Here is a 144,179-nt window from a genome sequence, read left to right on the forward strand (position 1 = left end):
GCTCTATTAAGCCCTCATGAAAGTGAATTTCCATGACACCAGGACTTCAATTATACTTTGACACTTTTAGAAACTCCCTAACTTTAATGAAAAGAGGATGTATCTGGTATCCATTCCACAGGATTCCAGCTTAAAGGGAGGATAAAAACAGATCTCAATCCTTCTGGAAAAAACACCAAATGGGCAAACATGTTTTGGAAGAATCCTGTTCTACCTGCAGTAGAGTCCCTTAACATGTCGTAGGTTACACATTACACCAGTGCTGGCCAATCTACACTGGCTACCCTCTGAATGGCAGCACCTTATATTTCAGAATTATTGTGTCCCCTGACCTTGGTGAGATCTCTGAGGTTTCCTGATCGAGGTCTTCTGGGTTAGGGTTAACCCACAATTCTGAAACCTGAAATTTAGGCTTAAAACCAAAGGTGACTGAGCCATTGCAGTTGTGGCTCCCACCTTCTGGAACCACCTCCCCAATTATAAAAAAAAAAACAGTCAGTTGATAGCTTTAAGGTGCTGCTAAAAGCTCACCTGTTTTGTTTTGTTATTGTACTGTTTGCCTCGTAGTGCTGTACAATTACAACTCTGGTTTTAAAAGGCGCTTTATAAATAAAGTGTACTTACTTTCTTACTTAACTAGAGAATCTATGACAAATAGCACTGAAGCTGTTGGAGGCTCGTGATGGAACAACTCCTGCCTGCAGAGAGATACCAAACATTCATAGCAGGATTTTTCCCATCTCTTCCCATTCCCAGGTTCAACCAGGAAATCAGCAGAACAGATATTATCTCAACATGCATGTTTCTGCAAATTGCACCTTGTAATGTGCAGCCCCCTACTTGTGTTCTATTGTATTTCTATTATACCCTCACAAGTGGGGCACTGACTGACCCTCACAGGGGTGGCATGAAGTATGTGTTTCAAAAATTCACTCTAGCTTTAAAACTGAGCCCACTACAGCCTCTGAAAGAGTGCAGAATGAGTATTTCACCAACTCCTGCATAGGGTTGGCAATCAAGAACCGGTTCCAGTTGAGAACCAGTTAGAAATTGTCTGATCCATCAGAATTGTATGTGTCAACGCCAGCATGTTTTTTGGACAGTGTTTTTGCAGTATTGCAAAACAATGACGTCAAACTTGTGTCTATACTGCTCGCAACAAGAATAGGTCATGGTGAAGAGACAGAAACAGTCCAAAACCCTGCCTTCCCAACATGCTAGCACAGCATTGACGATATCTTCACTCTAGCTTTAAAACGGAGGCTGCTACAACCTGTGAAAGACAGTGTGGAGTGGAAGAGGTAAGGATAATGGGGAGGTACAATGAGGTGGCCAGTGCCACCCCAAGAACCCCCCTCTGGAAAAGCAAGTGACCCCCTTTTATCGCTCTCCTCGACCCCTTATCACCCCTCTATACATGACCCTCATCTTATCCTACCAGAATCCTAGCCCCGATGTGAATAAACTCTGTTTTATGCCACACAAATGGTCACATGGTCTTTGTTGGTGAATGTGTCACAGAGGTGGACACACAGGCAGAGACAGAGCAGTTGAAAGCAATAAAACATTGAGTTGGTAGCAGAGCTCAGCAACAGGTAACAGTCAGCAAGGGAGGTTAATGTGCCAGAAGAGGAGTCTCATCACAGTTATAGACTGCCCCCTGGTGGTGAATGATCATCAGTCACCAAACAAACATTCACCACTGTCTGATGGATCAATAAGTGATTATAAGAAACTTCTTGACCTCTGATTAGGGTCATATTCAGAGCATATGTCCTCCAAGACTTGTTTAACTGACAGAGCAATGACACAGCAGTTTTTCAATGGAGACATTTAAATTATTAGTGTGAATTACAATCCAATCAAAGTCTTGTGCAAAATAGAGGTCAGCAACGAGTCAGTGAGGCAGGTTATTTATATATTATCCTGACAACAATAGTGTCTATATATTTGTGAAATATGACATTTAAAAATAGAAGCAGCTACTTCCCCCTGCATTTGCCCTTCTCCACACCCTTCCACTCATCTATAAGACACCTGGTGTACAGAATTATATGTGTGTCTCAATTCTGGGTGTGCAGGGTGAGCTATTTCTATAAGGTTCTATAAATCTGAGTTAACAAAATATGATTTTGTGCTGAATCCATGTAGGTGTGTTTTATTTAAGCACACAAGCTCTCTCACTCAGTTTGCTTCCCCTCATTTGCCCTCTCTAATGTGTGCTCTGTGTGCTCTCAAAGCCTTATTTTTTATCTCTTTACGAATTAAGTGGTAACAAAATGTACCACTTTTAAACGTAAAACAGAATATAAAATGTATGTTTTCATTCGATATGAGGGGGTTCCATAGATTTCCTGGCTGTAATTAATTTCAAACATTGTTGATGGTCTTTGTTTTTTCTAACACTATCTGGGCAATGTATCTTCTGGGACACAGACATTTACAAGTAATTCAGAATTTTCTGAACCACATAACTTCTTACTCTAAAACAGCAATATTATCAAAACTATAATATCTTCAAATCATTATAAATCTGTAAAACCTGTAGTAGTGACAGTTCAAACCATACAGTTGATCCCTGAGTGTGGGAAGCAAGTCACACAGCTACAGTACTACAGCCAATCCCCCCTGTAGAGGTCTGTATCTGATATAAAAACGTATAAAACAACAAAAAAAAAAACCCCACTATAAAGCCATGCTAAGTTCTTTCTTAAACTTGTAAAACAATATTGCCACAATTTACACATCCAGCAGACACAGAGAGACATTATCACTCATTTGCAGTTGTGTTTGTGTTCACCTGATGAATACGTCTAAGATTCTCTCTCTTTTCGCTCTGTTTTTGGTCTCCACCAACTCCTAAGGGAAATATCTGCCTCTTTAGCTGCTAAATGCTCCCCTATGTTCAGCAGCTAGTCTCTAACTGTGTCTATCTGCTGTTTGCTTCTGAGCAGGTTGTGTACAGTGGGTTTTTTAGAGCTTTTTCTCTTAACACAGCTACCTGCTGCTGCTGGAACCAGGGTGATGAGAGACTGAACCAAAACAGTAAGGTTGTGGGCTGTAAACCAAAACAGGTCCGCACAATGGAAACATTGACCAAGAAAAAGCAACAGATTATCATGTTTCTTAATGAATCTATATTGAAACTGTTTTAACAGAAAATTCCACTGTGGATTTTATTGGGTTAATACTATTTTGTTCACCTAAAACCAGCCTAAATAACATAAAACATCCTAACAGCAACAGGTGCTGTGCGTTGATGGCTTCTATCTATTGCAGCCAATAACCATAAAGGCAAAGTCATATTTTCATTTCATACATATGATTGTTCACACACGATAAGTCACAATTATGAAGGCATTCATTAATAATGAAAATTAAATTCTGGAGGTGGTGCTCTTACACTTTCAAACACAGCAGGCAGGAATAGAGCGCTGTTAACAGACCTTTACGGTCGTTGTTTATAGAGCGCAGATCAGGAAGTTGAATTGGAAAGCGTAATTTATAGGCCTGTATAAATTGGACCGAGCTGTGTCTTCCTGCTCTAATCCTGCATGTATTGGCCTTTATCTCCAGAGCTAATAAAAATGATGCTTTAGAGTCATCTGGAGGGTCTATGAGCCTGTTTGATTTAGGATGTGGCTAATCTCTGCAGGACTCTAACAGCTCCCACTGCTGGATGTGCTTTACCCATGAGCCAAGGGATGGAAGGACATGAATCTGTTCAAATTCAGGTATTACATACCAAACTGTGGCTTATGCCTCATCTTGTGGGGATGTAATCATGTGTAATATAATCTCATTATACAGTACGTATAAGTAGTACACATAGTTCACACGTACTGTGAATTTCCCCTTGGGGATGAATAAATCTATCTATCTATCTATCTAGTATCGTGTGAGTCAGGGACAGTGACAGTGGTAGCCCTTCTTAACCTCCCTCAGGGGTGGTATATGATATTATATAGTCGAGTTCCAGCTGCACCACCTGGCAGCACTTTGACACAGTCTGTTTAACATGCATTTCCTCTCCAGCACTTAAAGTGTTGAAGCAGGATTAAGGCCAAACAGATCAATGCAGCATCACCACAAACCAAAAGGACAGACACACTGCACAACTCCAGCTGACAGTTAAGGTGAAAGTCAGAGGCAGGTTGCAAAAAGACAGCAAAGAGGTCACCACACATTGCTGAATGAAGGGGTCGGTGTGCTCCAAATGAAGTGTTCTTTGTCTGAAACATCTTCCCCTCTCACATCAAAAAAATGAAAAGTATATAAAATCTAAAAAATGACAATTCACACCTACTTGACACAGTTGTTGGTGAAGTGTGTTGAGGTTCTTGAGCTCTCTCTCTTTGTACAAACAAGTGCAACACCATGTTCTCAAGGAGAGACTGTCCGACAGTGTCCATTATCTCCTTTTAAACACTTATGGTGCCCCCCTCCCCCTTCCACCCTTGTTTGATATTGCATGATACAATAGGAAAGGTATAAATCACTCCTAAAGTGCTTGGAACTCACTTTGGTGTTGGAGCAGTCCCTCCAGGAAGTTGGGTTGCAACAAACGCAAATTCGACCACTCATGAATTCTGGAAGAGCTTGCAATTTATTCCAAATACATCAACATTGCTGTACACAAAAAAAGAGTAAAAAGTATAAAATGTTGACTTGTAAATTTTGTGCAAAAAAAAGTGCAATGTTTACATTATGTATCATTATTTTAATAAATAAACTCATATATTTCAGTTACATTTGACAAAAAATTTTGCTTTATGTTTATTAGGGGCAGAGAATCATTTTCTGCGTGTAAATTGGAGCAATCATTGTGCTTTCCCCCGCAAAAAGGTGAGCCATAAGTCACCAAACTCAATTCCTTGTTTCTAGGGTTAAGAATGAAGACCATGCAGACACGTGCAACGCAAACATCTCACATTTACCCTCAGGACCTGAGCCTTTAGGCATGGTTAGTGGATTTTTGAATAAATAATATACAGATTATTTAAACAATTATTTACTTTCTCGCAATGCCTAAGAGCATTACGACATGCATTGCAATTCTTTAGGAAAACTGTGAAATACGGAATTTTAGTCCACAGCAATCTAGGACTAATTGGATGTAATCTGTACAAATATTACACAAAAATTTCAGTAAGAATATTTTACATACTGTTATTGTTGACTTAATGAACGTTTCTGAGGCCGGGTGAACAGACAGACAGTAAATGTTAAACAGACCTTTTTCACAACAGCCATTTTGACATGAAATAGTAGGGTAAACACAGCTGTCACCAATGATAGTAATTAAGGTTCTGTTCCATTTAGGTCAAACAGAGTCAGAGTGCTGCTGTTGGGCATGTTGGCTCACTGGAAAGACTGCCACACTAAATGGAATGAAACCTTTATTAATATTATTAGTAACACCTGTGTTTACCCTACTATTTCATGTCCAAATGGCTGCCATGAAAAAGGTCTATTGCAAGCTTGATTACATTCAGTGCATTGCACTTCCAGGCTGAAATAAATGTGCGTGCAAATTAATTCATGCCTTTCCTATCTAACTGTGTGAATATGGTGTCTGATCTCTAATTACATTGGAGTTTCTCGTCATAATTTTGAAAGACTGGGTCGTAAAAATTCCACCATGATCTATAATTTGTATTTTTAATGATAATGACATATCATAATATTTAATTTTCAAAAACAACACGACATTTAAGAGACATAACTAACCCAGTAATCCCTCTTGACTGTCTTGCTACCACTGGCTTATGAAAGAAAAACTTGAATAAAGGCATCGCTACAATGAAATAACAATCACATCCAATAGAACTTGAGTTCCCCTAAAAAAACATGATTTGTGAAATTTTGGAGGCTCTTGACAATTGACAATGATTTTTTTTTAAATCATGTATTTCAATCATATTTTTCTGTACCTTCATCATCATGGATCATGTGTAAAATTAGGCTGTTATTGAGGTATGACTCATGCATGAGTGTGATTCATCCCTATCCACTTCAATAAAGATACCGACAGCTATGCTCTTCTTGCCATTACCATTAAAGCATGATGGTGCATTATCATGAATTTTCTTAGTCCCAGTGCACTGCAAAAACAGCCCTAAGAAACAAGACAAATATTCTTAAATAAAATAATTTTTCTTGGATGTACCGTTTGTAACATAAGAATAGGAATAAATATGTTGTTTGAAACTGTAATGGTCCATAAAACTAGAAGAAATGCCAAAAATGCCAAAACTATTATTAGATATATTATTATTATCTTATTACAATTGTAATAAGGTTATTTAAGATAGACTTTCTTAAAATAAGTCACTTTATTGAGCTGAATTTAACAATTTGTACCATAATCTAAAAGTAATAATTAGCAATTATAAAATTATTCTAAACAGCATTATAAAAATAAGTGTCTTAAATGAACCAGAAGCATTCTTTATTAAAACAATGAAAAACAGCTGTTTCATTTACAACACTGGGACAAGACGACTCTCTCTTAAACTGAGAAGATGTGCAAGTGGTCTTCCTCTAAAAATAAGGAAAATAATCTTTGCGGTAACTTATTACTGGTTAAATCCAGCTCAATATCTGTAATATCTTATTAAGACAATGTTAGATATATTTTCCTAAAATGAGTTTCATGCAAAACATGCTTGACAAGATTATTTTTCTTTTTATACAAAAAATAAGACCCAGAAACAGGGCTTTTTTTTTGCAGTGTCGTCTGCAGGCTAAATCCAGTCACAGTCATTTTTGGGATGCCACACATAAAACAAAAACAGCGAACATGGGAGGGATTCTGTATGTTTTCCTTAGTTTGGTGGCTATTCAGTGGGTGTCACTGATTTCAGCATTCGTCATGAATTGTTACCATGGAAACACACCCTAGTTCTCACACTACCTGAGCATGGATTGCCTAACTTTGTCTGTGTGTGCAGCTGTAGAACTCTTGTCAAACAGAAGAACAGGACAAAGTCAAACACATCTTCATGCTCCCAGCATGTTTCCAGCTCTGACAGCCGCAGTAACAGCCAGTGTTATTGCATTTAGCCCTCCTGACATATATCAGATCCTGGCACAGTGGATGACGATCCACACCAGAGCCCTCGTGTGTGTCTGCGGCTTAACAACATCACACAAGCCTCTGCTGCTAATGAGTTTGTCACATCTCACAGATGAGGTCACCTTCACTGATTAACAAGAATTAAAGCAAACCTCCTCTGTCCTTGTCAGTGCATGAGAGCACCGAGCTGTTGAGTCATCATCATCCTCACTGTTAGGACCACAGTCTCATCAGCCGCTCCTCTCTACACATAAGAGGGACATTTAAATGGCCTGATAAAAACAGACCACTAGAACAAAGGCATGCTGGGAGCCAGAGATTGCAGCTCCGAGGACAAAAAGAGATGTATGAGGCTGATGGATCATCTAGCGATTGATTGCCAGTGATTGAAACTGCTGTCCATTCTCTGATGTCTTTACTGGAGAGGCCAAATATAATTTGGATTACGGAGATAGTGTGCATAGGGGGGTAGGGAGTGACGTGTGTCACAAGATACATAGTTTGTAGAGGAGACGGCTCTATAGAGGCAGGAAGGGTGGTCTACTAGCTGTTTACTAAGAGGCGAAAGGAATTATGATTGTGTACGTACTGAAGTTCTGAAAATGACTCTAAACATTACCCAGAAGACAAAAGGGGAAAAGGTCCAGCAACACCAGACCTGCCTTCAGTGTAACATATCTTAGCAATCAATCAGAATATAATATTAACAACAGATGGCGTTCAGTTGCATGATATCAGACAGAACTGTGTTGCACTCATTTCTGTCTCCAGTCTGACATTGCCTCCACTCTAACCAATCCCTGAACACTGATTCATTAGCCTGAATCTAATGTCATTTTAAGTCAACACTGATAGTAGCCATGCTAACATACAGGATTTTAAACCAACAGTATGCTTCTACCGCTAAAAACACTGAATAAAGCAGTTCCACCTTAAAAATCACTGTTTCTCCCACACTGTTGGACAGACAAAGGACATGCTGCTGCTAACGTTAGCGCAGCAATATAACACAATATAAAAGTAATAATATCACATAAAAAATTACAAAATAATAATGTCAAATTAATAACAGTAGGCTACTTTACTGAATGGCAGTAGCCTGCCAGTAGTATTTTAGTGGAGTCTAACAAGAATAAGGCAAATACAGACATAAGAACATGAAATAAGTGTACACACTTATAACACAGAATGACTGCTGACTGAACAGATAGCAGCAGGATTAATCAAGCCTGGTCTGGAGCAGGTTAGCTGCACAGAATAAATCTCCATGGTAACCTATATGCCGCTGCTTTCTATTTTCTTTCGAGTCGCAGCTAAACTCAGCCAGGATAACTGGAAAATCACTGTTTAATGCGCTATCACGGTTTTGTGAAACAGCCTTCTGGTCATAAAGACCTCCATCTTGGCTGACCCATTCCAGACCCCACACCAGTTCCTCCTTCTGCCTCCTTCGTCCCTCAGGCAAATGCTATATTGCAAACTGTGACTGTGTTTTGTTGTTCTTGCCCCTGTGGGTTTTTTAAGCATTAGGGTGGGCTTACTTTTGGTTTAACCTCAAACGTTGTGCTTTCATCTGGCTAAAGAGAATACATTCCAGATTTGGTGCTTTGAGACTTTCCTCTTATAGATAGTATCATATTTAGTAGAAGGGAAGTCTAGGCGGCCGTTTTTCCTGAAGAGCTACAGAGAATCTATTCTCTATATGTGTTTACCGGGATTCTAATGTGTGAGCTGGATGTACTTGTGTAGTATCAACACGAGGGACTGGTGGATAATTGTCTCATTACCTCAGGACCAATAGATCCTCATAAAGACACTCCAGGAACACAGGAAATGTGAAAAATTGCAATAATGGGAAACGATGGTAGTCTGAGCACAGACAGGTAAAGAAATATTAATGCAAGTGTTTAATTTGTCAGGGTTGACAGGAAATTACAAACCATGAATCTCATAGAGTGCTGGTTTGTTTCTCCAATTCTCTCCTCATTTTGACACTCAGACTTCTAGTTGATTTCTAGTTACAACAGTGCTCAACCATTTGCAATCCCCATTTAAGGGTCCAGTGTGCAACATGTAGGAGGACCTATTGGCAGAAATGGAATATAATGTTCATAGGTATGATTTCATTAGTGTATAATCGCCTGAAAAATGAGATCTTTTTATCTAGAGACGCTGTGGGTCACCTTCCATTCAGTCTGCAACCACACCACTAGATGCCACTAAATCCTACACACTGGACCTTTAATGGTGGGCCAAGGGCAAAAAGCAAACACTTATTGCATTGTTAAGATGCAAAAAGGTACTTGGATTCCCTTAATTGACTGACTTCCTGTGCACAGTGTCATTTTGCCTGCTGTGCTTATGAATTGTGATTTATAGAATAATTGTTTGTTTTTTATTCTCTAGAAACATGTGGCCAAATGGAACCTTATAGTGGGCCAACATTGGCCTGTGAGCCACTCTTTGGGCAGCCCCAGTCTAGACTAATGACACAGATTCAATTAAAATGAATTTCCTGTTATAGGACAGAGAGGAGGCCTGTGGGTGTTTTGGTACAATGTTGCTGATATTGTAATAAGCACAGTGATGTCTCCAGACTGTATAAAATTGTATTCTTCCTCAGTGGTTGAGTTGTAGGGCTGTCAGCAGTCTAAGATTGCAAATAATGCAGAGATCATAACTTTAAATCCACCGAACTGAAACTACCTGCGTACAGTTACTGACTGATGATTCTAAACAGACTATTCCAAACGTATTGTCTTCATTACTGCCTCTCATGGTACAAAAAGTGACACTCTTGTGCCACAAGGCGCATATTATGCATGTGGTACATCCTGTGCCATAAAACACCCAGCATGTCCAATTAATGCAGCATGTGACATAACTGGTGCCCCATATTTCAATATTTGTGCAAGCTGATCTATGGCCTTCTGTTCAACACCAAACTCTTTATAGGGAAGATATATTTTTTGATCTCATATAGTTTTTTCCAAACAAGTGTCATCTCTTGAAAAATGAAGAAATATTTGAACCAGGGGGTGGCTGTTCAAGCTACTTTATATAAATTTGTTCTACAGACTTTTTCATTTCACGGCATTCAGCCCAAATACTGCGGATGACGTAACTGTGCTGAGAATGTCTGAGAAACATATGGCTGTTAGCTTCTGTTTACCGGTGCACTGAAAAGCAACACCCAGCTTTTATTGCACACAGATATCGTTAGACTGAAATTGTCTTTATAATCAGTTATTCTTAAAGAAGAGTTCACTTTAAATGTGCATTATCAATTACTTTGGATACTTGGGGTTGGAACTCAACAACAAGCTGGAAATCATGTGACATATTATCTCCTTATATATTTGTATATAAGGATGTTAGCATATCAAATGAAGACGGCAGAGACCCTCAGGCATTACCAACCACATACCCTCTGCTCACAGAACTGTATCAACAATGTGACAAGACACGTGAGTGTGATTTAATAACGCAATATACAATTTGTCAACCTGCTGTCAGAATTTGACCCTACCTTAAGCTGAGGACAACCCAACTGACCTCATGTCGGGTGAAATCTATACAGCACCAATCCATCCACACCCTGCACAACCACCAGCTAATAAAACACACAAGCTGTGCGTGTATATCAGAGAGCAGAAAAATGATGTCCCTGGGATCAATAAAAGATGGAAAAAGAAGAAGCTTTTAATTAAAGTGTGGCGGGGAAAAATTGAACTTGACCCAGCTGTGCAGATATGAACGAGCACACGAGACTCCATCATTTTAATTTATGATGAGCTGACGGGCGCAGAGATTTAATCTCAACTTATGTCTGACAGGATAGAAGAGGAATGCAAATTCACACCTCGGTTTACTCTCACACGCAGTTTCACATTGGGATTTACCAAGCCCATCGAAGTGTAATTTACAATCAGTTCAAAGACTCGCTTCATCAACAGCCGACAACAATCAACAACAATAAAAACTGGAAGTCGACATTCAGCACAGTTAATATTTCATATCATGAGGCTAATGCTTTTTTTCTTTTGAGTTTTAGCCAAGCTAGTGTAGATCTGGCAATGCAGGTCAGTCGCTCCATCGCTTTGCCCAGACTGAAATATCTCAACAGCTATTGAATTGATTGCTGTGAAATTTTGTACAGACATCCATCATTCTCAAAGGATGAATCCTCCTGACTTTGATGATCCCTTGATTTTTCATCTAGTGCCACTGGCAGTACCAAAATACCCTAGGCCCAAAAATAAATTGGTTCGAAAAGTTGGTTCCCTGCTTTTCCTTGGGAACCAAAGTGGGCATGTCATAGAGGTTGTTGAACCAAGGTTCCAAGAATCTTGAACGAAACCGGTTCAAGAACCAGAGCTAATTTGGTGGAAAACATCATGGTAGTACCAAAATATCTCATATAAGCCTTTTCCACCAACACGGAACCGGCTCCGTTCACCTAGTTTTTAACTGTTCAGAGCATTTCAACCAAAAATGAATTAGTCCTGAACCCAAAAAGTTGGTTCCAAGCTGGAACCAAAAAAATAAAGGTGGTTCCCCCCAGTTTTCTTAAACAACTTCAAACTGGTTTGCTAGATTCAATTCAAGAATCTTGAACAGAAATTTGGTTGAAAAACAGTAACAGTGCGAAAGGTCAGAAAAATACCACTGTCATAGCACTGCCACAAAAATAGAGCAAGTTGTCTTGTTCTACAAAAGTGTCCTAATTTGAGGGATTGTGTGATCACATTATCACATTGTTGATCACTTGGGGGCAGAAAAATTCAGCCCTGGATTTATAAGCTATAGACTGTATAAATAAAAATGGACATAGTCTCCATGACGTCAACTGCATGTTTCTGAAGAGCCCTCGTGAAGCTCAATGTGGTCAACTCTGGCCGTCAACATCTTGGTAGCCCTGACTCTGCAGGCTCCCGGCTGATCCAAAAATGGGTAAAGAGGTGGCGTGTGGGTAGAGCTAAATGTAACCAGTTAACTGAAAACAGCCGCCTGTATCTGTCACTCAAAGTGGCCATGACCTTAATTATGCACAACTTTAAGGATTAATATAATCTAAACAGTGAGTTATATGAAAATTCAGACCCATATACAGTTGTTAGGAATGATTAATATGGAGGTTTATGGAGACCGCTCACTTCTGTAGCCAGCCTCAAGTGGTTGTTCAAGGAACTACAGTTGGTGATCATTTTTGGAGTCGTCACTACGAGTGACACCTCTCACATCGCCATTTGATCCATATTTAAACTCCCTGCAAGGAACTTTCATTTTGGGTTCTGGCGGCCCGTGTGGACAAAAGCAATAGTGTTTCTAATGTTTTGTGGCAATGAACTCAAGTGGAATCCATCTGAATCCGACCCAGTGGCAGACTTTAGGATTAACTAATAGCCAATCTTACCGCTGATGGTCTCTTTTGTTTTGTAGGTCAAAGAGGCATCAGTATTAAAGTATCAGTACTGGTTTCATAACCAGTAATAAACTCCTTGTTGTAAGTTTAATATAAAAATAATATTTAAAAAAAGAAATCATGGTTATTTTCCTTGATTCACATCTCTCACCAGACATTACAATACAATAGGTAGTCAAACTGGGGAAAGAGACATAAGGACAGGCTGTTGTGATGAAAGAAAGGATTGGTTGTTAAAGCCTCATTTTTTACTACCACTGCATCACTGCGTAGACAGCAGCAGTATTAAATAAGTGATGTATCCATCTGCAGTGTGAGGGCTTGTGTCTGTCAGTGTGAATGGAAACAGTTGGTGGGCTGAAACCAGCCTCTGCTATGATGACAGTAAATCAACTGACCCACGCAACGGCGACTAAATCACGCTTGTTTGTGTGTGAAAGGGAGCGTGCATGTGTGTGAGCTCCTCTGCTCCTACCAATCAACGCATCAGATCTGACTTTTTGGTTTGATGTGGAAAAAGAGGCTGTAAGTATATGCATATGAACTCATGTTCAATAGGCTGCCATGAATGACATGGTGATGGCACCACGCACAAACAATGACACCAGATGATATGTAAATTAAAGTGTCTCCTTGACATTTTCACAAATCTTTTGTCCATTGGGAATGAATGGTCTATTACATGAATGAATCAGTGTTTTGAATGGACTGTATTTCTATATTGATGTGTGTGTTGTTAGTATAGGATCATTGTAAAAGAAAAACGCTGTGACCCACTTGTTGAGACCCAGATTTGAATTAACATTAATATTTTGTTACCATTCTATTATGTTACAGAGGAATGTAACATTTAGTATGCACTTCAGCACAAATTTTAGGTACTTGTACTTTACATAAGTTGTTTGTTTGTTGTTGTTTGTTCTTAAGGAGTACAGTCTAGACCTGCTGTATTTGCAAGGTGTCCTGAAATCAGTTATGATTTGGTGCTATACAAATAGAAATGAACTGAATTGAATTTCTTCTTATGCTACTTTTTATTTCTGCTTCACCACACACAGGGTCATATTGTGCATTTTAATTCACTGCAATTAGCTGAAACCTTGGTTACTTTAAAAATCAACATTTTTGCATAAAAAAAGTATAGACTAATTAAAGACTATATAATTAGACTATATAGCCAATATTCTCTCTCATGGTCTTGTTTGTTTATAGAGGTCACATAGGGCATCAGTCTTCAACTGAGACTGTTTCATAACCAGTTAAAATTTCCTTATGATATGTTTAAGTAACAGCAGGACAGTATTAATACAGTGTTGTATCAGTATTAATACAGTGTTGTATCTTTACTGAAGTACAGAATCCGACTACTTCCTCCACCTGATGGCAGCATTGGTGCCCAACTTTTTGTGCTGTGATCCCCAGATACACATTTTAAAATTCACTTAATGAAGACTGAGACATAGATACTCTTGCTGCACCCACACCTTTATAGGAAGGGCCTGACTAGGTGGAGGTGACACCCTGTTTACTAAACTGAACAGACCCTGAAGGATTTGCCATGGGCTTTGCAGCTTATTTCATGGAGACCTTGCTGCAGCAATATAAAGGCAATATAAGCCTAAAATATATTTTTAAAAACAAAAACAAACAAACAAACCAAAATAATTATGATGTACATTAAATCTTGAAGCCATTCATACTAGTGAACCCGCGGGTCGGGTCATTAAGGATTAAATATGTCCAATACAGCCTCCTTCTTAACAACACTGTTGGATAAATCCACCACAAAAGCGCCTATATATATATATATTTATTTTTATTAAGATTTGAATTTGTTGTTGCCAGTTTCCAGTGCCACTCGAAGGGCTGTTCTCAAGCACATTTGTCAGACCAAATAAAAGCCTTATTTAATGACATATTTAAGGTGTATTTAATAGCGACGGGGCGGGGTGGGGCGGGTTCAATTATTAAATAAATGCGGGACCTGCGGGTTGGAACAAACCCCGACCCACGCATCACTAATTCACACTGAGCCCTGTGTTACAGTACAGCTGGACCATTGTAAGGCTAATAGCACCACCTGCTGGATGTGCAGCACTCCTTCGTTCAAATTCATCTGTTGAAATGTCATCAGACTTTCAAAGCAAATTAACAGAGTTCATTTTCTTGCAGTTCCTGATCCCTGTATCTTAAAAGATATCTTGTATCTAGCCCGATGTTAGTGCACTGGTTCCGAACCCTTTTCCTTAAGGGAGCCCTTTTCTATCACTGAGTAAAGTGACTAAGTCAAATATCTGATGAATATTTCATATTATATCCAATGCATTACAATAACAATAGAGAGCAACAGATCAACTGCACAATGAACCCAGACTGTGAACACAATAACTGCAGGAAGTTTGTGTAAAACTTGGATTTGGATGAATTTTGAGCTGTTTTTTTACTGTGTATTTTGATTTTTTTTTTTAAAGTATTATTATTATTTATTATGTAGCATCATGTGAATCATACAGAATAAATAATTTCCCTTTGCTTTATATATGAAATGGAAAACAACTAATATCCATTAAATGAAAATAAGTTATATAGCTATTTTGTAAAATATAGTCTTGGCATGAAAAATAAAGTTGTGACAAAATTGTGTTTGTATCGGTCTTTGTTATGCTATCTGATAACTACTTTACATCTCTGTTCTCATCTGTGTACTCTGTGACACACAGGGGTGTCTCCAGGGGGGGGGCTGAAAACTGATCATTATCCTCTAGAAGAGATATAACGGGCTCTGTTTGAAAGCTGGAAACCAAATCCATTGTTGCCAACCATGTCATGCTAGCATGCAAATGGTTTCTATGGGTACCTACAAGTGCCTTCTTGCAGACATTTCCACTCCATGCTAATCCCATGCAGTTTGGGCTCATACAGGTTTTATTTTGTGCCAATGTGTGTTTGAACATTTGTGCAAACTGGGCTCCATAAACAGTGTTGGAACTGCATGAACTGGGACTGTCTGAGGCTGAGGGACATTTCCGTCATGTGGTAACGTTATCAGCCCCCTCGTGCACACACCTCTGCTTATGTGAGGTCACAAAAACAGGAGCACACGTGCGCTGATGATATTACCACATGGCTCTGCTCTGGCACGAGCGACCGTTAGACTCCGCCCACGTGTTGTGGTTCCGCGGTCACGTGACCAGAATAAGTTCTGAGAGAACCAGAAACACCCCGTCCGGTCGCTGCGTCTCATAAACGACTTGTTACATCTTATTCGAGACAGACACCTAAATCACCTCTGAAGCCGAGGATATTATTTTGAAAGTCCAAAGCGGAAGGTGTTTCTGTAGTAACGGTAGTTACGGGTTGACGCCGACCGGGGATGAACCGTCTCTCTCTTTCACGGTAACTAAAGATGGAATCACAAGAAACCCTGTCCGGTCAGGTAGTCGGTGTTGAGCAGGACGTGACACCGACCCCCGTGGATGTGGACGCGGCAGTGTTGCTGCTGGGAGCGGGAGTCACCGCGGTCACACACCCGCTGCTCTACGTGAAGCTGCTAATACAGGTAACGTTAGCTGGTGTGGGTTAGCTAGCGTTAGCTAACAGCAACCGTAATATGGTAACGTTATCAAAACGCCGCTGCTGCGCTGTTTCCATGTAACGTTACTCCTTAGCGACCGACGGCAGCCGGCTCGCTGGTCGTTACCGTCCACCCACCGTCCACCCACCGTCCTTTCCCACTCAGAAGAGCCCCACTGCAGTCAGGGTGTTCTTCCGGTAACAGGAGGTGCAGTACGGCAAAGAACCGCTCCTCGTCCGGTGCAGTGAGGTTTAGAAACATTAATATAACGTTAGATAATTGTTCATTTGCAAATATGTCAAACATGTTCTCAGTTATGACTGTCTCTTTCTAGAGTTGGGTAAGCTGCAGGAACTGAGAATCACATTCCAGCTCAAGTTTAATGATATTGTAAGTGAGTGCATTATAACAGATATATACTTCTCCCTGTTTAAATGTCCTCAGATGTTCTCAGAGGGCTGAGGTCAGGTGACTGCAGGGAAATCCATTTCCTTCAACATCAAACCGTTGTGGAAGAGCTTTGATGGTTAGAGGACTCGCCCTGTTGGAAAAGGCTTCATCAGCAATACTTAAAAGTCCATTAAACCATTTCGACTATTAGTCCATTCCAAAACAGTCCCACAGAGAAACACTGGCTGAGATGTGATAGCCATGTTGAGTGGTTATGGCTGATGTGTTTGTGTGTAAAATACTGAATGAAAAAAAGGAATTAATAAAGTAAATCCTCTTTTTCAAATTGTGATTTTGGGTTTATAAATAAAAATTTTCTTGACTTGCCTATTTGAGGTATGCCTAGGTCAGACTACATAATATATATATATATATATATATATGTATGTGTTATATATATATATATATATATATATATATATATATATATATATATGTATATATATATATATATATGTTATATATATATATATGTATATATATATATATGTGTATATATATATATATGTGTTATATATATATATATTTATATATATATATATATGTATATATATGTTATATATATATATGTATATATATATATATTATATATATTATATATATATATATGTATATATATATATATTATATATATTATATATATGTATATTATATATTATATATATATATATATATATATATATATATATATATATATATATATATATATATATATATATATATGTATTATATATATATATGTATTATATATATATATGTATGTATATATATATATATATGTATTATATATATATATGTATGTATATATATATATATATATATATATATATATATATATATATATATATATATATATATATATATATATATATATATATAAAGTGTGTGTGTGGAAAGGGAAAGGATTGTCCTGTGATAGATATAGTATATATTGAAAGAATACAGCATCTGTGAAGCCTAACAACGTCCTGATACAATATATGGCCTTGCTTACAGTATCACAATATACATTGAATCGTAACCCCTGTTTCCTTGTAGTGCCGTATTCTTGCCAATACAAATATAACCCAATCATTCCCATAAAGCCGAGAGGTCTAACCTCAGTCACTGTTGTTTCCAGGTGGGTCACGAACCTCTTCCTCCAACTGTGGGCTCAACTATGTTTGGACGTAGAGTCTTATACCTGCCTGGCTTCTTCTCCTATGGTGAGTGAGTTGTGAATAATCAATGTCTCCCCGTTTTACTGGACATACTTAGAGAGCAGTTAACAGGAAGTGAATTTGTTTTCAGCACAGCACATTGTGAAAGTTGATGGAAAGAGAGGACTCTTCCGTGGCCTCTCACCTCGTATCATGTCCAGTGCCATCTCCACTGTGGTCAGGAGCAAGGTTAAACAGGTAAGCAAGGACTGAGAGTAAAAATGAATAGCAAAGTTATTTGCTATTAATATGAAGACTGATGCCAATATGTTTTTGAAACATTTTGTATTTAGCAGTCATTGACCCATTTGATTGGCGGGAAATTCAATTATTGCTTAGCTTTAATCCTTAACTGTAGATATTATGTCACAGTAAAAAATATCAGTTACTCACCTGTTACAGACTTGAATTATGAAGAAGTCAGAGAAGTATAGGTCTTTTTGGAGGGGGGGGGGGCGATTGACATGCCTTGTAATTCATCTTCAATGAGAGGTGAGCGGGCAGGTAGGGAGGCACAGACAATCTGACAGGTGAAGCGCCTGTCAGCTATCCAGAGAATGACACGGTTGTCTGAGTCGTCTCATGCACACGTCTGTCTGCTGTCGGAGTTGATTTTTTTCTTGAACTTTTTCCTACAACTACGATGGATGAGAGACTGATCCTTGCTGCTTGTTTGTTTCCTGAACTAACAGGAGGGCAGAGCATCGGCGCAAGACTGGATACATCAGGTGGCTTCAGTTCAAGTAATTTTAGTTCTTTATTCAGCAGGTGGAGCTTCTATCCAAGAGAGATGACAAGCAGACTTCACTCAGGAAAGTGGTCCAAGAGGTGAGAGGTGCTCCTGAATAACATGGAAACTGAAATCTGTGGCAACATTGGTGACTTCTTTCATTTTAAGTCTAACTGGACAGTATAATTAAAATGTCTCCTTATACTTAATGCAACTTTCTGTTGGGGAGTTTCTGTTTAAATATGGATGACTGTCAGATTTGCGTTTTGCCAATATTAGATTTATTTAGAGCAAAATGCCTGTACAGCTTCCATTGTTGAATGGAAAAAATATGTTTATATTCCTCAAAGTAAGCTGCCAAGAAAAGCATTGTTTCAGTATCAGAACTGAAACACAGGTAGGAGGTAGAAAATTAAAAAAGATACCCTGCTCTACTCAGGACACATCCTGTACAATCCCTTTTCAATTCAATACAATTCAATTTTATTTGTATAGCGCCAATTCATAACAGAAGTTATCTCAGGACACTTTTCAAATAGAGCAGGTCTAGACTGAACTCTTTATAACATTAATTACAGAGACCCAACAGTACCACCATGAGCAAGCACTTGGCGACAAGGGCAAGGAAAAACTGCCTGTTAAAAGGCAGAAACCTAGGACAGATCCTCCGGCTCTAGGTGGGTGGTCGTCTGTCTCGACCAGTTGGGGTGAGAGACAGAGAGACAGACAGACAGACAGACAGACAGACAGACAGGTGCACAGCAACAACAGTATTGGCAATGGCAGTCAAGCAGGACCATGGCAGGAGGCTCCACCAGGATCCATGAGAACCTGCGAGATGAGAAAGCACAAGAACTCTGGGGAAGAAGTGAAGTTAGTAACATGCATTAATGGGACATGAATGAGTGCAGAAAGAGGGAGGAAGAGAGGAGCTCAGTGCACCATGGGAAATCCCCCAATAGTCTAGGCCTATAGCAGCATAACTAAGGGATGGTTCAGGACTCACCTGATCCAGCCCTAACTATAAGCTTTATCAAAGAGGAACGTCTTAAGCCTACTCTTAAATGTGGTGAGGGTGTCTGCCTCCCGAACCACAACTGGAAGCTGGTTCCACAGGAGAGGAGCTTGGTAACTGAAGGCTCTGGCTCCTGTTCTACTTTTAGAGACTATAGGAACCACAAGTAGCCCAGCATTCAGAGAACGTAGTGTTATAGTGGGGTAATAGGGTACTATGAGCTCTTTAAGATATGAAGGGGCCTGACCATGAAGAGCTTTATAGGTGAGGAGGAGGATTTTAAATTCAATTCTACATTTTTTTCATTGCTTTGCTTTGGAACAAATCTTTATACTTAATACCAGGTTGTCTCTTTGAATTGTTTCCTCTCTCCAGACCTCACATGAGATGATCATCCAGTGTCTGTCCAGAGTAGCCACTCATCCTTTTCATGGTATGTCCTCATTAAAGGTGCAATATGTAAGATTATTTGTTCACAATATTCAACAGTTTTGATTTTATGGCAAAGAAGTCAGCATGCTAATCAGATAGCCCCGTCCCGTCCTGCCTCGTAATACCTCTTTTACCTCAAGAGTCCATAGTGAGTCACTCTAGGGTCCAGTCTTCCCTCAGTTTTCTTGCTGGTTTTATTTTCTGGCGCCCCTGGGCTGACACCGCAGTTACCCCATGCTCAGGCCTCTGGAGGGGGGGCTGCTGACTGATGCCCAACCTCCCTCTCGCTCCTCTCCCACTTCACACCTCACCTGTCCCTGCCTGAACCTGCAGTGCCTTCATTGTCCCTGTAGTCAGTCCCAGTCCAAGCACAGTAATAGGATGGTAGCTGCAAGGTTGCAAGGTTAACTGAGCTAAATAGCTAACAGCAGCTACAGTTAGCAGTTACTGTGGCGATATGCTGCCCCCTATTTGTTCGTGGTATGAATTCAATAACTGGCCAGTTCCTACATATTGCCCCTTTTTAAGGTTGTCAAAGTGTATTTCACCATTAAAAGTGTCTTTGATTATGTGGCTATATTCTGGAAGCTTCCACCTCATCTACAAAAGCAAGTTCACAACCCAAACTAGGGCTACAGCTAATTATTTTCATTATTGATTGGTTGGGAAGTTGTTTTTTCAATTGATCCTTTCGTGTATAAAATGTTAAAATACTGTGAAAAATACCCATCACAAATTTTCCAAGGTAATGTCTTCAAATGTCTTGTTTTGTCCGACCAACTAAGACCCAAAGATATTCAGTTCAACAGTGACATAAAACATTGGAGAAACTGAAACAGTAACAGTTTTTTATCATTGAACGATTAAACATCCATCTTTTTGTGCTACCTACAATATGTGCTATGCTGTCACTCCCTTTAAAGCTGGTATTAAGTGGAATGTAATGTCATAAGAGCCAAAAGGTACACTGGTTGATTACCTGTTTTGTTTTCCATTGGCAGTTATGTCAGTGCGGTGTATGGCCCAGTTTGTTGGCAGAGAGGTCAAGTACAGGTAAGACTTTGTATAATTCTGCAGATATGCCACAATATTTCCTTTTAAAACCTTTGAAAACATGGCAAAGGAATACTTGTAACTAAGTCTCAGTCCTATGATAATGGTATATCGCCATAGTAACAGCAAGGTTTATGCTGAACTGCTCCAGAGGTTCCAGGTTATGCATGGGATAGGCACTGTCTGTTGGAAAATGACATCACCATTCACAGAAGATTCTGTGTGTTAATTACTAACTGCTTGGAGCAATTTTATTATCAGCCTACAACAGACAGATTAAAGTATCAAAAGCCATATGAATACATCTAAGCAACACATATAATATACGGTAATGCACAAATGTAATAGTAGTCGGATTTAAATTAATTTGCACTTTCACAGTCAGAGATTTTTTGCCAGCTGTTCTTTCTGCAGCAGGCAGCAGGAACTGTGTTGCTTTGAGCTTGGATTAAGTGTTCAACTTCTTTGTATTTGTGTAATATTATAGTTTGCTCTTCATCTGTAAAATATGCCGCTGTGCTGCGACTTTCCATCTTTGTGATTGGTCATATGCTACAAACACTGCCCTGTTTACGTGAACACACTGATTGGGAAACTGTAGGTTGACTTACTGAGTTGATAACTACATCATGTGACCACTTGGTGAGTGAGAGAGAGAGAGAGAGAGAGAGAGAGAGAGAGAAAAACTTTATTGTCCACAATGTGGAAATTTGTCTTCGGTTTATAAAAAACATAAAAAACTTTTACAGAACTACAACTCACGAAAGATAAAAACATTCATGAATGGCAAATGTATTTATGGCAAAATGCTGGGCCTGAAATATTTTAAAAAGGGGGGTTTACATCAAAATCTTAACTTTAACAATGTCTCCATTGTCATTTAAGCAACAACAACATCCTAACTTGTAAAAGGACTGATGTGTAGATATCACAGATATAGCATATCAGAATATATGTTGGTGGATAAGTAAGAAGAACTTTCCGCCTACTTCAAACCAGTGAGAGAGCACAACACAAATACAGACCTCTGTCATGTAAAATAACTCTAAATATTTAAAGTTCAGCAGATAATACCCATACTCAGAAGCTGTTCAAAGATCAGTTTTCAGGGCTGTTAAAATTTCGATAAGAGCCAAACATTTTGACTGCAGACATTCTGCACGTGTTAATGGAGTCTGTGTCACCTTTGCAGCGGGATGTTCAGTTGTATTATGAAGATTTTTAAGGAGGAAGGAGTTGCTGGATTCTATGTGTGAGTCATACTTCTACTTTCACTGTTCATTAGTACAATTCTTCTGACTCATTCACCTTGACCTTTGCCCTCCATCAGCCTGAGCAGTGTTTTGTGTGTTTGCAGTGGTCTCGTACCCCATGTGGTGGGAGAGGTTCTCTTCCTGTGGTGTTGTAACCTCCTGGCTCACTTTATTAACACCTACGCTGTAGATGAAAGTGTAAGTCCATCACCTTTTTGGATGGTAGTATAAGAAAAAAAACAAGCTATGACAATCAATATCATTTCATATTAACACAATCATTTATTTACAGATAACACGATTGTATAAATAAGCATGTATAAATATAAATAAATAGTGCAAAAAGTCTAAGATTGAACCGTTCACATTTAAAACAAGATAGTCTCTGCCTGCTCTGGGTCATACTGGATCATGTCTTTATTAACAGTATTGAGCCAAATAATTTGGATGCAGTTCTAACCATTTTCTATGGCTTCCAGCTGTAGTCAGGCTGGGAAACTATAACACAGAAAGTTCTGTTTTAATTAGTTTTATTTTGTGTGTCAATGTAAACACTTCCTCCATGTTAACGCGTTGTCTTGATGAGTTCAGTATAATGTAGATTTCTGCAGCACTAATCCACTGCGCTGCTCTGAGGGAAAATCATGCAGTTTGTTGTGCTGCAGTTGTCCTCGAGTTTGCAGCTACAGTCTGAGGTAAATGCAGCCAAACGTGCACTTAAATTAAAAGTAAGAAAGAAAGATACTGACTTGTGATCAGATACTGTGATCATTCATAAACAGCCCAATTGCTAAATTTTTCTTTCTAAAAGTTGTTTTCAAATAATACATTAGCCTACAATGAGCCTGTAAATCCAATTTACACATCCAAACTGCAGTTTACACCTGGTCTTCAGAGGCAGAGGATTTTCCAGAACTGACAGTCACAACTTGCATGACTTCAGGAACTCCAGTGGAAGACACATTCTAACATGTCTCGTCCGCCTGGTGTGTCTGTTGGATAAATACATAAACAATATATATCTTTGCCTATGAGTAAAAGTGAGCCTGACTTTCTCTCATAGAAATACTTTTTTTCATTCACTAATTATTTCACTAATCTCCAATCAATGGAATTACTGGGTAGGATTAAGTGAATCATTAGTTAACTAGGAAAGGGGGGGTGTGGACCGAGGTTCTGACCGTGGCTTACTCAACTGTTATTGGAGCACAAAGCAAAAAGGAGTGGGACTTAGGAAGGGTCAGTTAAAGCCTTCCAGCAGATCAAATGGCATACTTCTCTCTATTCCTGGTAGGCTTTTAATTTGAAACATACACAGGAAGTGTTGAGTTTTATTGATGGTATCTTAATTAAAACGGTAGTAAAAACAACTGTAAATGATCAGGGAATGAAAACAGTGTTAGTGTTACAAAGTAAGTGTTTTCACAGAGTGCTGAGTAATGGACATTATACTGAGTCTACCATGTGAGGTGTTTTTAATAGTACAGCTAGTTCCTCTTCCCCTCAGTGTTTTTTACCTGCTCTTTATCAGTGAGCAGCCTTTTTATTTGAGACTCATGTTACTACACCTCCAGTGTTTATTTGAGAATTGATGATGGATTCAGAAGTATCACAGGATAATGGAGGTGTACAGATGTTTCAGTTTGTCAAGTTGCTGTTCTGGATAGCGAGGTGATCTCAGCTTAATCCATTTCAAAAGTTATACCAGGGAGTTATAAAGTATTACAGGTGCTATCAAGCCATTACCTATAGGAAGATTACATTTCCTGTAGTTGAATTGAACTTAACTGATTATATTTAATTAAATGTCCTGTTACATGAGCACTACATTTTGACGTCTCTGCTTGTATTTGTGTTGCAGTTCAGTCAGGCCTCAGCAGTCAGAAGCTACACTAAGTTTGTGATGGGCGTAAGTTCAACATTCAAGCTGTTATTGGAAATGTTTCTCATAGGCAGCTTTACTCCATAGTAACGGAGTGTTTTTTTTTTTTCTTTCTAGATTGCAGTTAGTGTTCTAACATATCCATTCATGCTGGTGGCTGATCTCATGGCTGTCAACAACTGTGGGTGAGTCATTCTTTAAAACAGTACATTCACTAATTAATAATCAGGAACATTTTCACTGCGAGCTGTTCGTATACATGATTGATTTCACATATAGTCAGTACATTCAGCGTGGCAGCTCGTACCTAAAAGCAAACATTTAGACCTTCAGGTTGGAAATACGATTTGCAGGAAATAAGGATGAATAAATAAAGTATGACAGATCCAAATGATACATGTTCCTTTAGGGCTTCTTGCATGTCTTTACTCCCAGCTCCAGTCCTGGTGCTTCAGTCTGACTGGCTGTGCTCTGTGTTGTCAGGCTGGCTGCAGGTCTTCCTCCCCACTCTCCCATCTTTAGGTCATGGGTGCACTGCTGGAACCACCTGAGCCACAAGGTACAGTTAACTCCACCGCTCTCCTCCTCTTCCACACTGGAGCAAACACAGTGACACAACAGGAAAGAGCCACAGTGTTTTCCAACCTGAACCTTTGTTTACGTGCGTGAGCCCGTTAGTGGCTGTCTGTCTGCAGTGTGTGCGAGCCAGAGAAGCAGTAGTAAACAGAAGGTTGGTTTCTGCCTGCAACGTTCCAAATTGGTTTACACTACAGGCAAAAGCATTGTTACTTTCATGCACCGGCCAATTTAGATATTTTGGGCTATTTGGCTTCCATAATTAATCAACTGGGGAGGTCTCATGCTGATATCTGTCTATCTGTCTATCTATCTATCTATCTATCTATCTATCTATCTATAGTGAATTTTACAATTCATATCTCTAAAGGCCATTTTCTCACACTCTGAGCTAGCTAGGGTTGGGCGGTATGTTAAAAGCTTAATTGCCTTGTGAACTCAACTTCAAACACACTTCATTCAAACTTGTCAAACGAAATAAAACTCACCAAACCAACTCAGGTGACTAACCATCTAACAGAGTTAGATGTGAAGATATTCTGGCTCTACAGCTGTTTTTCCGCTCAGTGTGTGTGTGTGTACTGTGTCGCTGAGTAGCGGCTCTTTCTTTGGAAGCAGACCATCAAATTAGCAAAATGACCAAAAAACGATGGAATCACCCATTTACCCAATTACCCAACCCTAATCTGAGCCAGGAACCTCCACTTCAGTAGCACTTACCTGCACCAAACCTTCCAGTTGTATCTATATTCTGAAGCTTTGTACAGAGGGCTTTGTTCATATATCATTCTTAGCCTGATTTATATTAGATTTATTTTTGCACATTTCGCCTGCACACATCATGTACAGACAGGCGTTGTTCACAGTAAAGTCATTCCAGTGTGTGGCGGTTCATTCTTTTTGACTGTTATTGTCATTTCTGGAGGGAGGATGTCAAAAAGAGAATACTGATAAATCTACGGAGTTAAACATAGAGTTCAGAACAACCCCTGTCCTGATTCCAATCACTTCCTTTAGTATGACCAGTTTCTTTATAAGATTGTGTCTGACCGATATATTGGTCAGCTGATATAATCGGCCTATCACAGACATATTGGTATTGGTTTTGGTATAGATATCCTTAACGCGCCAATGTGTTTTTTCCCTGATGTATACAATGCAGAAGAAAATACTTGTGGTAATATATTGGGGTCACTGCAGAGTTTGTCCAGCAGAGTGCGCTGTGATTACAACACTGTGGCAAGCAGCACAGAGTGAGAGAGAAGCAGCTGTTCGCAGTGTGGTTGAGTATGTATAATATACATACTCGACCACACTGCGACATATTATGTCAAATTACTGAACATGTTAGAGAATATTTAACGTAAATACTTTATTATACTGTATAAAGTTATTTGTATAAGAAAGCAGCTTTCCAAGTAGCTTTGCCACATCAGTGAAAAAGTCTGGGTTTTTTTTAAATTCCTGGTAAAAAATTCCCACTGCTGGCTGCCGTATAAGTAATCAGTGAATCTTTCCCCTTCTAAAATCTGTATTGGTCTCAAAAATCCCATATGGGTGCTGCTCATATTGTGGACTGAAGTTGTCCATTGTCCACAGCATTTAAAGTCAGTATGTGTCCCCTCCTGTTAGGGCCACCTCTTCAGAGGATCCAGCTTCTTTTTCCGCCGGGTGCCTGTGACCTCCCTGCCCTCCACGAGGACTGACTTTGCCAGCTAGGGGGTGTTCTTCCTCCTCCCGCTCACAGACATCGTCCAAAGACACGGCCTTGGTCAGCCTCTGCTGCCGCCATCCACACATTGCAGGAGCAGCAGAGAGGCAGTTCACAGAGCGCTGACGAACTTTTCTTTACAGGAGCTTTACTTCAGATCAGTAGGGGGAGGATACAGGTGGTCGGATTCATTCAGCAGTTCCAAACAGTTCAGAAACTATGGTCCAGGGTTTTGTTGACTGTGGTGGTCAAACATTATGATGCTCCAACATGGGCTCATGGGCACCGCAGTAATTAATGCTGTCACACAAACCAAACCAGAGAAATGCCCTGATCTCTATGCAGAAAACATTTCCAACTGACAGCCATAACACATATTCCTGAGTTTAACACAATTCACTACAAATCACAAGTCAGTCCCTCCAGGATTTCACAGGCTTTTTTGCAAATGTTGGAGCCTAAAATGCTGATTGATTGATTTCACTGCAGATTTTCTAAAAAAACTGCAATGCACATTAGGCAATTTTTCTGCAATGAGAAAGTAGTTAAAATTGCACAAATAGTTGTCTCTAGTGAGAATAAAATCGCATGGTTTTACATGGTGAAACTCAACTACAATGATTGGTCAAATTTGCAGAAAAGTAGCGGCAACTGGACTGAACTGTAGTCACGCAGAGTTCACGAGGGTCGGTTTAACTGTGTTAATTGTTGCAATTGCAACTTCCTGGAGGGACTGAAGTAAAGTTAAAAGGTCCAGTGTGTAACATTTAGAAGGATCTATTGTCAGAAATGGAATATAATATTCATATCTATGTTTTCATTACACATCTCTTACATTCTTGAAACAGGAGGGTGAGGCGAGGGGTTTGTAATCCGCAACTACACTACTAGACTATGTCACTGTAATTAGTGGTAATTACAGGAAAACAAAACATTGAATTTTCTTTAAAGGGGAACTTTGCTGATTTTCAACCAGCTTTGTATCATTGCAGTGTGGGTAGTATATGCAAGTGAACAATGTTTAACTTCCTTCATGTTGCCTGCACGTAGAGTTCCCTGATCATTTGTGATGAAGATTATCTTGCTGAACAAAACAGTATCGTAAGTATTGTGGGTCAAACTACAAAACTGACAGTGCCTGACAGCACTCTTGCATTTCAACATTTTGAAAAGGAAAGTAGTGTTGTAGTGTTTCTACAGTTACATGGTGTCCCTTTAAACTCTCCTTTCAAATATTGACCTTCAGTAGGAAAAAGAAAGCAACCAGCAGCCTCACCCACTGCTCTGATACACAAATATTACAATAATATTAGCAAAGTAAGTCTAAATCTTTCATGTATTTGTAATACCTAATCCTCCTCCAAGCCTGTTATTACCAGTCACCCGTCACCCACCAGTGACTGTCCTCCATTTACCAGTAAGTGTTATTTATATGAAGCCACTTCAGCTCTGAAGCTGCATGAAGTTCGGACTGAACAGGACACATTGTATCTGAAGGTTTGTCGTTTCTTTGCCAAAACAGTGTCTGTGTTTCTGTTTATGGAAACAATCTGTGTGTCCGGTTTTGCTGACTAACAAAAAATATATATTTTTTAATTTAAAGAATGATTTAAAAAATGTGAACACATGGGGGAAAAAAACGATGTATATAGAATATAGAAATGCATGGAAAATCGCCATGGCTACAATGTAAAGTCTTACATATAGGAAATATGTACATGTAGGAGTTATGTATAGTAGCATGTCTTGAATTTTAATTTTATACCCTGAAGTTTTAAGAATTTTCTTTTTGATGTTTTAAAAAAATATATATATTTTTGTGCTCAAATGTTTTTTCATTCCATCATACACAACCTGTTACATTTAAATCATTCCCCAGAGGACTGATTAAAAGCCATACATGTGTGTTACTCCCTCATGTGACTGAAAAGTGAATGATGTTCATATTTTGACTCGTTTATTCTCCCTCAGTCCTTATGACAATAACATCTTTGCTACTCCCCAGTGGCCAGTCTGTGGTAAAGATCTGGGCACTGCTTTCTAATAAGAGTTGAGGTATGTGTGTCTGAGTCTGTACTTTACGTTTGGCCCTGTGACAAACAAACTCAAGTTATATTGAAATTGTAACTATGAACTTTTCATGTTAAACATGATACTGAGTTCTGGCGTGGCAGCAATAGGCTTCCGTAATTCAAAGCAGTGGGCTTATTAAATTATTAAAATGCCGAGCAAAGAACCCCAGGAGGTCAACAGTTGGACTGTCTTCCAACAGTTCCTGCTATTTTTACCATCTTGAGACAACACCAACATCCTAATGAAGGCACTTAGCTACCATTCACTCAAATGTTGTGAAGGAGGACACAACACAGTAAGTGCAGAGTAATTCATTGTCAAATAGCAGAGAACAATACAACAGCCACACGCTACAAAGAGAACAGTGGTTTAAATAATGTACACCCACCTTCCCAGAACCCCTCACTTCTCACTCTCAGATCACATGTGGTACATGATGACACAAGCAGAGCACACACACACATCTGACCCTCTTGTAGAAAACATACAGGCCTTCAAGCAATCCAACATTGCATTGTTTTTACTGAGCATGATCACATCCTCACCCACAGTCTGAAGCATACCTCTCTCTCACTCTCTCACTCACACACACTCACACAAAGTGGCATTATCAACAAGTCATTCCATGTATTCTATTGCTTTAAGCTGACTCATCTGCAGTTTGGTAAAAGCATGCCAAGCCTAAGCATTCCAATAACAGACAGTGTGTTTAAAATGGTGACCCCTGCCATAGAAAAAAAAAGCTCCACCGCGTGCTTTTATAAAATGTGTTACTTCATCTACACACTACCTGAATGCACTAAGTTTTATATTACAGACAATAGGAAAAACTTTCAGACTATATATATATATATATATATATATATATATATATATATGGATGGAAGCCCATTCCTGCCAGAAAAAAAAATGTTAAAGATAGGAGATGCTTTTTTAAGTTGTAATTAAAAAATACTAAGTTACTTTTAAGTGAAACTTGAAGTCGTAATTGTACAATAATGTCAATTTCGACCTCAAATCTCAAAATATGGTCTTACCATATGTTTTGAGTTGGCTGGTCAATATTAATGACATACATCCAAATTTTAGTATGGCATAGTAAGACAAGATTACCAAACATAAGAAATTTTTTTAAACCAAAATGACAACATACAATTTGACTTTAAAAATTTAAGTAAAAACTCCAATAAATAAATCCAAATTCTGAGTCAACATAATTAAAACTCACTTTGGTACCGTGTTCCAATTTTCAATCTTACTTCGCTCTTTCTTTATCGTTTCTGAGGGAAATGGGCTTCCACAGTTATACCTCGTGCCAGGACGATTAAAAATTAACAAACTTGCATGGTCCAGGCGACATTCACACGAACAGCATTTTGGAATTATTGTGGCAAAAAATTATTTTCTCTGTGACTCCATAAAACATTTACATTCATTAGAAATGACAGCATTTTGGATATTGTGTTCACTGGAAGATGTTTAGCCCTGTGCTTTTAAATTTATAAAAGTAACTCCACACTGGACTTGTTCAGAGGACAAGCTCTGCTGCATTGTGGAGTTATTCTGTAAGATGTTAAGTGTCTCTTGAAACAAAACAGAACATACCAAACCAAAAACCATACACAAAAAAAATATATACATACATACACACACACACCCACACCCACACACACACCTGACAAAAGCAATGCTATAAGTTTCCCTCCAGCTGATATCAACTTCAAACATCCTGACCTCAGAAATCAACCACCACACTATTACACATCAAAATATACTTTAAAAAAATAACTTCTCATAAAGTTCATCAACCAAACCAATCCAATGTCTTGTGAATACAATACCCGAAGCAGAGGTGGCGATCTAAACAAGAAACTGCAACAGAACTGGAGCAAAGGCCTGAAGGCAGAGCAGTGACAGCGGTAAATTCCCACACCGTTTACAGCACAGTTTTATCTACATGTCCAGAACATGTGAGCACAACATCTTTTATTCCCACAAGGCTATACATGTGTGAGAGTCTCCTTAACACTCTGAAATCTGAAACAACTCAACTGCAACGCATCCTTCCAGAGACAGAGTCCCCGTTACTCTGGGTAATTTAGATGAACCATTTTCTACTCAAGGTTGTTCTGCTGCATTACAATAATACAACAAGCTAAACAGTGAGATTCTGAGAGCCAATGAGTTGAATGGGCTGACTTGTAGGTTGCAGTTTGGTTTCAGCAGTACATCATTACTGCAGTAATCCATCTATTATGTAGACTATTTAATAGGCTGATCAGTCTACAAGAATTGACCCATCCTAAGTCCCGCCTCTTTTTACTCTGTGATCCAATGACAGTTGAGAAAGCCTCAGTCAGAACCTTAGTCACTTTTTTCTTTTCCAGATATGCTATGTGCTAGGCTAATCTATGTTGAAAAGACGAGCATATTTTGAAGATGGTTAAAAGATAAAAGCGATATAGTCACAACTAGCTAGCTAATCTGCATCAATCGTTAGCTAGTCTGAAAGCTAATTGTTACCAAAATGCTAGCTAACTAGCTAGCTATGTAAGAAAAACAAGTTCTTTTCATCAATCGGTAGTTAGCTAGAGTTTTGCTGACATTAGCTAACTTAAGATGCGACTATTTACACCGGTAAGTGTCGCTTTTATCTTTTAACCATCTCCAAAATGTGCTTGTCTTTTCAACATAGATGTCTCTAGCACATAGCATATCTCAGTCCAGGAAAGGACAAAGTTCAGACTGAGATCTGTTATTGGAGCACAGACCAAAAAGGGGCGGGACTTAAAACATTTCAATTGCATTAGTTGAAGTTTCGATGGGAAGACGTACTGTTTCATGCTGATTAGAGCTGTTCTGATACAATTATTTCCCGTTGATACCAAGAACTCTTCCGATACATGTGCATTAAAAATGAGATACATAGTATCTTATTTTTTAACAAGCGTATACTACTAAGCCTGTATGACTGCGACCACTGTTGCATGGACTGACCCAGGTTAAACCCAGTAGGGCGGGTCATGACTTAAAAATGCAAATGGGGCACCCGTGGGAGTAGAAGGTCCTGTTTTGGGGCAGATAAAATAAGTGGTATCTGATCAGTGCACAGACATGCGTACTCACTGATACCAGATATTTTAGGCAGTGTCAAGGGAATTTATGATTTTAGTATCTGTATCAGAACAACTCTAATGATGATCTTCAGATTTCCCACCCTTATGACACTAAAAGTCTGAGTGTGCAACATGTTCTTGGCATTTAAATAATCAAATGTAGACATTTGTGGGGTAATGGTGACTTCGGCTTTGAGATAGCGCCTTCACTTCCCTGTCAAACTCGTGTGGCCACAAGTATACTTTTCCAGTCCAAACGCACAAACTACTGAGCTGTAGGCCTGACTGTACTGGAGTTGGATTAAACATCATATAAGGTGCTAAATGTATCTGAACGTAGGTGGGTCATTGTGAAAATGTAACAACACTCAACAAAATGCACCATTCTCATATATTTACGCTTTTCAACAAGCAAATCTTGCAAATATCAATCTATAAAACTACAATTCTAAGTTATGTGACGTGACAGAGATCAAGCAGAAACATCATTCAGTTCAGTCTTTGGTTAGGTCATGTGAAGAAGCCAGCAGCACTTTAGAGAAGCCTCATAGTGAGCTCTTGTAGGAAAATGACAAGAAACATTTGGACAGAATCCCTGAAGAGCACCTGATTCACTGTGGAAAGTGGCGACTTAATGCAATGTTTGAGTTGATAAGTCAACATGAAACGGTAAATGCAGTGGATGCCCTGGTTTGGAAGGAGAAGAGCCCTTGGTAGGTCCAACAGACTGATGCTGGTTTATAGACAGGGAATGTAAATGGTGCTGGTATAAGGACTAAAGACATCCCACTGCATCCACTGGTGGAAAAGGGAAGTGGAGAGAATCACAATCTCTGGAATCCCAGTTCAGTCTTCACATGTGAGTAGGAAGTAGAAAGGTACCCTCAGAAGCGCCAGAAAAAGTGAAGACCTGCAGAAATGAAGGCAGCAGTTCCTATGGTGGAAAGCAACGGACGAAATGGAGCCCCTTTATTATTTGCAGAGTCCTGTGTGACAAGAATCCTTGTCACTCAGGTAACAGAGAACCGACAGAGTTCTCCTTTCAGGGCTGAAGTTCCTCAGACAACAGGGGGTTGGACGACTCATTCAGGTTTCATGGTGGTGTTGGTTATAAAAGCCTGACTGAAGGTGTTCATCTCTTGCCTGACTTCATGTAGGACGGTATCGCTCCTCGAGCGGTCAGGCCTTCGAAGCGTTTGTAGGTGTAGTTGATGAAGACCCAGTCCTTGTTCTTCAGGTCGACCTCGGTCTGGTTAGACACCGGGGCAACTGGACAATGGGGGGCAGAAAGAGCAGGAGGGTTTTTAATCATTTCAAGACAGCACAGCACACATGAAATGTATTCACCAGAAAGAGGCAGCGTACCTGTTGGTGTGAGGATATCTGAATCAGGGAACTCATCAAAGTTTGAGGTGTCGTCAATGCTTTTGATCTCTATGGGAATGGCAGCAGGTCTCTCTCTGGAGAACAGGTCAGTGAAGGTAGGGAAAAATAAAAAAAGAGTTGGAAAGGTCGCCAGAGTCAAATCTTGCCTTTGTCACCCAGCTTCTGAAGTTCTCAATCTCAGCCGGCTGTTAGCCCGGCTTTCGTAAAAGAGGTGGTCCACCACTGTTGCTCAGTACTTTTCAGATTTAGTTGGACAATCAGTAATCAATAGCTTTCTTTATCTGTATGGTCATGTTAAACTGTCAGGGTTTCAGTAAGATCTCTTGCATTATCATGTGCCAGTTCTCTATGTGTTGGATTGTGCCTCTGTACAGGGGAAGTATAATTTAAATACCACATTGGTTGTCTGCCCCAGCTGTATTTTTAATACAGTACAACCACAGTCTGATCTGTTGGCCACTGGAGCAGTTGTCAGTTACATCTACACGCTATTATCAAATGCATTTTTAAATATGTTTTGTTGCACGCTGAGTGCAATAAACACAAAAATCTGGAGCGTTCTCATTCTGTTAAATTGTTTAAATTATTAAATTATAACAATTCACAAAAATTGGGGAATTCACATCTAAAATATTAATTATCTAAGACCAAGGAAAGGTTTCAAATGCCTCACAGTAACAATTGTTTAACACAAACATATGATAACAGTGCCCACCTGATATGGTCGTAGTCCACCCCCTCAAAGAAAGGATTGGACTTGATCTCCTCCACACCTACAGCACCGATCCTGTGCTCCTCCTCACAGCAGAACCTGTTCCCAACACATGTTCACGTTACATCATACACATTCAACAACTCAGTACAAACCATGTTGTGTTAGGTGCTATTAGATGACTGATATTAGTGACTGTAGCATCAGTTACTATGGTACAAGCGAGAGTGCTGCAGGATGAACTGAGGTGTGTTCCTACCTGAGGATGAGGTCTTTGGCCTTCTCTGATATAGGCACTTCTGGAGGAAAGGTCAGCGTCTCCCGCCAGTTCATCACTTTCCTGTACGTCTCCTGAGGCGTCTCTGAGCAGAACGGAGGGTAACCTGCGGACGGCAAGGACAGCAAAAAAGACCATTGTTTAGAACACATCTGGCCTGGCTTGGCCTGGTCAAACACCCCTGAAGCTAAATACACTGGATGCGGTTCCATCATGTCGGAGTAATTTACCTATCAGCATCTCATACATGATGACACCCAGGCTCCACCAATCGCAGAGCTTGTTGTATCCATTTTGCATGAAGACCTCTGGAGCGATGTAGTCTGGAGTTCCCACTGTGGAGAAAGCCTGACAGAAAGGGAGCAACAGAAAGAAAGTTAGAGGCAGTTTGCTGTGAGATGACAGTAACACTGCTACCGACACCTTTTCAGTGCATACTAAAAAAGTATCAAGGTGTAAACCTGTGATAGTGACATTTTATTTGAACGTGTGCTGTATGCGTTCATATGTTCCATTCATAATGTCCACAATCAGGGATGAAAGGCTGGCTCTTGTCTGTCAATGTGTAATCACGTCTGTGTTCAGACCTACCAGCTGCCTCCTGTTCCTCTTCCAGGTCTCTGCTTTCCTCTTGGAGTTCATGTTCTGGAAGGCTGTGGAGACAGAACAGCTCAGTATTAAAAGCTGAATACTGATGCATTAAACCCCCCAAATATTACATACAGGCTAACCAGTGTGGCATCATTCCTGCTTTAGTTTAGCCAGAATTGTTTTTTACAGGGAATAAATACAATTAAAGATTGGTGTTTTAATTAAATGAATCATAAAACATGGACAGATTGGAGTGGCTGCATGCAAGTTATGGTGGGAATAAATGGAAGGGGTTGCCTTACTTTGCTTACTGAGGTCACTGGGCAGGCTGTGGTTCAGGTTCTTGTAGAACTCAGTACGGTGAGCCCTCTTCAGCCCTGTGCACAGACCAAAGTCAGACAGCTTCACATGACCCTGGAAACACAAAATACACCATAATAAGCACTGGAGCTGGGGTCACAACACCCAAGGCTGAGAAACTGCTCTATAATAGTCTACTTAAAAATGGAAAGTTGGCCATGACTCACCCTGGAGTCCAGCAGCAGGTTGTCTGGTTTGATGTCTCTGTGAATGAAGCCCAGCTGGTGAATGGAGTCGATGGCCAGCACCGTCTCTGCTATGTAGAACTGAGTAGCCTCTTCTGTTAGCGTGTCCTTCTTCATCAGCAGGGTCATCATGTCTCCTGCACCACAACAGCACAAACCACAGTTACACTGGCACTTATGTCCCTGATGGTTTAGGAACGCTGGGGGCTAGGATAAAGATCTCTTCTGGTTAGAAGTAAGTGATGTGATGGGTTCTGGTCTCCCCACAGTATTGTGTAATAGGGTCATACCTCCAGGCAGGAACTCCATGATGAGGTAGAGGTTCATCTTATCCTGGAAGCTGTAGAACATTTTGACCACCCACAGGCTATCTGCCTCTACCAGAATGTCCCGCTCAGCTCGGATATGACCAACCTAACAAAACAAGACACACGCGGGTTCAGAGATGTCCAACAGACACAACAGAAGCATTCCAGCGTGTGCATTCTGCTGCCTCACCTGTTCTTTCTCCAGCATGTCGGCTTTGCGAAGGATCTTCATGGCGTAGACGTGACCAGTGTCTTTCTTCTGCACCAGACGAACCTGGGGGCAAACACAACAACCCTTATACCAATCTGACAGAGACTTGATCTAGGGTTGGGCGACTGGACAAATATATTGGCTATGTCGGTTATTTTTTGTCCTTTTATTTAGCTCATTTAGTGGTCTGCCTCCAAATAACGAGAGCCGCTGCTTAGCGACAGACACTCATTCAGCAGCGCAGTACACACACTGAGCCGAAGGCCGAGTGAGAGGAAAAACAGCTGGAGAGCCAGAATCTCTTCACATCTAACTCTGTGAATTGAGGGTTTATTTCCACCTGTTTGACAACAGGGAATACAGTTAGGAGGTGATTTACAGTGGCCCCAACCAAGACTCAGAGGGTTTTTATTTAAATAACTTCACAAACATTCATGTCTTTCATAGAAGATAAAGGCTTCGATTAGTTTTGTATAAGAATTCAAAATTAACTCTATTGTGGCCCGATAATTTAGCAGCTGTGATTTAATTATCAGTATAATTCATAATATAAATTTTTCATTATGGGCTGATAATTTATCTGTCCCGATAATTATCATTCATCCCTTAAAACTGTCATATCAAATCAAAAAAAGGTGTATTTCAACTGATACGTGGTGGATTTTGGTGGAGGGGCAGACAGGGAGGCAGAGCTTCTCTGTCTCTTTCTCTCTGTCTCTGTCTCTCTCTTCTCTCTCTCTCTCTCTCTCTCTCTCTCTCTCTCTCTCTCTCTCTCTTTTCTCTCTTGCTTTTCTCTCTCTTTGCTCTTATTGTCTGTCTCTCTATCGTTCTACTCCTAGTGTGTAATCTTTGTTAAAAACACTCTTGGGATAACAATGGCACATGGGAATCATGTTCCAAGTATTTATGTAAAAGGTTTTTACCTCTCCAAAAGCTCCCCGGCCAATCACCTTCAGGGACTCAAAGTCCTCCAGACCCAGTCGAGTGCGTTTCAGGCGCAGGAACTCTGTCTCTTTCCTTGCGTGTTGAGAACGACGCATACGTTTCTGCACAGCACAGACACCACTTTTAAAATAACACATTCATAACTGCATGTTTCCAAAGCAATAACTAAAAATCACTATTTTACACTTCTTAAGGATCTTGTGATGGCAGTGTAATGAGAGTTCTGTCACGTGTGTGAGTGACTTTAGCTCAAACACATTATTATTATTATTATTATTATTATAAATGCTTACTGTCCACTCAAAGGAAATAAACACAAACTGATTCAGCAGATCTAAAAACAGTGTGAGTTCTCCCATTCTGCCACAAAGCATGCTGGGAAAACACTGCGGGTGTGTGATTGTCTCTCACCTCTTCATCAGCCAAACCCTCCTGATCCATCACTTTCTCCAGCTTCTGCTGCCTGAAAAGACGATCTGAGCATTAGAATTTGTTTTAAAGCCACAAAGTAGTGTACCACATCCCACCAAAGCAGCTATGTTGGCAAGACCAATCTTCATCAGGTATACTCAGCATAAAACCAATAAGGTCTCTATTTACACTGTTGACAACACCAACATATATCCACTCCATTTTTTACAATGTTGACAATGGGAATATAAAGATATATCGCGATACAGACGTAAAGATTCTAATAGGGGAGATGAAAAATGAGTCAAGATATCAAGACAGTTACATTGTTACAGAAAAGAATGCTTATTTTTGCAGTTTATAGCCTACCCCAGAAATAGAAAAGGATTCTATAATTTAACAAAACTTTTTTTAAATAAAAAAGGGAAAAATTTTTTTTCTCTTTTTTTTAAAAAAAAAAAAAAAAAAAAATTTTTAAAAAAAAAAAAAAAAAAATTTTTTAAAAATAGTTATTTTATTTTTAATTCCTCCTTTTTAAAAAAAAAAAAAAAAAAAAACATTTCTCTAAAAAAAAAAGGTTTTTTTTTTTTTTTTTTTTTTTTTTTTTTTTTTTTTTTTTTTTTATTGATTAATTAACCAAAGGGATGCAATCAAATACTACCATTCTTCTCAGGCTCAGGTGGCTTAACACTGCAAACGTGTTGCCACATCTGTAATAACATGTAACACAGATGTTTCTTATAGTAAAAACATACACACTGTGTAGAAATAGTAGTAAGCTTCTTTGATTTGATACACATAAAAAAACAGAGATGCTGGTGAGCCTCAAACCCACATGGTGAACCATGCATTTGTGTACTGTTAAACCCAAATCAGGGGATTGAATTCTGCATTTTTCGATTTTATTTTATTTTTTAAATCACCCAGCCTCTATACTAAACCAAATCAGGAGTAAACTCTGATGTAGCTTGTCACAACAGGAAGTGACCTTGCCTCAGTTACATTTTGACATAAGCCACACTCGCTGATGAAACACAAACATGTGAAAAAAATATAATGTTTAATATATTTGTGTGTGTATCACGTTATAAGTAGAAGCATTAATCATTTTTCACTTTCACAAATATTAAATTGGTACTATGTTTTAGCCTAGTATAACAACATCATGAACATCAAAAATCTGTGCTGCAAATACTACAAACTTGTGGATGTTACCTCATCTCTCTCTCCTCGTGCTGGGCGATGAGGTTACTGTAAAAGTTCTCCAGGGTCACTTTGGCCATTGTGACCCGCTCCTTGGTGTGGTTACTCATGGAGGAGCACGAGCTCTGGCCAGTCATTGCCATGCTTTACCTGCCAAGACACACAGTGGATGAAGTGAGCACAGTGCAATACAGCCCCTGTCAGTGCATGCTGCTGGAAATACACACAATCAGACTGCTGCCACATAGCGGAGAAGAAACACTGTACCACTGAGGAGTACACGGTATTAAAACATAACTTGTTGTAATGCTAAAGTCAGACATTACAAAACTGAGCTGAGCTCTAAAAAAAATGGAACTATGAAAGGAGATGACTACTGGCCCAGAAAAAGGGGAAGGAAAGCTGCTGGTTCTGTTGCCAGAGCAGCAGCATTGTGAAAGAGCAGTGAAGAAGAAGAAGAAGAAGAAGAAGAAGAAGAAGAAGAAGAAGAAGAAGAAGAAATTATGGGGAAATCTGATTTGTGCAAATCCTTACAGATAGGAGTTTTTATGCAAGCTGAGCTTCATTAGGTTTCTAGACTTAAAGCTGCAGTAGGCTTTATCATTTAATTAGAATTCTGATCGAAGTGTGCACACACCCCTTTGTATTTAGGCTTTTGTAAAACTGGTCCCAGTCTGAATCAAACAACCAATCAGAGTTAGGTTGCACATAATTAGCCAATCATAGCGACTCTGTACAAACAAGGGCCATCCAAGTTCTATGTGTCTTGGTTCTTGCTCTCTGCTAGGCTCACTCAGAAGTTGTGTCAAGAGCTATGGCAATTTGTGATACATTTCCAATACCTCCTTTGCCTACAGCGGTGTATTGTATGAAAAAGCCAAAAGAAGGAAGAACATGGAGGAGAAGAGCGAGAAAAAGAAAGCGCTAAATAGAAACAGAGATCAGATAAGGTCAACGTCGGAGCGGAGTTATACGAGGCAGCTGAGAGAGGCTTTGCATTGTGTATGTTCAAGCTGCCTCCTGCAGTTTTAATGCAAATGTAAGGGTTGTACAACAACAGAATCATATCAGAATCCTTCAAATACAGCCCTGCTCACCATTATTGGCACCCCTTCATTTTTTGCATAACCTCTACAATATCTTCAGAAATAAATAGAAATGTACCAAATTTATATCAGGATCTTTTAATTGGAGGTCCAAAGTAATTTAACAAAATTGTTTTTTCAACTGACATATTGTAATTTCAAAGAAGAAACAGGAAAAACAGCATGTGCAGCAATAATGGCACCCCTCTTTAATATTTGGTTGCACACCCGTTGGCAGTGATGACAGCTTCCAAACGTTTCTTGTAGCCATCTATAAGCTTCTTGCACTTCTCAGCTGGTATTTTCTCCCACTCTCTTTGCAAATTTTTTTTTTTTTTTGCAGGTTTCTTTTCCCCAATGGCAGATTTCAGCTCATACCAAAGATTTTCAATCAGATTGAGATCAGGACTCACTGCTGGCCATTTTAAAACACTCCATTTTTTCCTTTTCAACCATTCCTGCATGCTTTTGGATGCGTGCTTTGGGTCTTTGTCTTGCTGGAGGACCCATGATCTTCAACTCAAACCAAGTTGTCTTACACTGGGTAGGACTTTTCGCTCTAAAATCTCTTGATAATTCTCTGATTTCATGATTCCTGTGATACGGTCAAGGCCTCCAGTACCAGATGCAGCAAAGCAGCCCAACAGCATTATGGATCCTCCACCATGCTTAACTGTTGGTAGGGTGTTCTTTTCCTTTAGGCTTCATTGCACCGTCTGTAAACAAACTGTTGGTGTGCATTGCCAAAAAGCTCTATTTTTGTTTCATCTGTCCACAGAACATTTTCCCAGAAGGATTGTGGTTTGTCCAGGTACTCTTTGGCAAAGATTAGTCTTTCCTTTTTATGTCTTTTCCTCAGCAATGGTGTCTTCCTTGGCCTTCGCCCATGAAGCCCTGTTTGGTTTAGTGTGCGGCGTATGGTACTTGTTGAAACCATGACCCCAGACTGTTCCAGGTTGACCTTCAGGTCTTTGGATGTTTGACATGGTGTTTTGTCCACCATTCGCACCAACCTTCCAAGACTTCTCTCATCAATTTTTCTCTTCCCCCTACATCCAGGGAGGTTCTTGACAGTTCCATGCTTGGGAAACTTCTTAATAACATTACGCACTGTTGAAACAGGGATACCAAGGTCTTTGGAGATGGCCTTATACCCTTTGGAGGTCTTGTGTTTGCTAATTATCGCACTTCTGATGTCCTCAGACAGCTCCTTTGTCTTCACCATTGTGACAAAGGAACAGGGGATAACAGATGGCTTTTTAAAACACGGAAGTCATCATTCATTGGCTAATTCATGTCACATGGGCACAGACAATTTATCACAGGTGATTCTCATTTGTGATCACAATGTGTTTCCATACTGATTTACAGCAAAGGGTGCCAATACCAGTGACACAGCAAGCTTTAAGTTTTTCTATTTTTTCCTCCCATTGTTTATTGTTTTAAGTTGTTGTTTATCATTTGTTCTTTTGTATCAAACACGAGTTCTCTATAGAACAGAAATGTTTCACTTGATTCATTTTTTTCAGAAGATATTCCACATTATGTACTTAAACTTAATGGGTGCCAATAATGGTGAGCAGGACTGTAAATGTATCACATGGCTTCATTCATTTTGTAGACTATAAATACTGCAATGATGAATGGTTTCATTCATGCAGTTAGCATGAAATCTAAAGGTTTTTATTAAAGGTTAGGTTTAGATTTTTACTTGCCTACATTGAAAAGCTATTTGATGCTGTAATAACTCAACTGACCCTGTCATTTTTTAACTTTGTTCTGCAGTCTGTATGTTTATCTGGCAGCATTCGTTGCAGACTTGGGTTGTGTCTTTAGTGTTGGAGAATTGTTAACCTCGTAAGACTGCTCACTGTAAAGTGACTTTGGTGCTTGTTCAGACATAGGACATGAGGATTTTAAGTTAGATATTAACTTGCTCAAAAATCTCTGTGGTGGTGGTGGTCAGAGTTTGGCCCACCTAAACCGCAGATCATTAAAGCAATCACACTTCAATGAACAGTTTCAGGTTACTATGAAATGTTGACCTCGCCATATAAAATAGTCCAGCCATCGTTTGCATTAGTTCACGAACTGTCAAGTAAGTTTTTGGTATGATACAAAACCGTTCAAACACAGCCTTTAATGGCCTGAAAGTGCCTGTCAATGACAGTAAAGCCAACTGTAAAACGTGTAGGAATTACACGTAGAAGGGGAAACACTGATAATAATAGAATGTGTGTTCCGCGTTACGTGTGATGTGGCCTTAAGTTACATTTGTACAGAATTTAAACGAGAGCTCACCGCGACGTCCTCCGTAAAAACACAAAGACGACTTACAGATATGGAGGCTATTGACCAAACGTGAAAGGTGAAGTTATCTAGTTGTGATCAGAGAGACGGACCCAGCCAGTGTCAACAACACGGAGCTACCGAAGTTGTTAGTTTCGGTTGCATCGCAGCCATACGTGCCATCAACTACCCGAAGAGCAAAGGATTATGAACAGAGAGTAATTTAACTCAGCACTTAACACTCTTTAATGTAACCTCGGTTCAATTATAGTTTATCATTTTAAGTTGGTTTAGTTTCCGTTAGGCTAAAACCTCATAAACATATGCTTTAACCTGCTAACATTAGTTAGCTAGCAAGTTAGCTATTAAAGTTCCTGCATGCGTCAAGTCAGGCAGAGACAGCATGAGGAACACTGAACGCTTCCTTCAAAATACAACTATCACGTTTCTAGGAAAGACAGGTTCATGCCTTTCTCGTCATTCCCAACTTTATTTTGAAAATTGGAACCGGAAATTCTCGACTTTAATTTTTATGAACTCGACAACTTGAAGTTAACAGCTAAGGGAAAGTTAGCTAGTAAACGTTAGCTACTTATCTGCTAAAATAGCTCGAGTCGTTTGTATTGAAATAGAGCACCATACGCCAGAGGGCGTTCACAATTCATTTAGTAGGATAATTAACTAAAGAAAACGTTCAACATATTATCTTCTAGATCTTTCATTCTCTATTTTTCTTCTTGTTCTTTGTTCACTTACCTTGGTCGAAGGTGCGGTATCTGCCGTCTCTTCCTCTGCTTTGCCGAGCCTTGCGTCACCATCAATTTGAACTCAGCCATGACACCTAGTGGTCAGTATAGACTGGGGAAAGTTTCAAATAAGGTGTGAAGTGTCTGAAAAACCTTGTTCTTGTCTGTCCCATGGATGTATGAAGAGAGAAAACGTTTTTTCCCTTTCTTGTATTTAATGATCATCAAGTGACACAAAAACATGAGGAATACCGTTAGTAAGAAGAATAATCTTTATTTGACTTTATTAACCCCCAATTAGGAAATTATTCTTTCACTCAAATGATTTTACACACATACAGTCACACACACTCATGGACATGGTTGAGTGATGGGCTGCCTTGCTCAAGGGCACCTCTCCAGCTACCTGTCCACACTCCATACTGTGGTTCATGCTGGACTTGAACCTGACAACCTTTAGTTCCTAAGCCAAGTCCCTATGGACTGAGCTACTGCCGCCATAAAGAAGAGAACAACAAAGTGAAATGGTATACAGACACATTTCAATTACAAATAGGTTTTTAAGGCATTGTAGAAAGAACAGAATACTCTGAAAGATCAATTGTTTTTTTAAGGAAGTAGTTTACATATATAATTTTAAAATACAATTCATTACAAAGTTGAAATAGATGAATAATTAAGAAAAAACAATTATTTTGTGAAGTTAAGATGGCTTGACATTTTTTCAATTGTAAAACATATGTATACCTATTTTTAAAATTAGCTACATGCTCTCATAACTTAACAGAAATAAATATCAAATGTAATCAAAGGTTAATAAACAAAACTGTTGTATGTGTTTTTGTATTTACTGCAACGTTTACATTGGTTTTTTCCCCTCAAAGATAGAGACAGACAAGGGCAGCATCATGTATGATGTTTTTGGATTAATATTACTGCTGCATTAAAGGTCCAGTGTGTAACATTTAGGAGGATCTATTGTCAGAAATGGAATATAATATTCACAGGTATGTTTTTTATTAGTGTATAATCACCTGAATATAAGAAACATTCTGTTTTTGTTACCTTAGAATGAGCTGTTTTTATCTATAGAGGGAGTGGGTCCTCTCCTACAGTCTGCCATGTTGAACTGCCATGTTTCTACGGTAGCCCTACAGTTTTAAGCGTTTTTTCAGAGTTTCGCAGACATCATAGTTTCTCCTTCGCGTTTGGAATGGGAGGGTGAGGCAAGGGCGTTGCATACCCAGTGAATAAATAGTCAAGTGGTTTTCAGATCCTGTAACCCACTATATGCCACTGAATCCCACACTGATCCCTTAAATGGGTTCGATAGACTATTCTTCAGCAGAAAGAAGTTCCACAGTCTATTATACAGACATTGTGCCCTTTTGTATTTGTATCAGTACATACCCAGTTAAAACAGAGAACTAGCTTAATTTCCATTTTTGTTCATGGAAAGGAAATAGGTTTTAGCTATTTGTCAGTCACAAATAAGAAGGAAACAAAGGAGAGCAACAGAGAGATATATAGATAGATAGTCCATACAAACACAAAAGGCTTCCAGCCCTGGGGGCCCTGTTGCCTAGGTTAAAAAAGTAGTCTTTATTTGAAAGGATTTTCCTACTCATCAGTGTTCACAGGCTGAGAACCAACTGAAGTCTGTCATCTCTGCCAGTGTTTCACAGAGTAGCAGCAACACAGCAATACATTAATTCACAATCATTATTTAAAACTGTCACAGGAAATAAAACACACAGTGCAACATTCACATATGTACTCCTTTATATACACCCAGGGTCCCACACTCGGCTAGTGTTTCTTTGTCTTCTCCCTTTTCTTCTTCTCTTGGTATTCAAGGATCTTTGTGTGAAATATTCCTGCAGGACAAAGGACAGGAAACTGAATCAGTGCACGGTCACATATATATAATATATAGCATATATATATAACCAAATATATATATATATATATATATATATATATATATATATAACCCGATATATATAACCGAAACTACACTATGTTTGAAACAACATTTAAGTTAACTAAAACAAATGAAAATGTACAGGGAATGTCTTTCTTTCTTGTCTTGTCTTGTCAACACAACAAGCATGGGGAGGCACTGGTGAACTCAAACTGGAACGAATACTGAAACTAATAAAAACTAAACTGAAACTAAACATTTTTCAAGGGGGAGCCGCATCTTGTCAGTCATTCCTAAGTCACCATGGCTGAAGGCTCGACTTGCTCATTGTATCCCCCACAAATAACTATGTGTGAGTTCCAAACTAAAGACAGAGAGAAGAGTTGCCTATCTGTCATTAAATGTAAGGTCCAGTGATTGCAGTATGTTAAAGTGCCATTATAAGAGTTTTGAGCATATTTTGATGAGTGTCACCATTACATAGTTGGTCTACCAGTACAGGGACACTGACACGTTGACTTTTACACTGTAAAATGTCATGCTCACTACATATATTGGACACAATAAAGGTCGGGGACATAGGAATTTAGCGATATATCGCAATACACATATATGAAGATTCAGATCAGTGATATGAAAAATGAATTGCGATATATTTTTTAAACAGCTGAGGGCGCTATCTACTTTTGACTTTGCTTGTTTTTGACGTCCTAAATCACTCACGTCAGTAGCTGTATCGAGGTGCAAAGACATGGCGGCTGCAGGTGAAGACTTTGAAATTAAGGATACTCAGTCTTGTTTTTTTGTGTGAGAAATAAAGGAATTGATTGAATTTATTGAAATTTCAATCTCATTTTGTTATATAGAGTCGTGAGAAAATCATATGTTGAACCCAGTGTTGTGAATTGTATGCGATCATACAATACATGTATTGTTACATCCCTACTGGTACATAATTACTGATGTGATTCTGGGTTGATGTTTCCATATGTAAATCTCGATAAACAGAGCTCTATAAGATGCAGTGAGGCAGTTTACTGAAGTCATATCCATACACATATCTGACAGCAGTTCTATAAGGAATCTAGATCTGGATCTTTGAGTTGAAAGATTTGTTGACGGTGTGTGTGTGTTCCCAGTCCTCACCCTGCTGTGGTCCAGTCTGCTGCTGCTCCACCTCCTGGATAAACAGGTCAAACATCTGCGTCTGGATGAACTTCTTGACAAAGTGTCGAGTGGTCTTGGAGTCAATGGCCTTGTAGAAACTTCTCTTTTCAAACACGCCCTGCTGTCCAGTGCGACCGCGTTTCACATATGAGGCGTAATGGCCGACTGTTTTCACAAAGAAGTGCAGGAAGGCTTCTGACACCACCCGGTTCAGCTCCTCTGCCGCTGAAAGAAAGGACGGGAAACATTTGTGATGATGGAACTATATTCCTGTGTTTAACTTTGGTTTAAGTTTACTCACTTGATGCTTGCTGCCTGTTACTTAGTTCCTCTAGTATTTCAGTTTGGAGCTTCGGGGGCAGAATAGACCCTTCATCACCAATCTAGATAAGGAAGATTTCACAGTTTGCATTAACACCAAATGGCTGTTTCATATGGAGGATGATCAACAGGTTTTGTTTATTTTGTTGATCCAACACTTACTGAAAAAATAAAGGTCTCCTTCTTTTCCTCAGACAAGTCGACCACCAGCAGCTGTTACAGACAGAATAAAAAAAAAGGTGTGAGGTGAGGAGGTCAGTCCAACGTTAAAGATGTTTGTCCTTTCTATCTTTACCTGTCCAATTAAAGAAAGGCATAAAAAGCCCCAAAATATCTAAGACAACTGTTTTTAGTTTTTTTATGTTCTTAATGATAACTCACATCACATGGGTCCGTGACCTGGTCCAGAAGGCGTTTCTGGACTCCCAGCAGGTAGGGGGTAGGTGCCATCACTACATCGATCAGGATCTCTGGAACAATGGAGATGAAGGTGTGCTGCCAGGTGAAGGGGTAAAGGAGGGCTGCTACTGCATGAATGACTTGGGACAATGTGCTGTAGAGAGACAAGAGAGCTGACATCAGAACTCATTATATGTTTAGTTATGTTACTGAACACTTGCTTTATTAGCTGGAAGGCTTTCGTGAAACGTTTGCACAAACAGTTGAGTTTCACTGTTTAAACGGAAAACAGGGAAAATTGAGAATAAAGTTGTCTCTAATAGAAGCCTGGTTCTTCCTGCAGTTGAGGTGAAGAACTAGAACAGCCAAGATAGAATTTTAAACATATAGGCACTTTCAGGAATGTCAGACTGAGGATAAAATCTTGAAATTGATGTACAAATTCATATTTCAAAGCCATCTGTGATTAAAGGCCACTGTACGTTGCCCGAAGGCTCAGTCAGGCTGCTGGAGACCCGCTGTGGAACACTCAAGGCTCTTTTCTGCATTCTGCTATTTTTATATGCCGGCCTTCTTTGGTAAAGGGTCAAATGAATATATAATCGTCAACTTGCCACATCCAGCTTGCAGAATGGTCACTGATTAAAGTCTTTGTTTATATATTTACAGTTTGAACTGGGTGTCTGTGGTGAAATTCCAGGAAAATTTACTGCTAATCCAACCTGAACATTACCTACTGCTGCAGCTTCACGTTTAAAGCGTTTAACTGAACACAAGTTAACTTTTATTATGAAGTAGTCACAGGAAATACCAGGTGTGTCAGTAAGTTGTGTCTTAAACTCTGACAACAGTCATTTTGAGCATTTTCTGACAGTGGATTAGTCTGAAATATTGCAGGGAGTAATGGAACAAGAAGGAGCCATACATTTGAAAAATTTTGGCTCTTGGACAAATGCAGTTACTGGCCTCTGCTTTACATTCTCTGACATGAAGCAAAACCTGTTTTTCTTGTTTATTTACCTCCAAAGTCTGTGAAGCAGGAAAAGGAATGCTAAATTTTTTCCTCAGATAATATTTACTACTGTGGAAATACAGGCGGAAAATAAAGATAATATGGCGTGCAACGTAAAGTACTGCTACAATGTATCTGTAACCACATCCATTATACTCGAGCTACGATCGATGCTGCTTTGATTCCAAGACTCACTTTATTCATAAAAAGGGAAATCCAGATTGTTTTTCTTAAGGAAGGTAAGAAGTTTTGATGTTGACCAGCCTCTATTCAAAGTCACCATCACTGTCTATATTCCTCCGTCTGGGAAAGCAGAAGCAGCGTGTGACGTCATCCACACTGTGACTGCAGGACTACAAACGAAACACCCGGAGGCCTTCATCATCATCACAGGGGACTTCAACCACGTTTCTCTCTCGTCCACACTCCCAACCTTCCACCAGTTTGTCACATGCACCACCAGAGACAATAAGACCTTGGACCTGCTGTATGAAAATTTTCCTGTTTTTTATATCTGTATTTATTTCACTCAGATGTTGCTGTGACAAGTGAATTTCCCCATTGTGGGATTAATAAAGTTATTTATCTTTCTATATGTCTTTCATTGAGTCAGGTTGAACATTTGCTATGATCTGTTGGTTTGGTAATCTCAGTGTGAACCACAAAAAACTTGCTGGGTAAAATTGTGTGCGATAAAGTCACTGGTTTACACTTTAAGGATCTTTGCAACTTGTATCTGGTCAGAACCAGAGAGCTGTGGTGTCTCAATTATAAGAGTAAAGAAAAGTTTTTGCTGCCGTTTCTGATGGTTTTGGTGTCAATAACAACAATGGCGCTGATAACCTGCATATTTTCTTGTATTGATCACTGTCTTTATTCATTGTTGTATGGTTTTGTATGCCTTGTATAAAGGTGAGTGTTCAATACCCCAGTTCATCAGCGATGAAAATGATCCGTCTCTCCAGGACAGCAGCGGCAAACACCAGTAACACCTCCTCGTCCGTCAGGCAGTCGAAGAGCTTGCCGAAGTTCACGTGTTCCAGCCAGGAATCCAACGGCCGGGTCAGACGGATTATCTAGATGAGAGTCACCATGATCACAAATATGTCAATAGTTTGCTGTTGACTACACACTGACTTTCGACTCTTAACTCACTGCTGTCTGACTCTGAAGGCTCTAAAAGCATTATTCTACTCTAAACAAAGGGTTTTCATGATTTATTTCTTTTTACTTTTACATTATTGGACATATTTAGAACAGTGCCTTCACTGCTACCATGAACAAGAGTCTTTACATAGCCAGAGAAGCATATCTTTGTCCTGCCTTCTCCCTGAGGGCAGGTCATGGTAACTAGCACAAACAATGGCCAGCATCAGGGATTACTTGAGATGACAGTGAGCTGTTGAAACATGGTATGTGACCTGATGAGAGAAGTGTTAGGTTTCTGCTCTGAGGTTGGGTAATGTAGGACAAGTTCAGACACAACTCCACACAAACACACCCTCCTGGAAGATCTGACTTTATACAGTCACAGGGTTACACTGTATGCTGTGTCTCAAAGTTGCCAAGTTGGCTTATAATAATACGTCACTTTGAGCTTTTTCTTCTTTTTTAAAGTTGCTTGTTTTTTGGGCTTGGTTTGAAAAATATGGTTTGCTGTGGAGGAAAAAAATCAATAGGACTCCTAGCGGCTAACTAGCTAGCTAATGTTAGCTTTCCACCGTCTGGAGCAACTCTGTTGTGAAAAGTATCAGATGCTGTGTACGTCACATAACCAGGGACTTTTTATTTTTCCATGTCGGACGGATTCTCAAGTACTGGAAATACTGGGCGAGGGGTGCAATAAAACAGCTTTTATTTGATGAGAAATCACAGGAAGTTCTCTTTCCTAATAGTGCAAGCTTCACAGTGGAGCGTTAGCATTATTGCAACAAGCTTAGCTGGTTTGTCCAGCACCGGGTGCATGTGTGAAATACAGCAGCTGTGGATGAGAGGGGAACTGCTGGACACACATTTTAGTTCATGTCCTGCTCGTTTAACAGTTAATTGATAAATTGCTGAATAAATGCAATACAGTGAAGTTTAGAATTGCTATTTTTTTTATTTATCATTTTGGCACTGACTAAAACCTCTTTGGCAGGCATCAAAAATGTCTCTGCAAGAAAAGCCCTGGACACATAGAAAAAAAGCAATTTTGAGAAACAATAATATTTTCCTGATAAATTTAAATGAAATATTGTGGTTTTATTGAGATTAGATTTGATTTTAATTTTTAGAGTGCACTGTCAGAAGAAAGTACCCCCACACAATATGTTAACATTGTTAATTTATACCAAATAATATTACCTACTCTGATTTATTATTGTTTTATAGACGATAAAATAAAATAAATGAATGGAGCACAGGATTCTTTTCAGTTTTCCTCATTTTCTTCGTATTTTCTGCCTTGCTATACAGATATCACCAGATAATGTCAGCATCAACCCTAAAATACAAGAATACCCACCGGAGTAGTTTCACTTTAATATACTACAGGCTCATTTATTGAGCTCATGTATTAGTCTCCAGAGCGTTGGAAACACTGTTGTGTGAGTAATGACACAGCTGCACTCATGTTTATCAATTCTAAAGAACTAGGAACCCTTCTTATCTCCCCAGTTCTTTGGAGCCTAAAAATAAGGCTCTCCCGTCTACAGTAATGACTTTGCGTTTTCTACGCAATGTTTTCCTCTTGGGTCACTGAATGTAGTCATACTTCCTGAAAGTCCCAGTCCCAGTCTTTACAGGAAGATTTGGGGAAATCCTCTACATAACGATAGAGGGAGATTCCAACCACACTTATCAAAAGTTATAAAAGTTGTAGAATAAGTTCACACACAAGTATGTTCATAGTTCACAGTCCCAGAACAGGAACAATTCACTCTAATTTCTTTCTTCTTTACAAAATGCTGTGAGTGAGACTTGCTGTTGGCTCGTGGTCTTACTCTTTGTTAATGATTCATTGTGATCGTCATTCACTTAATGAACCAGCTTTCCACTGTTGAGTTTCCTCTCTCTTCAGAGGTGCACTGATGTGATCAGCAGAACCAGAAAATGAAAGTGAAACTTCAAAAAGTTCCATCTGGCATTGTTTCCTTGTGTACTCCTCTGTTCTGTCTTAATGGAGTTTTTATCGTGTCTCACAGGAGTTAACGACACTCACCTACTTGTTCATTAGTTTTAACAGGACACGTTGAGTTCACCATCTACCAAAAACATTAGCGTGTCAATTAACTGGGCTTGAGTCAACCAGAGCTATTCTGAATCTTTAAACTCAAACAGCTGCCACCAAGACAAAAGAGAACATACTCTGTGGATCAGCATAGTCTTTGTTTATGTAACATTAAAAGAAGAAAAAAAGCAATAACTTTTAATATGTGCTGTATATCATCAAACTTTAAGTGGACTCTTATGAGCAGAAGGGGGTAGGGTTTGGTCTGACCTCAGTGCCCGACTCAGGAATGAAGCTCTTAATCTCCACAGTGTGTCCTGGAGCTGGGAATGAAGCCTCCCTCAGCTTCTGCATGAATGGGTAGATCATGGCCATGGAAATCTGCCGCCGCTTCTCCACCTCGTCAAATATCTGCACGCACACGCACACACACGCACACGCACACACACACGCACAGGAAAAAACACACATGATACAGTACCAACAAATACTCTAAATTCACTAAAATGTATTCTGAAACATACAGATAGTCAGTGGACTATCTCAAGCAGTGAAGTAATGTGATCTTTTTTTAAATTTTACTTTAAATACATTTTGTTTAAATAAAAGTCAGTATTCAAATGTTCAATGGAGAAAAAAAAACATTGAGTGGATGGGATTACCGGTACTACAAAAATCCAGCTAATTCATTTCCACACCACTAGGTTCATCACTACAGCAACAGAGTCGTGTCATAATACCCAATCTGCTGAACTCTTTCACACCAAGAACAATAACACATCATCCACATTGATGAACAATAAATATGGGTTCACAAAGTTCTTCAAAGACCAGAGGAGTTCAGAGAATCACTCTGTTACGAGTTGTCGTCTTTAACAACAAATTTTATTCATACTGTGGTAAAGAAAGAAGATATCACTAAGGACTTTTTGACGTTTCATGTCATTTGCAGCCTAAAATGATGTTATATCTTTCATCACTCTGAAAGAGATCCTAACGATATCATTCACCACTGTCATTGTTGTTAAAGTTGTGGTGTGGACCCTGCCATCCACTTGAGTAAGAAATAACTGTTTAATTACAGATGATGACAAATTAAAAGGAAAAACCTCAATAAATGAGTGGAGAAACAATGAATGCAGATACTTCCACACAGGTCCACCACATGGTGCAATTAACATCCCATTACACTCTGTAGAATGTATAAAATGCAGAGCAGGCCCAGTTGATTCTGATTTTGTCAGATGGACACTAGAGCAGGGCTGCAGTGCATAAACCCCTCATTATAAAGATGAATGAATCAATGATAAATCTGCAGTGGTCTACAGAGATGTGAAAGGTGATTGGGTGAGTCATCCTTAACCATATTCTCCACTAGTGGGCGAGGGCGTGTGTGGCATACACCAAGAGAACAGTACAGGCCTGAGTGCTGGACCCCTACAGTGAGGTGATCCGGTGGCCCTGTTAAGCTGTAGCGGGCATTTTGCTGGTATGGTTTGTCCCCTTACAGGGAAGGGTCACTGCAAATCAATACAAAGTCGTTCTGAGTGACTTTGGCCCGACTTGTTAAACAGCGCTCTCAACCACCACCATCATCATCACCACCATCATCATCATGGCAATTACCATTATCATAATATTACCATGCCAGCGGCTGCGCATGTATATTCAGCGGCCGGTAGTGCCTTCAAACTTTTGTTTTAATATGTTTTTTCCACTTTACTGCTGAAACCATCATTGAATGATAGCTGATTGGGTTTGATTTCAAATGACTAAGCCAAAATTGTTCAAATCGACTGGATCAGGAGATTTTGAGCAACGGCTGCACATTCACATGCTGCCGCTGGTAGGCTAGATCCTTCGAACTCTCTGTTTGTGTTTGTTGTAGCATGAACGAACAGAAAACTTTTACTTTGTTATAATTATGTATAATAATTAATACATTTCTTTGATTCCTTGATCAAAAGACCAAATGAGAGAATATGTTTTGGAAGATTGGTGTTCTTTCCTACAGTCAAGTTCCAGAGAATTGTAGAATCAATGCCAAGGCACACAGAAGCTGTTTTGGCAGCACACGGTGGCCCAACTAAAACACTTTATGTAGCTTTTGCCTTATATTTGTCACCTGTCTGGATTTGTCTGTAAATCTTTAAATGTTATTTCTCAATGTAAAGGTTTAAGAGCTGGTTCAAATCCTAATCCACGCTGACAGAAATAAAATTGTCATGGGGAAATACTAAATCATTCATTTTATATTCATTGGCCTTTATGTGATCTAATTTAAGTATACTGAATCTAAATATATTAGAATCAGCCTATACAATATCATTCACTGTATGTTAGTTTTTAAATTGTTGAATGTAAACTTTGAACAGGTTACTAAAACAACCCCAAATCCCTGGAAAATCCCTAAGGACAATGAAGTCCTGTCCTCTGGTTGCTACTGTACAGCCCCAATTCAGACACTCATTTATTCCCTGCAACGTTTGCCTCCCACTGCTCTTAATGTAGAGTGAGCGACATGCATCACTAAACAAATAGAAAACCACCTGACTCGGGTGTGTCTCCTAGTCACTAATCAACAGGTGATACACCCTTGATACACATATTAATCTCTCAGAAGACACAATTTAAGAAGTCTGCCAAATGATGAGCAAGTTGCCATTTTCCTAAATCTTACTGGCCAAGTATTGAACATGTCACATAGATTTGGAAACACAAGAATGATTAAACCAGGTGAAAAAATAAAGGAACAGCAGACGGGACCTGAACAACTGTTTATGGCATTTCTTAGAGCTGAAGGCTAGACAGAGAGAGGTACAGCTGAGTTTAGTCACAGTTGAACTCACCTTGGAGAAGAGGCCGAAACAAGCCAGCGAGCTGATGATACAGTAAGCCTCGGGTGGTCGAGCTCCTTTCCCTCCAGGCTGCAGATTGGAGAGTGAAAGCAGAAGATATTTAATGAACATTAGAACATGACTTCTAAATGATGAGACAGTGAAGACGCCTTCAGTCTACACACTGACCAGTAACCTCCTGCAGTATCCATTTCTTCTGCTGCCATCAATCTCAGTCAGAACAAAAGAGAAGGTCTCACTGTAAACAGAGAGAGACAACTCAGAACAAGGGACACTGGTGTACAATGAACTGAACCATGGATACAGGAATAAAGGTTATCAAAGTGAAAACTGTTGACAGAGGAGGAGCTGCACCTGTGGTACTCGGTCAAAGGAGCCCAGTTGATCCCCTCTGGGAAACAAAAGAGAGTGATGGCCTTCAGTGTCTTCTCCTCTTCCTCCTTCTGAAATTTTGCCATCCCATCTCTCTAAAACAGAAACAATAAGCTTTTCATTAATAATGTTGGTTGTTGTAATTTAAACCATCATTGCCATACTGAACAGAGCAGAAAACTATGCCTTTTCCAAGTGTAATCTGTGTCACTCAACAAACACTCAGGTGTTCCCTGTTAGACTGACTTATTGATTAAACATTCTACCATTAAACTCACCTTGGGGAACTGGTAGGTGATCTGAGGTTCGTAGCTGCTGCTGCCCTTGGCCTTCTTGAGGCTGACCACCACCAGGTACTCAAAGAAGTACTGACCGCTTAAGTAGCGGTGTTGCCTGGATGTGTCGTCTCCCACCACCGGGCCCAGCTCCTCTGTAGTTTCAGGGTCTTTGCCTCCTAGACAGAGATGTAGAAATACATTGCTTTACACTGTGATCCAGATGGAAAGGTTTACAGGCCTCATTACATTGTCACACTAGTGTAAACTGCAATGCTTTTTGACCTACAGGCCTGTGACTTTACACTCCCTGCTGTGGAGAGTGGAAAGGTTGTTGAATATGGTATGGTATGGTCTATGATAGGATGGTGGACAGAGACGGAGCTGGGTGAAATTCAGATGAGCTGGGACCAAATCATTATAAGGAATACCCTCAATAAAAGGGACACAAACAATATAGCACTTGCTCATTGTTTTTGTTTTTTTTAAGCAATAGTTGAACATCTTCTGGAATATATTTATTGAGATGGATCTCACTCTCATGCATGTGTGTTAAGTCTAGAGCTAACGTCAGGATTTGGTTAACCTAGCTTAGCACAAGCTAAACAATTCCCAAAATGTAATTATTCCTTTAAACAATTTCTCCTGCTCAGACGTGTGTTGTCCCAACTCGACGAGTCACAAAATTTAAAAACACATTTAGAATGAGAATGATGGGAAGCCACCTCATCATAAGACAAACAATTCCAAAGACCTGTAAACCTGTGTAAACTGTATGGTTTTTTTTTTATCACCGACTGGCCGGGACTTGAATGGACTCCCAACTGGTCTGATAAACTATGACTGCCAAATCATCACCATATTGTATGTAATCAGTTGAAAAGCCTTTTTCAGAAAACTCAAACAATACGTGGACCCACTATCATGACACTACTTTACAGGGTGTTCACTGGAAGTGCTTTGATATTCAGTATTGTTATATATTGTGGGTTGTGTTAACACGGAACAGTTTGCATGTGTGTAGTACGGTGGCTGGTAAGTGCAAAACAAATTAACAAACTCCGAAGCAAATTAACAAACTCTGAAACAAATTTACAAACTCTGAAACAAATTAACAAACTCTGAAACAAATTTACAAACTCTGAAACAAATTAACAAACTCTGAAACAAATTTACAAACTCTGAAACAAATTAACAAACTCTGAAACAAATTTACAAACTCTGAAACAAATTTACAAACTCCGAAACAAATTTACAAACTCTGAAACAAATTTACAAACTCTGAAACAAATTTACAAACTCCGAAACAAATTTACAAACTCTGAAACAAGTTTACAAAGTCAAAATCGTACGGAAGGGGAATGTACTAAATGCCGGATCTGACCCGGAAGTGATTGAGTGAGCGGTTTGTTGTGGAAAGAGTTGTGAGGTTTATATGGAGTTTCAAGATGTTTTGCCCGTTTTGTGGAAACCATTTGGGGCAGGTATTAAGGTTTTGTGATTCGTGTGGACGGTCTCTGGAGTTTTTAAAGGCTGCGGAGCAGACGGAAGGACCAGACATGCTGCAACATCTTGAAACTCCATATAAACCGCACAACTCTTTCCACAACAAACCGCTCACTCAATCACTTCCGGGTCAGATCCGGCGTTTAGTACATTCCCCTTCCGTACGATTTTGACTTTGTAAATTTGTTTCAGAGTTTGTAAATTTGTTTCAGAGTTTGTAAATTTGTTTCAGAGTTTGTAAATTTGTTTCAGAGTTTGTTAATTTGTTTCAGAGTTTGTAAATTTGTTTCAGAGTTTGTTAATTTGTTTCAGAGTTTGTAAATTTGTTTCAGAGTTTGTTAATTTGTTTCAGAGTTTGTAAATTTGTTTCAGAGTTTGTAAATTTGTTTCAGAGTTTGTTAATTTGTTTCGGAGTTTGTTAATTTGTTTTGCACTTACCAGCCACCGTAGTGTAGGCCTGTCACAAAAACTACTTTTGTTAGACAATATACTATCCCACAAATAATTGCTATAGACATTATTATTATCATTTTAAGACCACCTTATGACACTTATAAAATGATAAGCATAATATCGCAAGTACACCATTTCAAAGGACAATTAACCTCTAATTCTTAAGGATATTCAGACATTGGAATGTGAAAACAAAATATTAAAATATCCTTGACAATAAAACATAAATAAAACCATACAACAAAAACAATATATAAATGGACTCTTGCACTCTGTTGACAAAAACTGCACTTAAATTTGGCACAGGGTTGGACTTAAGAGTCATTCACTACTTAAAAGGCTATATAGTAATGCTAGGCAAAACCTTGATGTTTTTTTTGGCATCATTTTGGCTCAAATGTTGGTAACATACTTAAACAATAAGTTGATATTGTGATAGGAGATAATTACACATTGTATATATCGTACGCTAAGTTGATAACATAATTACTGTGACAGGACTACATGTGGTGTGTGTGGAATTCTTTCAATGAAGTTAATATTATAATTAAGTAATATTTTCTATATCCTATAGTTGGAAACTGGCGGGAGGATTCAACTGACAGTTGAATATGGTTATATTTATCCTCTCTTTGGATGGAATATGTTATTCTGCTGACAGAATTATTTATCTACAGTGTTTACAACAGAAAAGTTTGCCCACAGACATTGGCTCTGACACTACTGTTGACTCGACTGCTTAGTACAGAGTCCATTATTCACAGCCACACTAACCGCCTGGTGTCCTTCACACACTGCCAGCCTGCATGTGTTCTCTGCTGCATTCCTCCCTTTTTGTCTAAAATAAAAGCCCACCAGCAAGGAGTTCTCGGGTTGGCAGCCTTGTGTCTGTGTGTTTTGGCCTACTGGTACAAACCCTACCACACTCACATGCATAAAAAGTTGGCCTATGTGCAGTTTGATGATCATTAGGCTTGTTTTTCCTTTTAGGGTTTAGGGTATGTAGAGATATGTTCCACCTGAAAAACCCCTTCCTTTGACTTGAAAGGAATCTGTGAAATTGGGAGCTAATACTAAGCTGAGCAAAGTTTTAGTAAAAACATGACAGTAAACTGTTAATTGGAATGACTGCTATGAGTCAGCTGTGTTGAGACTGTTCTTGAGATTGTTGCCACACTGACAGAGTGCTTTGTGTACCGACTGTATTAACAACACATGTTGCTGGTCTTCCTGTGTTGTACAAATGTATCTGTCACAATCCAGATGTGAAACCGTTGCTTATCCACCGAGTTACCAGAAAAACAGAAACCAATGCACAGTGTATTCAATCCAGTAACAGTGCTGGAAGAAATACCTTAGTGAAACTTGTGTCGTGTCACCATCCTATGCAGACTGTTTCTGGCTTCTACTTTCTGTGTCTATTTTGGGTCAGACTCATCTAAAACCTACACCACCAAGTAACTCTTATTATTCTCTGTATTACTTAATCATGATCTAAGTTTTGGAAATATAGTTCCCATGATGCATTTGGGGATGTAAACAGGAAGTTTAATTTTAGTAAGAATTTTTTACATGCGTTTTTTTCCCTTTTCATTGAATCTTACATTTTGGCAGATTGGAACGATTAAAAGTATGATGAATCAGCTATTAGCAGTTCCTGTTTGCAGTGTACCCATGGGTGTACGGACAGCTGTCACTGGTTTAATGATACTGAAGAAAACTCAAATTCTGGGTCATGAAATAAACAGATCTGAGTCAAACAAAAAAAATCTGATTTGGGCTGCTTCTGCAGTGAGAACGTAGCCTAAAGTAACGGTGAGTAAGAGGAAGTACTTCATTCAATCATCTTTCTTCGATGTTGTTATGTAATATAATGTAATACTCACTATCTCTTTTGCCTTTGCGGAAGGAGGACCACATGGCACTAAACCTCTTGAGGGCCCCTTGTCGTCCACCTTCATCTTCCCCTGATGGGATGTCTGATGGAGAAACAAAACCAGCAGCTCAGCTACTCAGTACTGAAACCTTCAAACAACAATGTTACACAAGTGCTGACAGTAGTACACTAACACCTTTATATTATATATATATATATATATATATATATATATATAAAAAAGGTATATACTGTATAGTATACAGATCAAACACTGAGAAGTAGATTATACTGCAGAAATCTTCTTTGTTACGGGAATCTATTCTAACAGATGCTGCTCTTTATTGCAAAAGCTGTACTTTAGAGTCACCTTTTAAAGTAATATTCCACTGAAACTCTGTCTTCTGGTTAGACTGCTGATGTAAAATAGATAGATGTTAAATGACATATTCCAATTATTTTGACTTCATATGATAACATGATTAAAGTAAAAATCTTATCTTTCCAGTCAAAAGAAACATAGATAGTGGATAAAAAAAAGCCTTTGTTACTCCAGCTACTGTACTTACTGTGTTTCTCAGCGACATCAGAGATGAGGTTGCCTTTGGGCTGCTCACCTAGACAACACAGAGAAAAGCAGGGTAAATAAACAGCAACATCAGTTGGATTAGGCTTTTTTGATTTGTACAAGTGACATAATGCCAGTGCTGTAGATATATATCTCTATATATAGATATATAGAGATATATATTTCTTTTTTTTTCCTGAAGAAACTCAAAAAAAATAAAGTGAGAGAAGAGTGCTTCTGAATTGTATTGGTTTCTACAACTAATCTAAAACTATTGTTTTAATTCAAAATCTACTTAGAATGGACACTGACATTGGCAGTCTGGACAGCCAATCAACGTCACTTGAAACCATATGCCTGGCTGTCAAAACTAATCTTTTTGGCAATGGCAATGGCAAAGGCATTATTTTGTCCTGTCTCTGTCTTGACTCTCTCGTTTGGACTCGAACCTCTCTGGACTCAGTCTTTACCGGTCTCAGCTAGTCCTGGTCTTGACAAAGGTGGTGCCTATGTAATGGAAATACTGTTCAAATGCCATTTCTTTCATTACATTTAGTTTCTGAGAGTAAATGGTGAGAATAAAGTATAGTCCTACAGTACCTTCACTATCCGGCTGTAGCCCTGGGTCAAATTAGCTTAAGCAGTCCAATATATGAAAGCAAATGTTTGCGGTGCATTTGCAAGCATATGTGGTCTTGGATACTGTGCAGATACTTGAAAATGACAATGGTGTGAATTTAGAATTTGAAGTCAGTTATAACTTAAGCCCTAATGTGCTAAAATAAACACACGCTTAGAGGGACTGCCTTGCAGGAATGTGTGTATAGAGCGCTGTTTTTCAGTCTGGCAGACTGATTGTAATGCTGGCTAAGTATGAGGTGAAGCTAAGGCTGATCAGCTAGCTCAACCAGGACCATGTTTGTATGGAAGGTCATATTTCCATGGTAACTTAGGTCAGACTCAATTGAACCTGCTTTATGAAACAGAATTGACTCCAGCGTACAGGTTTGCATACTCTGTGCTCTGTACCACCCAGAGTGGTCCAGTGTATTGCAGTCTTATCTATTTGGATTGGCATATGACAATGTACTGGAGCAACCATCATTAAAATCTCCCTGTTGCCTAAAAACAAAGGTTTTGCAACATAGTGAGACGATCCTATTAATGTTCTGTGTATACTGCAACAGTCTGCTGAATCATTTGTTTACTTCAGACTCTGAAGAAATATCCATTCCTTTGCTGCATTCAGGTCACGTGGGAAAAACAGCTTTCTACTGGAAAATACGGTCGACAATATCTTTCACACGGTACATAAACAACCTTAGGAAATAAGGCTTTTAAATACTATTAAAAAAACGCACAATTCATATCAGGCTTTAGTGTGTGACTGTCTGAAGAAAATATTCCTCATATTAACTTTGAGACAGCAAAGCTCGCTTCAACTCGAGTCAAGTGTATGAAATGAATTTCTAGGCAACAAATCACCACTCTTGAAATGTGCAAGCAGAGAGAGAAATTAAAAGACAAACAGAGAGAGACAGAGAAAGAGAGACACCTTCCTGAAAACAGGCACAAGTAAAAGTGAAAGTCACAAATTCTGAGTCTGTGTTAATGTTAGGTGAACTCAAGTAAAGTAAAAGTAAGCTGTGATTATTCAAACATATAGCGAAGTGAAAATGAATGTAGTCAAAAAAATAGCTTACAGTACTAATGTTTAGCTACTTATTTTATTTTTTTATTTATTCTTTATTTAAATAGTCAGCAATGGCTGACACTGAACATACAGTACTGATGTTTGATTAACTATTTACTTTTGTATATTCTTTATTTTCTAATTGGTTGACAGAGTAGTCTATACATTGTTTGACATGTTAAAAAATGTTCAACTTAATATGCTTTAATGAAGTTAAAATAAATCTGTTAGATCTGTTGTTATCTGTAAGAAAGCAGCCTTCTGAATACCTTTGCAGAGTCACATCAGAAAACACAATCCACATAGAAAAGGTCTATTTTCATTCAAACACATAAATGCACTTTATCAGCCGCCATATTGGTAGTTGAGTCTCAAAAATCCAATATCAGTCAGGTTCTAATTGTTTTGTAATGGAAAGAGACACAGTCATCTAACTCTCAGCAAGTAAACAAATTCTATTTCTTGTAACGCATTTAAACTCCAGTTCTTACACATGTTACATATTTTATCATCAGTGTTTCCCCCAGTGGAGGAAACACTGACACATCTGTAGATGACTGATAAGAAAGGTCTGGACTGCCACAGAATTTCATGCATGCGTAAGAGAAAACTGTAAATGTGAAAAAACTGATAAATGCTACAAATCCTCCTAATCACTTGTTGAAATCACTGAAGAATGAATCTGTTTGCACAACTGTTTTATGCACGAGGCCCAGTGTTTGCGAAAAAACACCTTGCTGTTGAATTTTTCAAATATCAATTTGAAGTGTTTTGAGGAGCAAAGTCAAACATCCATCCACCTCTACTGCATTGGGGTGGAGGCAGAATTTTGATAGGAAAACAGGCACAATTTATAACTATATAATTATAGATACTGGGGTGAACTTAACCTTTAATGCTTTAAGTGTGCAAATCAAGAAAACCCATTCTTGTTGGTTTTGCGGTTATCACTTCAATGTTTGGTTTACTGCCAAACACGATTTCACATTCATCATGCAGTTAGACGTATGTGTTACATTAAAAAGCTGAGTGAGCACATACAGCACACGAAGAAAGAGTTAAACTGAATGTATCCTACAAAAAAGGAATCCCACTGGACATTGTCCAGGTTTCAGTCTGGCTGACCTCCCTTGTTCCTGACAACAACTTTACTGAAGCTTAAAGTCTGTAAGTCTCTGCTGCTGTGACAAGGTGTGTGTCGCTGTGTCGGTAGCAATGCCAGTGTTTCTCAACCCAACGCCTTGTACTTGCACAACTTTGTATTCAATAAGAAAACATATATGCAGCAAAAACTATCTTAGGTTGTAGTGTAATTTATTTACTTTACATCAGAGCAGGTTTTTCCTAAACCTACACACTTTGCCGAGTTGTGCTACTGCTATTCAGCTCTGATGTGGGTGTAAATAACAGTCCTGTTGAACAGCCTCATGCCCTGAGGCTCCTGAACATGTTACAACACCATGCTGTCAATTCTATAAGAAAAGGAATGGCGCAGTCACAAAAGACCAACTAAAACTGCTTCAATCCTGTTCCCTGTTATTTTTCCCTCAGAAAACCTGCAAAATCTGTCCACTTATATTTTTATCTACCTGTACAGTTTCCAAAATATAGCCGTTTTTAGCTTCTAAATTCCGTTTCATCAGTGATCCTTCTTCAGTGTCTTCAGCCACATTCTTGGCTCGATGTGTAGACAGTCATGGAAAACCTCGCCTGGTGTTTGATGTGTTAAAGGTGTTGATACTACTGAAAACACCAGTATTTCAAACTGACTGCAACAACAGAGGCATACTTCTGATTGTAATTTCAGCTCCCGAGGCTTCAAAGTAATCCAACTTCTATACGTCTAATAAATAATATCTAAGAGCTGACTAACTGGTTTGTAGCTATATTAAAGTAGGCAACATGCTTAAGTATGAATAGCAAGTGCACTTGTCACAGTCCGAAGTCTGGTTTTTGATTGACACAGGGAACCTCATTGTTAAAACCTCGTTTTATTGAGGTATCCAAAATCCGCCTGCCGCCTCTTACCAAACTCCATTTAACAAAAGGTGAATTTAATGCCGCCGTCCTAGTCATTAGAGTACATATCTCGCAGGGCTACAAAACACATGATTGGAGTCCATTATTCGCTTCGGCAAGTTTATATTTCACCGTGCTGCACTTTATTCCAGTCTACTAGTCCCCAGTATTCAACAAAAAAAACCATACAGTGCGTTCACCAGTAACACAAACTAATGTTAAGTCTAGCTTTTTGTTAACATGAAGTGGTTGGCAGGGCTACTGGATACCCGGATACACAAATAGGAACAACCTGCTCGACACAGGTCTATATCGCACGGTCCGACAGGTATGCGACAGTACGTGAAACGTGAAATAGTAACACTGTTCAAAAGTAAGGTACGTTTTTTACAATATGTAACCGTTTAATGGGCTTTAAATCGGAATATCACGTAACTGGTTCACTACGTAGACCCAGTCAGTCACAGTAAACAGCCCCGGTTGTTTACTCACTCCATCTGCTCTTGAAGTTCGTCAGTCGGGGCCCTTTTCTCCTCCTCGTTACCGTCCCGCTCATTGCTGCTGAACTCCACAAACTGTCCTCCTCTCAGCTGTTTTTGTTACTAACACAACAGTTCCACTTTATCGTCTCCATATCCCGCACATACACAGCATCCTGCCTCGCGCTCACCACCGGCCCGCGTGCTTCACAGGCTGAAACAGCTCTGCCTGGCGCGTGCCCAAGCGGTCCTCTTCTGTGCTGCGTTCAAGTCGTGTGCGAAAAACGGCCATGAATGTGTTTCCTGCTACCAGTACAGTCAGTCGCACACCAAGTTCAAAATAATTATACAGGCACAGCCAACATAAACACCACAAATAGGAAATGTGTTGGGGTACATCGATAACACCCCCATCACCACAGGCTCAGCAACGCCCGCCCGGAAAGTTAACAGTTCAAATAAAAGATGTCACAGAAGCTGAGCAAGCCAATAACAACAAACGGCTACTTGAGTAAGTGCAGGCCGAGAAGCTGTTACCTTCCTAGGATCCTGTTAAATGCCAGAGAGCTGAATCAGACTTAGTTCAGTGACTGTCCTCTACTTTGACAAGACTGTTTGGACAGGTTGAGATTACTGGGAAATGCTGTCTTCTACTTTTTGCTTCTAAATAGAGAAATCTGTTCACCTACCAGAGCTTTCAGGAGCCATGGAGTCAACACTGGGGAGGGGGCAAATCACACAGAGGTCTCAGGGTCCCCCCATAAAAAAATAATCATTTTAAAACTCATTACCTGCCATTCAACCATCAGTATAGTTTTCCACCATCTTATATATATTAGCCTATCTATTTTTAAAAAGAGAGAGAGAGAGGGGGGGGGGGAGTCGAACCCATGGCCACTGCAGGAAGACCATTCTCGTTCACTAGCTAATGCACTGTGATGATGACCCCTCCCACTCTGGTTATTCTGTGTCTTTTTCCCTTTGTTCTTTGCAGGAGACAGAGTGGCAGTGGTGTGGCTAGTGTATGAGCTACACCTGATTCCTCCCTGATTGCAAGGCTTTATAGGGGGTTGAATCAGTTAGTTATCTGTCCCTCCTTCCAGCCAGCAGCATTCTGGGTTTGTTGGTGTTTACAAAGTCCCTTTACATACACGACACTCTGCCCATATCCACACACACACTCACTACACTACTGACAACACTGATGTACATATATTTTTTTATATACTTTGTTTAGAGTAAATATGGGTTAAATAAATTATTTTTTTCTTAAACTCCTTAATTATCTGTGTGGTCTCTCTTGTTTTGTTTTTTAACTTTGAGCTGGTTCATGACATGCACAGAATGCTAGCTGTGTTATTATGGAGCCTGGTTTTGTGTAATAAGGAAACAACATTGTCTACATTATGTTCACTGCCACTGTTTTTCCAGTCCAGAAAGTATTTCAATTTTCACCTCACAGAAGTTCTGTCAAGGTGTTTGGTGTCCACCATCCACCAAAGCACAGGACTGGTGCTTAAGTTTAGGCTACCAAAACACCTAGTTAGAGAGATTGTTGCTCTGGTTAAATATTTAAGAAGGAAAACAACACCACCATCTTCACCTAACTTTAACCAAATACTGTTGTTTTTGTAACTGTTAATGTACTGACTTCCATTAAGTCAAGGAATTATAGCAAATGGTGATGCAGTTAGAATTGGCAAAAAAGGCCCCGCTCTGGAGAACAATTGAAGCAGCAGCGAGGATTGCTGCAGAACTAATCCACCCGCTAACAAACGCATGAACATTTAATCTTTAACTAGCAATATCAAACACTTAACCCTTAAGGAGGCTGGGGTAGTGGAGGGAGCTGCAACAGCAAATGACATTGGCATGAGTGTGTCAGCTGAGGAAAAAGTGTTTATACAGAACACAAAGCAGAGTTTCACCCGGTGCCTTTCCACTGGCTTTGTGTGCAGTCATGCTCTCTCGTACCTCTCTGTCTGAACACACCTTAAAAGTGAGAAGTGTCGCGTTGTAAAAGCCAGACTTTGTACCTGTATAAATGTGATTGGACGTTACTAGTCAGCTGGTAGCCACGCAGCTGATTAACAGGTCAGTGATTGCGAAGCATGAAGGCTGATGCGATCAGCTAAGGCAAGCGTGACTTTAATGCTCCGCCTTAAAGTATATGCTCCATTTAGTATGCCACGTGCTGCCATGTCCACTTAATGTTCATGTTACCATCATACATACCTGTCTTCCTCAGCTGGTCCCGAGCCTTGTTTAGCTTTGAGGCGCCAACTTCATCTAGGACTGACTCTACGATTGAAAATGGAAAAGGTTTGCATTATGTGAGATATTTGTAGAATAAAACATATGTGAAAAGGGTTTGTTATACTGGGTGTGGAAAAAACAGGCATTATGTAGGGAAATATTCTGCTGACACAATCACAGGTCCTTCCTGTTTATCTTGGTGACCTTTGTCTGCAGGTTTTAGAATAGTCTCTCTAATATGAGAAACACACTGAGCATTAGTCATTTAGTCAAAATTAAATTAAATAATCAATAAGCTGGTGAAGCACCCACTGTAAGTAAGCGCACCCTTTGTCCTTTTTGATTACATTTTATACCTCCAGCCTGGGAGGTGATTGGCAGAGAGTGGACAGTAGTCACTGTACAATTATACAAAGAAACCGCCTCTGCCAAAATAAGGACCAATAAAAATAGTGACTCATGTACTAATCAGTAAAGGATGACACCCAGAATAACAAACTCATAAAAAGAGGGAGCAGACTGTGCTCCTGGTGTCTGATCCTGCGGACCTTTCGAGTGAAGCAGATCGGACCCACAGCTGTGTTATTTACTTATTCTTTCAAATAAAAGAAGTTGAGGACTACACTTCCTTTAAAGTCCATTCTAAAATAAAAGAACACAACAATTAAAAGCTATGACCAGTTGGCGTTCTTCATGAGGGTGCACTGGTGGATTTATCCCCCCTTGAGCCCCCATGTTTGGAAAAAGGCTGCAGAAGTGCCCTCTAGGGTGCCCTTGCAGTGGAGAAAATGTGATGAAGCACCCTCTAGACTGACCCCCTGACTAAGCTGTTTCACAATAAATGCATCTCAGCTTTCTGGTGACCTTTTTATTTTATGTGCCCCTGCTCCTCAAATAACCTGAGTCTGCTACTGCCAATGTTATCACCTTGGCAGATTTAAGAAAAGAATGACTGACTGGGAATTATGAAAATATATTTTTACCCTTTCTCGATCCCTCTCGTACTGATGAAAAAGACAGCAACCCTCTCCGCCGTCCAAATCCACCCTCTTCATAACTGTTGTGCCTCTCTGTGTAAAATTCACATTGACAAAACAAAACAGTGATCAATAAATAGAAGACTGATTGAGATGCAGGCATTAAGATAATTTATTCATTAGGACATTTTGCATCACTGTGAATACGTATTGTCTGATCCTTACTTTTAATACGGAGAGATGAGAAGCTGAAACTCCTCCTTGTGTTCGGAGACAGTGGCTGCTCTGAATTCTTAGAGAAAAGGGAACAAAGAGACACAATTTAATAAAATATAAAAACTAAAAAGTAAATTTTTAATCCAGAGAGGATGTAACCTTTTCATTACGACAATTTCAACAGAGATTTCTAATAGCTGAATTTTCTTTGGATGTTGATGGTGGACACAGGATGAATGTTAATGTTTTTCATAACCCGTCAGATCTTTAGAGAAAGATGATGGTTTGGGTTAAAATAAGCCTTTGGTTAAGGTTAGGGGACATCAGGGTTACAGTAATAAACACTTCCTTGAGGTCTGCAGCATTTCATTTCATGATTTGCATTGACCTGAATGGAAGTTAAATTTGGTAAATGTTCATGTTTTTGTTACTTTACACACGCTGCACGTTGTCATCTTTCCTAATTGAAAAATATGTCTTTTGTTATGTTTTCATTTTCAGAATTATTCCTTTTATAAACCTTGAGTGACTAAAATATCAAGGTTGGACTATCCAAGAGCAGGACTGAAAATATCCCAACATCTAATGGGCAGATTGCCCATTGCTCCATTCAAGTTTGGAGTGAGTCACTGTCCCCAGCGAAGAAATTCAAGTAACTTGTTCACCACAATTGAGGCAGGTTAAGTAATGCAATATTTAAGTCCCAGTCTGCAGTGATGAGGGGGTTTTACCAGACCTTTGTGGGGAGGGATCAACATTCAACCATTGTGATCTTTGAGTAATGACTAAAACAATTAGATTGTGGATACTAAGAGCCAAAAATTATCCTCACAGGGTGTCTGGGCTCAAGCTTAGAGACAGCGAGAGGAGTGCTGACATCTGAAAGGATGTTGGGCTACCTTGCTTAGCCACCATGACCCAGACCCAGTTAGGCTTTACAAAATAGACGAGTAGAGATTTTGGAAAATGTTGCTTCCCAGAATAATTTGATCCATTCAGGTCATTGCATTATTTTCTCAGCTTGCTCAGACCAAATGATCAACTTTGCACAGTAGGGCCAGATTTGCCACTATTTTTGCTGTGGATAATCATGGTATCCAGAGTACTGACCATATGGATTTTGAGGATCCTGCCAGCGTGTTTTGTCCCCCTGGTGGCAAGTCTCAAAAAATATAGAAATAACCAGTACAGCTTTTGTAAAGTGTTTTAACTGAAATAGACCCCAGTGTACAGGCTCACACAGTCTACTCTTTACTTGGCACGAATAGTTTGTTTGCTCCGCTGTGACCATGGAAACTGAAGTCAGCGTCTAACCCAAGTAACTGACACTAATGACAGTTTATGAATACCATTCCTTTACTACCACTAAGCCACTGTTGTTGCTTTGTTTTTTTGCTAAATTTCTAACAGTCAGATGGACTACTGACCCCTGTTTGAATCCTCATACTGCACGTATTGCATATGAGCATTATTGGTTCTGCATGGGAAGACACAGACACTTATTTATAGCCAACCAAAATGACAGGACATGACGATGCCCCATGGGAAAACTCCTCAGCAATGCAAACCACCAGTGTATAAGTGGAATGCAGCAAATAAGGATTTGTGGAGCATAACACAAAGTATTTGTAATATTAGTTTGTTAAAGTAGTAAAGGGTTTTTTGGGGGGTTTTCTGTCATTAGGAGTATTTCCAAAAATGTAGGTTTAGGAACTCATCACTTCCTGGCACAGGATAATTTATGTTTCTTGTTTGTTTTGAATAAATTAAAGATCAACTGACTGGTGAGGAAAAGCCAGGCAAACAGCGCCACCCACATTTAACAACAAAAGATTGAATTGTTTAAGCATCGGAAGGCATGGCACAAAGCAACACCACAATTATTGCTCAACATACACGTTGAGATTATTAAAAAAATGGAAACAAAACTTTGCTATTTAGAACTTTGCTAACATCTTCTCAATCAGATTATGACTATTACTAAACAAGCTCTATTAATACATTTTTAGTTTATGTGGTGGTGAGTAAGAATAAAGGCTGTGTATTGGCAAGAATCTGATGATACGATACATCTCATGATACAGGGGTTATGATTCAATATATTGTGATGTATTGCAATACTGTAAGCAAGGCCATATATTGCCATTGAACAGACCACTTTTTTTTTAATGCAGCCAGAACAGTGGGATCTGAATTGGGATTAATCACATTTGCTGTAACATCCACAAAACAAAAAATAACTACAAAACTATCACAAAATAAAATATCGCAATACAATATTTTTCAATTTTTTTATTATACTCCTAGTAAGAATGCTGATGTCTGTCTGTTGCGCAAAAACAGGCATTATTGGTAGCCTTGCTCTGTCCAAAGTTCAAAAATATACCTACCAACACAAGTTATCTGATTCACATGTATCTTTTTTGTTTAATCTGCACACAAATGTAAAAATATCAATTTGGTTCAGGGGAGGGTTTACACATACTAACAAACAACAGTCTATCCATCCACCCAGAGTGACGTATGTGGTGGTCATCTCCAACCAACACCCCTTATGGCCCGCTCTTAAATCTCTCCACTCTCTGCAGACTGTTGCCATAGCTGTACTGTAGCCTGATGCTCTTCCACAGAAGAAGAGAGTTGGCCTCTCAGAGCCGCTGGCTTAGCTAATGTTACAACACAGGTAGCACACAGAAACATTAACACATGACTGTAAATGTGCTTCTAGTGACTGCAAAAGCTCCAGCTGTGCAGACACAGAGAGTGTGACGGCAGCGGCTCGTGGCTGGTTAGCTCTGACTACCAGCAGCTGTACCACTGCTACACTGAGCGGCAGTCAGTCCATCACTCTGGTTGGTGTTATCTTTGCATCGCACACTCAATAGCCACAAGGCCACAGCCCCCTGTATGATTCTTCCAGGATCTTGTACCCCAAGCAGGCAGAGAACAGTGTATCCATCCGCCCTCAGCACCTCAGTGCAGCAGCTACAGCTACAGGTTGCCAGATAAGGTCGGTGAGTTCAAGTTTTGGTTGTAGTCTCTGGACACCCATGATGGTGCCAAACCTGGCAACCTCAGGAAGCTTTTAACGCTGACTGCAGCCAGCTGTTGTTTGTCAAGAAATTGTTCCAGCATGTACCTCCTCCTTAAACCATTTCTTCATTGTGTGTGCAAGGATTAAACAAACATGATACAGGTGCTTTGGAGGTGTTGGTAGAATGAACTTTGGACAGAGCCAGGCTAGCTGTTTCCCCCTCCATCCAGTCTTTATGCTAAGCTAAGATAACCAATCCCGACCCAAGATCTGTACTTAAGATACTTTTATATTAATATTGTTCATTTTACTTTAGAAACAAATATTTTGCATAATGTTGAATTAAAGCCAGACAGTGGTGTAGATTTGGAAATGAGTCCCACTGCTAACACACAAAAAAAGGCAGTAAAATTACAACACTAGAACACAAGACACTAATTTACATACAATCTCCACACATAGAGCCTTTAAATGAAATCAAACCCTGCTTGCTCAAGCCCTGAAAAAGCACATCAGACCACTAAAATGCAAATGTTATTTTAGGCCTGTAGCTAGTGGCTGTTGGGGTGCCTTTATGCCTGTGCACACTTGTCTTTTCTCTAGCTTATCATTCACTTCAAAAGAACAGATGGCTTCAGGCGGCCACAGCAAACTACACACACGGAGGTTTGTGACTCCATCACAAGCAAACACTTTTATGACAAAATTGTGGTGTGTTTCTTTAGCTTATCTCTTCAACTTAACCTCAATAAAGTAGGTCATTATAGTATCTGCATTGTAATTCCTTCCTAGTGCAGAAATGCTCTTATTGTTTTTAATTAAATTTTTTTTTACTGTGAAGCTTTCAGCTGCCAAGTCTTCCATTCTTCAGAACCAGGGTTTGTCTTTTTAATATGAAGTGCCATTTTTAAATGTTCTAGTTTGTGCCATATCAACATTAAGATTAACATTAAGTTGAATTATGACACCAGATCAAAATGTCAATTTCCAACAGAGCTGTAGTTTTATTTCATCCATATAGCCAACATGCATAGTAAGATTTAAGCCCTTTATCAGAGCATGTCATTATATACAAGAGCACTCTACAAGAAGGCTGCCATCCACATCTGAGTTGAAACCATATATAGCCTGCAGGTGCTTCAACTGCAGGGAGCAGGGTCAAAGAGCTCTTCAGTATTTCTGAACTCTCTTGCACACTTGTTGCTAGTGTGCCGTAGGTTAAGCTACTGCATGCCAATGAGTGGGAGCTGGTACTCTTCTACAGAGTCACCATGTTGAACCAGCATGTTTCTACAGTAGCCCAGAAAAGACAAACCAAACACTGGCTTTAGATATTGCATTTGCATGAAATAGTTTGAAATAATCCTACTAGATCTGTATGTGTTTTAAAACCAACCTTTGTTTGGTTTGTCCGTTCTAGGCTACTGTAGAAACATGGAGGATCTACATGGCGGACTCCATGAAGAGGCGTCTGTAGATAAATACAGCTCAGTCTAAGGTAACGGAAACACAGCAATTCCTATTTTTAGGTGATACACTAATGAAAACATACATATGGATATTATATTCCACCTGTAAGGACAGTACCGTTACATTCTAACACTGAAAAGCACCAATCAAGATTACTCAAATTATCTTGAGATCATTCATATAAACCTGAGTTAAAATCTAGTATGCTTAATGAAGTTACCACAACTTAATTACTAACTACTAACTAATACATACACATTGTACAGAAAGTGGGAGAGATAAGGGTTGATCAGCACAGCAGTCTGCATCCGCTCTGATACCTGTAGTATATGTTGCAATACCACACAGTTTGTGGAAACATAAATACCCTGATGGAATAAAGCAACCAAACATATGTTTGACATATAATGATAGCATACAAACAGTGGAATGAAGTTGTAGGATGCATTTCTAATTACATGATAGAACTTTTTTTACACTACAGTTAAACAATAATCTGTTTATTTGTAATGATTTAGTGGAAGCCCCAAAGTGAAGTGTCATTGAAGTCTGCGGCACTCTTGTACCAACTGTGATCTGGAGTGACTTTGCTCACTTAGACAGGTGTGCAGGAAGTGGTACAAGCTGATATTGAGGGTACCAGGCTACGTTATATTCCTTTACATATATTTGTATCAAATCAGAAAATGCAACCCCCCGCCCACTGGCTCTCAGAATCAACATCAAAACGGTGTGCAATTGTTCTGTAAATCTTACCACAGGAAGTAAAAGTGAAGATCAAAGTTCTCTATTCCTCCTGTCATGTGATATTTACAGGAAATGTCAGCGTCTCAAATGTTTAACATCTTTACATTTCACTGTGTACATTTTTGTTGCCACCGACTGCACAGTGTATTGTGCCTTCTTTTCTGATTTACAGATACTGATATCAATGAACCATATGTAAAGTGAGCATGAAAATAACAGGTTAATCCTAGTTGAGCCTAAAACAACCAACTCAAAACACAAAGTGCATGGTTTATGGAAGGAGCACACTCACCATCTGAGCTTGTTGTGACGGTTTATCCATTTGTCTTGGCTGTGCAGGTGAAAGATATATATTTATCCACTGGATCCCGGGCTAATCTTATGACTTTGTCATAACTTTTATTTTATTTCTTCATAAGTAAATACTAGCTTGAAATATTGTCTTCCACAGCCCGTGCAGGCAGCTGTTAATAGCAACAATGAAGCAGCAAGTGCAGAAGTAAGAGGAAGTGCGCTGCTGAAATGTGCGGTTGACGGACTTCAGGCTTGGATTTCCTCTTTTAATGTAAAACCAGTAGTATAGTGACGCAGATGACACTGCAGATATGGGTGTGTCTATGTGTGTATCTGTGTATGTGTGTATTGTGCAGTTAAACCTGTTTATCAGCTTTTGACTCCAGGAAGCCTGTGCACTACTTTGGATATTCAACCTCTGCTGAGTCTGCTTGTTAGCAGCCTAACCAGATAGGGCTGGGTGTGTCATTCATTGTGATTTTATCTGCTCATATAAAATATTACGTCTTCATGGGTAATACAGGCCCAAAGCAACAGCTCCAGACCCAGCTCAAGTTCTCTAAGGATAAACATCCCTCCTCCAAAAAGAATTGTCAAGCGAGGCAATTCAAAGATAGTTCCTGGTCCTGTTATAGCTGGGTATACAATAGGGAACATACTGTTTGTATGTTCTGTAATCTGAGTTACAGAAGTGAAATAAAACTTAAACTCAAATAAATTCAAATGTACTAAACTCAATAACATCCGATAAAATAAGCCAGATTCAGTCTAGAAATTCAATGGTTTCCACATTAATGGCGGTGGGAAGTACGACAGCATAGTCTGATAAATGTGATTTCACTTGAGTCATCATCAGTTGGGGCAGAAGACTACAAGTTTGAAAATATTTGGTTTCAACCACTAGCCACTGCTAGCATGACAGACCTGAATCTCTGACAGAACTGTTTGTGGTTGAGTTACATTGTGGGTAATGTAGTTGCCTGGTTTTCACAGGGAAGAAGAATGTGTCGAATGGGTTTTCTGTTTTCTGTTCACTCCATGAATTCCATGGAAGTCATCGTTATCAATGCATCAAACATTTTTACATTTTTTATTTATTTACATGATAGAGCCCTATCTAGTAATCTAGTAATGTGCTTGTTTATTCTGACAGTTGCAGGAGTGACTGGACCACATTCTAAACATTTGTCACCACAAAACTGTTTAGAAGATTAATTTAATGATTAACATTTTAGAGAACATCTTACAGTAGTGGCAATAACAGTTTAGCTGGGTAGCTAACAAGTATCCATAAAATAATACAAATGCATGATAGTGGTTAATGATCTTCTGCTTACAATGGAATCAGATTCCACCTTAGTGCTTCTATTACTGGATCCCAGTGCGGCTTTTTATAGATCATTGTATATTTCTACACCAACTGAAAAATACATTTGCAGTCCCAGGCCTGGCTCTCGTGTGATTAAAATCTTACCAATCTAAAAGAACACAGTGTGTTTCCTTTTTTGAAATATTGCATAAAAAAATTCTGATATGAAATATGGAGGCTCTATTTTGGTTCTCTGGTCTTCTCTCTTTATATTGCACCTCTTAGCCAAATTCTGTGTACTCATGGAATTAATTCCCACTGCTACGCTGATGATACCCAGCTGTATGTGCCTGTAAAGGCAGATGATATTTCCAAATGACTAAATTAGAGGCTCTCTGCTCTCAGAATACAGGGCTCCTGTCTGTCCCCAAAGTTAAAAAGAAGTCAGCTGGCTGCAGGGCCTTTTCCTATCATGTCCCCTTTCTTTGAAATAACCTCCCTGTTGATATCAGACACTGTGACTGTTGTGGTCTTTAAATCCAAACTTAAAACTTTTCACTTTAACTTTCAGTTAGCTGTTCATTTTGTACCTGTCACTATTATCCGTCAATCAATGAATCAATGAAGCCTAGTGCTTACAGCTCATTTAGTCATCCTGATTATCCATACTGTAATTTTACTATGTTGGTAATTGCATGTCTGTCCATTGCTCTGCCAGAAGTTTCTTCCATTTTCCATGTTAAGGGTTTTTTTTGGGTAGTTTCCTTATCTGAATCAAGGGTCTAAGGATAGAGGGTGTCATATGCTGTACAGGTTGTAAAGCCCCTTGAGGAAAATTTGGGATAGGCTATTGGGCTGAATAAATAGAATTGACTTCAGAAACTCACTCATAATACAGTGACAGGCTCCAGTCTTGTCATATATGTAACCAAAAAAAGGAACTTAAAAGTTTTGATATGGGTGGAGGCTCATTTTTTCACATCTCTTAAAAGTATTACACATCAGCTTGGTGTGTTAATTTTACAGGAAGTAAAAGTTTGGTATTGTCTTCCAAATGCTTCTACAGTTTTGAAAAACTTACAAAGCAATAGCATGTGTGACTTTTTGATATTCTGAAATACAGATGGTTATCATACATTCCCTTCAGCCATTAACAGAGGCCTCTGTCCTGCACACTAATCAAGAAAAACAGGGACAATTGAGACTTGGTGAAATTCTCACAAAATTAATGATAGAACATTTTAGAACTTTATTTTATTTTTTTAAATCTCTTGACTTTCATATCACTCTGTGACATCATATCCCATTTGTGCATGCATCAGCGTGGTTGTTCTCTGCCAGAAGCTGTCATACAGTACATTGACTTTTTTCCAGTTTTAAATCACATTTTACCTTTTTAAAGCCACCAGACTCCTTTGACACAGTCTAGAGAGCATACATAGATATAATGGCTTCAGTTCTCCATCAGAAAGGACTGTCTGATGGCAACGTCCCCCATGAAGAAGTTTCCCCAGATTACCCACCATATTGCAGCAGGTGGACAGGAGACTCTTGAACACCATGTAAGGAACAGGATTGCTGCCTACTTGTCTGCTTCTGTCTGACTAACACACATCAATGGCCATGACCACCTTTAATGAAATTTTGTCAAGGTTTTTGAAATGTTTGTACAGAATACCATGGTTGTCAGTTATCTTGTTTGTTCTTTTGTACACATATATTTTGTGTTCATTTTTGTTTTGTGCACATTTTTCATTTATCTTAAAGCTGCAGTAGGTACTTTTTATTTTTATTTTGTCATATACACTGAAAGGTATACTTTAAAAACTTTTTCTATCTGTTTTCTCTCTTTCGTCTTCTGCATAATCACAAGTTAGAAACAAATTTACTCTACACTATTGAATTACACTATCTTGCGACACCTGCAAATCAGTAGGGGCACAGAACAAAGGTTGAGAACATAAACACAGGTCTCCCTATACCATTACTTCAGTGTAACTCATAACATCACAAATGCCACTGGCCGGTTTGCCATGGGCAAGTGTTGCCATCCACTGGTAAGTATGTTTACATGGTTCATAAAAGGCACACCTTTAATTAAAAGTGGTGGCATTGAGGGGTAGCTCCTTACAGCCATGTATCACCTTTGTGATAACAATATGTCCATAAGAACACAATCCCCTTAATCACTGAAGAAGTCTCAATGGTTTTTTTCAGTGTGTTTTCACATAAGAATGACCAACATTCACACTCCATTATCATACTGTCTAATTTAAGATATGCAATGGTTTTTCATTCTATTTTCTCTAACCCACAAATTTCCAGGGTTATCATATCCTAAGTTTCTACCTTTCACGGGGAAAATGAATGCCACCATAGAACTGCAGTTACAAAAATAAATCTTTATGTTGTTGTTGTTATATATAGTATATAGTATATATATATAGTATAATGCAGCAGCGGGAATTACATTTGTGTACACATATTAAATATTTTTCTATATATCACCTGTCTACCTACATTTACAAGTTATTTTACTCTTGGATATTTCTAAACAAATATTAGTTATTGTGTATTATTATAAATTGTGTTTGAAATAAAATAAAAACATGAACTCTACAATAAAATATTTATTAATAAAAATCGGCCCCCTAAGATAAAAAAACAGGTGGTTTTAGGTGAGGGTGCTGAGGCTAAACTGGAGGGGCTTGGGAGGGAGGAACACAGGAATTTGGAGAGGAGCATGAGGCAACATTTAAGTCACTTAGGAGAACCGTGTGATTTACACGAGGTAAGGAGGAAAGGAGGCCTTGCACCTCAGGATTTGTTTGCCTGATTGAACTGGCTTTCTGGTATCGACCAAAGAAACTTTAAGAGAAGGAAGGAGCATTAAATCATAACACCAACATTGTAATGCTGTTTGGTGCCAGTTCTACTGAAGCCTACGGGAGATGCATGGAGAAGCACACTACTTATTTCCGTTGTATGACCTTTGATGAAAAGATACCTCTACTGAGATTTTTCCAGGGGGGTATTGCACAAAAGCAGAATAAAGAAATCCAGGATAACTGAGCAAGCGCGGCTTGACCTAGCCTGCTCGGCGCATCCTGGCTTAATCGGTTGCACGTTTGCCGATATAAGAAAAAAAGGCAATATCAATGCCATAATTAAAGAAAGAGAGAAAGCCTGGCAGACAATAGCGGACCGGCTTAATGCTTAAGTAGTCCAAAACTGTACAACTAATAAACAGTGCTCCACTGGAACTGTCATAATTAGGCTCCAATTAAAGGACTAAAGGAGTTACTTTAAGTCCACTAAACAACTGTTGTACACTTTGCTTTAAATGTGGCAAGTAGAGGTGCATGTTACTTAAATGTAGAGTATGATTAAGTGCAAACAATTATCCACAATGTGTGTCATTTAATCTATTTTTATCTATTTTATCTTTCTATCCTTCATAAAGAACAAACTTGTTTGGCCATAAAAGGACTTGGCAGCAAGTTAAAGTTAAATACAAGAACATTTTGCAGGCTGGTAAGTGACCCTAAAGTAGTTAACAGTGAACAAATGAGGTGAATAGATTAGGTGTCTGCTGACATGTTAAATGTCTGTATGATTGTAGCAGTTAAAAAAAAGCCCATAGAACTGGCACAGGGGGCGGCCCACCAAGCCAGGATATGTGCGGCAAATGGTTCCTTTATTGAGGTTCTCTGCATCCCCAACAGAATAAAGGAAGCTCCCACTTGCAAAACATCTCAATGTACCACAGACCATCTGTGGTACAGTGAGAGCATGGCTTCCTGCCGTCTGGTGCTGTATTTTTGGACCCAGCAGCCTACATAAATATCTTAGTCCATCACCTGAGAATCTGTATCTCTCAATGACATAGTCATCTCCAACGGCCAATGGGTCTGACCTGTCCCGGAAGACTCTTTCATGACTAAATGCTCGTCTGAGTGTTAGGGCTTCCTCCTCCAGCACATCCTCCAAAAAAGGGCAAGCCATTATGAAAAGGGAACAGGTGTGAATAATATATATATATATATATATAGTGTAAATAGTCTAAATGGCATGCTGTTTAGGAAATTAATCTTTGAATATATGGAATGAAGCTTGGATATACTGATAGAAATGTGAGAATACTGAATGAAATTCAAAACCTAGTTGTATCCTTTTCATCAAAGTGATAGCCTTCTGGATTAGCTGGTTTTACAAAATGGCATCAGTTGAAATATTCCAATACTTTCTGGAACTGGAAAACTTTTTAGCTTTTTCTGTCAGGATTTTGCCTGAGGCCTGTTGTAGTCGGCCTGCCAACATTAAAAAGGGAGTGAACTTCTTCATCAGGAGAACAGTATGGGGCACGGGTACTATGGAAAGGATTGTGGCCCGTACAAGCACTTGCCAATGAGTTAATAATGACCTCATTGCTCAGTATTGCTGCCACAAGGTTCCTGACTGACTCATTCTCACTTCTACAAGATGGCAGCAGTGCCTTGATGACCAGTCAAGTTTCATTCAATATATTAAAAGATTCATTCAATATATTAAAAGATTCATTCCATATATTCAAAGATTCATTCAATATATTAAAAGTTTCATTTTATATATTCAAAGATTAATTTCCTAAACGACATGCCATAATATATATACTATATTGCCCTTGTCACAGATTTCATTGAAAACACCATTGCAACTTCATCAGCTGTGTTTTGTAATCTCAATTACTGCAATAAACAAATATTTATGCGTTTTGACAAGCAGTCTTCATTAGCATAGCAATATAACACTTGTCCTGAGTAATAATACTACCACTTGAATCAATATAAAAAGACTGTTGCAATTACAAACAGCCAACAGATTTAAATGAAATGAGAAATGACAATATATATGTAATATTTTAATGCAGAATAATTAAAATGATGCAACATACTTAGAAAGACCTTGGACATGCTGTAAAACACATTAATTCCTCACAGGACTGACGGTGGAAATACAGGTGAATCACTAGGATTAATGTTAGCCTGGCTGTTAGCCTGGTCTGGAGCAGGCTAACTGCAGAGAATAAATCACCATAGTAACTTGGGATACGTTTAACCTGCTTTCATGCAACCGACTTGAGGCTAAATTAAGCCAGGATAACCAACATATCCTGGCTTAATCCCTTATCTTGGTTTTGTGCAATACCCCTCAGATGTGCTCATTTGTTTATTTGCTGTTGGTCTCCAAATAGATGAATATAGATACCTGTAATCAAAGATGATGATATTCCTTACAGGGTTCATGGCGAGTCAAATTAAATGAACATATATGTTGTTTATACAGTAGCCTACCAATGTACAATTAATTGTCAGAGGACATTTGAAAATTCTTACTTTGAATAAATAATATTCGATTGCATTAGCTGTTATTAGCTCTGTCAATCATCGTAAACCAGCATTCAGATCGAAATAAAAAGATACACTTTTGTTTCAGAATATTTATCCTAAACTCAACATTTTCAAGGGACACTCCCAACTTTTTCTGATTTAATTTAATTTGACTCGCCACGAGCCCTGTAAAGAATTCCTTTCATCATCTTTGGATACTATTTGGAGACCAACATGCATGCATTTTTGGTCCCATCCCTGTTACCTCGCACACACCAACCGTAACAGGAAAAGGTACAGAAAAACAGATCGTGCCTTCTGCTCCAGTGTGGTGTTATGACCCAGCCCGTTATGGAGAGCAGTAACATAACTGGGATAGTAAATGAGGTGGAATGCGACAACTGGTCAGGTTCTGGTTAAAATCAGGCGTTTATTTAACTAATGAGAGTGTGTTTGCACAAGGAAATGTAACAGACAAAGGGAGACTATATAGATGCTGATAAATAACGCAAAATGAAGTAGAATAAATGACAATTACTTAGCTCAGAAATACACTAAAGAACAAAAAGAGGTCAGCACCCATAAGCTCAAAAATACAGTGAACAAAAAACAAACTAGCAGTTACCCTGCAACTTAAAAGGTCTCAAACAAAAGGGAGTCCAACTCTAGGTACTCTGAATCAAACTAAATGAATTCCAAAGATTCCAAAGAACACTGACTGAAACCACTCAGGCAACAGCCAGGCAATACTAAAACCCTCTAAACACCTTAAACACAATAGTACGCAACCAACAGCGAGGCAAACTGATCACTGGTTCACTGCCGCCCTGAACTGTGGACACACAAGCTATTTAAGTGCTGCTGGGGTTGATTGAAGACTGCTGATTGGTAGGTTCAGTCAAATCACAGCCACACCAATCACAGATGCCAGGGAACAGTAACCAGGATAGTAGGCGGTCTCAGCTCAAGAAGGACCAATCCTCGACAGGGGATCACAGCTGAATTGGCATAACCGGCAGGATCACGCATGGAAACAAATAAATACACTAACAGTGGGGCATTTGTAAAATGTCTCAAAAAAGTCTCAACAATTGAATTCCCCACTTTCCTATCAGTAAACTACACTGTTGTCTTTTTGTTAACTCATGATGTAAAACAATAGTAAGCCACATTGAACAGATAACCATTTGAGAAGTGGTTACTCCTCCCTGTGAAGACTTCTGTTCCCCTTCGTTTGAGGGCCTGCAGTTTTTTTTTATGTTAAACCACATCGGTGGTAGATGATGGTGTGAAGATGTTCATTGCCTGAATTTTTGTGCAAGACTGTTGGCAGAACACAGGCACTTATGCAAATCAGCAGCTGTTTTGCATCTGTAAAGTGGGTGTGTGCGTGTTTGTAGCACTGAGTTTATATGCTCCACATCTCCACAAAAAGATAGGTGCCAAATGATCTGTGATCTGCTCAAGTTGGACAGAATGTGTTAAAAGGCGTTGACATTTGACAGGGATCAGAGCTGTAGTCTGTGTGGCAGGAACAGTCAGTGGGCTTGTTCTTCCCGAGCAGGTCTGGCTGTCTGTTGTGTCGCTAGATGGCATCAGAGGTCAGAAAACTAGAGCCAGTGGTGTAGCACGGGGTGGGCATTGGACCAGAGGAGACTGCAGACCATGAGTTGCATGGTTTCAGAGAAGGAGGTTTTTCGAAAAAGATACACAGCTACACAGATCTGGGCTTCAGAAGGTACTCTGACTTGAGTATGGTTGCAGTGGGCAAGAAAGAAGACTATGTATTTGCAAGTGCCAATGCTGCTAAAGGGAAATTTGAAGTGGAGGATTGCTCATGTTTTTAAAAAGATCCTGTTTTATCCGGACTACGTAGGCTACCTTTTGAAGGACGTTTCCAAGAAACTAGGTATCAATATACAAGCGGGAGAGATGTCATCAGACGTACAACATTGTGTGGATTTCACTGTCAATGATACCTGAATACCAGATATACTTAGGGAAGTTCAAATGAAATACAATGTGTCAAACACTGTCAGTGATACAGTCAGTCTGTGTTTCATACATGTGCATGTAGATTATGCAGATTAAAGAAACATACATAGAAAATAGGCATAGCCAAGAACAACAACAACAACAACAACATATTACCTTCTTGTTATATCAAAAACATACTTCTTATTACATAATACTAATGCATTTTGTCAAACCAAGAAGTTTTTGTTGTTATTACGACATACCGACTTATCTCTTTTAAACAAGACACTTTAATCATAATAATATGATAAGTGAGTATGATGTTATTACAAGAGACATCCAGACGTTTTTATAACGAGGAAAAGACGGCAATCAGTCAAACACTTAAAGTGACTTTACGTAATGGGTTGTTTTATTTTATGCTTTAGACAAGACATGACAAAAGTATCATTAATGTCATAATAATATAATTCTTATGCTAATAATATTGTTAACTGTTGTTCACAAGTAGAGTTTATAGTTTATATAGTTTTTAATTGGGCAGAAGCATGTATGATAACCACCACCAACTCATTTATCCAGTAAATATGCTGATACTGAAAAATCAAGCAGCTGCTGTGATCTAGTTTTTTCATTTGCAACTATTATAGTCTGCAGGGGTGTGTCTAGACTTTTTTGGGGCACTGACTTATGCAGGGGTAGCATGTGTTTCAGTTTTACAGTCATTCACAATTTAAGCAATTCCAATAATGTTTAGGGACCCCAGTATGCAGCTATATATTTAAATAGGCTAGGTGAAAATTACACATATATACCACATGCAAAAAACTACATGGGTTTTCCCCAAAACCGCATAGGATTAGCATCAAGTGGGAACGTCTGCAAAGGGGACACTCGATTGGTACTCATAGAACCCATTTTCACTCAGATAGCTTGTGGTCAGAGGTCAAGGGATCCTTTTGACAATAGCCATGCTAGTTTTTTAATCGGCAAAAAACATTGGAGTGTTATTTAGCCTCATTCTCGACTAGCATAACATGGCACCAATGGATGCGTCAGGTCATCTAATTTCAAATGATACCAGTATCTTAACTCTAGCTTTAAAACTGAGCCTGCTACAGCCTCTGAAAGAGAGTGGAAGAGGGAAGGATAATGGGGTTGCACTTGTGGTGGCCAATTAGATTTCAGGGGTGGGCCCAGTATTATGTTTTATATCCACATTGTAGACTAAATTATAAGCTTAATTTCAATGAAATTTGGCAAAGAAGATCTGAAAATAAAACAATGTATTGATTTCTAGTGCCACTTTTAGATATTTCTGTTAAATGCTTCAGTAATGTGCCACAAAGTTTTTGGGTTCAAATATCTTCATGTGGGGGCTTTTCCAAACAAATATTGATATATGTGGCTGTTTGTGATTAAATTAGCATATATTTCTGCCACCCCATGAATATTTCTCTAGATCCGGCCCTGCCTGGCTTTGGGAAACCCAAATATGTTTCCTGGAGTACTCCAACAAAAAAACAAGATACTGTAGTATGTAAACAACTTCTCCAGGTTTCTGAACATTCATTGTTGATACAGAACATAGTGGCTGAGATAGTGAGACATCAAGACACACAGGCACACAGAAACCATAGTGTTATGATCCTGATTTTGGTGTCATCTGAGCAGAAAATTGGCATCTGAGCACATTGCTACCCCTTCTCCTGTTATACCCTTGTACAGTCTTTATTATCATTCCATAAAAAGACCTTAGATACCTTATGAAGTAGTCTTAACTATGTACAGATACTGTTGAGTGGGCAATGGCAAATGCTGGGACGCCCCCTAGTGGATTAATTTGCACTGTCCTTTGGACCCTGTGAACTGTATATTCAGTGATGTATATTTTGTTTAAATAAGGGCTGCAGGAGAGGAACTGAATAATTACTTAAATCACTGTCACATGATTTCAGGCATTCTGGTAACCTTACTAGAACACAGATGCTGCATGTGAAGATTTGTTAGGCTTCATTCAGAGAAAGCTTCGATACTCTGAATATAAATGTAGTCATTAACAGCACCAGATGGACACAAGGAATCTGATCTTTCAAATTCTGATTTGGGCCACTTCCATGTGTTGTCCAAATCAGACACAGGTCTTCTTTTAATAAAAAAATAAAAATAAAATAAGAAAAAGTCAGATCTGAGCAATAAATCAGAAATGAGCGCTAAGGCTTGCAGTGTAAATGTAGGCGAGACAGAAAAAGAAACTAAAGAGAATCTGAGCCTTGCTCTATATTGGGTTTTGTGGTTACGAAGCTCACATAAATAGCAGCAGACAAAACTCTCCGCTCAGTTTGGCCTGCATGACACAAGTAACAGGATTCTCTCATATACTGTATGTATTCTGATGAACTGACTTGAGCCCATAAACATACTACAAGGAGGTTTTAACTGGTTATAAAACAGTTTAATACTGATGCTGCTGTATGATATACAAACAAACAAGACCATCAGAGAGAGGATTGGCTATTTCTATATATTTATTCTTAATGTCTGCTACCAGGTCAGATTCCCCTTGAAATCAATGAAACACAGCAGTAGAAACTCTACCACTTTTGTCCACAGGGCCGCCAGAATCAACACACAATGAAAGTTTCTTGAAGGAACTAAACAACTTTCCTCTTACAAATAAAAGGTTAATTTATAAGCAATCCTTTGGGGTTTGTGCTATAGCTTCGGGTGGCTAATGTGGCAAACTTTATATAGATATTGCTGTGTAACTGACTTACTGAATAAGTTTGCTAACTTTGACTCTTCTCTACCTGTATTACTATCACAGAGGTTTTATCACTTAAGTAACACAAGCAGTAAACACATACTATCTGGTTGTGGTTTCCTGGTTGTGGTCTCATTTTCTCAGTCATGTAATGTATTTTTTTAAAGCAACCAGAGAATCTTCGGAAATGAAAGCTTACGTGTTGTTATCCTGTTCCACTGTTCAGACCAAAGATTCACAATGAGACAAGTTGAAACCTGCAGCTTCTTGCAACGTGCTGGTCTGCAACATTCTGAAACCCTGCCAGTTCACACCAAATGTGAACCTATTATATAAATATATATTGTGACGTCACCCATTGGTTTGTGGAGTACCGTTTTGAAGTTTTGAGTTTGGCGTCTGGTCGTCATTAGGACAGTTCATCAGAACCAGTGGAGGGGATGTACTACATACTACTTCATGTTTGATCAGCACTGCCTAGTTTGACAGTTTGATCTGAGTTCAATGAGCTGCGCTGGATGGACTCACTGAGAATGACCTGTCAATCAAAAGGTAGCCACGCCCTAAAGCATACCCTGCTTGATCGTCTATTTTACTCTAAATGGGACCATCATTTACTAAATGAACATCATGCTGTATGTAAGAAGACTGAAACTAGAGACTGAGACCATAAACTCATCAGGAAACTTTACTGAGCTCATAAATGAAGAGTCAAGTTGACTCATTCTCCATTAGAGTGAATGGGATCGGTGTGTTATTGCAGCCAATGGAGCTCCCCCTGCTGGCCTTTACATAGAATGCAGGATTAAGACACTTCATGTTAGCTTCACTTTTCAGACCTGGAAGCTCTGTCCATTATATATACTGTCAATGGTTCACACCAATGTGACTAGATGAAACAGTACATCATCTCCATAGCAACTACTGATGGCTTTTCAGGCTTTTTTGTAGCTGGATATTATTTATAGCATCCTGTAGCATTTTATTGATGAAATGTGAAAACTCTGAAACCTGCCACTGGAGATTTAACAAGCTGAGTTGCACGCAACGCCATCAGCCAACTTGAGTCTTGAGCTGAGACAACCAGTTCACACCACTGCAACGTTTCACTGCGACGTTCCAAAACTGTTTTGTCTCGTTGTGTTTTGTTTTGTCTTTGGTCTGAACTGTGCTTTAAGTACCACTTGTGGCCACAGCGAATACTGTTCAGCAAAGGTTAGTCTTTGACTGAAATCACTCCCTATTTATTATGTAGATCCATGACAAGGACACTACTTTTTGCTAGCTTTTCCACAATACAATGTGACGCATTTAATAGATGATATATAGATTTATAGATATTGCATCAGAGATAAGTTTTCCTGATATTTTTAGAAATTGACCTACTGTGTATATTTTTTAAACTTTTCTTATACCCCTTAAATTTGAGAAGGCTACGTGACCTTGTGTGAAGCTTTGGCGACCCCTAGGTTAGGAATCACTGCTCTACATCAACCCCCCGTTATGTGCCCCACTTATTTTGCATAGACAAACAAATGTCCCTCTGTCGTGTGACCACTGCATTATCCTTTCTGCAGATGCACTTTGTTCCCAACATAGCTCCACCTAACTCCAACCTGGACAGAGGTCTAATCATGGCCTGGTGACCATGGCAACCACAGAAGCTACACTAAAGAAAACAATGCAGGAGCTTTTACTGGCATCTGAGTGTCTAGCAGTGAAAAATATGTATTATCAAGGAATAGTCAGCAACATCAGTTCCAAAGTTTAAGTCTGAGTCTAGTTAGCTGATATATAAGTTTTGTCTATAAGGAATTATACTTCCTTTTTAAACTTCAACCTGCTCTATTTACCTACATGACAACACTGTAGTGTATGGTACAGGTTGTTAATAAATGTATCTGGTAGCCACCATTATTTATGTATTATATACATATGTATTACCTGATCTTTAGACACAGTTTTCACACTGTCACTGTATCAACTGATACAGTATTACCCTTATATGGCATGTATTCTAAATAAAGTGTTAGCGATTGTTACAATTGGTATTTTTGTCTAGTTTTAATAAAAAAAACTGAAGTATAAACTGACCCACCATTTTGTATAATTTCTGATACACACAGAAAAGGAGGTCCACATTTTGTGTTGATGTACTCTTCATTAGTAAATTAAAACCAAACAGTTGACACAGATCTCACTCATATCTGGACTGTAACTCTTGACTTGGGACTCTATCATATCTAAATCTTAGTCTGAACAGTAAGTCTGTCGTTTCACTCCACAAGTTCAGCGATACAAACTCAACATGTCCTTTGTGATAAGCCTGTCAAACTGGAGTAGGTCACATCAGTCATATCATCTATAATGTACAGTATGTTGCATAATGGCCAGCCTCATATCAATTTCCTGTTTGATACTATTTATTTTTCTAGCCCAAGGACACAGACAGACCTTCATTATGAAAGTACAGCTGCAAGTGTCTAACTAAGAGGGTTTTAGTCAAATTAATCAAACTGTCAATGTGTTCAGTGGTAAAGGCGTACTGAGCAGCAGCTACTTTTGTCTTTGTTTTCTAACACAACTGCACTGTACAAGATGGAGGACAAAATCCGCAGTTCAGTGCAAAAGTTGATTCTAAGGTTCATCTGAAGTTAATATGAGGATACATGCTGGGTACCGCCCCACTATCCTTCCCTCTTCCACGCCACACTGTCTTTCAGAGGCTGTAGTGGACTGTTTTAAAACTAGAGTTAAGATACTGGTATCATATGCTAGTTGAGAATGGGGCTAAATAACACTCCAATGTTTTTTGGTGATGGAAAAACTGGCATGGCCATTCTCAAAGGTATCCCATGACCTCTGACCTCAAGATATCTGAATGAAAATGGGTTCTATGGGTACCCACAAGTCTCCCCTTTGCAGACATGCCCACTTTATGCTAATCCCATGCAGCTGTTTGCATGTGGTATTCATTTGTTATTTTCGCCTAGTGTATTTGAATATTTCTGCATACTGGGGTCTACCTGCCCCCCCGTGTCACAATTCTGGACCCAGGACAAGTTGCATCAACTTGATCCCCTATTACTGGGAACATTATTAGTGTTCTCCTTGACCTTGCTCTTTGCTCTGTTGTCTTACTTTCATTAAAGCAGATACACAGAACTTTCATTTTGTGTTGATTTTGGCGGTAAACAGTAGTGTTTCCACCGCCTCATTTCATTTATTTCAAGGGGGGTCTCACCGAATCTGACCCATTAAGAATACTAGAAATAACCAACATTCTCCCTGATGGTCCTGTTTGTTTATGTCTGTCACATAGAGGTATTAAACAGAGAATGTCTTCTAACCCCTAAAAAACTAATTGTATTACATTTAATTATCGCAAAAAAAGTCACACTTAACGCAAAAGCATACATCTCTATTGCACTGGACTTTGTTTGACAACCTTTTTTAATGTGGAGCTGATGCCTGATCATTCACCATAACTCTCTCCTTAAAGACTTGGTAGTAATTATTCTATTCTATGCTATTCATGCATGGACTCCCACATAAACACCAATATAAATATATATACACTTTTTATCTGTGTTTTTCTGCTGAGCCGGGGTGGAGTCCTGACAGTCATATGTAGGGTTATTATTAAGACAAAAGACTTTAGACTATTGGTTTTATTTACATTAAGGTGCAGTAAAGCCATTCAAACCTTTGTTGAAGGAGACCATACAGAACTGAGTTTTACAAAAAGGGTGTGACAGTAAGTATGGAGGTAGAAGGTGAAAACATCCAGATATTCTGATTATGTCAGTGTCTTTATCTCTTCAGCTTGTCAGTCATTCTGTGCTGTCAGATGTGATAACGGACAGACTGGATCAAGACGTCACTCAGAGCCATACAGTCTGGACATGTTAGAGAAAGACTAATCACAAAGTCCTTGTCCCACGTTTCATCATGTCTCCAGTCCAAAAACACGAGCACATCAAAGATAAATCATGTAATACTTCTTGAAACCTCAGATCCCATCATGCAGCAGAGATATTTAAAGACAGCTCCTGCACCAGCAGAGTTATTGCTCTTTTTCTACACTCCGTTATCATTTTACGTCACAACACGTCATATTGTCTTAATAACCTTAATACTTATTTCCCCCCAAATTAAATGACAAAATACATAGTTTGTAACTGCTCTTTACACATACTATATCGGTTTTATGATCTGACACCCCTATCAGCCGGACATCATCTGTTAATCTGAAAAAACTGTTACAAATTGTTGTTGCGCTTGGTTCTAAAGGACAGTAACAAAGTACAAATTTTGGTCCACAGGTTGTGACACCGTACCAATAATAATACTTCACTTCAGCCAGGACATACATGAAAACGTAACATAAGTCTCAGTATGTCACATTGGTAATTGTATGGAGTGGAAACAAACGTTTTTGGTGAAAATGGGTCAATTGTGCTAATGAATCAACCATCACAACCATTAGCTATCATAGCTAAGTCACATGGAAAGTTAGTCACACATTCACCCAGCAACCAACGATGGTGCTCACAGGCATATTCAGCTAATGTCTTTGTTACGTTACATTTGTCAGAAAGCCCATGTGAAGTTAAGTGTCATTTATGTTGTGCTGCATGTGTTATTAAGTAGACAGTAGTAGCTTTCATTAACTGCATATTCATATATTTCAATTCAGTTCAATTTTATTTGTATAGCGCCAATTCATAACAGAAGTTATCTCAGGACACTTTTCAAATAGAGCAGGTCTAGACCGAACTCAACTAAAAATTATTATTTTAAAAACTAAAATTATTAACAGAGACCCAACAGTACCACCATGAGCAAGCACTTGGCGACGGCGGCAAGGAAAAACTTCCTTTTAAGAGGCAGACCCCGGCTCTATAGGTGGGTGGACGTCTGCCTCGACCAGTGGGGGTGATTATGCAGAATATCATATAGCTGTTTTTGCATATGATAACTAGTATTACTATGCTACATTCACATGGATTCAGGCAGATGGTAGTGGAAAATATATTATATTTTTATGTTGTCTTTTGCTGATTTATGACAAGGTTTGCAGCATGAACTTCTTTCTAATAATTTTTATGACTGAAACCTGCCCACAAACATGTAACCTTGTATAGCAATTTAGGGGAACACTTGTAGTGACAAGCCTCAAAGAAAGAAATGAGAGAGATTCTGGACAAAAGTATGAGAATGTTCTTGCACGACCATCAAGTTTTGATTTCCTTTTTATTTTACAAAGATATCTGGCTGAGGTTATGAAAGCAATTGATATAAGAAAGGTCAAAAAACTTAGTAACAAACTGCGGAATTTAAAAATGTTTATAAAGACACTCTCCTGGTCACACTCAGTAATCTGTGAGTTTACATCTTTGCTAATCTTAAAATTGTAGCTAAACTCTTATTACAATCTACTGTACACTTGTTTCATTGTCATAATCACTCTAACACCGCGCAAGACAACAAAAGAAGATCTGCAGACAATGAACAGCTTGTACAGCTTAATGGAAGTGACTGGATTCATACTGACATCTGTCTCCTGCAGCTATAGACCACTGAAATCACATATACACAATACATTTAGATACTCCTACAACTTGTGTGGAAGCGTTGCAGCACAAACAACATACACAGCCCGACATAACGTTGCAAAACATTTATTTAAAAGGAAACGGTGGTACGTTGAACACCCTGGCGCAAGTGTTGCAACTACTGACAGTATATAAGGACAAAGCTTCCGGGTCTGTGAAGTGAAGCCAATGCAGAATTGTCCTCTGCATTCTTTCTAAAGGCCAGCAGGGGGCGGCTCCATCGGTTTCAAAAAAGAAGTCTTATAGTATTAGTAAGAAATTACTTTACTTCTCACTTGATTTATGACCTCAGTAAACAGTTTCCCAATGAGTTTATGGTCTTAATCTCTAGTTTCAGTCTTCTTCCATACAGCACGATGTTCATTTAGTAAATGATGGTCCCATTAAGAGTAAAATAGACAATAAAGCAGGGTATGCTTTACAGCGTGGCTACCTTGTGATTGAGAAGCCATTCTCAATGAGTCTGTCCAGCTCAACGCACCAAATTCAGATCTCATTTTATTAACATTTTAGTGTACTTTTTGTCTGTAATTCGAGAATGTATGTGATCGGGCGAGCCACCAATATTTCCTGCTATTCGTCAGTTGAAACTGCGCAGCTAAACTCGAAGTACGTCATTGGTGCTGGCTCCAAAAAAACAACATGGTGAAGGTCATAATACCGAACTCGAGGCTTCAAAATGGTACTCTTACCAGTGGGTGATGTTTCAATAGATTCACGCTTGGTTGCAACTATAGCAGCTGAGGAGGCAATTCTTTGTGATCTTTTCAAAGACTTTTCAGAACCTGATGAAATCAGTTTACTGTATATACGTCTTTAATACTGTAAAATATTTACAACAAAAACTGTTATGTCTTCAATTGTTGCATGAAGAAAAAGAGAGTGACAGAGCAAGAGCCCGGACAAGGGTAAATCCCAGACTGACTTTTAGTCGTTGGTGACAACTTCGCAAAATAATGCCTTCCTGTTGAAAGAAGGCCAGCATTATGCTATGTCCTGTGTTTGGCTGTGTAATCATAGCAAATGCAGGTGTCCATATTTACCACAGTGAGACTGCACTCTGAAACAGAGTCTTGCAGCCAAACACACACTGGCCTGTGTTTACACTGCTGCAGGTTTAATGAATAGGCAACAAAGCTGAACAGGTGGTTGGAGGCCAGTTTTCCCCACTAGTTGAATCAAACATGAACACTGCAGATAAAGAAAACATGACAGAAGGATTGAGTACACTGTAGTCTCAATGTCAGGAACAAAATGTGGAATAAGCTCAGACCGGCTTTTTTTGTTCAACTGTTATGACTGTGCAGCGTTGTCACAGATTGTCTCAGGGGATGTGATGAGGAGACCCACTCAAGGGAATTACTGATCAAAGCTAAGGTTTGCACAAAACAAACAATGGCGTGGGTAGATCAGCAATGAAAGCAGTGCATGGGATGCAGCACAGATTGCAACTGTACGAAGAGAAAAACAGAGCGAACACATGGGCCAGCTTTAGAAGGCCCAGGTGAACTAGATCAGCAGACGACCCACCCATGTCAGCCAATTGTTTGCTGGGTCCAGGACAGGGTCATAGACAGTCGGAGTGGTGTCACAGTATACATTTAATGTTTGGTATATGTGTGCAGTATGTGCCAATACTTCCACTCTACATAAGCTACTAGTGTTTTTATTTAGGTGTCATATTTGGTTGACACATCTATTTCTATGTAGCCTGTAAGTTCCCTTAAAATCAGGGATCTCAAACTTATTCTAAGGTAACCAAAAAAACTATTTTTATTTTAATGAAAACATAACATAAACATAACTATGATTACGTCACGTCTTCTTCTGCGCATGTGGGTCTCTTCGAGTCTGATGGCGGTCACATTTAAATCATAATGTGAACAACCACGCAAAAAAAAAAATCCGATCTCAGCAAAATATCCTGCAGTGTGAACATAGCCTAGGAGGAGCCAGAGGAACCAGATTTTTCCACAGATTATCTCGCTCATGTTCTACTGTCAGTATATAGTGAAAGTTTCAGAAAATATAACAAAATGTTATTTTTATTTATTTATTATTGTATTATCTTTACTGCAGCTTTAAACTACCCCTTCATATAGAATTGAAATAAAAAACACAATTGTTTAAAAAAACAAGTACTTTGCTTGAAATGTGTGCAAAGGGTTAATGAGAAGAGAACAGGTTTCAGGGCTTCATTTGTTGTTTGGCTGCAAACAACAAAGATGATATAAAAATAGAAACTGCTGTTTGCATTTTATATAGTATAGTATAGTATAGTATGATATAGTAGTGGGAATTCGAGGAGTCAGTTTGTACTGTATGGTCATTTCTTGTGTGACAGCAGATGCTGTCAGCTGCTGATGCTTTCAGGTGTTGTGTTATTGGTCCAGGGTAAGTGCTGGATGTTAGCTGGGCAACTTGTCGTTGTGTTTACAGCTGTTCTGCTGCAGGTATTCAAAGCTGCTGATTTGGCAGCAGGAGAAGTAGAGCAGCCTTGACAGAGAGATAGGACACAGCCTCAGTGAACGCCTGTAGTCAGAGGCAGGTGGACCTGTTGACAGTCTATTCAAATAACAGTACACAGGATGGCATTTTGTGCCCATTTTCTGCATGCACAGCAAAAATGTCTGAGAGACCTTAAAATCATCACCATGACAGTGTTTCCTAAGGTTTATAATAAAACTTTCAAATACCTGTTTCAGAGATCTATGAGCTTCATGGGCAGCCAAATATGTGTCACTGAAATATTAACACTACACTATAGACCTCTGTGCAGTTTATATGGACACTGCATCTCCATGTTTCCAGGAATATAAATATGATGCCACAAAATAGGCTACTATGTAAAGTAAGTAATTTGCCATTAAACAAATAACCAACCCCACCTGACATGCAGAGATCCTGAGTGCGTTCCTGCATTGCCCGGTTGGTCATCCCGCCTCAACTGTAAGGTATGAGCCAAAGTAAACTTCACTGGTTCCCATATTAAAGTAGCCTTTTTCTATCTGAACTATTTTTACTTGCTAGCCAGTTAACCAGCTAAATATTTAGCTCAGTTCTCAAAATATATATGCTCCTTTTGGAAGAAGAAAATGTCATGCTGCCCACTCCCTGTGAACTGATTTAAGTTATACATGGGGGAAACAAAAATAATGTCAGTTTAATATTTCATTAAAACTTTAAACTAGTTACATTTTTTCATAAATGTCTTATGAAAATGAGAAACCCATGTATAATTTTGTCCAAACTACTCAAATTCTTTGACAAAAGGCTTGTTTGCCTTACCAATTAATGTTGGTTTATTTTAATTAAGACCACAAACTTTCCCTGACCTTTATCAGGTAGTTTTAGTTGTCTAAATCTAAGCACACCTTAACCATATAGAGCCAAAGCTAGCCGGCTCACTAGTACAGAGCTATCCAGATCATCACTTGTCAACCCTCCCAAATTCTTATTGGAGTCTACCATTTTTCATTACCCGCTCCTGGTTTCAATCTTCCCATATTTCACCCAATTTATGACAAATTTTCACCAGACAATATACAGTATAACTTCCAAAATACAGGTTTGTTTTTTAACACAGACTCCATCTGTCTGCAGCTTCAGTTGATTGTTGATTGTTATGCTGCGGCTGCTGTTGAACCGCACCTGCTGTGCCCCATGTATTTTTGCCGTAATTCCTACAACTCTAAAAGTCTGTTTCCACCTGGACAACAATACAGTGACAATGACATTTCCTGGCATGCACGTGAAGTAGAACAGAGCTCTCACACCTCGTCCTCCTCATATGGTGGTGAGGTGCACAAACTCTCTGAGCAGCGGTAAACAATTAATAAAAAGTGATGAATATTAGTTTAGGCGTTCACACAGGAGGGACAAATTATTCTGTATTCTTTCCAGAGAATAAATCCAAAAATAAATCAAAAGTATTTAATTTAATATTTTGTTAGTTTTATACTCTATAATAATTTATACTTTATAAACAAAGTCTCAAATTTGGTTGGAATCCTCTCTGTTTTTGAGGTCTTAAGGTTTGCAAGATTACTGGCTAAGCAGTTAGATTGTTTCTCAAAATGTATAAGGAAGCATGATGCAAACGTGATGTCTCCCTAAACCAAAACCACCAATAACAATATTGGAGAAAGTCAGGATTAATGTTATTTATACACCATGATTTAAACATTAAACTCTTGATTCAGTAGGGGCCCACAGCTCATTTTTACCCAGGTACCCCATAGAGGGAGATCCAGGTCATTTTCAATGAACAGCACTGACTTGAGTATTGACTATATAATAAAGACTTGCTCTTTGTTACTTCAGTGTTAAGAGGGATTATGGGACACACTGATAGCTCACCTGGTGGAGCTGGTGCCCCCTGTACCAACGCTGGGTACTTGCTGCAGTGGCCATGGGTTCGGCTACAACCAGTGGCCCTTTGCTGCGTGTCATCCCCTCTCTCCCCCCTTCCCTGTTTATCTCTCATGCTGTCCTATTTAATAAAAACGGAAAGGCCCCCCAAAATATATTTTCAAAAAAGGAAGACACATTGAATTTATGAGAGAATTATAACCTTAAAGTCTGTGTTTGTACATTTTATAGGAGACTTGCTGGAAACAGAGAACCAAACAGGTTGGGGCTGCTAACCGCAGAAGGTTCAAATTTTGCTGTACATAATTGTTTCTGACTGATGCTGGCCCAGAAAGCTACAGTATTCCTTCATCACAAATTTGTTGAGCTGGTCAAGAATATAATGTGTGCAAAATGTTACCACTCTCACCCTTTTTGGCCGACAACAATAACTCACTCATGGCCATGAGAAACAAACGTGAGTAGGGGCTTTATTAGAATAGCTCGGTATGGGAAGAGATGGGAGTGAATAACGCTATCTGGCTGTGACGCAAGCAGCCACAAAGAGAGAGCTCTTTTCTCTCGCCTTATCAAGGCAACTGTGAACAGCTGTGTTACTATGTTGTGGAGTCAAAAGGCCAGAAACACCTTTCTGTCTGAAAAGAGACTTTTCAAAGAGCTTTTTATACCCAGAGGTGTAAGTTTCAGTGGGGGGACAAAATAAAGTCAGGGTGTTTGACTTCCCATAAGGAAATATAATATATGACATATATGCCTCCATATCTGGTACATACCTGGTAAAAGTTAATAACAACCTTTTAATTGCTTCCGACAATAATATTCTTCCATAATATTCTTTTACAGAGACTTGAGCATCAAATTGGCATTAAAGGAACTGCACTAAGCTGGTTTAAGTCATATTTATCAGATCGTTCACAGTTTGTACATGTTAACGATGAATCTTCAATACATACTACAGTTAGTCATGGAGTTCTACAAGGTTCTGTTCTTGGACCAATTTTATTCACTTTATATATGCTTCCCTTAGGCAATATTATTAGGGATCACTCCATTAACTTTAACTGTTATGCAGATAATACCCAGTTTTACCTATCAATCAAGCCCAATGAAATTAATCAATTATCTAAATTATAAACATGTCTTAAGGACATAAAATCCTGGATGAGCTGCAATTTTCTGATGTTAAACTCAGAAAAAACTCTTGTTCTTGGCCCCAAAAACCTTAGAGACTCACTGTCTAAAGATATAGTTACTCTAGATGGTATTGCCTTGGCCTCCAACACCACTGTCAGGAATCTTGGAGTTATCTTTGATCAGGACATGTCCTTTAAATCCCACATAAAGCAGACCTCCAAAACTGCCTTCTTTCATTTACGTAATATTACAAAAATCAGACACATCCTATCAAAGACAGATGCAGAAAAACTAATCCATGCATTTGTTACTTCTAGGCTGGATTACTGCAACTCTTTATTATCAGGTTGCCCCAATAAGTCCATTAAGACACTCTAATTAATTCAGAACGCTGCAGAATTTAAAATCCTCCTCCTCACCTATAAAGCTCTTCATGGTCAGGCCCCTTCGTATCTTAAAGAGCTCATAGTACCCTATTACCCCTCTAGAACACTACGTTCTCTGAATGCTGGGCTACTTGTGGTTCCTATAGTCTCTAAAAGTAGAACAGAAGCCAGAGCCTTCAGTTACCAAGCTCCTCTCCTGTGGAACCAGCTTCCAGTTGTGGTTCGGGAGGCAGACACCCTCACCACATTCAAGAGTAGGCTTAAGACATTCCTCTTTGATAAAGCTTATAGTTAGGGCTGGATCAGGTGAGTCCTGAACCATCCCTTAGTTATGCTGCTATAGGCCTAGATTTCCCATGGTGCACTGAGCTCCTCCCTTCCTCTCTCTTTCTGCACTCATTCATGTCCCATTAATGCATGTTACTAACTTCACTTCTTCCCCGGAGTTCTTGTGCTTTCTCGTCTCGCAGGTTCTTATCGATCCTGGTGGAGCCTCCTGCCATGGTCCTGCTTGACTCCCACTGCTAATATTAATATTAATATTAATGATTATTATATTAATTATATAATATTAAAAGTTTAAAGTATTTTGAAATATAGATGTGCCACTGTGTCGGACAACATGCGAAATATGCATATCAAATTAGCACCCCACCTGTACTCTGCTGTGCTCCTTCCCTTGTTGTGCATGCTCTCCATCTCAGTGGAGTAGAAAAGGAGGAGCTTGTGTGCGCATGCTGCTGCGACTCGGTTCTCATCGTTCATGTTAAAGAGCCGTTCAATAGATTTGGTTCGTTTGTGAAGGTCACAACTCTACAGACGACCACCCACCTAGAGCCGAAGGGTCTGTCTGAGGTTTCTGCCTTTTAACAGGCCGTTTTTCCTTGCCCCCCGTCGCCAAGTGCTTGCTCATGGTGGTACTGTTGGGTCTCTGTAAATGTTATAAAGAGTTCGGTCTAGACCTGCTCTATTTGAAAAGTGTCCTGAGATAACTTCTGTTATGAATTGGTGCTATACAAATAAAATTGAATTGAATTGAATATCAAGAGTGATTGAATGAGTGTCATAGACAATATATTACACATTATCTGAATATATTACTTTAATAATAATAAAATTCAGTATGCTTACATATGTTCTTCTTATGGAAATATACATGTTTATCTTGTTTATTTATGTAATATGATACATTGATATACATGAATATGTATAGGCCTACTGTCACAATACTGGAAACTCTGGAAGCTTCGGGTTCCGACAGAGAATCAAAGCTCTACTCAGGATTGGACCCAAATGAAAGACAGCACAGGAAGCAGGGTGACTAAATTACTGGCAGGTGCAGGTACAGGTACGTAGGCACACAGGTAGACAGGTAGGTAAAGATATACTGATCCAAAGCAAGAGTCAAAAATCCAATACAGCAACACAGGGAAAACACAGCCAGGAACAAAGTAACATAGACAAAAACAACCCAGATGAACTGACACAGAAACAAGGGAACACAAAGACACAGGTGAGGGGAAGGATAACGGGAGACAGGTGAAAAAAATCAGGATGGGACAATCAAAACTGGAGGGACAACAGACAAAGACAGGAAGTGAAAGACATATTTACAAAATAAAACAGGAAATAACAGAGCTAAATCCAAAACCATGACATGTATATGTACATTAAACATTTATGGCTACAATATAAATATAAACATTTGATTAACTAAAATGTGCTTTATATGTTACGCCCTGACTGGCACCTTTTCCTCTATATTTTGCCAAACACAATAGTGGTCGCTAGGCTAGCTATACACATCCACAACAATAAAATAAATGTTTTAAAGAGTTTGGTCTAGACCTACTCTATTTGAAAAGTGTCCTGAGATAACTTCTGTTATGAATTGGCGCTATACAAATAAAATTGAATTGAATTGAATTAAAAGTCTTGGAGGAAAATAGATAAATTAATAGATATTAATAGATTTGTTTGCTTTCCAACGCTGCTGGCTTACCAGTATGCATACCAGGAAATCTGACTCATAGAACTCAAAATGGCTCTTTTGGTTGCTTATCTCTGTTTAGGCCAAAAAGCCAATGTCTTTTTTGCCATTATAATTTATCATTTCAGACACGGTAGCACCAGAAATAGGACAGTTGTGATGGTGGTGGCCATACACATGCCTGTGGACACATTCATCCAACTCTGCACTTAACACACATGAGGTTGATATCCATCTGAACATCTCATTCTCAGAAAGAGCATATTTCTAAAAAAGGTTCAACTATTATTTTATGGCAGCCTCAAGTCTAAAACAAATAAATAAAATAAAATAAAAAATAGCAGGTATTTGGAAGCACTCATTATCTGTGGCCTTTTATGGTGCAGCCTAAAGAATCAGCTGTGCCACCACTGCCCTGAAGTCCAAGCTCTGCCTCCTAAAATCCGACCAATATCCTGTCCTAAATCTGCTCTGCACCAACTGAGCTATGGGCAAGCTGAAGCCAGCTGGTTGTCAGTGCCATTACATTCCACCTGGGAATATGAGTTAACTGCTCACATAAGACATCAAGTACCTCAGGAAAAAAATTCTGTACATGTTTTTGCCCAGAATGAAGTGCAAAATTAGTACCGATTGAGCATTACTCCTCTAAATCCATGAACTTTCAATCTGAGATTTTGATACATGGCACTTTTTTATGCTGTCATGCTGTATGGAAGAAGATACTAGAGATTGAGACCATAAACTCATTAGGAAACTGTTTACTGAACTAATGAATCAAGTCAGAAGTTGGCACATCAGACTCCATACTATCTTGCTTTTTGCAGCCAGTGGAGCTGCACCCTGCTGGCCATTAGAAAGAATACATGTTTAAGACACTTCTGCATTGGCTTCACTGGCAGGAAGTCTGAAACAGAAATGGCATTAAGAATACGGTCAATTTTCAGAATAAAACACCCTGCGTAGGCTCCCGATCGTAGAAACAGACAAAAAGGAAACAATGTAACTACGTACCCTACTTAGCCATTGTGGACACGTATAACAAAATCTGAACAAGTTAACAAAATGTTATTATTTTTCATTGATAGGCTGTTTGTCTTTGGCTCCAACTCATCAAACTGTAAAAGTGAAGATGTCCAATACTCCGCCTAGTCTCAAATAAATAAACTACTTTCTCCTTTTCTCTCAAAGAAAACTAAGACTATTCTTTCATTCACTTACTGATCACAGAATAAGGCTTATTATGCACACAAGAGCTATTTGTTTCAGCAGGCTGCTCTACACAGAGGGCTGAGATGGCCTTCAGAACTCTTGGAAAGAGTAGATGACTGCAGTTATGTCAAAAAAATTAGTTCATGAAATGAATCACTGAAGCGGATCGTCAAAATAAAAGGTCGAGGTTGTGTTAAATGTTATATTGTTAGAAATCTTTCAAACCCTCTCTGTGAGCAACGTGCTGTAAGAATGGCGTGCTGCAGTTGCTTCAAATCACATGAACATCACAAACAATTGTAAAGTTTTTGCTATTTATTATAGCCATATGTTGCCATGGTGAAATAAATAATGAATGCATTTAAATCATTACATCAAACATGTCATACACAAAATGTGAAGTAATTAACACCATAGTTGAAAAATAAAAATAAGTATAACTAAAGTAGATAGAACTTTTTGTTAAATAAGACTCATTCAAACAAACTTCTTCTACATTCTGCCATGCTAATGTCTTTAAACACACAGTAAGTCTATGTACAATCATTCAGTTAAAAGTGCAATAAAAAGTCAAAAATGCATGTGAACAGATGCAGTGTATTATATTCCAAACTACACAAACTTTGCAGGTGTGTCACATATAGATATGATCCTTTTAGTGTGATATCATTAACTACAGTGGCTAACAAGTTAGTATCTCAGTGATGTCATGACTAGCTCTCTGTCAAAATTAGCATAGACATAAAGCATATAAGTAGACATGTTATCAACTAATCTGATCCATAAAGCTCTTTTCCACTGCTGGAACGTAACATAATGACATGTAAAAACCCATTATATACTACCTGCCCAGGACCAAACAACAGACAATTAGCTGGTTAACATAGTGGAACATTTAGCAGCTAAAGAGTCAGATATTTTTTCTCAGGAATTGGTATGAGACCAAAAACAGAGCTAAAACAGAGATTTTAAAAGAATATCGGAGCTATATTTGTCAAGTGGACGCAAACACCACTTCAGATGAATGCTAATGTTGCTACATAACTGCTAAATATATATATAAGTCACTCTTTGCTAACATATTCATCACAACAACCTTACAAGGTGATAATATGAACAATAAAATAAATAATTATTACTGCTTTAATTAAATACAATGGAAACACAACCTAGTACCAAAACCTCACTAGGGTCTTAGTGTTCACATTATCAGAAGCCTCTGGTTAATAGGTTGCTGCAGTGGAACAGGGGTAGGTACCAGATGTGCTCAGCCTGCTGGATCTGCTTTGGGGCCGGCAATTACAGGTGATGTAACACAGTATCACATGATAATACTAAGTAAGGAATTTTTACATTCAAAAAATATAAATAAATAATGCATCATAACACATATGAGTGAGCCATCTTGTTTCCTTTTCATCTTTGATTGTGTGTTCGAACCCACTGTGCCAGGCTGCCAGGCCGAGAAGATCTGCTACCCACAATGGCAGTACCACATTCAGTTCCAGAAGTAGGAAAACCTCACACACACGGTTGCATTTATAATAAGGCAAATTGCTAAAAATCATACGTCATGTGGTACACTCCATTTGTCTACACTGTAAAAAATGTCATGGTAAAAACTTGGGAGCTGTGGTTGTCAGAACTTTAGAACATTTCTACTATTACATAAAAGGATATTAGTACTGTTGATTTTACGGATAAAGTTGTTTTTCTTTCCATATTTTACTGTATGAATTCAAGTTTTTACCATGAAAAGAATGGTAATATATAAAAATACCATATAAATTCTGTATAAAAAAACATGATATGGTTTTTGTGCACTTTACAATCTGTAATATAAACTATTTAATTCCATATAAATTCCTTTAAATAGAATATAAATAAAGGTTTTACCATGACATGACAGTGTTTTACTGTTGCAGAAACTGTGTTTCTTAACGAAAGTTAGAGTTGGAGTTTACGGTCTTTTACTGTGGTGGTTTGACAGTTTTTCCACCGTAAAATCTACAGATATGTTTTACAGTGTAGACAACGATGGTAAACAATGTAATGTAGTTGTTTGTTTAACATTTACCAGCCTTTACAAACACCATTTCCCACAAGCCCAACACTATCATGGTCAGAATGGACTTATCAACTTTTCTTGTCTAGACATGGCTGTCACAGTAGTGCGCACATTTAAAGATAAAAACACTCGAAAGATGACAGTAGAAAAGAGTTTGTATGGACGAATGGATAAGGGAGAACAACACGCAATATAATTATATTAATTACACATGTAATGACACTTTGTTCCAGAAATACAGATGGAAGAAAGGCTAAGTCAGAGATTCCACTGAGTTCCAAAGGCTAGTGTGACAGTGGCTAGCCCAGACTCCAGGAGCTGACAACCTCCAATATGGCTGCCAATTGGGGGCACGTGGCAAATCTTTGCTTGTCTCCAAATCTGTTTGTGATGTCTGACTACTGTGATCCCTACTTAGCAGAGAATTTCTTTGCAGCATTAGAGTTTCAAACCCGCTGGGTCCAATCCAGTAACTATAAATATTCAGCTTTTCATGAGGTGAAAGGTCATGATTCAAAGCTCATCACTCTTTGAAGGGGACTCCTAGAGGCTGATAGGGGTCTGCTAGTTGCGTTCTGTTTGTTCGTCTTCCGGCGTGATGATGAAACTTCGCTTTTCTGTCGACGTGAAGATTGTGTTTTCTTTCTATAAGCCTCCCTCTTTGGACTGTCGGGAGGCCCCAGGTGCTCCAGAAGTCTCTTATGAAGTACTGCTTGGAACTGCTGTGCCTGCAAGACAAAGATAACAATAAGGAGTTGATTCAGGGACATGTAGCTTGGCTGAAGCAGGTAACCTTGGCCCTGTGCGGGGGCTGCACTGATCAGCTAGGATTTATCATGGATATCAACTTTATTGTGGTGTACTTTTGGTTTTGCTTCAGGTATTGAAGTAACTATTCTCACATTTTGAATAGTTTCCACCTCATATATTTGTGTGTCGTACTGTGTGCCAATTCCTCTGATGAGAGACTGAATTCATATCTACTCTTAGTATAGTAGTAATTATTTTAGTGGAATCAAGCTCTGGTCATGTGATAACAGGTGGTTGTAATTTATCGCAGTGGTAGTCCTTGGGAGGGTGTGTGTGTGTGTGTGTGTGTGTGTGTAAAAACAAGTAATTTAACCAATATAACTCCAGACTTGGTTCAAGCATGGTTTTTGACACTGTATGTGAATGGCCTGCTTGTAGAGTACTAGTACTAGAAACTGCAGGGTTCAACATCAATAGGTTTTCTTCCATCAGAAGTCCATTAGGCTGAAGTCAATCTTTCATTGCCCCTATACAAAGTGTTTTATTTTTCAATTGAGCCAAGTTCAGTCCCTGTTGAGGACCATGAGATGCATTTGACGGCCTGAGCTTACCGTGGCTAGCTGTGTGGTGATATGAGATGCTGTGGTGGTGGCTGGGTAAGCTGTGGTGTGCTCCTGGCTCTTTGGTTTAGCGCAATACATCTCCAGGTGCTGAAGCTCACAGCCTGATGGCCGACAGCACTGGTCCACTATCCCCTTCCCTCTGGGCCGAGCACCGTAACCGGACCATGTACCTTTACCTGCAGAGAGAGTAATGTCAAACATGAGATTCTTGTCTTTCTTTTGAGCCTCAATACCTTCCTTACTTTATGTCTTATGTCCTCAGGAGGTCACTGAAGTCAAAACTTGCATGACTAGCAACAGATAAATAAAATCTCTTTATATTTAGCATACACTGGAAGAGTGAAGTTTATCCTGAAAGTGGTGCTAGAGGAGTCAGAAACATCAAAAGGGTACATTCAGTGTGCTCCTCTGGGGAGCATGAATGTGCACATGTGCGCATTTACAACAAGATACTACATTGTCATGGTCTAGGGGAAGATGTATTCCTGACGGTGGCAGGAAAGGACAGTTCAAACTCTTTTGGGAATATAAAAAAGACAATCATGTCAAACTGGCTGGTAGTTGACAAGATATCTCCCTCTGGCTGCAAGTGTCAGGCAGACAAACATTGCCATTGTTAGATGCCATATGTGAAATCCTGTTTGAATATGTTCATGCTTTGGGGTGGTGGCTTGAAGATAGTTGTTTGTTGAGTCTCATTCCCAGCATTGATAGTTGACGATCTGGGAATGACACTCAAGAATCAACTATCTTTCTAGGCTCTGATTGGCTGTTTTTGTTTGGGCATGGTGCATTCTTGCAAACGCTATTAGGAGCACTAGGAGGAGCCAGAGGAGCCTATCTAATGCACTACTGTTTAGAAACTAGATATAGTGAAAGTTTCAGCAAATATCACAAATGTATTTTTATAAAAGTTACCTACTGCAGCTTTAAGGTTGTATTTTGCTCAGTGAAATTAAAGTCACTGTGCCTTCTGAATGGTTTCTGTTATTCTGGCTCTCTGCTGTTTCTCCCCCTCTGCACCTTTCTTTGTTTTTTAGTGTGAAAGCTGTGCTGGTCTCAGATAACAAGTGTTTTAACAATAAAGCTATCACACACTGAGACACAGTGTCCCGGTGAGCGAGTACACTGCCATTTTGGTGGATTGCCATCACTCTGATAGCAGATGGAGAAGGTGGCCTTGGCCAGAGCAGGGGAAAGGTAACCAAGTGAAAGGGCCTGTGGGTAATTCTCTGTGTGCAGTGTCTAACGCTAATAACCTTTTTAAATTAAATGCTGCCTTGTGGCATTAAGTTAACACATGCTGTGCCAGTCAGCTCATGTATAAGTCACTAATGAACCACTATTTTATAAAACAGTGGAATTACATGTTGCTCGAAAAAGATCAATCACAAGATATTATATTACATTAAAAGTTGAGTCTGTCCCATTCGCTGCTGAGATGTACACTACAGAAGAGTAGTGTTGTGGCTAGTCATCATGTAAATAAATGAATAGGACGTGTTTTATTGTTGTGGAGCTGATAACTTGCTCAAAGTTACTGCACTATTTTAATGTGGACATGATGACCATGACCATATCTGTGTTATGCATCCCTGCTAGTGTTAACACACAGGGTAGAATAACCTTGATAGCATTTGGTCCTATCAGCTTTTTTTATGTAATAAACTCTGCATCAGAAAAAATATAATCAATCTGCTTTTCTGTCATAACAAGATCTATCCAATCCATAAACTATACCAGCTTATCCTTTAGAGGGTCGCAGGTGGATAGAGCTGATCCCAGCTGACAGTGGGCGAGAGGCGGGGTGCACCCTAGACAGGTCATCAATCAATGATAGGGCTGACACTAGAGACCAATAATCATTCATGCTCACATTCACATATACAGGCAACTTACCTAACCCACAGGAGCACTCAGAGAAACCCAACGCAGGCACAGGGAGAACATGCAAGCTCCACACAGAAAGGCCCTAGCCTATTTTAAAACATTTTTTGGAGGTTGCACATGCAGAGGGACGAGGCCCAGATAAAATGAAGTTTGTTCGAAGTGTGTATCACAAATAATTCAAAATCTATCAACTAAAATAGGAGAGGCTTTCTTGGCCATTTTGCATGCACTTTTAAGATGGCCCCTAACTTAAGCGTGTCATTGTGCAAGCCTCAAGGTTCAATACTGGATCCAAGTGTGTTCATAATATGAAGCTTTAAACCTTAAATTTTGGCCTTGAAAATAAGATGTGGCATTGAAACACTTATTGGAACAAAACATTTTAATTGAATTAACTATAAAACTTATTATATCACTGCATTTCAATGTTTTTTCAATGACAATCTTCAAACGGCTGATAAAGGAAGAGACATTCTCTACTTAGTATGCATATTACATAGGGTTAGGAAACCACGGTGGAGTCAGAATAAAAAAAATCCTGTTACTGAAAAAAGACAGACATGAAACACATCAAAATGCAATAAATATAAAAAGAAGCTATTTTTTAATGTCTGTGTTTTATTTTTCTGTGGAACTTTTGTGTCAATAAAACTTTTTGTGTTTCAATCCCGGCGCTTTTCAGTTTAGGTTTTGTTTTCAATGCCAAATTTTACTTTTAATGCCAAACTTTAAAGACATCATCTTGGCTCCATATTATGAACACATTATCTGTTTATATTGAAAGAATGTATTTGCATTCACTTGCTTTCCATTTTCCAGAGGATGAATCCCAATGATTTCCTGAACTTTCCATAGGCCACAGCTTCCGTTTGTATACAAGAAAATTCTATACCTCATATGAAGCTTCTTAGGTGACATTTATGCAAAAGTGAAGAGCACATAACATGAATATAGACTTACCTAAATAGATTCCACGATCCCCACACACAAATATGAGGTCACTGAGGAGATCGGATCCACAGCGGAGTCTGGCTGCTTCTGAGGAGAGCGGCCAGCCTGTCAGACACAGGACCGTGTAGAACATGCACATCCGAACACATAACACCTAAGGAGGAGGTGAAAAACTCTTAATACACAACTTTAACACAAAGCCTGTAACATACAGAAGGGCTTTCTGTCCAAGCAAAACACAATTTAATTAATGTACTCAGAGGGCCCTGGTGGGGTTTAAGGGGACAACTCAGAATGACTTTACTCTAGCAATTTCTTCACCCGCAGATGAAGATAGAGACAATTTGATTGAGCCTGTAACTCAAAACTCCTACAGTCAATATTATATGTCAACTTACTGTACACTGGCCAAAGTTATATTAGAAGGCTTTTGTTCAGTAAGCAGGCATGCCAGCCAGGGACCTTGCTACACTTAGGTCATATACACATTAAATGCATTAAAATAAAATTCTCTGTCATATTTAAGCTGCAGTAGGTAACTTTTATGAAAAATTACTTTGTTAAATTTGATGAAATTTCACTATATCCTGACAGTAGTACATTAGACAGATAATCTGTGAAAAAACGCTTCCTCTGGCTCGTTCTAGGTCTCTTAACGGCATTTGCAAGAATCCACTGGGCCTGAATGAAAACAACAGAGCAGAGGAAGATAGTTGATTGTTCAGTCTCATTCCCAGATCATCAAATATCGATCCTGGGAATGAGACTTAACAATCATTGATCTTCAACCACCAACTCAAAGCACCTTTCCATCTTTCTTGGCTCTGATTGGTTGTTTTCGTTCAGGTCCGGTGAATTCTTGCAATACCAATAGGAGCACTAGAGTCAAATTTTTCATTTGAGGTGTGAGGTTGCACTGGAGGACTTTGACCTTGGGTATTTCCTGACTTTAGGCCTGCTCTTTAGAACTGGAATGATGATCAATGCTATCTTTTTTGATTTTGAAGTTTCAGAATGTGTGCACTATAAATATGTATTCTTTGATTTCTTATTTCATTATATTGTGTCAGAGAAGATATACAGTACAGTAAATGTGCAGTATATGTACATAAAATGTAGATAGTGCTGCAACTAGCTCTAGCTAACTAGCTTTTTGGATCAGCCAATGCAATAAAAATTTTGTTGATGTGAAATATGACAAGCGAGCAACTCATCAAGAGTTCGTCCACTGAGAAGGACAGTGAGATATGCTTGAAAGAAAAACAAGACCTTGACATTCAATGTTTTTTCTTTGGTCAATATAGAAATTTTAAACTTTAAATTTGCTGCCCTAATTCATTTTCTACATAATCTATTAATACAGCATTTACAACATATTAGTCTTATAAATCTCCCACTGTCCCATCATTATATCAAGTAACCCATGAGGACTTTGAACTCAGCTCACACCGGGTTATAAATTGCCCATCAGCAGTTCCCAAAGCTAAAGTCATGTCCTTAAACTGCTTGTTTTGTCTGAGAAACAGTTAAAATCCCAAATGTTCGTTTTATGGCTCCATAATTTCTTAATAATTTCCTAGAAAGTTTCCTGGACAGAACTCTTATTTGGGGCTGATTATATATAAAACAAAGTTCTGAGGCAGTTCTCTGTGGTTACAAGCATTTTTTTGAAAGAAGGAATCACACTCTTTGAATCTTAGTATCCATTCATTACTATTTTTCATTAGGATCTTATGTCTCCATATACAGTATGTTGAATTGTATGTTTCTCTGTAGACAAATTTCTCATTTGTGCACATTAAGTTTACCTGCTGTGCATTAAAAGTACTTAAAATAAGTATACCACTTCAGTTTTTTCTCCACATTCCCTATTATTAGAACCAAATGACCAAATGAAACGGAGAACCTTACAATCACTTCCTTTCTAGGGATTAACAGAAAACGATTCAACCAATAAAACATAACATTACTAGAGAGGACACAGAGAAGAGCAGAAACCAACTGGTTCTATGTTGACAATGAACAAATCATTTCAATTCTACGATGAGAAGTATTTCCCTGCACAACTCAACGGAGTGACAACAGGTCTTACCTTCAGTGTCTGTGCTCTGGCAGAGGGGCAGCATGAGGAGTGCATCCTGTCTGTGTGGACCAACTTCAGGAGATCTGCAGTCTTATAGCTGGACGGCAGGAGGGGAGGTTTCCTCCCTCCACCCCTCGCACTGCTTCCCACTCAAATCTCATCCGGAACTCATATCAGGCGATTTAACATACTGTCACTGGGACAAACTTGTACCTACCATGTGTGTAACAGGATATTTATCACAGTCACAAACATGATATCCATATTTGAAGGCTGGAAGCAACTTTACGCCAGTTTATATGGTCCATTCAAAAACACCTAAAGTCCGGTAACTAAAGCTCCCTTTATGACAGTTTTTGTTGGTGGTGTCAGTGTGGATTTTAATATTTGAGATTAAAAATTATTACTAAAGATTATTTAAGAAGAAAAGATTGACAGAAATGGGGTGGACAAAATAACAGAAACACCTCTAAGGTGAAGACCCACTGAACACTGTACAACGCTGTGAATAGTGTACAGTGGAAACACGACCAAAAACAGAAAACTCAACCACATACTTAAAGCTCCCCTCCAGACATAATTAAGACATATATTCAAATGGTCTGCTTGGAACAATAATGTGTGCCTGATTTCCACATTAAAATCCTTAAAAATCAATCTCCTCCTTCTATCCCAGTGAAAATTCCAGAATCTATGAATATGCAAATGTTGTTAAGTTTAGGGCTTTATTTGTTGTTTGGCTGCAAACAACAAAGATAATATAAAAATGTATAGAAACTGCTGTTTGCATTTTATATAGTATAGTATAGTATAGTATAGTATAGTATGATATAGTAGTGGGAATTCAAGGAGTCAGTTTGTACTGTATGGTCATTTCTTGTGTGACAGCAGATGCTGTCAGCTGCTGATGCTTTCAGATGTTGTGTTATTGGTCCAGGGTAAGTGCTGGATGTTAGCTGGGCAACTTGTCGTTGTGTTTACAGCTGTTCTGCTGCAGGTATTCAAAGCTGCTGATTTGGCAGCAGGAGAAGTAGAGCAGCCTTGACAGGGACGTAGGGGGTAAAAATTTAAAAAAAAGTTATTCTTATAAAAGTTACCTACTGTAGCTTCAATGGAAATGAGCAAATGATTTATACAATTGTTTTTTTTTTTACTGCCATTGCTTAATTGTCCTACACCATCACCTTCAGTAACTTTATGAGCAACAAAAGATAACTACACATTGTGTGTGCGGTTGTGTGCATCACTTTTTAGTTCCCCCTCTACACCATTTTTTAAATTCATTGCTGTTGTGTGCTTTCTGTATTTAGTTGTGTTTTCTTCATTTAAATCTTCAGTTCTTCAAAAAAATGCCTGTAATCTCTGTAGTGACTAAAACTATCAAAGATAATGTGGTGCATCAGGAAGTTAAATATCTATCAGCTGTGGGTGAATGTGTGAGGAGGTCATTATTGTGCCTCTGTGATTCTTGTTCCAAGGTTACAGATACAAACTAAAAAGAGTGGAGGGACTTGGAACAAAGTCACATATTGTAGAATGTTTATTATGCTTATTTGTTTGCTAATGAGCAAGTAGCACACTGGTGTTGATTTGGAAAATATTGAGTTTTAGTGGTCATGTGATTGTATATGAAGTCAAAGCAAAAATGCTTCTAGAATTGTGCTAACTCATTGGTGAAAATTACAAACTTGGTTTCAGGCCTCTGGATAAATTTGTGGAGCAACAGTGTATTTACTTTGTAATCAGTTTTCCTTCCCTCATTCAGGCTCATTGAAATAGATCCTGCAGAAGAAGTGTGATGCTGTTGCATGCTCCAGATCAGCTACCAAATGCAGTGTTTGCAGTGTTGGGCAGTAACTCATTGTTAGTAATAATAAAAAAAAAATTACTTTCCTAACCCCCACCAACAAAAAAATGAGTAACAACATTACTTTTGTTATCACCTACTGATTTGAAATCCAACAATCCAATCACATCCTTGGATTCATTTTTGTAACTGTGGAGGAAACTAACTTGGAAGACGGAAACATTCAGCAGCTGGAAATATTCCATTACTTTGATTTTAACAAACAAAACTGGATTTTAATCGTTTTAAGTCTGAATTTAGGGTAGAAAGGACACAATAACACATTTTCACACAATGTGTGTGTAGAGCTGCAACAATTACTTGGTTGATGTGTGTTGTCATCAATCATCAATGCTGTCAACTATTGAATTAATTGAGTCATTTTTTAAGAAATGGGTTGTGGAGAAAACAAGACATTTTCTGGACCAAACAAATTATTTATTAATTGATGACAGATAAATCAATAATTAAAATAAATGTTAGTTGCAGGCCTACATGTGAGCAGCAGGTGGATGCAGATGATCAGTGACATAATGTGAACTGCTCCTTTAAATGAGAACAAACTCACAACGCTGTCCACTCACTCTTTTCTTTATTGCTGACAGAGATATCTGCAGTAACAGAAATATAGCCTATGAAATATCATTTGTAAAAGTCAATGGCGTCCCACAACAAAGCAGAGTAATGTTACACTAATCCTTCTAAAACTAAAACGTTCCCAATAGGTCGACAATTTCTCAACATAGTCAGATAATAGTAAAGCCCCGAAAATAATCATTTGATGTGCCCAGCTTATAAAGGAAAAGATCACACACAGTCAAAGCCTTTAGTGACTCACGAGGGAGCTGTGTGAAGTTTGATAAATTTGAGCCGGCATTTGAAAATAAAAACAATCTGATGAGACCTCTGGCCTGCTGCAGGTTACATTAGCTGCTAATAGCACGCTACTAATGCAGCCGAGTCTCCGACGCCAGGTTCTGTCAAGTGTGACGTGTGTGGAATAAAGCCAGATGACGATATCCTTTGTTCTGCAGCAGTCAGGGTGCAACTATTTTTCTATTTTGCTATTCTTAGAGCCTCAACAGCCGCGAGGCCTTGTGTAAAGTGTGCTGTTGGTGGCCCTAGCGTCTTAGTCTCCATTAGTCTCAGTCTGTCATTTCTGCACTGACTGCACTGAGTTCCCTCAGCAGTTTGAGGATGTGACCCTAATTTTAAAAGGGAGTTTATTTCATGGGGAACGGAAGCCTCGTCACTGCCGTCCACTGTGACTGAGCCGTAACTATGACGAGTGCAGGTTGCTGAGAGCTGCTTCACTCTGTCTGAGTTTGGCCTTCATTCGAGCGATCATCTCCTCCTGCGCCAGCTCCTCAAAGTCGTGCTGCAGTGAAGTGGAAGCTGCACCCTGGGACTCTCTCCTGGTCCAGCTCTGGCCACTACTTTGCTCTACAATGCTGTCAGGTTCCCCACAGTCAGCTTTTAGATTGCCGTCTACATTTTGATTGGCGCTCTCTTCATCGCCCAGGTCCTGTATCTCACCGCCGTCGTCGGCCACCTTCCCCTGCTCCGCCTGGGGCTGAAACCAAGCTGGCTCCGAGGCTGTGGCTTCCGCTGCAGTCTTGGATGAGGGTACGTCCCTTCCCTTGTGCGTAACATGCTTTCTGTTTTCACTCTGTGTTACTTTAGGGGTGGTGTGTTTCTTCTTGGGATTTAGCAGCTCCTGAACGACAAACAAAGTAGTGTTACATAAGGCTCATGTTCATTTGTTGGGATTCATAGTAATGGTACATGATCCACACTGGCATATCTCAAACTGCATTGCATGGTGCCACTGCGGGGGTAGGGGTGGGGTTGGGGGGGTGACTGGGGAAAAGATTTGGAGTGAAACTATGTTTTATAGGATTTAAGTAGGGAAAATAAATGGGTTTGCTGTTGATGCTATTGTGCTGCGCTTTCTTTCACTAGAATTCAACTCGGATCCTTTTGTATTAGTTGCTTCCCCTATCCTTGGTTATGATCGATGTGGTCAAATGTAAGGACTTTGTCATTTATGACAGTAAATAAAGAGGGTTTGGACTACAGTTGAATGTCAACTGATAATTTATCCGCTGTAATTTAATTATCCTGATCATTTATAATAATATTAATATCCCATTAGCGAAGATCATTTATCTGTATTGTGCATCCCTATACAATTCCATCAGTCCATGCACATTGCACAGTCTCTCCAGGAAGTTGCGATCCCAACAATTAAAGTAAATTCAGTCAATCCTGCATGGCCTTGCAAATCAATCACTGTAGTTTCCTGTTCAATCATATGTAACCAAACTTACACACTTCCTTGTCTAGTTGTGAAGATACGTACCATGCAGACGTGTGCCACATGAACGTCTCACATTTACCCTCCAAAAACAGTGACATTTGATTCCCACTGGAACAAGTTGCCTATTTTTGCAAATTTCAAAACATTGCAACATACATTGACATTTTTTTAAAAAAACCTGCTGTTAAAACAGTAATTTTAACTATCACAAAATAGCCTGCGAAATACTGGAGGGGCTGATTACAATCTAATATACAGGCCTATCTTAGCCAGTAACATGTCTTAGATGGAATTTTCATTAAGTAATGAAACAGAAAAATACATGGGTTTATGCTTTCAGATGGGGAGTGGTATTAAAGGGAGCGCGGGGGAGAGTGTGTCAGAAGGAACGTTATTCAAACTGCCTGTCTGTAGTATGGCTCAAACCACTGCTTCTATCATCGTATGATAGATATTATATATATATATATATATATATATATATATATATATATATATATATATATATATATATATATATATGATATATCAAACGTCAGCTAAGATGCACATTTTAAAGCTGGCAATCAATTGACATGTATGTTTGTTTTTTTGTTCTTTTGTGTTCATTTTTGTGATTTGTTAAAACATTTTGGAACTATATTAAAGTAAAATGATTTACAAATAAAGTTGTCATTATTATTATTATTATTATTATTATTATTGTTAAACTCACCTGATCTGTGGTGGAGTCTGTTTTTGTAAGAACCACCTTTGGCTGTTTTGGGGAGGTTTGGGGCAAAGGGATACGCAGTCTCTTCCTTTGTAACTGTTTGTTTGCGGGTTGAAGAGAAGCCTGGGGGGACTGGTGCTGCAGGAGGATACACAGGTCACACATAAATGTTACTGCACACAAAATCTTTCTGAAAAAGGAACAGCAAAACATCTAAGCTGTATATCTGGTTGTTAGGTTTTTAACAAACATACTGACAATTTAGCTATTATTAGAGCTATTATTGACCCAGGGGTGGTGTCTGGGCCCACACCTAAAAATCCTCCCACAACAGCAGAACTGACTGATTCTCTGAAGACCGAAATGGAGTGCAATCAGGTTCCTCTGGCTCCTCCTAGTGCTCCTAATGCTATTTGTAGGAATCTACCAGGCCTACATGAAAACAACCAAGGTCCGGTTGATTCTTGAAAATACCATAAGGAGCACTAGAACCAGGATATAGGGAAGGTTTCATCAAATATAACAAAAATGTATTTTTATCAAAGTTACCTACTGCAGCTTTAATAGTCAGGGGGTCACCAGAAACATTAGGATTCACCCTGCAAGTGAACATCTACTGCTATTTTTGATACCACTACAAGAAGTCCAGGGTCTCTAACCAGGTGCTGTATAGCCACCCGAGTTGTGTAGCTATAATAATGACATATTATTATTGTCAGCTGCTCCACTGCCTCAGTCCAGACTGAAATATCTCTGCTAACTAAGATAGTAAAGACTGCTAAACATCAACATGTTAACAGTGTAATTGTGAGCATTTTAGCTCGCTGACAAAGCACCAGTGTGCCCAGCCTCTCTGAGCTGCTAGTCTGGCTGTACACTTGTAATCTTGTTTCAAGGCTAAAGTCATACTTGTCAAGTGACCCGCCATGGTCCTTTGCAGTTGTACTGGTTTGTTGCTTTAACTTGAATGTAATCACCAACTAAAATGTCATGTTACCTTCGTCTGGCTTTTAGCTGACACGTCTGATGTTGAGGGAAAGGAGGACTTTGAAGCTGGCTGTGGTTCACGTGTCTCTCGTCGACTCCGGCTGTGATTGGGCTTCCTGATGGACAGGTAAATGCGTCCGTGGTAGATGACAACAGCAGCATTTTGGTAGGTCAGGGGAACTGAGCCCGGAGACAGGTGGGAGAGGGGAGATGTGTTTGCAGCGACCTTTTTCCCAGGCATGGTGTCCTTCAATACCTTGTAAGCTGCGTGGTTGGAGGCGACAAAAGACATCCGGAAGGGACCTGGTGCAGCTCGAAACTCTTTTGCCATCAGCGAGGACACATTTTCTATCACACTGTTTCTTGCGTGGGAAGGTTTCTGGCCTTTCTTCCGTAGGACCGCTGGACAAATCCATATGCCCTCTGGAGACTCTGTGAGCGTCCTGCAGCCCTCTGCGTCAGACAGGGGGAGGCCCATTCGTCTGAGCACTGAGTTTGGTAAACTCCACAGACAAATGCTTTTCACTTCAGCCTCCACTGGGATGTAGATTTCCAGACTTTCAAAGAGTTCCATGCTGTGTATTTCCCTGTGAATGCATTGAGAGTTTATCAGTTAAGGCACATGCTCCATTACAGGTAGTTTTATAAACACTGATTTTTATAGATAACGCCTAGTAACCTCAACAGTTCCCATTATTTGCTCCATGCTCAGTACAGGTGTTCTGAAATTAAATTTGGAGATGGGAACCATAATTACTTATACTCATATACTACATTAGCTGGCTAAACACAACAGTTGTTGCAATTATTAGTTTACAAGTTATGATTATTCTTTACTTTTCATTTTATTATTTTGACTGTTTTGTCTTTTTCATTTGTGTAATTGTTAAAAAATAGAAGAAGATAGTACTGTGATCTTAAGCTGATAACAGGCACTGAGTGGTTCCTTTGTAACTGAAGCCAGCTGCTACAGAGTAGTGCTGGGTGGTTGGACACACCTGAGCAGACTGAAGGACCAGTGTGAGGGGTTCAGTGGCACCTAGCAGTAAAGTTGCAGACTGCAACCAACTGAACACAGCTCAGTGTATCGGAGAGACTACGATGGGGGCACAAAGGGAAGGACCCTATCTACCGCCAGTGTTTGGTTTGTCCATTCTGGGCTACTGTGGAAACATGGCGGTTCAACATGGCGGCCTTTGGGGAAGACGACCTGCTCCCTCAGTAGCTAAAAACAGCTCATTCTAAGGAAACAAAAGCACAATGGTTCTTATTTTCAGGCGATTATACACTTTCTGAAAACATACATATATTATATTGTGACAATAGCCCTCCTAAATGTTACACACTGGGCCTTTAACTGTGAGATAGCTATTATTTCCCTATAGAGCTTTTTCCACAGCAGCCATTTTGACACGAACTAGTGTACTACTAGGGGTAACTAGGGTAAACACATGTGTTACCAATGATACTAAGATTCGATTAACCGGAAAGGCTCTGCTACATTAAACGGAAGTGAGCCTTAATACTTACCATTTGTCACGCGTTTCCCCTACAATTTTATGTCAAAATGTCTGCTGTGAAAAGGGTGTATTTCTAACAAAACATTGTCCGTTGTGAGAAAGCTTATGAAACACATCAGTCGGTAAACTCCTAACGGAAGAGTGTCTCATTTAGGCAGTCCTACCCATGACACTAAAGCTCAACTCCTACGTTAATGTTTCTATATAGAAAATAATGCAGCTGAAGCCAGCCCTTTCTTTCTTTACCTCCATTGCTTTTGAACAGACACCATTTTGCTTAATGTCAATGCATTTAGTCCATAAAGCAACACTAAAGATAGGGCGCCTGATGTGCCTCGTCATCTTCGTCTGTTATATGTTTGACGAAAGAGCTCGTGAACAGCTATGTCGCGTGCGATGCGCAGAAACGACACGCGCTACAATCAAAGCACACGAGCCTACGAGCTCTACCGATTTACGTTAGAGGATTAGTCCGGCGATGCCAACTAGCCACCTAAAGTTAGCAACGACACGGAAAATTGAGGTTGCTGGTTCCATAATAACAAATGTTATCGTCACCGACGAACTACATGATGTCAAACAGTCGTCCCAAACAATAGCAGTCATACTTTGATCAGAAAGGCCATATGTTGCTGCTCATACCTTGATGAAACATCCGCCAGCTTTAAAGATCCCCACTGTTCAGTTGCAGTTTCATTTCATTGCAAAGCAAACAGTGCTTCCGGGCCATGCTCTTCAGAATAAGAGCGTTAAAAATGTACATTGTACAGTTATGTCATAGTCACCCTTGTTCTTTATCTTCAAAGTGTCACTACTTGTGCATTATTTTAACCTCAAAATGTTGTACAGTAGATGACTGACTTTAATGGCATGCGCTCTTTTTTTCCTTAACCACCACAGATTATTTATTAATGTTATGTCAGGCTCAGGTCAGGAGGTGTATAATGGCGCATAAAGGCTGTTCATTCACAATGTAACTACACCCTTCTGCTAGCTCCCTCCACTAGACACCTCTGACTGCTGCTTGCAGCCACAGTAGATAACAAGGGAAGTATAGCATAAAGCTTTTATTATTTTCTGGATTATTTAGTGGGTATGGCAATTAGATATTCAGACTGTTCTCCCCTGCCTTGTAACTGCATGATTTCAACTATTTGTAAAAAATTGAATTGCCCACTTTTATTCTGAAGGCCTGAAGAAGCACTAATTTTTCTTTCTGTGAAGATCGAAACAGTAGACCTGTGTTCTTCATATTAAAAGTCCTCTCATCACAATATTATAACAATATAAGAATAAGTTTTATTTTCTCCTCATTTTCAGTTGAAGAACTCTCCATTCATCTTTATTTGCCTACAACTTATCTTTTCCGTTTCTAATTTATATACATTTTGGCAAATTGCAATCATCTTTTATGTGCATACCGCCACCTACAGCACAGAGTATGTAGGACAGGATCTAGTTTACATTAGTCTAGAGTAATAAAATTAAATATAATATATAATTATATGATAGAAAAATACTATATTCTATTAAACAATCCATTAAAAAGTCCTGCTGCAGAGTCAATACACAGCACCACCCTGTCTGGTCTCATCTCTTCCACTCTCCCAGACCAACAATCCCTGCCAACATCTCAGCTGTATAAATCCATCATTTATTCCCAAACTGAATGTGGAATCGTGGGATATATATACTCCTGTTCCTATATGATCATTTGGATCTTTTGAGCCATCCTATTTCACTTTCCACCCAACCTTTCTTTAGCTCCATGATACTAAAATCATCTTTAGCCCTGGGAAAAAGCCATGGGGGAGCACTCATTATTGGGGAATTAAAACTAGGCTCTTTAATGTCATATTCTTCTGATTTTATCTTCCATCCAAAACCATTTCCCTTAAATGTGTTATACAGCCACTATGAATTATCATTTTGCTTTGCTTGATATTCTTTTGTTTAAAAACAGACAAACTAAAAACACAAAAAGCTTAAGCTTTTTGTCACCACCATCTGGACTGTTCTCTCAGTAGCTTTAGTTAACCAAACTAGACTTCTCTAGATCAGTTTAGCTGTAGTTCAACTTCCTCCACTGTGAAATCATTGGTAGTCAGGGCTGATACAGATAGATTGGCTGTGCACCTTTGTTTCTGTCTTTCTTCCTTTACCACCCACCTCTCTCTCTCCCCCCTCTCTCTCTCTCTAAGCCCAACTGGTCGAGACAGACGACCACCCACCTACAGCCGGGGTCTGTCCGAGGTTTCTGCCTCTTAAAAGAAAGTTTCTCCTTGCTGCCATCACCAAGGTCTTGCTCATGGTGGTACTGTTGGGTCTCTGTAAATAATGTTATAAGGAGTTCGGTCTAGACCTGCTCTATTTGAGAAGTGTCCTGTGATAACTTCTGTTATGAATTGGCGCTAAACAATATATATATATAATATATAACTGAATTGAATTGATTATTAGTAGTCTGTCTGTGAGTACACTTTGAGGTACTTTACTTGAGTATTTCCATTTTATGCTACTTTATACTCCCACTCCGCTACATTTTGGAGGCAGATATTTTACTTTAATTTGATAACTTAAGTTACTTTGCAGATTCACATTATTAATACAACATATAAATCAACTAATAAAGGATGATGTTTATTATGGATTAAGCTACTCGCACTATAAAGTAATCCAAATGAGCTCCACCTTTACCAGCTGCAACATTAATAATCACATTCATGTATCAATAATTTCAATCCAATAATATAATATAAATGATATTAATACATAATATACATAAAATGGTCCATTCTGCACTTTTCTTTAAGTATATTTTGATGCTAATACTTTTGTACTTTTACTTGTAACAGTATTTTTACACTGTGGTATTGCTTCTTTTACTTAAGTACAAGATCTGAGTACTTTAAGCATATGTTTAATTAAATGCTGCAAAGACAACTTTTCAACGTTATCTTAAAAAACATTATTACTGTACTTGTGACGTGTAACCAATCAGGTAGTACTGTGGGCGGGACACTGAGCAAGACTACAGAGTGCGTCAGAGCCAAAGTTAATTTAGAATAAAAATTAATTTAATATAATTTAATAATAAAAATATAAAGTTTTACATTTATTTTATAAAAAAAACAAAAAAACAACTATGCTGATAAATAGAAAATTACTAAAAAAAACTGATCCGAGACTCGGCCAGGATCATATACGTCTATTTCTCTCCTCTCTTCTCCTTTGAACTACAGTAAACACCATTGTTCAAGACCACCAGTTGAACTATCAGCATATAAAGCTTTTCAGTGATGGGAAAATATTTGGCTGATATGATTATCTTAATCTCAACTCAACATCCTCTTAATAGTTTTTTCTGAGCTTTTAACTGCATCTCATAGTCTTCAAAAAATCTAGGAAGTAGACTTTGAATTGAGATGATTTGGATTTTGACAACCAAGCACTTGTTTTAGTGGTATTGTTTGGTGGCCTGAAATGGAGCTAGCAGTCAGTGTGGATTGGATACAGGTTGCTTCTTCAGCGCCTCTGACACTTCGCAGTGCTGCTTCTTAAAGATTTTTAATCAAAGTAACCTTTAAGGCAGAAGACAGCGGCCTTCTAGTTTCACAGCGGGAAACCTGGTGTGTCACACGTGCAAGTGTCAGTCAACACCATGTGGTGCATTCTGGGAGTATAATGAATATTCTGCCTACTCTCCCTGTTATTTGGAGAGCCTCACAGTCCCTACAATATTACACCTGATATAAGATTTTTTTTTAAATTAAAGCTGCAGCAGGTCATTTTTATTGAAACATTTTTTGTCATATTTGCTAAAACTTTCACTATATCCTGACAGTAGTACCTGAGATAGGCCATCTGTGAATTGATCAGGTTCCTCTGGCTCTTCCTAGTGCTCCTAATGGTATTTAATCCGTTGAGCCTGAATGAAAACAACCAATCAGAGCCAAGAAAGATCTCATTCCCAGGTCGTCAAATACAGACGCTTTGGGACCCTGGGAATGAGACTCGTCTTCAAGCCTTCAACCCAAAGCGTCTTTATATCTTTCTCGGCTCTTAAGACTTTCAAGACCATTATGAATGCAATTTAACACCCATACTGGTAAAAAGGTACGAAGGATAGGAAGGAAAATTGGTATTGGTTCAATGTCTGTTTCATTTTGTTTTTACAGCATGATCGACACAAATCTTTCACAAAAACACAAGGGAGACTGAAAAATGCAACTTTATACAACTAAAGTTGACTTCAATAATCCAATCAAATGGGACCTGACAAAATCATATTTAAAATAAAACATTTTTTACACCTACAATTCAGATTACTGAATTTTAATCCAACCTCTGTTAAACTAGAGGCATTCATATTCCAGCCAGCGTGATACTTGTGTTAGTCCTTGTTAATTCTAATGACATAAATAGTAGCAATGACAGTTTAGATACTAAAATAAATCCATTACCTTTGTAACATCTATGTTAGAATATTAAAGTCTGAAATATTGGATTTTCTTATTATCTTTGCTGTTTCTCATCAGTTCTAAAGCTGCCTCTCCCTCCGTCAGAAGCTCTTCTGTCTTGCTTTCCGCCTTTTCTACTCGTCTGCTCTGTCGTCCGTGCCCACTTTTCTGGCTCTACTGACTTGGCGCTGGACTTCACTGCAGGATATTGAGTACCGGGGATGCAACATGGACACATTGTGCGCTTCCTTGTTCTTCCCACCCTTCTTGTGTTCGTGTTCAGATCCACACAAGTCGCAGTCTGTGTCCGGGCGTCTGTGTCCTGTGAGCTGGGGATGACATTTTCATCTGTGCTGAGGAAATCCTCGTCTATGGGTTCCACGTAGCCAATCACTGGCTCAGTTTCAACATCATGTGACGTTCCCTTGAGTGAATTCTGGCCTGAACGGCATTTCAGAGCAGACAGAGGTTTTGTGTTTAGTTTGAAGTGTGAGCATTTGAGAGGTCCAGTATGTGTGTGAGGGTCTGCTGACACTTCCTGTCCAGTCAGCACTTTCCATCGTCTGACATTATTGAGACCTGACTTGTCGCTGTCAGTTTCTTGCAGACTGTAAACGTCCTGTAAAAAAGGTTCTTTCTCTTTCAACCAGCCTGGGGCTTCATCAATCCTCTGCAGGCAAATTCTCACATCAGCTGTTATCCTAAACATCCACCGCAGGATATGGTCGGACATTTGACAGGGTTTTGGCGCTGGTGAAGATGTCCAACTTGTTACAGGATTTATAGAGCTCTGCAATAAGAAAAAAAAAAACACTCTTTAAAATACAAACAATATACAAACAAGACTACGATGCTACGGCCTAACCCTTTAACCTGGCAGGCAGTTCAACTGAATTCCAAAACTTTTGTGCATCACTGATTTGATCTTAATGACATGACTCTCGTCTCTGAGAGAGACATAACGTTGTAGGACCCCCTAGTCTCGACACCAGTATTGATAAGCTCTGACTTTATTGATTTTCAGGTTTTGAGAAACTTCAAGTCCTTATAGAACCAGGTCTAGATCCCCATCCCTACCTAAAACCAGCGGTGGCATTAGTGCAGGGATGGGGACTGCTGTTTTCCTGGTTAGTAGCAGGTGGCTGTGTAAGGATGCAATTAACCAGTGTTGTACATTAATAAAATATATTAGTTTAACCGACCAGTATTTCTGGTGTCGTCTAGTTAGATTAACAGCGTTTAACCGACTAGTCGATTAATTGTGCACATCCCTACTGGAAACTATGAGTGCTCCACAGTAACTGTGCAGTTAAATATCTTAATATCCTGCTTGAAAACATTTCTATTAAAGAGTATTCCAAAGTAATGATCAACAGAAGTTCACTCACCTCCGTTTTGTGGGTGTTCTTCTCTATTCCCGAGCATATTCCACTGCTGAGATCAGCTGGCCGTTCTGTTTCTACATTAACTTCCCTTCTCCCCATGTTTTGGGGGGGGGTGCCCTTGATTTTTATATCTATATCACGCATGTACTATCATATTCCACTGCTGAGATCAGCTGGCCGTTCTGACTCAGATTTGGGCGGAATATAAGACACAAATATGACATTGTCTTCATCTACCTGAGCTGTCGTATTAACTGATGTTGCTTGTTGAGACGGGTCATCCTGAGCATCATCATCACAAAGGTCAATCACTTCCTCTGACTCGTCTGGAATGATAATCTTGAGGTCCTGCCTTATTTCAGGTGCCACCGGCTCAAGTGATTGTTGGGATGAAGATACAATGGTTTTGTTGAATTCATAACATTTTGGTGATAGTGTTGGTGGGTCGCTTTCTCCCATTTCAAGTGTCAGGTTGCGTTTTTTCGAGACAAAAAACACTTTCCCGTTGCACATGACCAAGGCGTTTTCCTGCCCTTGTCCACTTTCTCCCAGACACGACTGAGATACTTGTTTTGTAATAACGTCACAGTGCTTGCTGGCATTTTCTCTCTCTGCAACAGCCCAAAGAATCTCTGAAGTGACAGAAGGAGAACTGAGAGGATCAAGAGTGGGAGTGTCCTCTTCTTCAATCATCCACTTTATGGGGCTGTTGGGCCTCTGTGAAAACTTTGGTATCAGTTTTAAATGTGGTTTTGATCCTTTCGATGGGGGTCCACGTGATGTTTTACTCGATGTCCTGGAAAGCAGCTTCAGTAGGTGAGGTGCAGAATCACTTGGTGGAGTAACGCCTTGATTCACTGTAGTGATAGGTGACACGTAAACCACATTGGGCAAGCCTGAACCTGGAGAGGAGCTGACTGGTGAAGTAAAAATCTGTTTCTTGATAACCTGAGGGAGTTCCGATGCTGGGACTGTTCGGACTTGTGCATTGGGGGGAATCTGGAGGTACTGTCCTATGGGGAGTGCTGGAGATTTCACCGTCACTGGGAACTGGCTTGGAAGTCTCACTGACTTCTCACAGTTTGTTGCAGGTGTTGCCATTGGAGGTAATTTGGCCATTACTTTCACAGCCTGTTGCTGTGGTGGATGCTTGTTTAGTGAATTACGAGGATCCAAATCTATGTAATTAGACGAGGCATTCACAAAGGAAACCGGTTTTGTGAAAACCTGCTGAGAGGAAAAAGGATTTAATGCTGCCGTTTTTACTATGTGCACAGGTGCTGAGGCTATATTTATGGTTGCAGCTTTCTGTGGCGCAGGATCCATTCTGGGTTTGCTTATTTGAGTTTGGAAATACTGTCCATTGACCATTTGTACAGGAATCAGTTTCATGATGTTCTTTCCATCGGCTCCAACAGCAGGCATTGCCTGGTAGAAGACACCGGTGCCACTGAGAGAAAAGACAACAGAACACAGACAGAGTTCAGTCAATAACAGGGATTTTTGGTACCATTACTGATAACGGTTTATGGTACTACACAATAGGGCTGTGTATTGGCGAGAATCTGCTGATACAATACGTACCATGATACAGGAGAGTTATAATTAAATATATTGCGATACTGTAAGCGAGGCGATATATTGTATCCAACATCATAACCCTCAGTTTACGTTTACAACACTGTTGTCTCGAGGTTGGGGGTTTAAACACCAACATTGATTTTTTTTTTTTCAAGAATCGCTACAATATCACAAAACAATCAACAACATCAATTTTCATACCATGGTATCGGTATACCGCTGTAAACCTAGTCAACAACAGTAAAGATTAAAAGGTGAAGACATACTTAAAGCAACACTTTTTTGTCCATTATGTCAGATGGCAAATGACATTCCTAAACAATGCAGGTCTAGATCACAGGTGTAAATAATAAAATGCATATGGCTGAATTCTGTTTGGCTTCTTCAGTTTCATGGTCCAGGTGTTGTACCAGTTAGCTCACTGTCACACTGTCATAACTTACTGGGAGACTCAAACAGAACATTACAGTACATTGTGGCTGATGCTTTCATCCAAAGCTACAAACAATAAGTGCATACAACCATGTGGATACAACGCAAAACAAGCAAGAGTCAAGCAAGTACATCGACCTCATCCAATGCTACGACAGAGCCCTCGCTAATATTTATAGTAACACCTGTTCTATGCTATGATAAGTCAAATGTCTGAAAAAGGCCCAATTCATGTCTGTGTGTTAACCTTTACAGGGCACTCATTGAAATACTCAGTTTTAGGCTGAAAATCAAAGTCAGTGATGTCCAGGTGGGCTGGCACAACAACAGTCAGCAGACCTCCTCTTCCCATAGAAGGACTGAGCAAACAGCTGCTGCAAAAGAAATATGCCACTCATCAATATACTATGAAAATATGTAATAAATAAGTCATAAGCAAATCAAGATCAAGCCCACTTTGAGTTATTTGTGAAAGAAAGCAGTGAAGTGTATATTAGTATATCACCTATAAAAAACCTGCCAAAATATGCCATAGAAGTGTAATAAAAACTGTCATAAGGAAGTGACCATATTTGGTTCCTCGCCCGATAAAGGGTTAAGTACAGAGCTGGCGTCAGGGCGTTGTTAGCCTAGCTTAGCATTTAGACTGGAAGCAGGGGAAACAGCTAGCCTGATAAGCTAGGCTGTCCTGACTCCAACTCGACTATGCAAATTTCCCATTACATTTTATTGTTCCTTTAAAAACTTCATTATGATTGGTAATATTTTATTCATATCATAAATTATGATTTAACTATTGGTATTAAATCAAAGCTAACGAAGGTTATCAAGAATAGAGCTGGCCTCTTGTATAATTCAATCATAACGTCGTCTTGAAATATAGTATAGTGAAGTATAATATTAAGGTGGAGTCTACTACATTAGTGATGGGAATTCCGGCTCTTTTTAGAGAACCGGTTCCTTTGGCTCGGCTCACTAAAAAGAGCCGACTCTTTCGGCTCCCAAGTGGCTCCTCAGATTTTTTGTTGCTTTAATTAATTTATTACCAAATTAAGTGTAAAATGAATATCTAATGTAAATACATACATTACATCAAATGTTTAGTATTTATATGGATTTATATATGCTGTGCTACAAAAATAGTGCTACAAAAAATAAATTATAAAACACAAAAACAAAGACCCATCTCAATTAGACAAAAATCTGCTCGATATGAAATGTTTAACTTTGCACAGTCTACACTCTGCCTTTGAACTATCACATTAAAATGTGTCCAAACTTTACTGCGTTTCCTGTCACTCATTTTCCTCGCCCTTTCCAGTGTGTAGTCTCTGTCTATGTAGCGCCAAGGTCTCTCGCTCTCAGGTCTCCCTCCCACCTGTTCACGTGCTCACTGTGCCGTGTCTGTAACCCCTCCCTCCCCCCTACTGCTCAGTGTAAATACACAGATGCCGCTACACATCTTGACCAATCACGCGGCTTTAACAGGAAAAAACGGGAAAATACGGGAAAAAAATCCGGATCTGGCTCCCAATCAGGAGCCGGCTCCCATCGTTCACTTCAAAGAGCCGGCTCTTAGAGCCGGATCGTTCGCGACCGACCCATCGCTATACTACATGACCTCGAGGCCCTTTGTTTAGTCTTAAAACCTTAATCTGTTAAGTTCTTTCTCACATAGTTTGATGAATATTCCTTTATGATCCCAAATTAATATGTTTAATTAAGTCCAAGAATGCTTTGCATTATTATGCAAAGAGGGGACCTTGGGGGCCCATTTTTGCCCCAGGCCCCGGAGCAGACTAAGCCGGCCATGACAGTTACTCTGAACCATGATTACACCACAGATTTAGTTTGACAGCATGGTGTGATGTTAAAGTCTGCTCATTACACTCCTATTCCTGAGGCTGCCCTAACTCACGGGTCATTTCAGAACCACAGAAAATAAAATTCTCTGGACCAAGAAAAACAATACCAAATCTGACAAGAAAGGGGACTGTGTATGTTGTTTAACAGGGGTTTTCTTATTAGCTTCAACTAAACAATGTGTAATAAGTGTGTAATGGAATGACGTGTCAGATGTATTTAACTTCTATGTAACTGTACCTGTGCACCGCATCCATGTCTTTAACTGCGGGATACATCGCTCATGAAAACAGGTGAAACTTGACTTGTAATGTTCCCAGCAGCCGTCCAGCGGAACGGAAGCAGCGTCTTTAATCAAACACGAAACCGAATAATTCCTGGAGCGCGCTATGTTTACATGAGAGCCGGGACCATGAAGAGTTGCTCCGCCAAAGCACGCTACTTATTTTCGTCGTTAAAGTACAAGGTGAGGTTGCCCCGCCATTGTCATATGTCGACTAAATAACCCGCCGTTTTATTCGCACAACCCGTCTGTTTCTGCTCTGTCCACACTGGCAAATTCACTCTAGATTTTTCTTCTGGCACTTCGCCTCCCGGCTTCCGTTCCTATCTCCATCGCATCCGTTACATCAAACTTCCGGTCTGTTACCGGGTTGTATTCAATGGGGCAAATCTTTTTCAGTTTGTTTTGATATAAAGTAGTGTTGTTTTTTTGTTGAAGCGCAGACTCTTTGTTTCTGTTAAATATAGTTATCTTCGTCTGTGTACGCTTCAGGCGCACCCGGACAGACACACTGATGATAGCAAAGAGCTTTTAAAGCTACCAGGGTTTGCTAACATCCGGTTCCGTTCTGAGAAATATTAAACTGTTTTGCTCTCATACTGTGTAGTGCTACAGCTCTCTCTCTCTATAACGTTATATACATATTTCAATGTCCGAACACTTTATCTCAAACCGCGGCTGTTTGCCACTATGCTGACGTCTGTCCTCGTTCCCCTCCCGCTAACGTTAGCTCCGCCCAGCGAGCAGGTGAGGGGAGAGGCGCGAGGACTGTCAAATGACAACTCCCTCCACCTCAGCGTCAGTAAGTGACGTCAGGTACGTGTGACGTCCGGCAGCTGTATCACCTGTCACTGATATTCATGAATGAACTAACGTTACTAATGTCCAACGGTTTCACAAGCGTTCAGTATTCAGTCAGAGAGCTAACGTTACATTGTTTGACATTGTCACTTTTAGCAGCATTATTTCTGTTGTTGATGGTTTAATATTCGTCTTAGACACATTCTAATGTACAGATCAGTGTTATTGGCTATGATTACTTCGGTTATGTAGTTTGTTTACTTGCTATATCGCTATCTGGAAAATAATAAACCCTAGAGCTCCGTAAGAAGTGTGTGTGTGTGTGTGGACTGTAGTGTAAAATAAAATAAAGAACTGTTTCTTTGTGTGATTCCACAACACTTTAAGATGAACTGACTTATTCACAATTTCTTGTAACCCAAAGAAACAAATGTGATTTACTAGATTGCACTGAATATATATTTGAGAACATCACTTAGCAAATATGATTATGTGTGATGTGAAAGGTGTCACTGGAAACAGAGAGAAATCAACAAATTGGCTGTTTTTGAGGGTCTTTCAGCTCATTGTTTTACAGTTTTGGTTTAGATCCTCTGTACACTGCCTGCCCTGCCCCAAACAGCACAGAGACACAGGTAGAGACTAACTGATGAGACAAAGAGGAGCAGATGAGTTGGTGGAGACCAGGTGGACATCAAATAAATGCTTTTCCATGCTGGATGTGCAAAAAAGCAACAGCGAGCAAATTAGTCATAAGGGATGTTTAACTTTCTGTGGAGTTTTGTTCGGAGGTAAAAAATGACTCGCTCATTAACGACTCATACTGTGGTAGATTGCTTCCTTACAATGAAATTCTTGTAGGTCCGCTTGCTTCACAAGAGGCATTTGAAACTTCAATGTCATCGACTGTCTAATAAGAAATTATTTCCATAAAATAATCTGCATACATTTAATCACATTTCATCATCAGCTGTAATATTTCAATATACAATTTATTTACTGGCCATAAGCAATAAGATCCTATTGGTTTAATTGAACATTCCTAAGTCCCGCCCCTTTTTGCTCTGTGCTCCAATAACAGTTGAGCAAACCTCTGTCACAACCTCAGTCAACTTCCTCCTTTCCTGTACTGAGGTATGCTATGTGCTAGGCTAATCTATGTTGAAAAAACACCTACCTACTACTACAAACCACAAAGCGACATACATACGTATGTATAGTCACATCTTAAGTTAGCTAGTTACATATGAAAGCTAATGTTGGGAAAAATGCTTGCTAACTACTTAGCTTTATAACTAACAATATTGTATAATAACCTAAAAATAAGAATCGTTGTGTTTTTGTTATCTTAGATAAGTCCGATATCTCCAGGCGCCATGGGTCGCCTTCCATGGAGTCCGCCATTTTGAACCGTCATGTTTGTACAGCAGCTCAGAGAGGTTCTGACTGACGCCTGCTCAACTGTTAGCACAGAGCAAATAGGGGTGGGACTCTGTTGGGTCAACTGTTGTCTCACATACACTGTGGTTCACCAGTATGTTAGAATAGCAATTGGTATGTTTAAAACGAACATCCAGCAGAGTTGATATTAGCTGAATAAAGTGGAATGAACAGGATGTAAAAATACATGGTCTTTAAAAGGTCTGACTCAACGGTTCCGTGTGCATGTAGAAGGCACATCTTGACATGCCAATGTATTAGTATGTATGATGAGGGAGGGACAGTGCCTCAGTCCAAGAAAAGGTGGGTTGTAATTCAATCCAGAGTTGTGAGTGCTTTCTGTGCGGAGGTTTTAGGTTCTCCCTGTGTCTGTGTGGGTTTTCCCTTCACCATCCAGGTGAAATGGGAAATCTAAATCCTGGATCATTGTCGCCCGTACTTTGGACATTTCAGGCACGGAGTTGCTCATAAAATACAATAAAGGAAGAATGTTAACAATACAATCACGGAAGGGTAGGATATCTTCTCACTTATAGGAAGGAAAAGCATCAGGTGGATAAAGTATAAAAACACATGTTATAGCCTGAGCAAGAAAGGTATCTTACATTAATGTTATACAGACTGCCACTGGTGGCCAAAAAATACCAGTATATGAAGGCAACTACTGTTTTACACAGTAGTAATGCTGTAATATAGCTTCACAACTAATTTTATGAGCCGCTCAGTGACTGCATGGCACAAGTAACTTCACAGCAAATCAGTGCAACTTTGCTTTAAAACCTGATTATTATGGTGTGATTTAGTGGACAGCCCCTCAAATCAGATTTAGTCCCATTATTACAACATTCATGTCAGAACGCTCAGTCCTTGTTTGTCAGCAGATCATCCAGAATACGCTCACACATGTACAGGCAGCGAGGCACATGGAAGAACCCTGCAGAAGAGAAGAGAAATGCAGTTATCGGTGGAGTTTCCCCCTTTTATTAAGAGTCTTGGTTTCACACAGAGCTCAGACTTAACAGGACAACTACGAGAACAGGACTTCACTGTACAGTTTAAAACCACAGCGCTCATCCGTTTTCAACTAACCAGTGTTCCACCAGTCATTTCATTAATACATGGTAATTTGACAGATTTTTCTGTTGTTGCATTCAGTCAATTCAACACCTCAGTGACATCCTTACCTTTAAAGGGGCCTCCTTTAAAATCCAGTGCTACTTTGCCTTCTTGTGTCAAATAGCCAAACCACTCACCACTTTTAGCATCAGGAAACTGCACAGAGTCAGGAACACATACAGTATATTAGGCCTACAGTGCACTAAAAATATACAGAGAAATTTATTTTTCAAAAACAATTCAACATTTAGTAAGCTTCAAAAGGTTCCACATAAAGTATGTGTGAGCTTTGAATGTAATGAGCTGGTTTGTACTGGAATTGTTCTGTGTGATAAGTATGGAACTCAAATCTGGTTAGCCAAGCTTAACATAAAAAACAAAGCAGGGGGAAACAGCTAACCTGGCTCTATCCGAAGTTCAAAAGCACACATACCAAAAACCTGAAGCTGTATTTTTATTTTTTGTATGTTTGTTTTGTTTGTACACAAAGATATATTTCTGTGTTACATGCTGGAACTATTTCTTGAAAACCCAATTTAGGCCTTTTCCACTGAAGGAACATAATAACATGAAACTTAACATGTAGCCAACATGTCACAGGGTTTGCTTTTCTTCCCACTGTACTGTTTTAGGATTAACCTAAATGAGTAATTACAAGATGCCACAGATGGCTGCTTCAGTGTGTTGTGTGCAAATTGTTTTGTTAATAAACTTGTAAATAAAGTGTTTCGCTTCAGCTGGAGCTCTTTTGCCAGAGAAGAGCTCATGAACACTTTTCTCATATAATCTTTTTAATTAATGGACTTAGTGACATCCAATACCAGCTTCTGTGAGGACTGCAAGCTCTCCCAGCTGAGTGTGCCTGACTTTCTGTCTGACAGGATGTGAAGCTGGGGAAACAGGTTTCTGACTCCTAGACCATTAGCATCAGATCCTCGCAAAATGCATCCTTTCACCCTCTGCACCTCCAGTCATCACTCCATCAAGCTCCTGAAGTTTGCAGATGATACCGCCCTCACTGGGCTTATCTCTAGTGGGCATGAGTCCACCTGCAGGTGGAAGACTGACATTGATCTGGTGCAGTCAGGCGTTCTAAAGACAATGGAGATGTTTGTGGAACTTCAGCCCCGCTGCACTAAATCCACCCTCTTGTCAAGGGAAAAGCAACAGCTAATTTGAAACATGGCCAACAGAAATCCATAAAGCAGGCTTTATGTGTGATACACACAGTTTGTTTAAATTTTAATGGGTTAGGGTCTCAGGTTAAGGACTCAGCCTTGGTACATGGGGTGCATCCTCTACCAGATGAGCAACCAGGGTGCCCCTCCTTAGGTACGGGAAGCTCAAAGTAAGGGACAGTTAGTTTCCAGTAGTGGGAAAGCAAACTGTGACAAGACTCAGTGATACTGCACACAGTCACTGCACCTGGATGTTGTTCAACCAGAAAATACAATTTCCAGCATGTAACTCACTCTGGACTAAACTCACTAATTGTTGTTTCTGTGTGTCCTTGGATCAAGCAAACAAGACACAATGTGTTAATAAGTAAGCTTTTGAGGTGCAGGTAGGTTTATTTATGAACTTTGGATAGAGCCAGGCTAGCTGTTTTTAACCTCTGCTGCCAGTCATTATGCTAAGCTTGGCTAACCACATCCTGACTCCAACTCTGTAGTTAAGACGTGGGATTAATATCTATTGGAAAATCTTAAAATAAGGAGAACAAGTGTAATTCCAAAAACTATTCCAAAAAACAAATAATGAAAAATGTAAAGCTGTCCTCCTGTGGCTGGTTGGCAGTGCAGTGTAAACTCACATGGCTAAAGATGTATTCATAGACTTGAGAGAATCTCTCCAGAAGCTCTGGTCTCTTTGTTTGACTGTAGGCCATCAGGAAGGCGATTAGAGCCTCACAGTGAGGCCACCACAGCTTCATACTCCACTCCAACTGGTCAAACACACAAGCAGGATGAGACAGCCTGATTTGATGCATTTTAGAAAACGTAGAAATCAACCAAATGAAAACATATCTGCAATTACAAGCAAAATGCAACAGCATTTACTGCCTAAAGTAAAACACCATTGTGTAAAGATGAATGATCACCTGCGTGGGGCAGTGACCGTCTACATCCAGGAAGTAGAAGAGGCCACCGTGCTCTTTATCCCAGCCGTACTGATAAGGGAGCTCCACAAACTTCTCAATGGCAGTCCTCTGGAGCTCCTCATCCCCCCGTTCTGCACTGAACTGAAGCAGGAACCAGCCTGCTTCCAGGGCATGGCCTGAGTCAGCAAGGATTAGCATATGAGGAAGACCAAAGAAAAATGGAAAATGTTGAGGTAAGCAGCAAAGCACAGGAAAAGAGCTCAACCCAAGCTTCCCCATGCACTCACTGTTTGCTATTAGAAAGAGTTGTATCTCAGCAACATTTGCCCCACATAATTAACAGTAATCTTTTTTAAGCTTTTCTATCTGCCTTCAAATTCCACCTCTGCTCTTCTATTACTGCAGCTTTTGATACCATAGATCATGGTATACTCCTAGGCTGACACAAAAACCAATTTGGTGTCTCTAGCCTGGCTCTCGTTTATTAAAAAGGTATCTGAAAGTGCGTCTCCTAGAACAATATTACACCATATATATTATAAAATGAAATAGGGATTACTTCAGGGCTCTGTTCTTGGCCCACTGCTTTTCTCTTTATGCATTTCACCTTTTTGGCCAATTTATACGCATTTATGGAATACATTCCTGTCGCTACACTGATGACACTCAGCTGTATGTGTCTGTAAAGGCAGACATTCATGCTCAAATTATTCATTTAGAGACCCGTTATTCCCTGTGAAATTCTGGATGTCATGTAATTTCCTGCTCCTTATTGCTGCTCATTGGCCCTGCTCGATAAGGACATCAGTTTGATCAAGTAGCAGTAACTTTCGACAACTGTGTGATCTCTTCAAAAATCTTTGGGTTACATTTGATCCTCTCTTTTGATAAACACATTAAAGAAATCACCAAGATCACCTTTTACAACACACGGAACAAAGCTAAAATTACATCTTCTCTGTCCATGGCTGATGTAGAGTCTCTAATTCGAGCTAAAACTAACTAGCTAACAAGCCCAGTAGCCTTAATTAAACCAGAAAATTTCACCATATTAAAATAATTTAAGGCGAACCTGAGGAAGCTGCAAGCGAAATGCATTGTTCGCTTTTAAATAAATCACAGTAAAGTCACTCCAGTGTGCTGTGGTTAATTCAAATTTCTTACTACATGGTCATGTGACCTACCAGCACCTGACTGTTGTTGGCAGTGCATGAGGAGTTTTGTTTACAATAATTTTAGCTTTACTTCATCGGCTCCATATCTGTGCTGGATCAGACTTTAAAAAGGTGCTACTGATGACTTACAAAATTGTAAATTGGACAGGTAAAAAGGGGAGTGCCCTGAACTTATATTCTATCCTGTGCTCACCATTCTCTGAGGATATATGGGTTCCTGTCTGTCCCCAGAGTTAAAAAGAAGTCAGCAAGCTGCAGGGCCTATTCCCATCAAGCTCCTTTCCTCTAGAATAACGCCCCTGATGATATCAGACTGTGACTCTTTTGAGATATTTAAAACTAAGCTATTCTCCCACCATCTTTCTCCCTTTCTCTCCCTAGTTATTTGCTCCTCCTTATCCTCTCTTGTCACTCAGGGTTCTCTGCCTGGCCATCAGTCGCCTGGGACCTCTGTCTCCTGGCCTCATCCAGACGTTTGGATCTTGATCATCATTCTCTAGGAGATTCAGCCTTTCCTCTTCTTTTCCTCTCTCCCTAGTTTGCCAGCTATCATGTCTCCCTCTCCCTCTGTGTGTTTGTTTGTCCCCCAATCTGTGCAAATGCTGTGGTTGTCTCTTTAGTGTTTCTAATCCAAATTGAGGGTCTATGGATAGGGTGTGTTATGCTGTACAGATTGTAAAGCCCCTTGACACAAATATGTGATTTGTGATACTGGGCTGTATGAATAAGATTTGACATTATCTGGCTGTCTAGGGAGCAGGCAGTGTGTACCTGGGTTCTGCAGACGGCCCTGGCAACCCGGCAGCTCTGCTCCCTCCAGCGACACATTCTCTAAAATAGCAGTGCCGTCTCTCTGTATCAAATGACAAGATTAGAAATACATTAAATTCAGCATATTAAACAACTTGGAACAACTAACAACTAACTGGACAATCTTCCAGTAGAGAGTTGGAGTGAAACTGTAACTTCTGGCTTCTGTTCCAAAGGTGGAAAAAACCATTCAAAAGCACATTGATATTAGTAATAATGCAAACTACTAAAAATGCAGTCCTACAACAACATACTCATCAGTATGTTGTGTGTTTGACTAACCTGGGGGCTCAGTGTGCATTGGTTATTGCAACCAATAAAACTGATGGCCAGAATAACTCAAATAAAAGTTTGTAATAAAGTGTGTTTTTCTGTGTGACAGAGCCCTTGAATGGACAACTTACATGGTTGCATTTAAAAGGTGAAATATTAGTTTTGCTGTGTTTCACTGTAGTTGCCTTGCAAAAAATAAAAGTTTGTAGCTTGCACTCCTAGTTTTTTCACAGCAAAATACAGTACTTCCATGCTGCACTATTGCCTCCTTACAACTCTGAAGCTCTGGCTAAAGCAGCATATTTAACATTTTATTGCAAAAAATAGTTTGGAACATACTGAAGATGCTCATTAAAAGTGGAAAAGTCAACTCGCTGCAGGAATGTACTCTCTGTCAGCAGTTTTCTACATTTGTTTTTTGCTGTGACTTGAAATCTGCTGTAATGGCCCTGTCACACCAGTATTTTAACAGCACAATTACAAAGCAAACTAAATTCCTACAATCAGTAGATCAGCTTGCAGAAACATTAAACAGTAAGTCTGCACAATTCTTTTGCTTCAAGTTCAAATCTACTTTATCTAATGGTGAACTAATGGTAACGCAGTTAGCTTGTAAATGTATTGTGAACGCTGCAAAAACAGATTCATAATTAGCAGAGAAATCTAACAATAAGACACAATGCCTTCAAACAGCACAATAAAAATAAGTGACTGTCTTAAATGAAGGCACCAGAATCAGCCTTTTTACGTTCTTGAGATTCCTTTTTTGCAGTGTAGCACGTTGGCTAAAGTGTTAGCAGTTGGCTTGCAAAAAACTGTAGTTCAGCAACAAGGCCTGCGAGTAGTTACTACATCACAAAGTCTAGCACCACCCATTTTGCAAACAGCTGACTACAGTTAAGAGACCAGCTTTTCAGGCACACCTTCTGGGCTTTCATTGGAGAAGGATTTCATTATAAGCTAGGCATTTCCTGTCACCAGATACTGATGCTACAGTATGACATGACCTTTCCACCCTTCAGCTTTTGTTGAAAGGACACAATCTTCATTGTAATTATAGACCTCTGGCAAGTCATGTTAACCACAAAGCATCCGTCATGTTTTATGTGTCCATACCTGGATGTGTTGTAGTGTCTGCTGTACACACCAGCTGCCCAGCTCTCTATACTTCTGAACCACCTCCTGCCCCCGACCTTCACTTAGCTGTTGCACCAGACACAACAGCATCATGGGAACTGCCATGCTGTTGGTGGGAACATCTCCAGAAAGCTGGGGTCGGCCCAGGTCTGACGAGTCCTCCCGGACCCAGTAGATCAGCTGCTGCATCATCTGTTCCGCCTCCAGCTAGCAACACAACAGAGCAGAGGCCAGACAATCAGAGTAAATGTGTGATAATGTGGGAATGGGAAGGCTAGTATCAAGCGTGTTCAGGCATGTTTACCAAGTATCATTCGTTTTACTCAGCCTCATGTAAGCTGAAGGATTGTCCACAGAATACACAGCATAGCCACAGCACCAATAGTGAAAATATTCTAAATATAGCGTACTCTTTACCTGATATTCATTTTTTAGGTATGCCTTTTTTATGTTTTGTCGCAGCCCCCGCCCCCAGCAGTGCATTGCTTAGCTTCTGTGCTAGATGTAGATTGACCACAAAAGGTCCAAACATACAAGGTATGAAATATGTAATATTACAATTTTGCTATTTCCAGTATATAAATGTTGATACATATCAAATTTAATATATATATATATATATATATATATATATATATATATATATATATATATATATATATATTTATATATATATATATATATATATATATATATAGTCAGTGTGGCTCCGACAATGTATAGACTACATATCAGTGTATTTCTGAACAAGTACTACAAGTGTACTGGTTCTGATTATGTCAGCAGTTACATTATTACAGGGAGTCCTCTGTTGTCTGTCTCAACAATGTCAGAAGGACCATTTTTGGGGAACCATGATCCAAATTTGTGAAACAAAAATAGAGAACTAGTTTTACTGTAGCCTGTTGAATTTCATTTTCTGTTTATGCACTATCAGCATAAAAAGTAGCACAAATCCAATACATGGAACATCTACAGTGTGTCACAACACAATGGACTATTGTGTCTTTCAGTCTCCTATTAATCTCAGCTGCTACGGAGAAGGTCTCTCAATGAAGCTAAAATTCAATCCAATCACTTTTGCAGCTAAAATACTGCCGTATGCATGTCATTAAGTCATTTGTTAGTCTTAGGGGATGAATGTATTGACCTTGATGATCTAATTGTTATTTATTAAAATAATAAATAATCGTGCACCAGTAAACAACCTTGATAAATTAAATTACAATTCCCACAAATCATATACACAATTAAAAAGCAAAAAGTCAGAGTGGTGGAAACTATGTGAAACTATGAAAACTGTTGGAGATGTTACCATAGCACAAAACCAAGAAGTTTTCCTTTCTGCTGGGAATTAGGGGTGGTGCGGTTCACAGAATTCATGCTTCATATCATGGTCTTAGGGTCATGGTTTTCGGTTCAGTATGTTTTTGGTACAGCAAATAAGATGTGGAATATAAACACTTAATTGTCAAATCTAAATAATAAATGCTTTATTTATTATATAAAAATGGCCACATTACGAATAATATGCTGAAATCCCAGGGTTATATTTACTTATTGAAAATATTTTAAAGAAAAGGTCACATTATCCCTTTTCCATTTACCCATTTCACTTAGATCAATACTGTCATCCTAACACCTCAAAACTAGCAGGGCAAAAACCGGCGATTCCTATCCTATGTGTAAGAAACAATCTAGTTTGAATACTGTCTTTGTACCTGCATGTCCTTGTCACCAGTGACCCTGCTCAGTTCATCCATGGCCATGATGTAGAAACACTCACTGAATATAGTCCTCTGAATTTTGACAGCTTTACCATCTCTTGTTAAGCAGAAGGCACACTTCCACGGGCCACTGCCACCGCTGGAGACACGAGCAAACTTTCTCAGGAATGCTCCTCCTAAGACGCAAACAGAATAGAACATTAGCTTATGATCAGACACATTGTATGAACCAGGGTACACAGTAAAGCCCTTTTAAAACATGAATACATGGCTTCACCTTCCTCGTAAAGTAGTTATCATATAGACATACTGTATGTGTAACATGTAAATGTTTGTTAAAAAACACACACACACACACACACACACACACACACACACACACACACACACACACACACACACACACACACACACACACACACACACACACACACACACACACACACACACACACACACACACACACACACAGTAAGAAAAGGGGGCATTTTGCAGATCCAAGGTTTACCCAACAGTAGCGACATGTTGTGCACTTAATGTGCCTCGATGATGAGCGGAAAGTACAGAGCAAACACTATCATGGCTGTCTTTAATCACCTGTGTCTACAAAAGTGACACTCTGCTGTTGATCTGTAGCTCAACATCTGGACATCCAGGCTTTTAGGGTGAAAATATCTGAATCTGAATCATCTGCAAACACCTAATTTGTCTCCAATTTGCACTCTGTGTTTTTACAAATGTTTCCAAGTGATGAATTCGGGCAACTGGGGGGACGGTAATTTATAAAAACTAGAAAACTAAATAAAGTGTTGGAAAATGAGAATATCCTTTTGAGAAAAAAAAAGATGAAGCATCTACATGACACCCAATAATACTAAAGTGCTGAACTGAAAATCCAACAGACATGAATTCTTCCCAAGGCTCACCAGTACTGAGGCTAAAAGTGATCTGGGTTCATTAAAACTACAGGGTTTATCGTCTGGGGAACATTTAACCAACCAGCATCCACCCCCAGCCATCCCTACATTGGTCCAGACTGAAAGCTCCGTATGTATTTAATGGCTTGTTGTGAAACATTTATGTTTCCCAAATGGTGTTTCCATCACTTTTTTGACTTTTCTATATATCCAAATTGCAGAAGCTACAATTTTTGGATAGTTTGAATAGTGGAAAGTGTAGCATTATGTTCATGCTAGAGGAAAGGTCCGAGGGTCCTGAAAAAGATTGGAATTTATAGTCAGGGAACAATGGAGCATGGAGAAAACTTATCTTGCTCTGAGTCACTGGTGACAATAAAGAAAAACTGTGGAGCTTCTGATGAATCCAGACACTTCTTGATAAAGTGGACTCGCAACTGCTCTGACTCAAGTTAAACTAGCAGAATCAAGCTTTACATTCACACACCAGCTTTTGCTGCCTCAAGGATTTCAGGCTTGCGGAAGCGATCCATGGTTCGGTACAGGCGGCAATACATCCACACCTGTGAAAGGAGCAAGACAAAATATTGACATAACATCTGATATCCACGTTTCAAACAGGTGGATTGCTTGTTTTACACAGCCAGTATCACCACAGAGACTCACTTGTCTACCCTGCAGCCACACGTACTTCAGTTCATCATAAACCTTGCCGTCCCTCCCGATACAAGTGAAGAAGCCTCTGAAACAGGAAGCAGCCGTTCAAGTTCGATACAAGGATACACAATGCCTGCATGCCACAGCTGTTTGCATGATGGATAGTATTACAGCAGACAACAGTAACTACAGTACCCGTGTACAGTGTCATGAGAGTATTTGAGCCAGAAGTCCACCACGTTGTCCAGTTCTGTGCGAATCTGCTCTCGACACTCCTCCAGCTTCACCACAGACATTGTTCCTTTCAAACAGAATGGAAGACTGTCTCAGCGATGGTTATCACATATCTTCACATCTGTTTACTCTGTCAATATTAAAGGGAACGTTCATTTGACAGATTGTTAAAAGGAAGAATATTTTGGACTAGGTGTACGGTACTATAGCGTATCGCGATAAAAACTCTGTTAAGTATATCGTGGTGAATTTGCATTATCAATATAATCTTGAATATCCTCACGAGTGACTCTTTCTCCGCGTCCTTTTGATTGCCACGGCTGTTTTTTCCTGCCTTTTGCCTGTAATGCTGCTTCCCTCCCCCGTTAACTGTGTCGGGGGTCCTTCTTGTTGTAAAAATATTTGTTTTTTAACTAAATGTAAGGTTGAGTGATTTCAGTATGTTTTAATGCCATTTTAAGTTTTTTAAGCATATTTTGATGATTTGAGGCAAGAAAGATAAATTGTTCAGTCTCATTCTCAGGTCGTCAAATATCTTTAAAATATCTAAAAATCTTTGAATAAAGTGTTTAAAGTGCTTCACTGAGCTGAAATTGAACATTTCAAACTAATACACTAAGCAAAATAAAACATTTCCAAATAAAAGTGCTTGTGCTTAAATTGCTTCACTGAGCTGAAATTGAACATTTCAAACTCAAACATTTCAAGTAAAATAATTATTAATGATAATAATAATGATTACTGCTACCTGCCGCTGAAATGCAGCTGGCAGAGGGGCCACTTTCTCTACACACACTGTCACGGCATATCGTGTGTTTTTTAGACATGTTATGTTATGTTATGTTCTGCCAGTCCTGTCTGAAGGAATATATTTTGGCCTTTTTAATTTGGTTCTCGGAGCCGGGCTCTATCCCAGACTGGGTTGTCTCGTCCTCTGGTTCCGAGTCTGATGCTGTCGCTGAAGGACCGGGGCTCGGCAATTTTTAAACACACGCAACTTAGCACGGTGAACAGGACCACAGCCAATCAGAGGCAAAGACCCGCCCGAGCTCTGTCTCTTATTGGTTTAGAACAAGATATGATCCTACCATGAGTGTGTGAGTTCGCTCACAGGAGAACACAGAGAGATGATGCGCTTGTGAAATAAATGTATGTTTCCACCCGGGCAGCGTCAGGTGCACCAGTGCGACCTACAACACATATTAGTCTGTTGGTCGCAGTCTGGAGCCCTGACCGGATATAGTGAAAGTTTCAGTCAATATCACAAAAAGTTATTCTTTATAAAAATGACCTACTGTATGATGAAATCACAGTTACAATCTAACTAAATGTAAATGTTCATGTATTCTGTCTGAAGCTCAAACAGAGTGAGAGTGCTGCTGTTCATGTTGGCTCACTGGAAAGGCTCTGCTACACTAAATGGAACGCAACCTTAATTAGTAACATTGGTAACACCTGTGTTGACCCTACTATTTCATGTGAAAAATGGCTGCTGTGAAAAAGGTCTATTGCCCATGAACTAAAATGAATTTAGTATTATACACTTGGTTTTGATACTGGGTGCGTTTAGCTGATACTACTTGTGTACTTTTCATTTTACTCTAAGGTAACGTTAGGCCTGTTGTTTTTGATGAAGTGACCGGTTCAAACTTTACTGCTGAAGGTTAACCGCACAGCCGGTGGTCCTACCGTTCAGCTCTGCTAGCTCCGCGCATCTTTCTCCAATAAAAACAACAGTAGCGTTAGCAAGCTAGCCGTAGTTCGGTTTTAAAACTACCATTTCTTCTTCTTCTTCTTCGGTTTCGTTAAAAAGCGAGAAAAACGAACCCTCTACCGTCGGACGGCTCACACATGCTCCCAGTGCGTAACGGAGCAGCTAACGTCACATGGTGATAAACGTTTCCACAGCTCAGGAAGAAAACAACCCGCAGACAGAAGTGTTCTTACCGGCAGGTCCGACCGAGCCAGCCGCTGTGGAAGCTAATGAGAGCGGAGCCGCTGTCACATGAGCGCTGCTGCTGCTGCAGAGGAAGTGGAGAGCGGATCACACCGAGCTTTAACACGGACTGCTCCCACTGAAATTAAAGTGACACATAAGAGAACTGGAATTTGCACATGCGGCATAAAATGTAGATGACTTTATAGTTTTGAAGATCCTGTAGGATAGAGGTCAGGAAGTGGAGTCAGGGGAGAGAAACAGGGGATGTTGTGCAATAATGTTGGAAACGAGAGAGAGCTGCAATGTTTTTTTTTATCATCACTTATAAAAAATTTTTTTAATATAAGAACAGTGGAGACAAGTGAAATAAACAATAAATAGATAGCAGAGGAATTCATGTTAAAACAGTCAGTACAAAGGCAAAATGAGTTCCAGCTGATTACAGGAAGATATTTTTTGTAAGCATAATATCAATTGAAAAATGAAAAGGCACTACAGTTATATTTTTTACACATGGCCCCAGAACTTTGAATGGTGGGGGCCAGGCTGGCCACACACTCAATGGAGAAACCATCAGGCTAATGTATAATGTATTTATGATGTATTTATGTGAAATATATCGTTTAATGTTGCAACTAGAATTTCTGTAAGGTGTAGGAGAATAATGATAGTTAACAATAATACATTATACAATTATTTATAAATTATACAACACATAATTCAAATGAAGTACAATTATGATGTGATTAATTCATATACAAGAAGCCTTCTCATGGTATTTCAACAATCTTGTAGCATGTACCATAACCATAACCTTTGAAATGAAATGTTATATTATTGAGCAAATGTGTTTCAAAACGGTCTGTTCATATCCAAATGATATTATGTATATATGTTCTGATAAATCCCTATCATATGTGCTTTTATACACACATGTACACACTGACACACTGACACACACACACTACCACATTGTATGAGACAGTGCATGTAGCACAGCACCCCCCTTCCTTTCTTTCCACTGGGTAATTGCCTGTGTTGCAGATCCACTGATCAGACCATCTGCTGACTCCAGCAACAATGCTGACTCACTTAAATGTGTAATGAGAAAAAGACGCACTGTCACAATCGTCAGTCATGTGATGACTCATGACAGGCAGTGTGCAGGCACTGTTGCAAGCAACACTGGGACTAGATATGTTCCGTGGGGCACTTTTCACAATCAGATTCTTCTTTTATTATTTCAGGTTGATTTTCTTACTCTGAACATTGTTCTCTCACTGTCCAACTGCCATAATGCAGACAAGGGCAGCTCTGAGGTGATCAGAGTCTCCTTCAGTTATTACTATACCATGCATTCAGAGTTATCAACTGAAGAAGCAGCAGTGAGTGGTGCCATGAGTGGCTTGTTGACTTTTTTTTATCCTGGATGTCACCTCTCAGGCTACATATAGGCTGACCTACCTTACTGGAGAAGGCTGCTGGAACTGTATGCAGCCTGAAAGGAAGACCTGCAGACACTACTCAGGGCTGAAAAATGGCACAGTTCACTAGTTTCTGGAGTTCAAAAAAATCTTAAATATTTAATCCATAGTCCATTTTATAGATAATATTGTCCTTAAAAGACACAAAAACTGAAGACCTTTCAAAAATAAGCACAGGGCTTGAAATACAACATTGTCTATCAGAGAGCATCATGTATCTTTGGAAGCCATGAGATGCAAGTTAGAAAACAATCTGGTGATCCTTTTGATCTAAATTGTTTTTTCTCCTGTGTTTATTTCTTAAAAACCTTCTAAGTTAATAAAATAATAAAAAGTTTTTGCAGCTGAAAAATATTTTGAACAATAGTTTTTGTAAGTGTTCATTGTTGTAATACTAATTTCATCCACAAGAGGCTGAAACGCAACACTACCCCATGTTCTAAATAGGACTAAAAGCATTCATGTTTTCTTCTGTGTGAGTTTTAATTTCTCTTAGTACCGAACAAAATACATTTTGACAGTAATGTTACATAACTTGCTAACACACAGTATGGCCTATGTACCTTGTGTTTAGAGTGCACTCACCTGGAACTAAACATGAATGCTTTTAGCCCTATTTAGAACAAAGGGTAATGGTGCACTTAAGCCTCTTGTGGCCGAAATGAGTCTTACAACAACATCACACCATAAAAAACAAAAACAAAAAACAAATCCATTTTTAACCTGTTTTTTTTCACCTCTTAACTCCTATACACATAAGAAAATACAATTTAGAACAGACTTTTCTTTTTTTCTCTCATTTGCCTCTCAGGGCATCCGTAGATATCTCTAAAGGAAACTAAAACACTCCCCCAGGAGTTGATGGAGACCCAAAACAGGTCAAAAAGAAGAGAGGCTATTATTTAAAATGTTTTTGGGGCTCCCTCCTCCCATCCCATTCTACCACTGGTAATGGGATTACTGTTAGCATCAGTTGTGGCAGCTGCAGTAGGAAAGTGTTAGTACTGTGGTAATATTGCGATATTGACTCAACAGAGGAAAATCCTTGCTTACATGTGCTGAGGTGTCTCTTATAGTGACATACTGAAGAGTTGAGACATGTTGACTTGGCCAACAACCCCACCTGACACTCATTTGTTCTAACAGACCCAGTAGAAGACAGACGGTAAGTCTCTTGTCTTTCCTTACTAAAATGTAACTCTTCATTTTACCTCACAAACGAGTCAGTCAGCCAGTGCTCTCCATGACGTATCCCTTTCTCTTTTACAGCACATCACTGTCACCTGTTAACATTCTAACAGTCAGAATGGCAGGGAACTTTTTGGGGAACTGTGTATGTAGTTTGTTTGGCGCAAATCTTTTTATTGCAGGTAAGTAACTGCAAACAGCAAAGAAAAAGAACAACTAGATTTATTAAGATTGAATTTCAATCTTCTCAATATCCTCCTTTAGGATGCACCATTCTCCTTGTAACAATGTTCCCAATTGCCCAGATCACTATAGGTAAGTGATCCACTGACATGTCTTTTCTGTTCATCAATGACATCATTTTATAACTTTGAAAATCTTGAACCTTATAGGCACCTTGAACCCTGGCTAAAAGGTTAGGAAATATTGAGGTTTTAAAGAAGAATTCTAGAAAAAACTCTGTGAACTTATTTGTTTTTACATTTTGTGATGTAAATCTGCAATACACATTGTAGTCACTCAAACAGTTGTGCTATGACAGTGAATTTGAATCAAGAGTCTACAGCCATACTATGGCACATAAATCAAACACATGTTGGGAAATATTGGCTTTGCTTAACAGATGTAATGACATGTTTTGTATTGCTTAAGAAGCCTTGTGTAAAATAACAGACTAGTGCTCCTAATGGCATTTGCAAGAATATACACACAATATAGCCTATGTACCTTGTAATTATGTGTTATCAAACATACAAATAAAAACTTAATTTTTCAGTTTTAATATAAATTTTGTGAAACATTGCACACACAAACTTCTACAGTCATGTTGCCTAATAAACAAATGCCTACATTCCACTGGTATCTGTCTGAGTTTTCCAAATGCTTTTTCTCTGTGTAAACAGGAGTAGTGCACATGTACGAGTGTCCAGCAGCACCAGTTATCCCAGTGTATGTGATGGTGTGTGGGATACTGGCCCTGCTGATTATGGGCATGTTTGCTTTACCAAAGCTCCTCTGTCCAGCAGCACCGGGCCACACAATCTGGACTCTGTGGCTCATCAGCCTGGTCCTGTTTGTCTTCATCTGGTTCTTCTATGGTAAGTCACACTTAGAATCTCATTATTATCATGGGCTAATAATAGCTTTGTATTAAAACACAGACATTAGCTATTAGTCTGCATCCTCCACCTCGAATATTATGAATACGATGCTGCATGTTCATTATGTTCCTGTGCATTTCATATCATTTTATTCTTGTCAATGTAAGTATGATAAACTAGAATGATTTAGACTTTTGTAGTGCCCCATAATAATAACTGTGCAAGGCAGCTGGGCTCAAATCTCTCTTGCTAGGCTTCAAGCTATGTGATTGTGTCCAACCACTATGGTTCAGACCAATCAGCGGTGTGGCACTGCATTATTGCGGTCCCGGCCATAAGCCCGGTCGACTCAATCACAAGCAGGGCTCAACTGTCAGTCCTGACGTAAACCCCCTTTTCATAGCTTCAAATAACTAATTAAAACCAAACATATCAGAAAAATGAACACTTGAACATACATCAGCATGATAAAAAATACCTAAAATGACTTTATTGATCAGATTGGTTGAAGTTCGCTCGTGATAGATGGTGACAGACAGAGGATTCATCCAATCACCTGTCAAGTATTTTTTGGAAGTGCCTGCCCTTTTCCAAATAGTTTCCAACAACAACTTCCCAAATGGTTCTGTGTAACATATCTACTGAACTTACAGATGGTGACTGTAATGCATTCATTCATTTTGTCTCTTTCCATCCTCAGGCAGTTACCTGATTTATTCTGTTTATCCACCCAACTACACCAAGACCACCATCAACCCAAACGGCTTCAACAACAGTCTATCGACAACAACAATCTCCACTCGCACTGCACCTGACACCAAGCCCAACATCACCTTGGAGAACCAGAACCAGACCCTTCTTAACCTCAACCAGACCTGGATGACCAACGACAACCAGACTTTAATGAAACTGGTTCAAACTTTGGCCCTTGGCAACATCAGCAGTAAGGCAAACAGAGAGCACCTGAAAGCTGCAGAGGCACAACTTGCTGTGGCTGCGGTACCTTACTGTAACAGAACTGTGTACATGTTTGCTTTCTGGACCACCACACTGGTCTACGCGTTCGCAGGAAACATCCTGGTCATCATCGTCTGTTTATATGGCTTCATGGCAGTTACAGATAAACTTGTACGTCTTGTCACTACCTGAGCTGAGCTTAACAGGTTTCCACTTTAGAGACTTTTTACCATCACATTAAAATGTTTAAGGGATCTGTCGGCTCCATCTTATGCTGTCTTGGTAAATGAATGCAGCTCTTAATTACGACACTGTATGCTTCAAACGCCTTGAGAAATAAAGAGAAATCAAGCATTTTAACACTTCCTCTTGGGAAACAGAAGTTCTGTGTTGCTTCATATTGATGTGTGTGATATCTACACACAGTACCAGCCTTATCTACCATTACAGTTCTAAAACAGTACATTCATAGATCAATATTTGTACAAATCTTTTACCAACTTGGTGAAAAAAAAGGAAAATTTGACATAGCTGAGGAAGCTAATGCCAAGGTTATTATTATTAAGAAGAAATCTCTGTACAAAGCTGATATGCTGGTATAAAAATTGCATTATTTGTATTGCAGATTTATTGGACATTAATGCCAATTATCCTATGATGACTTACAGTGTGAAGGTCACTCTTAAAGGACCGGTGTGTAGGATGTAGTGGCATCTAGTGGTGCAGTTTCAGATTGCAAGCAACTAAATAATGCTTGCCCTCCAAGCGATTGAACATGGCGGACACTCTAGATAAAAATGGCTCATAAATGTAGCAGTTAGCCATATGGTAGTGTTTTCTGTGTTAAAGGCACACTATGCAAGATCTTTATCTTAATATAACAGCTTCGAAGTCATTTCGATGGTAAACAAACTCGTAGTATAGGGAATCATCCCGATAGCAAAGCAGGAGAGGGACCAGCAATGCAAGTCCGAAAGGTGGCGCCCCGCCAAATCTCGCGAGGATCACAAATTGCTTTACGGCATTCACTCAGATGTTACCTGGTCATCTTCGGAGTATCTTTGCCTGTTACGCTTCCATCCTACTGAACATGTACCGATATACAGGGGGGAGGGGATCAGGCCCTGAGTGCAGAGACGCAGAGACGTATAAAGAGACGGCTTTGGTGAGTGGTATTTACGACAGTTAACGTTAAATACAAGTACTCCGCAGCGACTCTAGGGGTAGCTGTTTGACAAAACCGGAAAACTGCATAGTATGCCTTTAATATAGAGATGTAGTATACATATACTATAGAATATGATGGAAACATCTGTGAGTATATTAACATAATAAAGTACAATATGGTAAATTATAATAGTATCAGATATGAGACATAGCACAAGGTGGAAGGTAGTAATACAGTATAATATATAGTTTAGTGGAGCGATATCAGTATGGTAAGATATAGTATGACATCCGCTTCAGTTACCTGATGTCCCTTTTGGAGCAGTTCTACCTCTCTCTCCCTGTATGTTTTTCTGAATGTCTGGAGTCAGGGCAGAACCTTTAGCTGCAGCTCATCTCCATATTCAAGCCTCTTCAAATACTCTGCTCAACCATCACCACACTGCCAGATTGTAGATTCAGCTACCAGTTAGTGCCCGCTATGTTCCAGCTCTTTTTTGTATTTTTGCTAATTTAGCTTTTGGTACCCATTCTACTCTCTGTTTCCCCTGCAAGTCCTGACTCCAGCCTCTGCTGCTTCCACCTCGTTAGGATTAAATGGTAAATGGACCTGTACTTGTATAGCACCTTTCTAGTCTTCCGACCACTTAAAGCGCTTTTACACTACAT

At 39.3% G+C, this 144,179-nt stretch overlaps 9 protein-coding genes across 23 annotated transcripts; 2 read left to right on the forward strand and 7 right to left on the reverse strand.

The window, feature by feature from the left end:
* The first annotated feature begins 15,681 nt into the window (after nt 1–15,681).
* LOC127378002 (mitochondrial carrier homolog 1) lies at nt 15,682–28,288 on the forward strand. Of its 9 annotated transcripts, none has more exons than XM_051426406.1 (13): nt 15,925–16,326; nt 16,412–16,603; nt 17,648–17,732; nt 17,818–17,924; nt 18,492–18,554; nt 19,847–19,904; nt 20,905–20,956; nt 22,149–22,208; nt 22,314–22,407; nt 24,071–24,118; nt 24,209–24,276; nt 24,575–24,650; nt 26,300–28,288. In XM_051426406.1, the coding sequence occupies exons 2-13, from the start codon at nt 16,601–16,603 to the stop codon at nt 26,384–26,386; spliced, it is 801 nt and encodes a 266-aa protein (XP_051282366.1). In that variant the 5' UTR covers nt 15,925–16,326; nt 16,412–16,600; the 3' UTR covers nt 26,387–28,288. The 9 variants fall into 9 exon arrangements, 8 of the variants coding, with proteins under 8 accessions (XP_051282363.1, XP_051282362.1, XP_051282366.1 ...); XM_051426408.1 differs by having other exon boundaries at nt 16,412–16,467; nt 17,823–17,924; XM_051426407.1 differs by having other exon boundaries at nt 15,955–16,062; nt 16,522–16,603.
* A 458-nt stretch (nt 28,289–28,746) lies between these two features.
* stk38a (serine/threonine kinase 38a) lies at nt 28,747–42,379 on the reverse strand. Its single transcript, XM_051426392.1, has 14 exons — nt 42,287–42,379; nt 38,169–38,306; nt 36,954–37,005; nt 36,521–36,643; nt 35,577–35,660; nt 35,369–35,492; nt 35,061–35,215; nt 34,836–34,947; nt 34,534–34,595; nt 34,173–34,290; nt 33,925–34,048; nt 33,669–33,764; nt 32,933–33,027; nt 28,747–32,836 (listed from the first exon to the last, which is right to left on the reverse strand). Exons 2-14 carry the CDS (start codon nt 38,297–38,299, stop codon nt 32,700–32,702), a joined length of 1,413 nt encoding a protein of 470 aa, XP_051282352.1. The 5' UTR covers nt 38,300–38,306; nt 42,287–42,379; the 3' UTR covers nt 28,747–32,699.
* A 155-nt stretch (nt 42,380–42,534) lies between these two features.
* LOC127377989 (DENN domain-containing protein 2D) lies at nt 42,535–71,657 on the reverse strand. 4 transcript variants are annotated; one of them, XM_051426385.1, is made up of 17 exons: nt 71,402–71,657; nt 65,868–65,934; nt 65,649–65,735; nt 64,645–64,710; nt 58,220–58,267; nt 57,661–57,753; nt 53,819–53,994; nt 53,523–53,635; nt 53,337–53,406; nt 53,160–53,237; nt 50,581–50,721; nt 48,027–48,175; nt 46,070–46,241; nt 45,851–45,901; nt 45,669–45,750; nt 45,347–45,592; nt 42,535–44,153 (listed from the first exon to the last, which is right to left on the reverse strand). In XM_051426385.1, exons 1-17 carry the CDS (start codon nt 71,429–71,431, stop codon nt 44,086–44,088), a joined length of 1,737 nt encoding a protein of 578 aa, XP_051282345.1. In that variant the 5' UTR covers nt 71,432–71,657; the 3' UTR covers nt 42,535–44,085. The 4 variants fall into 4 exon arrangements, with proteins under 4 accessions (XP_051282345.1, XP_051282348.1, XP_051282347.1 ...); XM_051426388.1 differs by lacking the exons at nt 65,868–65,934; nt 71,402–71,657 and adding an exon at nt 58,021–58,066 and having other exon boundaries at nt 65,649–65,732; XM_051426387.1 differs by lacking the exons at nt 64,645–64,710; nt 65,649–65,735; nt 65,868–65,934; nt 71,402–71,657 and adding exons at nt 58,021–58,066; nt 62,423–62,749.
* A 28,448-nt stretch (nt 71,658–100,105) lies between these two features.
* On the reverse strand, nt 100,106–105,961 carry igf3 (insulin-like growth factor 3). The gene is made up of 4 exons (XM_051426464.1): nt 105,908–105,961; nt 103,825–103,969; nt 100,963–101,150; nt 100,106–100,329 (listed from the first exon to the last, which is right to left on the reverse strand). Exons 1-4 carry the CDS (start codon nt 105,950–105,952, stop codon nt 100,108–100,110), a joined length of 600 nt encoding a protein of 199 aa, XP_051282424.1. The 5' UTR covers nt 105,953–105,961; the 3' UTR covers nt 100,106–100,107.
* Nucleotides 105,962–108,319: 2,358 nt separating this feature from the next.
* On the reverse strand, nt 108,320–114,025 carry si:dkeyp-110g5.4 (uncharacterized protein LOC561637 homolog). 2 transcript variants are annotated; one of them, XM_051426398.1, is made up of 5 exons: nt 113,926–114,017; nt 112,762–113,004; nt 111,774–112,350; nt 110,780–110,914; nt 108,320–109,461 (listed from the first exon to the last, which is right to left on the reverse strand). In XM_051426398.1, the coding sequence occupies exons 3-5, from the start codon at nt 112,335–112,337 to the stop codon at nt 109,024–109,026; spliced, it is 1,137 nt and encodes a 378-aa protein (XP_051282358.1). In that variant the 5' UTR covers nt 112,338–112,350; nt 112,762–113,004; nt 113,926–114,017; the 3' UTR covers nt 108,320–109,023. The 2 variants fall into 2 exon arrangements, with proteins under 2 accessions (XP_051282358.1, XP_051282357.1); XM_051426397.1 differs by lacking the exon at nt 112,762–113,004 and having other exon boundaries at nt 113,926–114,025.
* A 3,402-nt stretch (nt 114,026–117,427) lies between these two features.
* Nucleotides 117,428–119,234, reverse strand: LOC127378008 (uncharacterized). Its single transcript, XM_051426452.1, has 2 exons — nt 119,132–119,234; nt 117,428–118,533 (listed from the first exon to the last, which is right to left on the reverse strand). The coding sequence occupies exons 1-2, from the start codon at nt 119,225–119,227 to the stop codon at nt 117,799–117,801; spliced, it is 831 nt and encodes a 276-aa protein (XP_051282412.1). The 5' UTR covers nt 119,228–119,234; the 3' UTR covers nt 117,428–117,798.
* A 44-nt stretch (nt 119,235–119,278) lies between these two features.
* lrif1 (ligand dependent nuclear receptor interacting factor 1) lies at nt 119,279–125,266 on the reverse strand. The gene is made up of 2 exons (XM_051424984.1): nt 123,245–125,266; nt 119,279–120,578 (listed from the first exon to the last, which is right to left on the reverse strand). Exons 1-2 carry the CDS (start codon nt 123,280–123,282, stop codon nt 119,279–119,281), a joined length of 1,338 nt encoding a protein of 445 aa, XP_051280944.1. The 5' UTR covers nt 123,283–125,266.
* A 770-nt stretch (nt 125,267–126,036) lies between these two features.
* On the reverse strand, nt 126,037–137,792 carry renbp (renin binding protein). 2 transcript variants are annotated; one of them, XM_051426395.1, is made up of 11 exons: nt 137,623–137,792; nt 135,637–135,742; nt 135,451–135,526; nt 135,272–135,347; nt 133,862–134,043; nt 132,120–132,347; nt 130,692–130,773; nt 128,746–128,921; nt 128,458–128,589; nt 126,713–126,800; nt 126,037–126,462 (listed from the first exon to the last, which is right to left on the reverse strand). In XM_051426395.1, exons 2-11 carry the CDS (start codon nt 135,735–135,737, stop codon nt 126,389–126,391), a joined length of 1,215 nt encoding a protein of 404 aa, XP_051282355.1. In that variant the 5' UTR covers nt 135,738–135,742; nt 137,623–137,792; the 3' UTR covers nt 126,037–126,388. The 2 variants fall into 2 exon arrangements, with proteins under 2 accessions (XP_051282355.1, XP_051282356.1); XM_051426396.1 differs by lacking the exon at nt 137,623–137,792 and adding an exon at nt 137,365–137,565.
* Nucleotides 137,793–140,136: 2,344 nt separating this feature from the next.
* LOC127378009 (uncharacterized) lies at nt 140,137–142,708 on the forward strand. Of its 2 annotated transcripts, none has more exons than XM_051426453.1 (5): nt 140,137–140,263; nt 140,368–140,468; nt 140,551–140,601; nt 141,189–141,383; nt 142,087–142,708. In XM_051426453.1, the coding sequence occupies exons 2-5, from the start codon at nt 140,405–140,407 to the stop codon at nt 142,533–142,535; spliced, it is 759 nt and encodes a 252-aa protein (XP_051282413.1). In that variant the 5' UTR covers nt 140,137–140,263; nt 140,368–140,404; the 3' UTR covers nt 142,536–142,708. The 2 variants fall into 2 exon arrangements, with proteins under 2 accessions (XP_051282413.1, XP_051282414.1); XM_051426454.1 differs by having other exon boundaries at nt 140,368–140,431.
* The last annotated feature ends 1,471 nt before the right edge of the window (nt 142,709–144,179 follow it).

Source organism: Dicentrarchus labrax, unplaced genomic scaffold, assembly GCF_905237075.1.
Source record: "Dicentrarchus labrax unplaced genomic scaffold, dlabrax2021, whole genome shotgun sequence".
Lineage (NCBI taxonomy): Eukaryota > Metazoa > Chordata > Actinopteri > Moronidae > Dicentrarchus > Dicentrarchus labrax.

Coding starts and splice junctions, on each gene's coding strand:
- renbp (XM_051426395.1), bottom strand. CDS start 135,737: ATGTCTGTGGTGAAGCTGGAGGAGTGTCGAGAGCAGATTCGCACAGAA. Junction 126,801..128,457: donor ATGAATACATCTTTAGCCAT/GTGAGTTTACAC, acceptor GACTCTGTGCAG/TTTCCTGATGCTAAAAGTGG. Junction 126,463..126,712: donor TAAAGGAGGCCCCTTTAAAG/GTAAGGATGTCA, acceptor TCTCTTCTGCAG/GGTTCTTCCATGTGCCTCGC.
- LOC127378008 (XM_051426452.1), bottom strand. CDS start 119,227: ATGGGGAGAAGGGAAGTTAATGTAGAAACAGAACGGCCAGCTGATCTC. Junction 118,534..119,131: donor AGAACACCCACAAAACGGAG/GTGAGTGAACTT, acceptor TTCTTATTGCAG/AGCTCTATAAATCCTGTAAC.
- stk38a (XM_051426392.1), bottom strand. CDS start 38,299: ATGGCAATGACTGGCCAGAGCTCGTGCTCCTCCATGAGTAACCACACC. Junction 37,006..38,168: donor CACGAGGAGAGAGAGATGAG/GTAACATCCACA, acceptor TCGTCTTTTCAG/GCAGCAGAAGCTGGAGAAAG. Junction 35,661..36,520: donor GCCGGGGAGCTTTTGGAGAG/GTAAAAACCTTT, acceptor GTTTGCCCCCAG/GTTCGTCTGGTGCAGAAGAA.
- lrif1 (XM_051424984.1), bottom strand. CDS start 123,282: ATGTATCCCGCAGTTAAAGACATGGATGCGGTGCACAG. Junction 120,579..123,244: donor GACATGGATGCGGTGCACAG/GTACAGTTACAT, acceptor CTTTTCTCTCAG/TGGCACCGGTGTCTTCTACC.
- LOC127377989 (XM_051426385.1), bottom strand. CDS start 71,431: ATGGATAAACCGTCACAACAAGCTCAGATG. Junction 50,722..53,159: donor GTTTCGGCCTCTTCTCCAAG/GTGAGTTCAACT, acceptor GTGTGCGTGCAG/ATATTTGACGAGGTGGAGAA. Junction 44,154..45,346: donor GCAGACTGGACCACAGCAGG/GTGAGGACTGGG, acceptor TTTGTCCTGCAG/GAATATTTCACACAAAGATC.
- LOC127378002 (XM_051426402.1), top strand. CDS start 15,910: ATGGAATCACAAGAAACCCTGTCCGGTCAGGTAGTCGGTGTTGAGCAG. Junction 16,063..17,647: donor ACGTGAAGCTGCTAATACAG/GTAACGTTAGCT, acceptor TGTTGTTTCCAG/GTGGGTCACGAACCTCTTCC. Junction 18,555..19,846: donor TCAGGAAAGTGGTCCAAGAG/GTGAGAGGTGCT, acceptor TCCTCTCTCCAG/ACCTCACATGAGATGATCAT.
- si:dkeyp-110g5.4 (XM_051426397.1), bottom strand. CDS start 112,337: ATGGAACTCTTTGAAAGTCTGGAAATCTACATCCCAGTGGAGGCTGAA. Junction 110,915..111,773: donor CAGCTAAAAGCCAGACGAAG/GTAACATGACAT, acceptor ATCCTCCTGCAG/CACCAGTCCCCCCAGGCTTC. Junction 109,462..110,779: donor CAGACTCCACCACAGATCAG/GTGAGTTTAACA, acceptor TTTGTCGTTCAG/GAGCTGCTAAATCCCAAGAA.
- LOC127378009 (XM_051426453.1), top strand. CDS start 140,405: ATGGCAGGGAACTTTTTGGGGAACTGTGTATGTAGTTTGTTTGGCGCA. Junction 140,602..141,188: donor AATTGCCCAGATCACTATAG/GTAAGTGATCCA, acceptor CTGTGTAAACAG/GAGTAGTGCACATGTACGAG. Junction 141,384..142,086: donor CTTCATCTGGTTCTTCTATG/GTAAGTCACACT, acceptor TTCCATCCTCAG/GCAGTTACCTGATTTATTCT.
- igf3 (XM_051426464.1), bottom strand. CDS start 105,952: ATGCACTCCTCATGCTGCCCCTCTGCCAGAGCACAGACACTGAAG. Junction 103,970..105,907: donor CCAGAGCACAGACACTGAAG/GTAAGACCTGTT, acceptor CCTCCTCCTTAG/GTGTTATGTGTTCGGATGTG. Junction 101,151..103,824: donor GGATCGTGGAATCTATTTAG/GTAAGTCTATAT, acceptor CTCTCTCTGCAG/GTAAAGGTACATGGTCCGGT.